General features: G+C 41.3%; 3 protein-coding genes and 1 pseudogene across 10 annotated transcripts; 2 read left to right on the forward strand and 2 right to left on the reverse strand.

Moving 5' to 3' along the window:
- Window positions 1-4438: 4438 nt before the first annotated feature.
- Window positions 4439-32915, forward strand: col17a1b (collagen, type XVII, alpha 1b). 3 transcript variants are annotated; one of them, XM_069658961.1, is made up of 55 exons: window positions 4439-4529; window positions 5741-5811; window positions 8452-8502; window positions 8651-8758; window positions 10384-10731; window positions 10869-10925; window positions 11028-11063; window positions 11184-11234; window positions 13168-13314; window positions 13571-14134; window positions 14402-14485; window positions 14600-14662; window positions 14749-14907; window positions 15957-16049; window positions 16136-16180; window positions 16266-16412; window positions 18337-18816; window positions 18905-18955; window positions 19465-19491; window positions 19576-19638; window positions 19730-19834; window positions 19932-19985; window positions 21270-21305; window positions 21444-21497; window positions 21587-21622; window positions 21711-21746; window positions 21850-21912; window positions 22478-22513; window positions 22623-22694; window positions 22814-22840; window positions 22952-22987; window positions 23091-23126; window positions 23219-23299; window positions 23426-23461; window positions 23560-23652; window positions 24350-24421; window positions 25561-25611; window positions 25739-25798; window positions 25888-25947; window positions 26037-26063; window positions 26174-26233; window positions 27219-27302; window positions 27425-27463; window positions 27556-27672; window positions 27757-27876; window positions 27960-28070; window positions 28169-28303; window positions 28394-28510; window positions 28602-28814; window positions 30472-30621; window positions 30745-30972; window positions 31290-31454; window positions 31583-31663; window positions 31753-31836; window positions 31931-32915. In XM_069658961.1, exons 2-55 carry the CDS (start codon window positions 5751-5753, stop codon window positions 31984-31986), a joined length of 5466 nt encoding a protein of 1821 aa, XP_069515062.1. In that variant the 5' UTR covers window positions 4439-4529; window positions 5741-5750; the 3' UTR covers window positions 31987-32915. The 3 variants fall into 3 exon arrangements, with proteins under 3 accessions (XP_069515062.1, XP_069515061.1, XP_069515063.1); XM_069658960.1 differs by having other exon boundaries at window positions 4444-4529; window positions 5738-5811; XM_069658962.1 differs by lacking the exon at window positions 5741-5811 and having other exon boundaries at window positions 4461-4529.
- A 56-nt stretch (window positions 32916-32971) lies between these two features.
- slka (STE20-like kinase a) lies at window positions 32972-55541 on the reverse strand. Of its 3 annotated transcripts, none has more exons than XM_069658964.1 (19): window positions 54975-55541; window positions 50933-51097; window positions 48340-48388; window positions 47619-47768; window positions 46719-46791; window positions 46174-46368; window positions 45872-45953; window positions 45547-45678; window positions 44169-45425; window positions 43937-44067; window positions 43354-43477; window positions 42847-43026; window positions 39322-39393; window positions 38143-38272; window positions 36734-36858; window positions 36441-36635; window positions 35065-35190; window positions 34711-34824; window positions 32972-34575 (listed from the first exon to the last, which is right to left on the reverse strand). In XM_069658964.1, the coding sequence occupies exons 1-19, from the start codon at window positions 55122-55124 to the stop codon at window positions 34429-34431; spliced, it is 3597 nt and encodes a 1198-aa protein (XP_069515065.1). In that variant the 5' UTR covers window positions 55125-55541; the 3' UTR covers window positions 32972-34428. The 3 variants fall into 3 exon arrangements, with proteins under 3 accessions (XP_069515065.1, XP_069515064.1, XP_069515066.1); XM_069658963.1 differs by lacking the exon at window positions 39322-39393 and adding an exon at window positions 40961-41053; XM_069658965.1 differs by lacking the exon at window positions 39322-39393.
- A 2464-nt stretch (window positions 55542-58005) lies between these two features.
- sh3pxd2ab (SH3 and PX domains 2Ab) lies at window positions 58006-119193 on the forward strand. Of its 4 annotated transcripts, XM_069658201.1 has the most exons (14): window positions 58006-58269; window positions 67290-67370; window positions 72896-72971; window positions 75916-75992; window positions 76867-76958; window positions 86558-86589; window positions 96180-96308; window positions 107948-108061; window positions 110424-110507; window positions 114431-114548; window positions 114635-114963; window positions 115054-115103; window positions 115915-116034; window positions 116199-119193. In XM_069658201.1, the coding sequence occupies exons 1-14, from the start codon at window positions 58198-58200 to the stop codon at window positions 118125-118127; spliced, it is 3303 nt and encodes a 1100-aa protein (XP_069514302.1). In that variant the 5' UTR covers window positions 58006-58197; the 3' UTR covers window positions 118128-119193. The 4 variants fall into 4 exon arrangements, with proteins under 4 accessions (XP_069514302.1, XP_069514303.1, XP_069514304.1 ...); XM_069658202.1 differs by lacking the exon at window positions 110424-110507; XM_069658203.1 differs by lacking the exons at window positions 58006-58269; window positions 67290-67370 and adding an exon at window positions 72766-72789.
- Window positions 60449-61363, reverse strand: LOC138588761 (N-acetyllactosaminide beta-1,3-N-acetylglucosaminyltransferase 3 pseudogene; annotated as a pseudogene).
- Window positions 119194-122402: the final 3209 nt, after the last annotated feature.

A 122402-nucleotide genomic window follows, 5' to 3' on the forward strand; every position in this document is an offset into this window, starting at 1 on the left:
CCCCCCTGAAAAAATCAAGGACATATATTAATTCTACTGAACTATTTAACAAAGTAAAATGGTCAAAGGATATAAAACAGTAAGATATATATTTTGGTCTTGAGGAATGAGTGTTTAAGCTGTGTAACTTGGATTCCCTGTGTTACTAGGGTCGAGTCATTTTGTGATTCACCTCGACTCATCAGTTGGTTCTCTCTATTAAAGGATTTATTTAAAACTTGTACAGGCCAATGTGTTTATGAGTTGTCTAAGATTGTTTTGAAGTGAAACTTACAGTTGTGTCCTACTTCTCGTAATTTTCTGTTTTGTATTGCCTTGAGGAGAAAGGTGTGAATTAAAATGAGATCCTGCCTCGACTTGAACCTCAGAAGTTGGCAGTCTGATATTACACACCCCAGGGAATGGGGATTTTTAACATTTTATATGGCTGAATCTTGAAGAGCTGGGGTGTGAAGATAATTAGGTGTGAGTCAGGAGCCTGTTTTCTTTTTTTTTAAGCATTTGAAAAGTTGACATGAAATACTGTTCTTGCTCCTCGGGAATACATGAAGTAACCAAACTGGTATGAGTTTATAGAATCTAGCGGCTATGTGAGACATGAAGATGCCAGTTCTTTCATCAATGCAGTTGTGTGCGCTGGACACTAAGGCCTCATGTCATGTTTGTGCAGGCTGTTAATCTCTCTCAAGATGCACATTTGGATGAGCAGGGAGCCACTATTCAGTATGTTCACATGGTGGACATTTTCCTTTGACATTATGATCAGGATAGAAAGCTAGTGCTGCTTTAATGTTAAACTGCTGTTCTCAAAGTTTGCAAATCAAATAAACTGACTTATCACTATAATTTCACCGCTTTTCCATTGATCAGCAACTAAAAAGACATAGGATAATGAAAATCATTACATGTCCGTCAAACATTACCGTTAACAAGGATTTTAAAGAAATATTTGATGTCAATTGCTACAATTAGCCAGCACCTATCTTTAGCATTTAGCCATTTTCAAGCTAGCATTACTGTTTGATAGAGTTACAAAATACAATAGCATAGTTGTAAATTCCTAGCTAACAGGCAAATTAGCTACCTATAGGTTATCTTAGCTAGGAATGCTAATTACTGATAAGGTTACAAGATGCAATAGCACAAGTGTAAATTCTTAGCTAACAGTGATGATAGCTAGCTATAAGTAATGTTAGCTAGGAAGGCTAATTACAGTTTGATAGGGTTACAAGATACAAAAGCATAGGCATCAATCTCCTCTCTGAGTTTCACTATCCATTGTGTTTTTAGTTGATTTCTTATGCTGATTCGATTTGTAAACCTGGAATAGAGGAGATTGTTTGTAGCATTAGCGTCCCACCCTGGGCTTGACACATGGCAGATATATACATATAGAATTTATTACTCCTGTAACATGAATATATCGTAAAAAAGAAAAACTCATCTTCTTACATTTAGTCTTGAACGCAATACATTGTTTTGACCTCTTTTCTCTGGATTCCCTTTGCCAGTGGAGGAGCTGTATTTGTGCATAGATTGCTGTAGTGTCTGTTAAACGTTGTTTCCTTTAACTGTGTTTTGTAATGTAGGTTTATAGGTTATTGTGATTACACTAGATATCCTGCCTTATGTGCTTTATCAGGGTTTGATTTTTCCTTTTTATGTGGTGCCAACATCTGTTAACACACCCTTATCTTCCAAGTTTACATTACATGGTTTCTAAGTGGCGGTATAACGCAGATCTGTAAGATAGAGTTTGACACAGTGCCCATTTCCAGGAACTGCCACAACATTACCTGAGAGAATTATCTGGCATAGTTGACTTTCTTTATACCGCACAAATTGTTCATGAAGTGAACCTCGGGCACTTAAGGTCAGCTGTATTGGGCCTTTTTAACAGCAGTTATTTTGACTTGTTAGAGCAAGTAAAGCCAAGGTGTTAGTATTTAAAATAAATCTGTTCTATTATAGTGTCCCAGTCAGGCATGGCAGTGTAGCAGAGTGGGAACAGAAGCAGCTAAGTGCATCCAAGATTCAGTATTTGCTCTTACTGCTACATGGTAGGCCTACTGCTACTATGTCTAAATGACTTCTGTGAAACAATTTTATAACTCTGAGAGTGCTTTAAAAATGGCAGTTTGACATTTAGACGACTGAATGCTGTGCGAAGATTGTGTTTATTGCACGTGAACAACTTCTGAGTGATATCTTCTTTTTTACAGTCAAAGATTGACAGAATTCCTAAGCTATGTTTGTTGAACTTTATAATTAGAAATGAATCTACTGTTATATTTCGTGGATTAACAAATTTATCATTGGGTCTATAAAAGCCTATAAAATGCCCATGACAATTTACTAAACCTACATGATCCAAAACCTAAAGATTACTTTGATGCTACCAACAAAGAAATCAAGCAAATCCTCACAAGTTAGGCACTAGAACTGGGGATCATTTGATATTTTTGCTGTAGAAATGACTTAATGATTTATGATTGGATCAAAATAAATCTCTTTATCATATTTTTGTCAGTTGACAGAATCCAATTGTTTTTGCCCAGTTGGGATTTTCAGCCTGACTCAAATCAGAATCAGCTTTTATAGTTTGTGAGCTCATACAATAAAATGCTTCCAACAAAGATACACAGCCGTGAACATAGAGTTTGCTTAGAAGTAGTTGAGAGAGAGTTTTAGAAAGAACAACTGAAAAAGAGGTTGAAACTGAATCGTTAGGATCTTTTCTCCCAGGTGAATAATTGCAGATAAAATCCAGTAAACATCTCAAGCCGCCTCTCCCTTTTCAGACATGAAACAAAGAGGAATTCATCCTCTGCTGTTCTGCCTGAACCGAGAGGGTTACCAGCTTAACTCAGAACAAAGCGTGGCGAATCTCAGGTTCATCTCTTTAAAATACCTGCTCAAAGTGGAGCCATGCAGTCCCATATATTATCTTTTATAGTTCGCAATAAACAGATGGCTGACTGTAGAAAAATGGCGCCTGCAGCCAATTTCACAGACGCTCTGATAAAAGTGCAGAGATTCCTTCTTAACCCACAAACTATCTATTCCATCAGCTCCTGTAGCACACTGTGCCGGGGTTATGGTTTACCTTACAACACTTTCACTGTGAATCATCTGTGTTTACATTTCACATTATCTTGATTGAATTATTAACGTCTTTGCTATGCATCACACTCCACCTGAACTCTAATCTCCCCTAATTTGGGCACTGTAATACTGCTGCCCCCCTTTGTTCCAGAGAAACAACCAGCCCTCATCTGGAAAGCAGTTATCCTCAACACAAACACCAGCATGAGGTCTGCGCGAGCCAGTCAGCTCCCTCCATTCTGGACTCTGCTTTTTCAAACCGGCCCCCTTTTCCTTTCCGTTAGATATGGCATTATTCAAGCTCGTACATACATGTGAGCGTGGCTCCTCCTCTGTCCTTGGGGTTCATTTGTTTTCCATCATTCTGAGCAGAGATTGGAGTCATGCTCCCTGTGAGTCATCCAGGGTGGGTGGATGTCTGCGCAGGGTGTGGTGGTGGTGATGGTGGGTGAGGGATTTTGCTGGCGCTTTGTGGCTGCTCATGGAGGAATACAGCAGCCAATTTGGCTCCAAATTCTAGAAATGTAAATGAATGGATAGGGATGTTTTATTATGATCATGCAAGTTAAAAACAACTTCAGGGAGTGCTCTTGTGGTGGAAAGAGTCTGCATCCATTATAATCCCCCATCTTAATTTTAGAGACAGGAAAACTGATCTTTAAGCAGCTGCACAAACATGCAGAACAATGCAAAAAGAAAACTGCAAGTCAAGTAAAATTACTGTGACAGGTATATGAACACTTGCATGCAGCTTTTGCACTGAAAAAGTCGTAAAAAAAAGTTTGGTTTTGTGTAATAACACAGTGGTTTAAACCATGCAGACTAAATGTTCTGTTTCAGCTTCCAGTGTGCGCTCCAGATGTGTTCCAGCTGCAGCAGCGTGGAGTTGCTGCACACAATAGATCATCAGAGCCTAAAAATGGTTGCTCCCCTGCAGTCAAATAAAAGGGAAGCAAAATCCCACCTCTCAAATCTCTCCTTTCCACCTCCTCCCAAAAAAACTTCCCGAAAAGTGGTGACTAAAGCAGCAGTAGAAGAAGAAGCAGGAGGAGTTCATCACTCTTCTTCTCCTTCTTCTTCACAGTCGTCTATCTGTCTCTGCAGGGGTGAGACTGACAACTTAATTGCTTCCCTAAGGCGCTGTTTTTTCTTCTTCTCTTTTTTTAAAATCCAGCTTTCCGTGCCGTCTGCTACACCTGCCTGCCAAGCTGCAGCTCGGATGGGCGCGGCTGGGACCGGTGCCCAAATCTTTGTTTTGACTTGCCTGGGAAAGTTGAGCGAAAAGGCACAAAAGGACGGAGGAGGACTTTAAGAACATCCCACCCGGGCGCGTCAACTTCATACCAGCACGTTATCCCTCCCGTGGATCAGTCGGTGCATCTCGAGAGAGGGATTTGATTGATTGTTGTTCAAGCTGGCTGAAGGTATGGACTTTTTCTTTCAAAAAGTTTCTTTTGCTGAAGTGTGCGATGTTTTCCCCTACCTTTCATCTGTGCTCTAACTAACGGTTCTATGGGAGTTTGGTGATGGGCTTTCATGCTCTTATTTTGAAATTCCACTTTGGATTTGTTGGTTTTGTTGGATGGAATTGTGCAAAGTCCTCTTTATGCCCTTACAAAGTGCAACTTATCTTGTCTATAAAACACACTAGGGGGGTTTTGGGGGATCATCTTTCTTCTTGTGTCTTTAAAATTAGTCTGTTAGTGATCTCAGGATAGTTTTACATGCTCTTTTGCTGGGCTATTTACATCCACCTAAATATACTTCCTCATGGACCTGGTCTAGCTGGAGCGCCAGATTTATATGACAGCAGACTTTTTGCAGTTCAGATCAGTTACATGCTGTAAAAGTGTGATTTGTGCTTTGCTTTGATGAAAGGAAGTAGTTAGTACATTGAGAAATGCTGTAATTGACTTTCACTAATATTTCGCCTTTCAGAGAGATGGAGAACTGAAAAACTGTCAGTTTGACAGTTGTTAGGGAAGATGGGGAAAGTCCATTTGAAGTATTTCTGCTTCTTATTTTTGGGTTTGTTATATAATGAAGTTTGCAGTGAGAGGAGCGCATGATGTTAAATGTCCTTGCCTGGCAGGGTGTGGTGAGAGGATGGTCTTTCAGAGCCGTGCAAGGGATCCACTGGCATCTTTTGTCCTTTTGTTAGTTTGCTCTTCAAAGACGCAGAGCGAAAACATCTATTGAAACCTAAAGATGAGGCTTTATATCTATTGAAGGCCTTTCTTGTGGTATCTTAAATACACGTGAGATTTTAATGTGCCTGTTTTTACAAGGTGAATCCTGATCTGAAGCGCTGCAGAATTTCAGTCCTCAAAAGGCAGATTGTTCAAGGGAAACTTGTTTACACAAAAATATTAGATTGTGGTTTTAAAAGTATTATCATGAGACCGATGTGAGGACATTTTTCCGTCTTCAGAGGCATGGAGTTTCAGATTTGACGCAGTAAATAAACAATCACATAAAAAGCGGCCTGATCTTTAACCAAATCATTCTCGGTGGGACTTTTTTTTGCTTTTTTCCCGTCAAATGATTAACATCAGTTACACGAAAGGGAACAAATAGACTGTTTACATGAGCTAAAGGCAGAGTATACACGTGACTGTTATCATCATCTCAGCAGATAAGATGGGATGGAGTTACAGGAGTTAACAGGACAGATGGACTTCTCTGGAGGCCTTTCAGAGCAGAGGGGTGAGATTTCTAAGTTTATATATGAAGTTTCGACACAAAGCAACCATAAAATCATGAGTCACACACAGAGAAAAAACACTTTCTGACGCCTATGTGTAGGTATTTGGGGTTTTATTTGCAAGAATCTGCCACGCAAACACAATGAAGGTACATTTTCCTCCAATTATGGTGTTCAAAGCGTCAAAACAGGAAAGAGATAAAACTTTAAGATCTCATTAGAAGTTTTAATCTTAGACTGGTCTGGAGTTTAAAGACGCAGTAATCATTCCTCTGGTGATCTTTTTGTCTCTCTTTTCTGGGTGCTCACTGTCACTAACACGGTGCCTTCACTGGTCTCAGGTTTCCGTTTCTGTTCCTCGCTCTCAGGGCTCAGAGGTGTAAGTCATCCTCGGGGTTTTCCTCCTGCAGTCATGACTTGAATGTAGAAGGACAGCTCATCTGGGCCTAAAGATGGTGGGGTCAAAGGACGCCTGATTATATGTGTGACTCAAACTTGAGACCAACATATAATCAGCCATTTTGTCGCTTGCTTGTTCCTCTCTTGTTTTATGAGTCAATACCAAATGAAAGTTTATATATAGATCACTTTTTAAAGCGGTGGTTACATAAGAAAGAGGGAAAAAGAGAAGAAGAGCCAGACAATGTAGTTAAGACACAAAGTACACGTAGGAGGGGATTTAAAAAAGCAGAAACACGTGAGCTTCAACGTTGGCTTCTTTGAGCCTTGTTTTGAGGCTCTTCCAAAGTCGAGGAGCAACAGCAGCAGAAGTAAATCACCTTTCGCGTTTTATCCTCGACCCTGAAACAGACACAACTCCCTACAAGGAAGGAGGAGGAAGAGGAGGAGAAGAAGGAGGCAGCAGCATGAAATTGAAATGGAATTTACTTTACATCTGAGTCCAGTAAAACTCAACAAGCTGCAGCTGGGGAATGAGATGCCTCCTAGTGGAAGACGGGCGATATTAGTGTTAATTATCAGCCGCAAGTTTATTATAAACATCACATGATTTATGATTTAATGCATTTCATTACAAAGAGTTTAACTGCCTCACTAGGGACAGATTTGGGGAGACATGGTTAAAGGTTGAAGGTTATAGAAAATGAACTTGGGCACTAGGGTCCACTTACTAAGGGTTTTCATAACAGTGGTTAAGCGTTTATTCCATGCGTACATGTTAATAACTGAATCACATCCATTTCAACTTAGCAAATACTATCTGCGAATGCAGGCCTTGACATCTTACTGAAAGCCCTTAAAAATCGCTGAAAAATCAGTGTGTTTGTGACACCCCCAGAAAAGAGTGACATGTGAGACCAATACCTGCTTGTTAAGGAGTTATTTCTCATTGTGACACTGAACTTTAGTTAAACAGGATAAACAGAAACACTTTATTATACTCAGCATTCTAAAAAACCTAATTAAACACATTTAAATAGCCAATGAGTTGCAAGTAATGACTTTATTTAACTGTTACTAATGCTTTATTAATCAGTTATTAGCCATTGTTAATCATTTCTAAAGGGCTCTCTTACTGTTAACAAAACAAATCCACAAAGTCTGAATCCTGGCAGAGCCGCATCAATTAGCAAAAAGCAAAGTAGCCTCAGTCATTTCTTTCAATTCCTCTTTTTTTATTTCATAGGGGGTTATAAGAGAGCGCAGACTCGCTGATCGGAGCGACCAACTGTGTGTCGCAACCTTTTTACCGGGGTTTTTTTTAAGCGTAAATAGTATCGACGTGATGGCTGATTTGGAAAGTTCAAAGAAGGGTAGTAAAACGCAAACCATGCAGATGTCATCAGAGCAACCCCATAAATGAGAAAAGACTAGCCTTGCACATCTGCTCTGTGTAAAAAGATTTTAATTATCGTTAACCGTTTTCTTTTGGGTCTTCGCCAAGTGAATGTTTCATGTTAAATATATAGAATTTGCACACCAATATGCTGACAAACCCTATGATGGCAGGTGTGGTTAACCATCCACCACGCTCAGGGTAGTTCAGTTCAGTTTCACATCCGCTTTGGTCATATCGGTTGCGGGAAAATGCCTCAATGGTTTAAAACCCGCCCTAAATTAGATGAAAGGTTGTGATTGGCCTGACCTGAATCAGGTCGGATGGAAATCGGTCTGAAAGGGGAGGGGGGCACGTGTATCTGCCGTGGCAAAAATACATGAAATTGCAAATTTATCTGGTTCCAGGTTTATTAAGCCTATACTTATGAATTTTAACATATTGATAAGTTGAATTGAAGGAATTGAACTGTTCTCCTGAAGTACTGCCCTGCAGTAGGAGCACAAACACCAATCTGGCAACCCAAATGTTCTTATTAAGGCCTATGACTGATACGTAAAGCATTAATAAATGATTTGTTATCCGGTACTTCTACCAGTAGTTATTGCATATAAACCATGTGTTAGAAAGTGCCACAACCTCCGCTGTCTATCAATCAATGTCACATTATTTCAACTGTGGAAGCGTAAAAATCTTTAGCATGCCGGTCAGTCAACACTCCAGTAAACGCCTGCCTGCAGGGATTACCATGCAGAAGTTTAAATAACATAGTTTGATTTAGATTACTGCCTGGACCTGCACAGTGTATACACAGTCATAACTTTCTTTCTCTTTAATGTGCCATCAGTCGTGACAGAAACTATTACCTCCACCACCCGGCTGACTTCTCTACCACCAAGTGAGTCTCTTCCTTCCAGTCACTCTTTCTCTAATTAACAGCAGTAAACTATATGTATAATACAGTAATTATAGCTCAGAGGCTCTGAAGAAAGCACCCGATGAGTAACAGCTTCTCCCTGTTTTGCTTTGTGTCTTCTCGTTGCTAGAGGGAACCAGCGGATCAAATCACAGGAATATGTCCAGTGGTGCTGGAGGGCTGGGCTTGGAGAAGAATGTCCTAACCCAGAACAGCAGTGGAACTTATTTCTCTTCATGTGAGAGCACATTTCCACTTGTGGTACAGAAATTAGGAAGTTGTGTAAGGCGGCACGTTATATTTTAAACCCCCAGTGGAGACAACACTTATCCTGATTTAACCTTGAACATCTCTTGGAGCTTCCCCAGGCAGTGTTGGAGGAAGTGTTTATATCCTTTACTGAAGTTTTAACAGCAACACATAGCTAAAGTTTCAAAAGTAAATACAGAGTAATAGAAACCATGAGTTTTACACACGCATTCTTCAGATTGTTATCAATGAGGACGTATAAAATGCATTTTTTTTATACCCAAAGGTGATTTTTTTCTGAACAATTTAAAACAACTTTTATGAAGAAGTCGAATAATAAGATGCTACGTTATAGATTAAAGCTCCTGTGAGGAACTTTTGGTTTGTGTTGATTTTGGCGCCCCCTGTGGACAAAGCCGTACCTCTTATCTCTTTGCTGATTTTGTCCTGTACATCCTTAAGTGGTGGTTTTTAACAAAAAATCTCATCTTGCTTTCTTTAACAGCCATATGTATCACTCACTTTAAACTTCTTCCCTGGAAAATGTAAACAAAGGCAGCGTGCAGTTAATCTCTTCGCCTGACACCTACCCCCTGCCAGTGGTTTCAGGCATTAAAAATAACTATATATAAATAACCAATCTTGTCGCTTGCTGGTTTGTAGCTCATATAGAGTAATTAGAATTAGTTACAGTCTGTTTCATAACCAGTGAAAAACTCCTCACAGGGGCTTTAAAGAACCCAGCAGAATCAAACAATTGATTGCTTTGTAGTGACATTCATTTGAAGTTCATAATAAGCAGTCCTATGTAAAATAAAATAAGCTCCAACTGAACTACAACAGTTAAATGCTGCTTACAAGTTAGAGCACAAGTAATCTAATTATATCATATCTAAACAGTCACAGCAGCCATTTAACTGTTTGAAATACTTTTTAGTACTTCCTTTATCCTTTGTTAACTTGAGTATTTTCCATGCAGGACACTTACTTATAATGCAGCATTTTGTACAGTGTAATGTTCATACTTAAATAAATTATATCAATTCTTCCTGCATTACTGCTCATATAGAAGCTTCTTGTAATTTCCTTGAAAGGAACAGATATATAACTCTAAATTGCCCCAAAGGTTCCCTTGGAATAGCACTGTATTATGTACAAATTATAGAGAAAATCAATATGTACATGTCCAATTAATGCGTTCTAATGAACTGCTAGTGTAAGTACATAATCTAATGGTTAGCTATCTGCAGGTATGCGCCTCAAATTCAACAAATATGTAAAAATAAATAAACATAAAAGCTTCCATTGTCATTTGAATTGGTCCTTTATAAAAATGACTTTGCAAATCTGTTTTTAAATAACAGCACGACTAATTTACCACTATAAAGTGTTTACAAAACAATATAAATGTAGTAAAATAAAGCTTTTACACTCATTTTTAACTGATATTTTTGCATGCAAGTGGCATGTCATAGAAATACTCATGTTTATATATAAGTACCTAAAATTGTACCTGTATTAAGTTGCATTCAAAAACTGCTTTAAGGTCTGTGTGGATGATAAAGTTGCAGGAAATCAATAATAACTTGGCCCCATGCTTCATCTCTCGTCCAGCCTCTGTAGGTGTGAACACCAGCAACTACAGCTCCTCCTCAGGTGTTTACCTCGGAGGAGGCTCCTCGGGTGAAGGCGATGGAGGGGGGAGCTACATTGACGGAGATTTGTTTGGAGTTGGGATAGGAGGAGGAGGAGGAGGCGGAGGAGGAGGAGGGGGAGGAGGAGGAGGGGGAGGAGGAGGAAGTGGCAGAGCGGGCGGCAGTTACATGGTGAGCTCCGTGTCAAAGGTCAGGTCCAGCTCTTCAGGCGGTGCCAGGCGCGCACAGACCGCTGGCTCAGCAGGAGGCCTGTCGCCAGCTTTCCGGGAGAGGAAGACCATATCGAGCCGCTCAGGAGGTTATGACGGTGAGATTCTGTTAATAAAACAAACACTGCATGTGTTTTTATCAGCTGGTGCATGAAGCAGAGGCTATATAAAGTGAAGGAAGCTCTCGTGCATGAGGGTGCTGTTAATATTTCTGCTGCTATTGTGTTTCTTGTAGGAAGTTCCAGTGGTAACTCCTCTCCTGAGTTCACTCGCAAAGATTATGGAATCTATTGTAAGTGAGAATAAGAGCAGTGAGGGATTAAATACTCTCTGATTACACAGATTTATCCTCATATGCCTCCTCTCTCTGTGTTTTTTCCTTGTCTCTGTTCAGGCTCCGGCACCACAAGAGGGAGGAGCGAAAGCAGAGGTATTCAATGATAGTTTTTCCCCTCCCTCCTTTCTTCATTATTTCTGCTCTGAATTGTGCTGGCTGTCTTTATTATTAAAACACGATTCCCTTTGTCCAATGTGTGTGATTTCTTTCCAGAGAGCGAGATCAGAGCCAGATTACAAAGTGCCTCTCCCACAGCCTGCAGATGTAAGAGCACTTGAGACACATTGATCCAATTGCTGTAGTTATGCAACCCCTCATAAAGCATCTTTATTTGAGTGTGTTCATTCAAAGAGCCACATGGATAGAGACGTTTTTGTACTGTTGGGTTACTTTAGGGCAGGATGTTTCTCCAAATGTCAAATGTTTTAGCTCAGTTTTCAGTATGAAGCATGCATATGACATTCTTTCTCCTCCACCTCTCCTCACATGCACGTTTATGTCCGTGAAATTTCGATTAGTAACACATGTGCAGCTCCCACAGACGGCGGATATACAGCTCATCAGCAAAAAGAAAAGGGTGGGGCTGGAACGATGGGGAATCATGTGTTTGTTTGCATTGTGGTTATGTAGGGAAGACGTTAAGGGGCAGTTTTGTGGTGGCAACAATGGCACACATGAGTCACTGTTTGCAGTTTCAATCCAAACAGAAGCCAGTCAAAACTTTTCAGAAGTTTAATGCTCCCCCTGCTGATTAAAGTCTGTAACTGCAATTACTTAATCCACAGTGTGGAACATTTAATCCATCTGTACAACCACAAATTTACCCAACCTCAACTGGGTTTGTACTAAAAATTATTATGTATTGCAATATGCTCTCAGAAGTGGTGGAAAAAGTTAGTACTATTACATAAGTGAAAATCCAATGACCTTTTACTTTCTATTTTAGGCTACTTTATTCTTAAAGTTCACAAGATTTCAGGGGAAGTATTTCACTTTTAACTCCAATTTTTTTTGGACACACAAATATTACTTTGAAGATCATTGACATACAAAAAAAAGTTCAAACACTTAAAACTAATGTATTGATAATAATAATTAAATGTAACAGGAGCCATTACCTTTAGAATTGAAGCCCATTGTACCCCTTCTGCTTCTGCGTGAGTAAAATTATGATTTTAGGACTTTTACCAGTAATGGAGTCATGCAAACCGTACTGGTAGGCTGCTTGAGAGTGGTTACTGTTACTGTATTCAAACAAGTTTACGTTAGGTTGCACTTTTAAATTCTTGTGAATTTAATTTTTAGACTATAACACTACTTATTATTTATTATTTTCTGTCACACAAAGGCAGCTAACTAGACGGCTAAAGGAAAAGAGCTAGCTCAGCTAAAACTAGCTTAAAATAAAAAACTAGCAGCAGCTAACCTCAGATTAAAGCGAAAGCTAAATGTATTTATTGATGTATCGGTTTAAAAAATATTCATTTTGTTCAACTGACATTTAAGTAATTCAGTAGGTTTTTCCACATAACTAAAAGAAGGTGTAGCTATGTCGAATCATAATGAAGTAAAGACTCCAGTGAAAGCTAACTAGCTTAGCAGATCTCAGTAACTGCCATGTTATGATTGGGGAGTTTAAGTTGCCTTTTAATGACATACTTACATGTATAAAGTTTGTATTAATATGTTTTATTGATTTACTTAATAAATTGAGACACACATCCAATAAATACATATTTTAAGAATTGATAGTAGCAGTAGAGACACGCTACATATGGGCTAATTCATACCGTGCCTGATACAGACTGTAAATAATAACATTTATTTTCTGAAACAATCAAGTTAAAATGTAGAAAGCTAAGAGCACTTTTTGTTGTTGAAGAGTGCAGTATTTGAAATAGGCCTAATCAGACTCTAAAAGCAACTTTCTATCTCTTAAAAAGTTCCTGAAAACTTTTCTCTCAAATTTACTGCTGCCGGCTGTTTCTGAGGCTCTCTGCATGAAGGGCAGTATGGCTGTCTAGTTAATTTAACGTAATAAAAAGCATAGTATTTCTTGTTGACATTAAGTGGCGTAGAAATTAGTAGTACCTCTGTGGTAGTAAGCCTACAATAGTTGAGTAAATGTCTTCAGATTAAATAAATTCTAAACATTGCAGTTGCATATTTTGTGAGTATTGTCTGTGTGATTTTGCAGGGACGGAGCTGGATGACGTAAAGAAGCTGCTGAAGGGACGTTCCTGCAGCGTCAGCCCCACCCGTTCCTCGAGTGCCTCCACCACACTGCCTGTGCCGAAAAAGGCCACCGTTGAAACCAAGACCATCTCAGTGGCCACTCAGTCGGGTATATACTCTTACCAGAGCCACACACAGACACACATACTTTACATGCGCAGACACCTCGTCTCCAAACCAAAGACATATGGTTTAAAATTGCCTCAGTTTGTGCCTGTCATGGATTAGCTTAAGTTTCACAGGTGCTTTTCATTTTCCAACAACCTCTGAGTCAGATGTTATGAAACATGAGAACTTGGGTGAGAGTTAAGTAAGAGACACTTTACACTCTTGATTTTTGCCTTTGTGTGTTGTCTCTCCTGCAGGTTCACCTCCACTGAGCTCTGGTGTGAGATCAGGCCGGTTTCACACCATTGAAACATCAACTCTGTTTGATACAGGTCTGACAAATGGGCACTATGATACTGGTGTAAAATCAGGCCAGTATGATGCCTCTCTAAAATCAGGCCAATACGATACTGGTGTAAAATCAGGCCAGTATGATGTCACTCTCAAATCAGGCCAATATGATACTGGTGTGAAATCAGGCCAGTATGATACTGGTGTGAAATCAGGCCAGTATGATGTGACTATGAAATCAAGTCAGTATGATACTGGTCTTAAAACAGGCCAGTATGACACCAGTTTGAGAACCGGGCAGTACGACACCAGTTTGAAGTCGGGGCAGTACGACACAAGTATGAGAACAGGCCAGTATGACACGCTGGACGCTATTCTTCCATCCTTCACTTGGTCCACCTCCACGCTGCCCGCTGCCTCAGCGTCGGCGGTCACCGGCAGCACCAGCAGCTACTCTTACCAGGTCGGCACCAACAACATGGGGGGATCCTCCTCACCAGTCGGCCTCACCTCACCCTCGTCACTGTCAGGTGAGACCGAACGTCCATTGAATATTAACTGTTCAATGCAGGTGAAATTTATGTACAAATTTATGTACACATTTACATATAAATAAATAAATGATGAATCTGTAAATAAAGGTGTGTTTTGACATCATGTTACATTTACTTTTTTATGTCTTTTCCAGGTGTGTTTAGATCTTTTTTTCCTGTTTCGTGAATATTCACTCCTGTGTTTGTTATGTTTCAGACCTTACGTTATTTAAACAAATTAACCCCTTCATCTCTTGTTGACAGTGTACGGCTTTCAGAATAATCTGGCGCCCACCTCTGCCAGTGTGCTCACCACCAGTGGAGCTAACGTTAACGCTAATCTAGGAGGTACAGCGGGACATTTCTACACTATCTTGACATTATCAAATATTTTCCACTCAATGATATTATAAAAGAGCAACATTCTTACATGTGTGTTTATGTGTGTTTTTGTATTCACAGGCTATGGCGTTCAGAAGAACGTGTCAAACAGTGGTGGTGTCGTCAGCACTGGAGTCTCTACAAGTAAGGCCACAATAGTTATATCCCCCCCTGATCTGATAAAGGTTATCACAGTCAAACTTAAGTAACTCCTGACTTGTTGTTTTCAGCCACTCGAACCCAAACTGATGACGGCTTTAAGAAAGACTACAAGTTCCTCATCTCTGACAAGGAGAACGCTCCGTTAAAGAGGGACACAGAAATGCTGATTTTGGCCAAAGACAGCGGGAAGCAGTTCACCAGCAGCAGCAGCGTTCAAATGGGAGGAGGTGAGTCAGTTACATAGCGCCCCCTCCTGGAGACACACTGAAGTTTCTCTCCTTATGAAAGGGTCTCAGTTTTGTATCCCAGGAGATACACAACATACAACTAGCCTAATCAGCTTAGCATACCATGCGACCTTTATGCTGGTCATTTGGAGGCCGTCAATGAGTGTGAATTTGCAATCCTATGGAGGAGTATATGTTTAATTATTTCAGCCCCCTGGATCTGCACAGTCCTCTTATCCCAACTCAACATTGGTCCAAAATATTAGCAGAAATGAAGTAAACTGAATCTGATCTACTATCACCTTTACCAATATTTATTTGTTGACTCCTTCCTGGTTTTGAAGACCCCGTGGAAGCCGAGAACAGCCACGCTTGCAATGACTTTTTTAATAACATTATCCTGAGATTCATGAGCTAATTTGCTAGCTTGAGACAGCAAAGCTGGTTTTCTCATGAGAGATGGTTTATTCATGTTCTTATGGAGAAAATATTTCATAACAAAACAACTTTTCCCCCTCAAGATCAAACTATAACAATAATGGAAAACGTGAAAAATAGTATCTCGAACGTTTGACCGGTGATTTCAGGGTTTAAGATCACTTTCATGAGTGTCAGAGAGGTGATTGAAATACAGTCCAATGCTCTGATTGGTAAACCTTGATCTGATTTTTCAGTTTAAATCAGGTAATACAGTTGTCAGGAAACCAATTATGCTGCATAAGAAAAAATATTGCATGCACAGTTGTTCTTAGCTTCCATAGAACCCAGACAAGCAGAGCAAATCTACCTACGGGTACAAATAAATTAACCTTACCTAACCAATATTCACTATTCCTTTCTCCTTCGGTCTTGTTATGTTTGTATTTATTTCCTGTATCTATTGCTATAGGTTAAAGCCTACTCTGTCTCTTGTATATTTGTATTTTATCATAAGTATTGTCTATTATGTTCTAATCCTATGTGTTGTCTCACTCTTAGCAAGCTTTTCTGCTTGTTTAACCACAATACAATAAAAGTAGTGTTAAAAATAAGATGTTCTAACCTAACAGGGTCACTATCGGGAGATTCAATAAAGAAAGAGAAGCTTATCTCCAGCTACACCGAGACGATGCCGCTGAAGACAGAGACAGGGAACTCTTACTGTGAGTGCTCATTAAATCTCTAAGAACACAATAATTATCTTTGATTATAAAAACAAGTTACTGATGTTCATTTGTTCCGTCATCAGATGGATCATCAGGAGTTGTAATGAAAGACAAAGCCACCTATGCAGGTATTTCTGATTAAATGTGTGGTGATGTTTACATAATGATGAATATTTAAGTGCTTGAAATCTGAGGATTTTACTCCGTCTGCAGAGATTCACAGGGACAGCGGCGTCTTCGGTGGAGGTGGAGGACTGTGCTGCTGCTCCGACTCCTGTTGCTCCTGGTGGAAGTGGCTGCTGGGTCTTCTGCTCCTCTCCCTGCTCCTTCTTGGACTCCTGTTTGGGCTCATCGCACTGGGTAAGGGCGACTTATACAACACTGAGATTTAAATGGAAGAAATAAAAATCTCCACTGAGATAAAACCTTAGGAGTCATGAGAAACTCTCTGGAGCTGCTCTGCGCCTGGGAGGGACTGTTTTCAAACCAATAAAATGAGTGTTTCAGCTTTTACAGGCTGGTGAGCTTTATTTCACAGTGTTGCTAAGAGCTGTGAGACAGTAAATGTGCTCCTTTCCCTGGAAATTTGATCTCTGGGTACTGTCCCGCTGCCATAAAGTCGGTCTGGCAGGCATTGTCAGTGGAGCAGCTCCAGAAATTGTTGCTCAATGACATCAGAGACTCCAGTTCGTTTTCCTGCAGAAGAAGAGTTGTTGTGATAAAATAACAACCTGTAACAACATTTGTAAACTTTTATTTCAGATATATATTTTTGCTTGTAAGCATGTAAGCAACTAAAAGATAAGTTAAAGGTAGTTCCAAAAAGTTTATTATTATATTTGAAGGTTTTGGACATGATTAACATTTTAAGATACAAGTATGACTTACTAGTACTGAGAATGTCATTATCATTATGTTCATTATGAATTGATGTCCAAATAATAGAAAAAGACTTTCCTTATAACTACAGAACTTGCCAAAGAATAACAGCGTTTTAAGTTTTCCTTAATATCAAAATAATCCAGTGATCAGTACATCCATGGGTTCATTGCAAACAGGAATGGATATTAGATAATTCGGCAAACTTTTACTGCTGAAGATTTTCTAAATCTCAACAAATATAGGCTAAAAAAGTTGTAGCCCACATCTGATGAGCTGACTCAATGGCAAAAAACTGCCGAACCCCACACTGTCAGACTTTGCAAAAAGTTTCCTCTGCACCAAATTGGTCCCCCTTTTCTTATGCATTTTTGCTCAGTGGTATGACACAAGAGATTGGTTGTGTTACTTATTTACATAATTGATTTATTAATTCTTTGTTTTGGCTCTAGTTTAGTTTCAACAAGTTATAAAACTATATTTCCATTGATTAAGATAAGAGAGAGATAAGATAGTACTTTATTGATCCCCAGAAAATTCGGTTAACAAACTGAACTTAACATAAACCTGCAACTAAACCTAAATACACCTCTGACCCCATTTAAAAATAGTAAAAATATGTTCAAAAAAGTCTGCTTGTTACGGGCCGATACTGTTTGAACCCAAATGCAGAAACACAGAAAACTGAGATGAGAACTTGGTGCCAAAAGATTTATTGGAAAACAATACTTATTGTGTGAGCTGAGAGTTCCTTGGTGTGGGGGAAGCAGGGGCTGAGCCGTGAATCAGAGGTAGGAGCAGAGCAGGGCATGGAGTGAGCAGTGAGCCAGGCAGAGTGAGCCCGTAATCCAGAGGAGAAGATCCAGAGTGTATAGAAGACACAGGAGTAGGGCTGGGGCAGGAGTCAGGTGAGGACAGCTGTAGGCAGAGCAAAAATTGAATGAGCAAAAGCGAAACACATTCGACAATAATAGATCTAGATCAGACTGACTGTTGTTTAGCAGAGTCTACAATCTGGCAGCATGGTGGAGGAGGAGCCCAGTATTTGAAGCTGTGTAGATTGATGATGACGAGCAGCTGCCACCCAACTCCTGCACACCAGATCCCACTCCTGTAATCAGAGTGGCAGCAGTGGGCGGACAAAATTCAGTTTGTTAAAAAGTCAGTAACAATTGCGGAATAATTTCCAGTCATTTGGATCAGAAGTGACTTTTCTAACAAGAGTTTGAATAATTAAAGGCCCTATTTCAAGCAAAAATGCAACACAAAGTGCTTTACAAAAGAGTACAACAAATGAACATGACACGAACAATAAAGTATGGATAAAAGCAGTTAAATAACAATCACTGCTGAAATGTGTTTTTATTGTTTGTGCATCTTAACAAATTGTGATCTCCTTTATCAGCTGAGGACGTGAGAAAGCTGAAGAATCGAGTTTCTACCCTGGAGGCTGAGTCCTCGGTGACTGCTGCTCGTACCAGTCGGCTGTCAGGTTCCGACAACGACATCCATTTGGGCGGTGCCGGAGGTGGATCCCACACTGACATACACCTGGCCGCTGGAGGAGCAGGTGGAGGCGGCAAAACACGAATCGCGGTTGCTGGAGCAGGTGGCGGCACTAGTGGAAACGGACTTGAGCTCGGCCTTGGAGGTGGATCTGCGGGCACAGGCGGAGGTGTTGGGGCTGGTGGAACTAGCAGTGGCAGGGCTGGCGCGACCGCTGCTGGAGGCGTCAGCAGTGGCAGCGCAGGCAGTACTAGTAGCAGTTTTGGCACTGGCAATGGCCTCGGTACCGGTGTCAGTGGAGGACATGTTGATGCTGCGTCTCTTCAGCTGATGATCCAGAACATGTTAAGAAACGAAATGCAGTCACAGACATTCAGAGGTAGGCTACTGCACATATCTACTGCCTACATGAATACACACACACACACATTACATTGGTCATTAAACTGTTATTTTTTCTGTCTCAGCTCTTATAGCATCGTCGGCGCAGGGAGAGAGAGGAATGCCTGGACCTAAAGGTGATTCATATTTCGTTCATATACTCTAAAACAGCAATTCCTGAAAAAGCCCACTTTGAAATCTGAAAATGTTCTGGGACCCACCAAAACCTTTAGTCACACAGCTCTGACGTATGTAAAACTGAGCCTACAGCTATTTAGTAGACATAAATAAACCATCCAAATACACTTACAAATCTGTTTAGCAACAAAATAAATGCAAAACATACATTTTAAAATGGAAAAAATATATATTTATTTCATTCATATATTGTAAATAACCTTTTGCTGCCCACCCTTGCTGCCTTAAAGGGCCACACTTTGGGACTCACTGTTATAAAATGTAATCAAAATGAGTTGTGTTTAATTTCTGCTTTTTTTTGTTCTTTTCAGGGGACACTGGGCCTAAAGGTCAGGAAACATTATCACACACTTGTACAAATGTATTCTTTATATTTCTGGTCTATTTGTTTATTTTTCATCTACTGTGTGCACTCATCTTTATCAAATGTGTGTTTTACTGCCCACAGGAGATCATGGTTTCCCTGGACTTGCAGGTGAGCAACATTTTTCTTCATTTTTTTTTCATTATTTAGAATCATAAATAATATAATTTTACTGACTGTGACCTTTGACCCCAGGTGCACCAGGTGCTCCGGGACATGTAGGACCTGAAGGTGCTAAAGGACAGAAAGGAATCCAAGGTACAGAAAGCAGTCCAGTTTAAACTACATGACACGTACTGCTCGGTTTATTTACAGTGACTGATTATCTGTATTTGACATGTCTGATCAGGTGATCATGGAGTGGATGGGATACCAGGTATCAGAGGTCGCGAGGGCCCAGCTGGCCCCAGAGGTGAGCCCGGACCTTCAGGCGTTGGACCGAAAGGCGACAGAGGTATGTTACAGTTACATAGTGTTTATTACTGATACTTATAACATCTCATTTTTATTGATTGTGTCATTACTGGATCTAATGTGTCTGGTTCTTGCAGGTGCTCCTGGAGATCCTGGAGTTCCTGGGCCTGTGGGTCTGGCTGGACTTAAAGGTGAGATCAATAAACATCTCCCAGTTTTATTTATTTATTTTTTCAAAATAAGCAAAACAAAAACAGGTATGTGGTCATGTGTTTTTACATCTGTAGCAGTCAATCACCTCAAATAACACCAGGTGGCAGCATTGAGTCCATGTACCTCCTCCACAGCCTATTGTTCATTTGAAAGCAAACACGATCTCCCTCCCAGACATAAAGACACATACAGTAGTTAAGGATAAAAAAACACTCCACAGGATAAAAAATAAAATAGATTTGAACATTTTTCGTTTGTTCAAAAACTTTCTCTGCTCATTATTTTGTCCTGTTTATAAAAATCAACTAAATTAAATATCTAATTTAAACCTGACATTCAGAACTTACAAAGGGCTGTCAGACTATGACTTTAAAATATGAATCTTTTCTGTCTATCCTGAGTCATTAATGTAAATGCTTGTTGGACTTCACTATATTAAAGCTCCTGTGAGGAGTTTTTCACTGGTTATGAAACAGCCTGAAATTAATTCTGATGCCTCAGTATGACCTACAAAAGCAAACCAGACCATCAGCGACAAGATTGATTATTTCAATATAGTTATTTTTAATGCCTGAAACGGCTGGCGGGGGGTAAGTGTCAGACGAAGCGATTAACTGCACGCTGCCTTTGTTTACATTTAATTTGAGTTTAATTTGAGTGATACATATGACTGTTAAAGGAAGCAGGATGAGATTTTTTTGTTAAAAACCAGCACTTAAGCATGTACAGGACAGAATCAGCAAAGAGATAAGAAGTACGGCTTTGTCCACAGGGGGCGCCAAAATCAATACAAACCGAAAGTTCCTCACAGGAGCTTTCAGAACACATATTTATTTATTTATCTATTCACATTTAAATACATACATATTTAAATCTATATTTTGGTTCTCTTGTTCCTCTATTTTACAATTTATTTTATGTGTAATACTTACAGTTCAAACTTTAGCACCTAAACCTGTTACAATATGATAAGTTGAGGTTCAGACCCAGCTTTGATATATTCAGTTAATTTAATAAATATTAATAAAATCTTTAAAAAAATGACACAGTGTGGTTTTGTTGCAACTTTAAGGTAACGAAACTGTGATCAAACCTTTGTACATGACTGTGTAGTCGGTTCCCAGGTTTAAGCTGTCGTTGTCGATTCTTAATTACAATGTTAGTGTTTTGTTTCTTTCTTTGTTTTGCATCATAATAAAGCTACCAGAAGTTTTTTGCAAAGGATTTCCTTTAATAATATATATTATTAATCTTTGCTCTAGGTGAAAATGGACCTCCTGGACTTTCTGGGCCATCAGGTGAGTCCCTCCTGTCCATCATTTATAAGGAGCATTTCAGTGACTCCTGAAACACCTGCTGAGTTCAATATGAACTCAAATGTATTAACAGTGCCTTGACTTGATCCCCTTTATTTAACATGAACTGTCTTGTTACAGGTCCACCAGGCGCTCAGGGTTTCCGTGGCGAGGCAGGGCTGCCAGGAACTAAAGGTAGGTGGACATTGCTTGTTTGCTTAATACAGTAAAATGTTGATTTGATTTATTTTTTATACTATAAAATCGTTCTTCTCACTCTGCAGGTGACAGAGGCCTTCCAGGATTTAATGGACAAAAAGGTTTGTGTAACTACCCGTAATATGTTTTTATAGGCCACCTGGGGTCAGTGAATGTTCCTGACTACATTTTGCTTAATGTTTCTTTCAGGTGAAACTGGTGACAAAGGTCTCAGAGGTCTGCAAGGTCAGTACAGCGCTGTGAATTAAGCTACATTAAAGCTATTAAGTTTGGCATATTACTGTATAGACTCTGAGCAGGTTCCTGATCAAGTTGTCCCACTCCGCAGGTGAAGCTGGTTTAACAGGTCAGCAAGGGCCGGCAGGAGAAAAAGGACCTAAAGGATCAATGGGTGAGTTTGAGGACCTCCAGCCTCTGATAATAACTAGTTCTCAGATATTTCTTCCACTGAAATTTAATGTGTTGATATTTGGGCCTTCTCACAAAGTGCCAGAGGAGACGATCCAGCCAACAGCTGGTTAGCTTAGCTTAGCACAATGACTGGAAACAGAGGGAAACAGCTAGCCTGGAGCTTTCCAATGGTTACAAATTTCAACCCCCAGCATGTTTAAAGTTCACAAACACAGATTATCTTGTTTGTTTTATACATACAATAATTTACATGAAGTTTTATGGAGGTTTCTGGGCCTGACTTTTTTTTCTTTTCCAAACAATAACGGTTATTTCAACCATAAAAAACAGTTTAAAATACTTTATTTCTCCTTGTTAAAAATTTCAATGTGGAAGTAACAAGTGTAATGCTCCACCAGGTGGCGGCAGAGAGGAGTCAGCTCATAAGCCTGTTTCCCTCCATAGTTCTAAATACAGGAATTTCACTACATTGAAAAATAACATTTGGTTTTTAGAGTTATGAATTGATATTTAATGTATAATTTGTTTTTTTATTGTGTCCGCAGGATTGTCTGGACATGATGGTGTCAAAGGATCAAGAGGTAAATTATCTGAGAATGAGGATCAATCGCTCTTCTTGAACATTTCATATTTCAGACAGGAGAAAAAAAACCCTCAAATCATAATACATTTTTATGTTTTGGCCTGCAGGTGACCAAGGTGTTGCTGGGCCGCCTGGACTCAGAGGTCCTGCTGGGCCTCCTGGCGATAATGGACTTCCAGGTAAACTGAGCCTGATGTCACGCTTATGAAACTTGATCTTAAACTTGATATGAAAATTATTCTAAGTGTTAAAAATGATGAAGTACAGTCATAATATATATCTCTCTCTCTCTCTGCAGGACAACCTGGGCTGCAAGGACCTCCAGGTATGACTCTTACCACTGAAACAACAAACACGGTTATGAAATAAAAATTAAAAAACAATTAATTATTTGCTTTTAATGCCTTTAATATTCAAATGTATGTCTTGTTTGTAGGCATTGGAGGGATTCCAGGAAGACCAGGTGCCAAAGGTACAATTAATGTCAACTTCAGGAGCCTCTGGTCTCTAAAATACAATGCGTTTTGGTATCATTAATCTGTGTATCTCATACAGCATGTGTCTATTTGTTTTAGGTGAAACTGGTGATGCAGGAAGAATTATCAACGCAGGTAAGAGATCAGGATAAAACCTGTATTTAACATATTATTTATTGGATACTAGTGTGAGGATGTCCGATCTGATCTGATCCCTTTATTTTCAGCTGGCTCCACTTCTGTTGGCATCCCAGGACCACCAGGGCCTTCTGGTCCTCCCGGCCCTGCAGGACCTCCAGGATTATCAGGTCTGACTCATGTTCAGATTAAATCCTTGGCGTCTTCATATTTTGTGTTGAATGCCATATTTTAAAAAAGTATCACTGTAAGACTGGCAGCTTCAAAGTGTTTATTCTTCTTCTTTACCTCCTCAGGTCCCATTGGCCCTGCTGGTCTGCCTGGCCAACCTGGTAGGCCATCACACTCTTCTGTTCCCAAGTTAAGCTTTTTAAATTGGATATGTATCCCTCAGCGTCTCATGAATGCTGCATTTTGTTTGTCTTCACAGGTCCTAAGGGTGACAAGGGATATAAGGGAGACCAGGGAGAACAAGGAATTATAGTGAGAACGTCTGAAACCGTGCGATCATCCAGCACTGGCAGTGAGTACTTTTTTTATGATGGTTTTCTGTGAGACATACAGTTAAAGGTGAGCAGTCTTGAAACCCATTTTTAGCATCTTGGGGCCAGTATTTCAGGGCTTCAGGTATGGCCAGTCTAGATAACAGATATCCAGGCCAAGACCTCCTCTTCTGCACCCTGGTCATTGTTTACAGTCTGACCGGCAACTTGAGACGTGAGAATGGAGTTTAAGAGTAGAGACGACTTTAATGACTTATCTCTTAAACATTGCGTCCTGAAATTGCATTTCGGCCAATGAAGTCTTTTGCTGTTCCTGCATGCAATCAAAGCCTACTTAGTCGAGCTTGATCAATTGTACTGGGACTGAAACCAGAACTCTTGCGATACCAAAATCTTCTACAGATTCTGTTTTCACATGCAGATAACTTGTTTTTAGAGTTTAGAACATTTCAGTTAGATTCAGTCAAATTCAGTCGGTACACTAATGTTTTGATGCTACAGCTAATGGTGGCTAATGCTAGCAGACAATAAAAGTGACATGATGAAGTTTGTTTGCTTTACAGTCTTCCCTACTCGACTAGCATTATCCTGTGATATCCACTTCTGTCTGCTGTTCTGGATAAATAATGAATTTTCTACACTTTAAAGTACTTTGTTTCACTTTACAGACCACGATAACGTTTATATTTTTAAATCTATGTTTTGTTTCTGTTTCAGGTCTGGGTAGTTCCGGAGGATTCTCAGCACAGTCTGGACCACCCGGCCCACCTGGTCCTCCTGGACGTCCAGGTAAATAAAACACTCCACTGTATATTTAATTCAAGAACGACCGAGCTTGCCATGTTTTTTTTAATGCCGTTGAGTTAATTATTTTTATTATTTTGTTATATGAAGAACACAAACTGCTGATCAGTGATCATTAAAAAGCTACATTAAAGTGGTTCATGAATGAAAATGACATAAATTCACCAAACAAAACTCCACATTTATGCCTGGATTTACTGTTTATGTTTACACTTCATCCATTACTGTCATGACACAAACCCTAAAAGCTGAAATCAGGTGTGATTAAACGACCAGATGCTCATTTTTAAGTTCTCTATCATCATCCCATGATCTCCAGAAAAACAAGTTGTTTTCTTGTGATACATAAATCTCGTTATCTTGAGAAATTGGCCTTTTTTCTCTTGCATCAAAAGACATATGAGCTTGTTATCACAAGAAAATGAGCCTTGTAATATTAAAGGGGCCATATCTTTTGGATGGATATTCTCATAGTTTGTTTTTCCAGAATGACATTTTTAAAAAGGTCGCCTCTGAAATGGGCCGTTCAGAACAGCTGCAGGTTTCTACGTAGAACCTTGCTTTCGCTGAAATCGACCAATCGTCATTCACCGTCATTCAGCTCAGGCTGCCTTCTTGCACGAGCTTGTAGTCAAGTCAAGATTTCAACTTACCATTCCGATACCTCCTGGCGATTCTTGCTCGTTCATATAAGGTGGAATAACCGATCCTAGAGCAGCCATGTTTTCTACAACTTTGGAGTGACGGTGCAGTGCGGCCGCTCCGTGTGCGACAACGTGTGGGAGAGGCTACGCGGTCACTCCAAATACTGTCAGCCAATCGTGGCTAAGGTCTGACCTTTGAATGTCAAAACGGCTTGTTCGTTTCAGGAGGAAGGAGAGGCTCTGAAAAATAATTGAATTAAAACATGTATACAATTCTTAAAACAACTAATTGATTGCATAGCTAAAATATGTCCGCGCTAAGATTACAAAACGATGAACTCGTGATCTTGAGATAATGATATTAAAAAAATATTGCAAGCACGGCCATTCTGGGCTTCCGTAGTATCATCAAATACATCATCTTAATGTCTTCTTGGAATATTGTGTCACTGACTGTTTTTTTTAAACTTTTTTTAAAAGGTGATTCAAGAATTGGACCTCCAGGACCACCTGGGCCTCAAGGTCAGCCAGGCAAGTATTTCAACTTGTTACATCCACTGTTTCTAAAAATGGACTTTGATGCAACAACACGGTGAGTTTGGTGTTTTTGTAAAGCTCAGCCATTTGTCATATGAAACTATAATCTTCTCCTCTGTAGGTTATGGAAGACCAGGACCTAAAGGGGACAAAGGGGACGCAGGCTTTGCATCCAGCTCTGGTATATATCTAAACTTGTGCTGTGTCTAAATGAGGGTTTGACGTGTAATTAGCAGGAACAGAAACATTTAAACACTGATCTTCTTACAGGAACGTACTACACTGGACAACCAGGACCACCCGGGCCTGCCGGGCCTAAAGGATCCTCAGGTGAGCAGCTTTTCTTACTGTGGCCTCATTTAAAGAAACTTCCTCTCTTTAACTCTGACTTCATTACAACCTCTCCATCATTATTTTAGGTTCTCCTGGACCGAGGGGATACCAAGGTAATTGTCCTTCTTTAATTCATGTGTCTTGTTTTTTCAAATCAGTAACAGTACTTATAGTTGTGAGCCTTTCCATCATAAATAACTGTTACATCTCTCGTGTGTGTCAGGTGAACAAGGCCAGCAAGGTGTACCAGGCATTCCAGGGAGACCAGGAAGCTCTGAGAGGGGTCAGCATCCAAACACAAACAGACAACATCACATTAGAATTATATCAAAAAAGAACCTTTTTTCCCTACATAGTAAACATAGTAGAATCTGTAGGCAGGGACGTGTTCTGGTTTCCATTTGAACTAGCTTGTAGTCCGAGTAATATTGACCAATCAATCAGCAGGCTCCCAGCTCCCATCAGCGTGATCTGACGACGATTTAGCTTCTTATTAATCTCTATAAACAGACATCTGCATGTAAGTTCAGCTAACAATCCGTTCTAGATCTAAAATTTAACTTGAGATGAAATGCCCTTGATGCTATCAGAAAGCCGTTCAGCGTTCAGATTTCCCGACTTCCTCGAATGCATCAGATCGATCCGACCTCCGTTCAGCAAACGAGCTTTTTAAAAGTTTTCTTCTCCTCTTGAGGACAGACCTGACAACGCTTAAATTTTTACTTCTTAAAAATCTGCATCATGATGTTGAAATTTCGGCAAAGGTAAGACCCGTTAATAACAAGTAAATCACAACAAAACGGTCTTGACGGGAAGTCGTTTATCGCTTACCGCCCGGCACGTTCACCGGTGTCCCCAGAGGCTATAACGTCTCAGACTGTAGCCAATACGATCCGAGATTGCATTGGACCAAGCAACGCAGGAGTTAAGCCGTCCCAGTGTGTTTTAGCAGAGCGTTCCGACGTTGCGGAAGCAAAACGTGCGCGAGGTTTGATCAAATAGCGCGTGCTTCACATACACACACGCCGCTGTTCAGCCCTGCCGGCTCTGCGGTTCACACGGACCGCGTTTCGCCGGCTCAAAGACGGAACGACTTCGCCCCACCATTCCGTCTCTGTGCGTTTTACATAGAAGACGGAACGTTACAGAGGAGTAATAATCCCGCCTTGAACCAGCAGTGTATAAGGCGCTAAAGACACACTTGTTTGTGGAATAGGCTTAATGAACAATATGTGTAATGTCACTTTATATTCATTTCTTCCTGACAGTATCATATTCCGGATCGCACGCAACCCCTGGGCCACCCGGTCCTCCTGGGCCTCCTGGACTTCCTGGACCACAAGGACACAAAGGTAAACCTGCCAACACTTTGAATCTGAGACTGTAGTCTGTGTTTCTTGTCTGTATTTCAGACTTAACAGTGTATCTGTCTGTGTGCGACATGTAGATAATGATTCTGTTTCTTATTTCCAAGGGGACACCGGATTTCCTGGAATTCCAGGCTCTTCAAGAGGTAGAGAGAAATCATAATAATTACTAACAATGGCTTTTAAATTAGATTCCTCAAAACATCTTCAGGGTCTTAACTATCTAATTTGTGTTCAGGCTCCATCTCAGTGGCATCAGGTCCTCCTGGTCCTCCCGGTCCTCCTGGCCCACAAGGTCCCCAAGGCTCCTTCTCTTCCTCTAGCGAGATGCGGCAGTACATCAGCGACTACCTAAGTAAGAGTTTTTATCCGGTCATAAGCTCGCAGGGTGTCAGGGGGAAAGAAAAGAGTTTAACAATGTTTTATTTGTTCCCTGCAGCTAGAAGCAGACAGTCTGTTGTCCAAGGACCTCCAGGTCCACCTGGGCCCCCTGGAATCCCCGGAACCTTCTCAGGCTCCATGGAGGACATCTCCACTCGAATCATTGCGTACATTCAACGTAAGCTGGTTTTCCTCAGAATTGTCATTGTAATGTAATTAAAGTAGAATTGCGGCCACCATTAACGTGTTGTGCAATTCCAGGTTCAGGTTCAGGCCTCAGCATTGGCGTCCAGGGTCCTCCAGGTCCACCTGGTCCTCCTGGACCCGGATCTGGATCCTTCTCGGTCAGTGGTCTCATCGCCATGCTTCAGAGTGAGTGCCACATAATACACATGGCCCCAATGTTAAACTTTTCAACATCATCTTAACTCCACTCGGCTAACCACGCGTCTCTGCTGTGATCCATCTAGGAGACGATGTGAGGAGATATTTGTCAGGACCACCAGGGCCACAAGGACCGGCCGGACCTCCAGGGGCGTCAGGAGACGTCTCTGGCAGTTACAATGTGGAGGTGGTCGCCAGATACGTCTTCGATATCATGAACAGTAAGCAAAAGAGAAATCAATAACCCTGAAACTTGTGTCTGTACCTGATCGATCAATCAATCAATCAAACTGCTTTATTGTGATGTTCAGAGAGAGGGATTGCTCAAGGTCCTCCTGGGCCTCCTGGTCCACCTGGTCCTTCAGTGGCTTATGGCGCCGGAGGAACTGGCTTCACGGCTACGATCGATTATTCTGAACTGGCCAGAAGTAAGTCATGTGATCATCTTCACTGGGAGACAAGCGGTGTACAGAATGATTTGGACATGTTCATCATCTTCTCGTATCTTCGCCTGTTTAGACCCTGATTTCCGCTCTTGGATAAACTCTGTCACACAACATGGTCCTCCTGGTCCTCCTGGGGTCCCAGGGCAGCCTGGCCCTGCTGGCCCTGCTGGCCCTCAGGGGCCGCCGGGATACTCCTCTTCCACCGTGTACGGAGTGGGAGCGGGAACGGGAACGGGATCGGGAACGCGTGGCTACAGCCTGGAGGAGATTCAGCGGTACCTGCAGGGTGAGTTTGACAGAGAGGATCAACATCATGTGTCTTATGACTGATTTACAAGAGAATATGAGGCCAAAAAGTGTGTTGAAAACGTATTCATAATATTCAGCTACAGCTACTATTAGTGCTATTGCTTCCATCGACGTAGCCGGGTAATCCAATGGTTAAATATTGTAATCTCTATATCATTTAATCGTCACTAAAACAGATTTAATTTTAATGAGGATATTATTTTAAAACTGTCCCTCCACAATCAACATCCAGGATTATTACACAGTGAACAGTACAGTTTAAATGGTGATAATTACAGTACATTAATATTATATACATTTATGTTGTTTAAAGGCCCCTCAGGTTAAATGATAGGAATAATTATCCTTAGAAGAGATAAAGAGGAGTAGAAACTCATTAAAACATTAATTATCATCATCAGCGCCTCCCTGAGAGCTCATTCTCTGAAAACAGGATTAAATATTAATACTTATATCACAGACTTATTAAACCAAAAACAAAAGGTGATGTGTAGAGCGGATAAAACCCTGAAAATCAACCCTTAATTGTGTAAAATATACCAACATACGGCAGTTTTAGTCCAATCACTTCATGCTACACTGCAGCCCACGGTCCAAACGATTTCCATGAGAAGAAACGGGCTGCAAATTCAGAAGCGATGCAGGTTCAAAAACACATGCAAAACAAATGCAATAACATCAAACGTGCTGCAAATACAGAAACGATCCATCAATCCATTTTCCTCCGTTTATTCGGGGTCGGGTCGCGATGGCAGCAGGTTAAGCAAGTTAGCCCAGACGTCCCTCTCACTAACAGCATTTCCCAGCTCCTCCTGGGGGATCCCAAGGTGTCCCCAGGCCAGGTGGGGTATATAACCCCTAAATTGAGCTCTGGGTTTACCAGGGATGTCCTTGCAGTTGGACGTGCCTGGAAAACCTACACAGGGAGGCGCCCAGAACGCATCCTAATCCCAAACCACCTCAACTAGCTCCTTTTGATGCGAAGGAGTAGCAGCTCTACTCCGAGCTCCCTCTGGATCTCCGAGCTCCTTACCCTGTCTCTAAGGCTGAGCCCAGACACCCTATGGAGGAAACTCACTTCGGCCTCTTGTATCCGCAATCTCATTCTTTTGGTCACTACCCAAAGCTCGTGAGCATAGGTGAGGGTTAGAACGTAGATCGACTGGTAAATTCAGAGCTTCGCCTTACGGGTCAGCTCCTTCTTCACCACGACGATCCGGCACAATGCCCGCAATGCTGCTGACGCTGCACCCGCCCGTCTGTCAATCTCACGGTCCGTTTTACCCCCACTCGTGAACAAGACCCCTAGATACTTGAACTCCTACGCTTGGGGCAGTACCTCTCTTCCAACCTGGAAGACCAACACCTCTGTGATGTCATGATGTACTGACACACCCCTGGAGTACACAGCTTCATCACTGCAGCAGCGGCAGGTCAAACCACTAGAGGGCGGCAAAAAACACGATTTTCGTGTATTAAAGCGTCCTTTGTGTAGATGAAGGTTTTAGTTCAACTGAACTGCTTTTGTGAGTGTTGTTTCTTTGCACTCCTTTATTACATTATCGACTGAACAAGGCTTCCTCAGCTTGCCGTGCACACAGAATGACACTAACGCTGAATTTAATCTTTCTCAGGCTCTGGGTTCAGAGGTCTCCAAGGTCCTCCTGGTCCTCAGGGTCCACAGGGACCACAGGGTCCACCAGGCAGTTACTCTGGAACGATTTCCTACAATGGAAACCTCCAACGAGAAAGCATCCGCGCTGAAGTACAGGACTATCTGACCAGTAAGCTCCTCACCTCCCACACACGCAGATTAAAGACACGAGATCAGTATCTGCAGTCAAACTGGATTAAACCAGCAACACACATGGCTGCAGATATCACAAATGAACTCTAATTACTTTTAGGCGACAACGTCCGTCGTGCCATCATCGGACCTCCCGGGCCTCCTGGACCGAGGGGACACAAAGGAGAGCGTGGCGAGCCGGGTTACATCCAGAGCTACGCGCAGGGTCACAGCTACTCTCAGGGCGACTCTCGCTCCGGCTCCAGGCGCTCTGACGTCGATATCAGCCAGCTCGCTGAGCACATGGACTACTCCAGCGTCGCCATAAAAGTCACAGATTACATCAAGAGTGAGTCCATTACAGCTGTCTTTCTTACTTTGATTTGGTAGATATAACTACACTTCCCATAATGCCTAGTAGGAGGATGCTATGGCTGAATTACACTGTGGGCTACAACTTGAGCTCTGTATTTGTTTACATGATGTCATATTAACAGCATTAGATGTATGCAGCTATTAGCACTTCCTGTTTGAAACATATTCATGGACGTACATTTACCCATCGGTTGATTACTTTGATACTAGTAACTACTACTCTGGCCGACAGTGATTAAAGTAGACCACATGAGCATCACTACACTTCTTTAATACGACTCCTTCCTCTAGATCAAGGCCTGCTGCAGGAGTATCTGGTCGATGGTCCTTCCAAGGCGAATGTCAGAGCCATTCAAGGCCCCGTCGGTCCACCCGGCCCTCCCGGACCACCTGGTGTGAGCCGCGTCATCGGAGCCTACGGCAACGTCACAGCTGACCTCATGGACTTCTTCAGAAGTGAGGATACAGAGTTTCCACTTTTTTTTACTGTGTTACAGCAATGAAAAAGCTGCACGGGCTTATGTAAGCCTCGTTGGAAAATGTTGCTTCATCCTGATTAAATGTGTGCTTTCGCTCTGGCGCAGGATACGGCACCATCCCCGGCCCTCCAGGAATCGCTGGACTAAAGGGAGACAGAGGGTATCCAGGACCCAGAGGAGACAAGGGTACATTTAAACAGATCTGACATGAAAAATAATATTTTTTTTTTAGGGTAATTCCAGTTTTGCTGAAGGGATGCTTCATTTCTTCACAGGTGATCGTGGACAGCCAGGTTTACCAGGACTACCCGGGTCATACAGTGTCCAGATTCCACACAGAATACAGAAGAGGGATGCAGGTAACCTCCCTCGAATGTTAAAGATATAAAAAAAAGATCCAGTGTTACGTACAGGAAGCTCATCACTAAACCATTTCTCTTTCATCCACTGCAGAGAATAAAGTGGTCGGTCGTCACAGGAAGCCTCGCCGTCAAGCCCACGGCGCCTAAAGAACAAACTACTGTATCATTTCATTTTTACTCATCTTTGTTTTAGGTCTTCAAACTGTAGCAATGCAAGTAGTCAAAATGCTCCTTATTGTTTCCATGTGTAGAAAAGTCAGAGGACAATTTAAGAAAATAAAAGCACGCAAAAAATGCATCGGTTTCTTTACAGAATAAAAGCTTTCAGGGCAGTAGAGGTTTGGATTCAGCTGCTGGTCGGTGTTTATGTAACACAGACTTCATGTTACTTCAACATGTGGGTGTATAATGTTTACTTTGCTTAGTATGAAGCTTGCGTTTTTCCAGGGGCAGCTTTGTTTAAGAGAATATCTATTTTTAAGCAATAAGAAGCTGATTTTTTTCATTTGCACTTTGCATCTTTTCCCACTGCTTGTGTAACTTGAGTGTCTGGTGTACTGTTGTTTTTTTGTATTCATTGTTTCGTGAGGATTATACTGTATTGAGGAATATTATAAGTGTTAAATGTTTCATAAAACGACTACAATAGTGTCAGATTATTTACATTAATCAAGCCATTATCCAATGCTTAAGACCCCTGGCAAGTTATCCATTAACCCCACACACAAAAAGCAATATGCATCTTTAAATATTTAAATGCCTTATGATCTGAACCTGACAGTGAGGGTGAGGGTCATCGTGCATCAGGGTGAGTTTGGTTTGTAGGTTAAAACCAGGAATACATTTCGCTCACATGGTTAGAAGACAGACTCAGATAATCACTAAGTAATAACTGATTGGTTGTATATTTTTGTATAAGAGCGCACTGAAATTGATATATTTTCTTTATACCTTTAAGTGTTGGAAAGATTAAATTATAAAAATGTTCCCAGGTTATGTTTTACATGATTCAACTTATTGACATCTGATCAATACATTTGAAAGACACACAAATAAATCTATTTTTGGACTTGTGAGTCTTATATTTGTGTGACTCAATCGACTTCACAGAAGGTGTTTCCAATGTCAAATAAACAGTCAATATTTTATTTACAACAAAAACAAAAGATGTCCATTTATAAAGACACTTTAAATACATTTGATCTGACATCAAAAATGCGTATACTAAGAATATTCATTGTGGTAGAACGTATGGACACATCCAAATGCTGTAACTTAACAAAATAAAAAAATATTTGAAATCTATGGAGCGTGTGGTGTAATTCACAAGACACTGACTCCGATAAAAATCCAGCATCCATGACAAAAACAATGTTGTCTGTGTTAATGTCAGCAAACAGAAATAATAACATGCAGCGATGATATGCAGTAGCAGAAACAGGTAAGTTGAAGTCTCTCTGTGTGAACCGTCAATACTTGAAATACAGCGAAGGAAATTCAGACAGATACAGCATTTTACCTCTCATACGACACTGGGCTCACAAAAAGGAAAGCAACTACAGCATCGATAAATCAGGAATACTTTTAGAAAACTAGATGTGGTCATAAAATACTAAAGGGCGTATTTGAAGAAAATAAAAAAGCAACTCAGTCAGTTTGGAGTTTGAACGGGCTCAATGAGACAAACTGTCCGACAGTTTACTACTGCATATTTTTATCCTTTAGCTCATGTGGCAAAACAGTGCAAATCAACAGCTTTACATTCCTTTAGCACTTCACAACAAAGCATTCGATTGTGAGACCGTCGCTCAAGCTAACTCCGAGAAGGTCAAGTGATTTAATTTCTATATATTCATTAAAAACTGTATCAGCATTCTCTAGGACGTAACAGCTCTCCTCTGTGTCTTCTAACTGAACAGGTGTGTTTGGGAGCACAGCACTGACATGAAATGTTTATTCACCTCTCAAGACTGTGAAACCATCGTGGGATCTTGTTAACCTCAGATGTAGGTGCAGACATGTAACATTTTACTCAGGGCGTCATTTACAACACAGTACATTCCTTTTTACCACTTTTTCTTTACTCATCAGCACGTCTCCCTCGAACCAGCTCTACCTTTAATGCAGCAAATGCAGCTTATGTCGAATAATTAAAATAATCTCTGAACATCTTGTGATTATGATAACCAGTAATCTAAGTGCATGACATTCAGGGGGATCTGTATTTACTGCAAGCCGGAGAAAACACATGAAAGGGCCTAAATGCAGAAAAAGAAGGAACATATGAGGCACTGGAGATCATTCATACTGTAGCAGGCTGTGCTTAAACTGTAAAGCATGATGGGCCTCAGCTACCGACTTTTTAAACATTTTTAAACATGCTCGAAAAAGTGCATATTATCCATCAGACGTTTCCCAACAGGCTGAGAAAAATCGATCAAGTGAGGAACCGGTGTGTAGGCACGTCATGCTCACTAACGGTGGAGTCAAAGCAGTGAATGTGTTTTCAGTAACGGTCGGAGGAATGGCGCCGCTCCACCAGGAGGAGTCAGTCTGGGTTTAGCAGGAGTCTGTTTCGTAGACACGGGGCTATAAACCTGAGTTGTGCAGGTTGGGAATGGGGTAGAATTTGGACACTCGACTCTGTGTGGTGGGGTTAAGGCATTCGGACTCGCCGCTCATCTTGAAGAAGACCTCCTGCTCCTGGAGCTTCCGCGTGAACTCCTCCTCTAACGCCTGCAGGGGGCAGCAGACACAAACAGCTGACACTGTGCAGGAGCTTTATGCTGAACATGGTGCAACTGTAGACATGTTTTATAAGAGAAGTATTTAACTTGCTTATGTCAAAGAGTAAATGGATGTTAAATATACCTTTTTCCTGGGTCGCAGCTTCTCTCTCCACTCCTTTATCTCCTGGCTGTGCTCCTCATCAAGCTCCTTCAGCTTTTGGGTCTCATGCTCGATCAGGAGGTGGCACTTCTCATTCTGTGAGAACAGGTTTAAAATAGTGTCTCAGGATTAATCAATAACATGCATTGTGTGTGGAATTGTACTATGATCGCACAGTAGGATAGCACAGTATATAAAGAACTGCATGAAATAATTGCACAGTATAGATTAAAGGATATACATCTTTAGGAATATATATGGATGAAAATATATTTATAGTATATTTATAAGTGTGTGTAACCGATTAGCGTGCGATCTCAATTCTTGTGGCCCCACCTGTAGCTGCTGCAGCTCCCTGATGTTTGAGTCACACTGCAGCTGCAAATCCCTCATCTGGTTCTCGTGTTTCTGGTGCTGATGGAGCCTCTCGTTCTTCTGCCTCTTTTCCTCCTGAACACCAAACTGGAACAAAAATACGACAATAACGCAATTTAAAAAAAATGCACCAAACAAAGCTACTTGGACAGAAGGGACTGTTTCCTTTGCCTTTGTTAGACTTGTCTGTAGTGTTACAGGACGAGTCTTCCGACCGGTGTAGCACCAAGTCTCTCCTACTTGTGAGTTTGAGGATGAACCATGGGCACAGTGAAGCGAGTGCTTTTCATTGGTTGTTAAGTTATAGTTGTCAGATGTGTCTAGATAAGCTCTGCTTCAAGTACAATAGTTGTAAAAACGGCATTGTATTGTGTTTTGCTGCACTTAGTGAAGAAAACACCTGTTTTATGCACTTTAACCACTTTTTTTAATGATTATTTTTGTGGCCTTTTGCCTTTATGTGATAGGACAGTGAAGAGTGACAGGAGGAGAGAGTGGGCTTGAAGTCAAACCTACAAGCTGATCCAACGAGGAAGTTTCCCTCTGTATATGGTGCGCCTGCTCTATTCACCGAGCTAAAACAGCAACCCCTTACAAGTTAGCTATTAAGCTAATTAGCAGCTACGAGTGAAGCTGAAGCTAACCGAATCTGCCTACAGAAAACACGGTCTCCCAACTACAGTTGCTAGTACTGACGCAGGGGAAGGACGATGTTTTTCAGAGTTGATATTAATGTTCAGTGTCCTTGCTAGTTTTACAGACACGTTCAGAATCATTACCCCTTTACAGTAAGTCTTACAGGCAGCTTGCTTTATGTGTAAAATGTATATTTTAAAGGCTTATTAAAGCAGTGTATCTCTGAAATGTCTTTTCCAGTCCTGGAACTCATCATTTTTTTTAACTCCAAAAAATATGAACTAAAAATGAACAGAAAAGTGAGACAATCACTAGCCAAACAGGAAATCTTGCCCTGTATAAAACAGCCTGTAACAAAATAGACATGTGAAAACCCAGGTGTCAGGCAAAACCCTATTTATACCAGAGAATTCATAAGACGTTAAACATTTCCTCCAGGCTACTTCCTACTGGTCTTATCCGAACAAATCAACATGTTGAGGATGATGGAGCCGGTAGAGCTCGTAAAATGATGGCTGGAAAGTTGCAGAGGGTGGGATCATTAAAAGCACTGTGTTTGTGTTGGGCAGAGTCGAGGTGTGACTGAATGCCGGATGACATAGTGTTGCTAAAAAAAGATTTTGCATGTTTAGTCACTTCTGCTTAAATGTGACGAGCAGAAAATGTGAAACACCAGCAGCATGAGGTCGCAGCGCCTGCACCTGTTTTATCTTCTCTCTCTCCATCTCTGGGGTGACGGATGCGGTGGCTGTGATGCGGAGGCTCTTCTTGAACATGGCCATGCGGGTCTTGGCCTCGCTGCGCTGGATCTTGGGCAGACGGACTCTCTCCTGAGTCTGTTTGTTTTTCATTTCCTCGATCAGCCGCTGGTTGTAGCGCTGCATCTGCTCCATTTCCTTTAAAACAAACATGCCGACAGTTTTTGAGTCCAGCAGCGTTAGTTAAAAAATTCAACATATTCCCCAGAGTCGTTTTTTTTCTCCTTGGCTCTTACTTTCTCATGCCTCTTCAGCAGCTGGTGTCTCTGCAGGAAGTACTGGTCTTTCAGCTGCTGCTTCAGCTGCTGGTGCTTCTCCTGCAGGTGGCGCTCTTCCAACTCCCACATGGCTGCCTCTCGAGCTACGAAACACACACACACAAGTACAATACACACACATGAATAATGAAGTCACGCCACACAAGTGTGACAAGGCAAACATGTACATGCATGTTAGGCCGTGACGAGTACGGCGAGGGAAACAAAGCAAGTTGGACATGCTGGAACACGTCTTTTCAAACAAGCATGTCTGTATTCTCATGACTGCATGTCACGCTCAGACAGCTGTGTGTAAATAATGTCATACGCTTTCTTTACGAGCTGAGAATGAATCAAAAGTGAAATAAAGTTGTATTAACTTTTCAGGCTGTTCTTGGTTTCAAGTCTCTGTTATGAAAATTAATGTGGAGAGGTTTGAAAATTACACAGGATATCTCAAATGAGTTGGATTGCTTGAGTTAAGTTTTTTGTCAAATTAAATGGTAACACAGTCTAAGCACGGACTGATAACTTAAGTCTGCTGGTTTGGTATGGAAATTAGAGCCTGGAGTGTCACCATGTTTCTCACCGGCACTTGAACGCATCGTAACAGCTTTCCAATCAGCTGAAGCATTCAGTATAGACCTTTTTGATTCATCATACGTTTGTTGTCCTTTTAAATTGAAGTGATAATCTGAGTTTCGTTCTCTTTGGCGGCACCTATGGCGATAAACGGCAATTGCATGTGTGACGTCCACGGTTGGCTCCGGTTGTAACTCTTGATTTTCCTTGCTGGCGGTCGCTTTCCTTTTCAGACTGTTTGCCTTCATCTGAGCGTTGAATTTGTTTCTTTTTCTTTGGATTTTCACTTATTTTTGAAGTTGTATCTGTAGTCATCGATCTTTTCTTTGTTTGTTCAGCCATAGTAGATTACTGTTTACTCGCAACACTTGCAGGGACCGGAAAAGCAGCCGCTTAGCTCCGCCTACCCTCTCTGGCAGACCAACCACTGCTGGGTGATGGAAAACGTGTCACTAACTGGGTACCACTTGTGATTTTTTCTGCAAATGTCGCCACAGACACCCAGTCTGTCATACTGCAAGTGCAAAGGCTTTCATCAGTGGGCCATAGGCTCAATCACCATTGTGTTACCTCATTCGGTGATAGACAGACTTAACAGACATTTATTTCAATGGAAATCTGAATCTCCTTAAAGTTATTAATGTATTTCTTTCTGATTTCATCGTGTAAAATAGTTCATAAAGGCTCATTTAAATTACTCCTACTTCTACAACTAGCCTCCAAGTGTCAAGTCTCTACAATTTAAATGTCATAACACACAGATATGAATATAGTGTAACGGAAAGATGCCTGATTACATCTCCTACCTCTCATCAGCTGCTGTTTGTGGTTCAGGCAGTCTCTCTCTATAGTGGCGATCTCCAGTTTATGCTGCTGGATGATTTTCTTCAGAGCTCCGTCCAGCTCCTGCTGCTGCTTCTGTAGGAACTCCTGCTCCTGATGAGCCGGAGAGAAGAAGAGGAGCAGTGAGCAGAGGAAGCCATGGAGGCCACACAGACACAGGGACAGATGAGAGCATAGAGAGAGAGAGAGAGAGACAGCACAGCAACACGGCACAATACTAAATGATTTACTCTTAGTTATCAAATCTGCCTGGAACAAAGTTATATAATCTCAACGAGCACTTCAAGTTCAGTACAACACAGAGGCACTAAGATGTCACATCATCAGCTGGAGTCAGAGGGAGAGACACGCAGAGATCATGGATGGCAACGATCCACAATGGAGGTGAAGAGAGAGAGAGAGAAGTTAACAGTTCAGTGAAGATTCAGATTCACAGCTTAATGTGAGACAACACCGACATCGACGTTCACATCGTCCAGAGCCCGTCTGACCTACATTACACATGACTCACTTTATAAAGAGCCAGAATTATCTGTTAATTATATTTCTAACTTTACACTTGGTAAAAAAAAAAAGATTGTTTATGTCTGAAAGCAAGCTGGTGGCAATTTGCAGGTCATGTGCTGCTATGATGTGACTTTAATTAAGAGTAATCTACTTAATAAGTTAATAACTGTAGACAGCTGAATCCACTGTGTTACCATTACCAAATTATGCACCATACATGTGACTATTGCATTCATAATGAAAGGCAGTCTACTATATTTGGAGCTTGGGCTGATGGAGACAAACATGGATCCAGACAGGCGACTACAGCACCTCTGGGGCAGAGCAGCGTACACGTCTACTCCCTGGCTCGATACGTTAGTCTGATGCAGACGGTGTAGACTATCATATAAAAAACACACAGATACGACGTAGAACATCTGTGGATTGGTGGAGAAAAATACTGAGCAGGAGAGGAAGAGAGAACCACTGCACAAACACAGTGATGACAACACTCAAAAAAAATACAACGCAGCCCATGCTTACATGTGTCGCTCTGAACCATCACAAGCTAGCCTGTCGCTAAACATCGCTCACATCTAAGTATGGGCCAGAGACGGAGAGAAACAGGGCGGGGGAGGGTGTGGGGGACTTACATCCTGCATCTGAGCGTTGAAGAGTGCACATGAGGACAACTGAAAAGACTGTATCATAACCTGGGCCACTGCCTGCGGAGGAGAGCACACTTGCCCTGATCAGGGACAGACAGCACACAGCAGACTGAGGATCTCACACACACACACACCATCACACACACTGATTCTTTCTAACTTATGTAAGAGATGGCCCTTTTCCACTTTGGGAATAATCGGTGAGTTTAAGGCGGCACAGCACAGCTCGGGGTAAACGTTAGGAGGAAGTCGGTTAATAAGTTATTAAACACTTCTTCTCATGCTTGAAAGCTGCTCAGAACTCCAGCGCTTTGGTTTTAATCCGTCTTGCAAAAGAGCAGGTTTGTTACTTTCCATGCTAACAGCTCATGTAGTGTTAATAATCTAAGAATGACCTTTCAAAGTAAAGGACTCAAGACTCGTGTCTAATTCATGCACAGGAAACAAAGTTTGGAAAGAGTTTTCAGTACAGATTCTGCAGTGGAAACACAAACTGTGTCTGTAATCACTCTGTTGTTCGATAATTCACTGCTCCCTACTATTTCTGCACAAGTCATCTCAGCAACAAACGAGCAAAGGGGAATTTATTTTGATCTTATTTTATTTTATTTTGAGCAGAAAAAATAATATAATAATAATAATAATACGACACAATTTCTTTAATTGTCTGTATTTTACATTATTTTTAGCTGAAATTAATTTGTACTGATGCTGCTTAAAATATGACTAAATTAACACTTGGTTTTTCTTGGGGCAACTTACAACTAATTAGCCTTATTGCAAAGCAACTGCACAAAGTGCTTTTCATTGTATGGATTATTCTTGCGTTATGTTTTTAAAATGTCACTTTAAGGGCGCTGGTTTAGCTCAGTTGGTAGAGCAGGTGCTCTATGTATAGAGGCTAAAGTCAATGCACTGATCGCAGGCTCGACTCTCGGTCTGCCGATCATTTGGTGCATGTCATCCCCCACTCTCTACACCCCACATTTCCTGTCTCTCTTCAGCTGTCCTATCAATAAAGACAAAGTCATTTTATTTTATAATTTGAATGATTTTTAATTGTGATAGTTATCTGAATCCCATTCTAATACTTCTCTTTGCTATAGTGTTTGAAATGTATGTTCGGTACAGATAAAAAATGAGGTGTCTTCAAAACTTATCTGTCAATTGACTAATTAGACTATTATTTTAGCTCTTATTTTCATATCTTCACCCTGATGTATTTCATAATAAACTGTATTTCTTGAAAATTAAATTTAGAGATAAAATTACGTGATAGAAGTGAGTATTATTTGGCTATTCTTCTGGTTTAAATAAACAGCTGTAAAGGGACTATTTGATTCAACAACTCGCTAAACGCTATTCAGTTTGAAGTGTGGCTGTTTCAGCTTAAGTCCCAAGATTTATTTGTATTGTCCTGTTACTCCATAATGTCTATTTTTAAGACATTCAAATAAAAAGTTACATTTGAAGGCAAATCCGGAGCGATTACAGACACAAATCTTTGTGTTTGTGTTCACATGAATACAGTAGAAGAATGAGGTTACAGGGAGAGAGGGAAAGGAGAGAGACAGGCAGTAATCTTACTCGTTCACAGAGTGAGAGACAGCAGGTGAGAGTTTACCTCTGCAGTTTTAAGGAGCGATAGGTCCTCCTTTATGCGTTTCATGAGCTCTTTTCTCAAGTATTTGGGTGACTGTCCAACTTCCTGTTTGGCCTACAGTGTGTGTGCACAAACCGGTTCATGTTTTTATGTTCTGAAAATCTTGGCCAACAACAGTATGAGACATGCAAGGCCCACTTAGAGAGGAGGGAAACTGCATCCAGCCACCAACTGATCTGAAGTCAGCATGCCTAATTCCCACAGACTGACGTTCCCTTGAACTAATCAGTCAGTCTTTTGATTAGTAGTTTGAAAGAGCAAATACTGTCACAACTGTTTGTTTTAACTGCACGCGTTAGAGAGAAGTCATGATTTTGTCACAAGAAAGATTGGACTGGTACATGGCAGAAGATGTTAGTCTCAAGATCAGCTCTGTATTACTTTGCATTCAATTAAGTCCCACAGCCATTTAGACGAGTATTATCCCCGGAGCAATTAAAAACAGAGTAACTGAGTTGGAATCATCTGGATTTAACAACCCTGACTTTAAGAAATAATCCTGACTTTTCCTGAGAAATATTCAGAGATAAATCTGTACCTAACTGGCCCTGAATGTACCACAGAAATACATCCTGACTGTACCTTAAGGCAGCAGCAGGTTTAGGTTACGCACATAGAACACAAACTTGACGATGTCGTAGCATCAAGGCACACACTTCTGGTTTCACCGACAGCTTTCATCTTTAGGTAATAGACTTTTCAACAGCCTGCAGGGCGCAGGAGCTAAAAGCCACAAACCCATGGTTTCCTGTTCTCTTTATTTCGGGTCTACCCATTTTTTTAGTTGTTTATAGTGTAACACTAAAGTGACTGTTTACTGTTAAATGGAGAGCAGCCGGGGCACTGTTTCATTCTATGAAAATGCACTTGTAGCATTGCAACACATACGTCAATTGATTTCTTAAATGGTTGAAACCCTTCAATCCTTGAATACACATGTTTCAGATGATTCCACATCAGTTACTCTGCACTAAGGCGTTTAAGATTATATCATCAAATTATCACAACACCACTCGGAAAAGTCTTGAAAATGCGGCCATCCCATGACCAAAGCCACCTCACACACTCATACAAGAGACATGGTTAGTTAATAACACATTAACAGAACATTTTGAACAAAATAAACAACATTGAATATATATTACACATTGTATCAAAAGATTGTATTTTTGAGGCTAAACAACCATAAAAAAGTGGAAAGAAATGAAGCTTTAAGCCAACCTGCACAGTAAAATTTACTCTAAGTGGCCCAGAAAGCAAAGTGAGAACAGCACAACCACCACCGAGGCATCATAAAACACAATGGATGCCAACCGGCACTGCTGCCATAAAAAAGCTGCATAAAGCGAAACACAACAACTGCAAGCACACCCAAAACACCCAACAAAGCATTTAAGGCTGTCAAGCAGAGAAAGGCTAATGAAGAGACCCCGCATATAATAAGAAGCCCAGCACACCATCATGATAAGTATGACGCTTATCCTGAGACTGAACCTTTATTAAAGAGTTCTCTTATAATAACAAATAGACCCCAGTAGCACACCATTGCTAAGGAGGCATCCAGAAGCCTCAGGGCGGATGAATAATGGATACAACAACATGGAGCTAGCAGCATCTAGGAGAAAGATAGCACAGGGAGTCTGTTGCTATCGTTTGCACACGCACAGCACCAGGCGGAAGGCAAAAGAAACACCACTCCCAGAGGATTAATAGGACACAGCCAAGTATGCCACCGGCTAAGTTGTTAAACACATGCACTATTTAACTGCTCGAATCTATGACATGCAAATACATGTGACCCCAAACTGAAGGCACCTCCACGCAGAAGCGGCCATGCACGACTGTACCTCTTTCTTCCGGTTCTTCAGCATGTTTTGGAACTTGGACAGCTCCTTGTCTTGATCCCCTTTGATGCGTTTGGCTTCGTCTCGGAGCCGGCTGGTGTGATCCTGCTCGAGTCGCTCGATGGTCTGCTTCTGCTTCTTCTCAAGATTCTCCACTTCTTGGTCGTACTGACGCTTCTTAGCCTGCAAAGGACAGAAGAAACAAACACTGACGCAGGCCTGACAAAACAATGATAAGTGATTATGTGTGGTTCAGTACTAAAAGTTTTATACAGATTGCTTCAGTTCTCCATTGTTTATGAGGGAGAGAAAAATGATATGGTATCATTTCAACCTGGCTGTAAGACAGTATGACAGCCTCATAATGGCGTGACAGAGACACACTGGTATCACTCTAAATGCTGCATGCAAGTCTCTCTGGCAGATTACGACCAACTTTGAGGTGAAGCAGCTCGTTTCCTTGGAGTTGGCCAAATAAAAACACACTGTGGTACGAACAAACTGACTCACAGTCGTTTCCTGTTCAAAGCGCCGGTAGATCTGCTCTCTCTGCTGCTGCAGCTTGTTGCTCAGCTGCTGCTGGGCCCTCTGCTCCTCCTTCTGCAGGAGGCGCAGCTCTCTCAACTCCTGCCGCCTGAGGAAACCACCAACACAAACAGGGTGTCGCCATATTTAGATTTTACTCATAAAAACTTTCATTTTTCATGCCTGAAATGTTTCTTTATGACATATTTTTAAAATACAATATAAGATTTTTTACAATAATTAATAAGTTACTATTTTCCTGCTTTAATGGTCCTGTGAAATTATCTCATGTTAACTCTGTGTTTTACTGACACAGGCTCATGAACCCCACAGACAGTAATCAGACAGCACTTGTCCAAACACTCAGAGCAGCATGTCTCTAAAAGGCAAAAAGGGGGATGACAGTAACATAATGCAGCATTCACCACATGAGATGTCCCTGTCTGGCATTTGCAAAAAGCTGTGGGAGTCGTGAGATGAACAAGAACTATTTAAAGCAGGCATGTTAAATAGGGCATGTCACATATTTAGACCGTCGGTATAGAGAGCTGAACAGATACAGACGCACCTCAGGAACCTCATCTCTTCGCTCTTGGTGTCGTAATCCGTCACTATCTTTGATGTCGTCACACTGACCTCCACGCCATCCACCATGAACTTACGCGTCTTCTTCAGCGTCTTCTTCTGACGTTTGGCCTCCTACAAAGGAAAACAGGATTTTTTTTTAGGGGGCTCGAATCATAAATACAGGGCTGATCATTTAGCAATTGAAGTTAGGAGTGAGGGAGAGATTAATATACCTGCATAGAGATAGAGCCTTCTTTGCTCTTGGACAGGAAGCTAGAGATGGACAGATTGAGGTCGAGGCTGTTGCTATCAGCAGCAGAGCTGCTTCCAGAGTCAGAGTCCTTCTCTACATCTGATTTGATCACAGCGGGACTTCCATGCTCCATCTTTGATTCTGAATCAGTTTCACTCTCCTGGACAGAGACGGCATCTTGGGAAGTGATCTCATCTGCAGGAGTAGCTTTCTCCTCATCTTCCTTAACAGGGACGTCTTCACATGGGACCGCTTGTTCTGTATCCCCTGAGGTGTCTTTGGCTTCATCGCTGACTCCATTTGTGGATTCAGGTGGCACTGTTTCCTCCGGTTCTGCCTCCTCTCTGGGGTGATTGTCTTGTTCAGGGTGCTCTGCCTCCTCAGGAGCCTCATCCTTAGGTTTCTCCTCCGGCTGAACTTCTGCGGCCTCCTTCTCCAACAGAACCTCAGCGGGAGACTCGTCCACACTCGACTTTGTGTCTGTTTCCCCATTTATGTTAATGTCTATCACATCTGATTCAATATTCTCTGTGTCTGTATTTACATCCGTGCCATTAACTGTGTCTTCTATTCTGTCTTCTGTCGCTTTTTGTGGAGGGATCTCCTCATCTGGTTCTCTGCTTTCTTCTTCTGCTTGTTCCACTTCTCCTGATATGGATTCTGGTTTCTCTGATATGACTTCAGGTTGCTCTTGTGATTCTTTGGAATCTTCTGTACCTGCTTCTTTTTCTGTTTCTTCTCCTTCTTCTTTTCCCTCCTCTTTCTCTTTTTCGTCTTCGATTATTTTGGTCGGTTCTTCCTCTGTTTTCTCTTCGGGTGCCTCCTTCTGTTCCTCCACTGTTTCTTGACCGTCTGGAACGAGTTCTTGGATTGGTTCACCATTTTCTTCTGGTTGTGAAACAGCAGGCTCCGGAGGAATCTCTTCAGCTTTACCCTCTTCTGGTTTCGGCTCTGTAGGAGCTTGTGCGATCAAGTCCTTGGTGGGCTCAGTTATCCTCGATGCCGGGTCTTCATTACCGACATCAGACACCTCATTGAGTTTCTCCTCCTCGGCCTTGTCGACCTCACTTGTTCCAAGTCCTTCATCAGAGAGCTTATCGCTGGTCCGGTCCTCAGCAGGCTCGGCCTCCGTCTTTTCTGTAACAGATTCCAGCGTGGAGGGAGTGGGTGGGACTTTGTCATCCTCTGAGCTGGCCACGCTGGCGTCTGACGGAGCTCGCTTGTGCCCTGGAGCCGCCTGAGCCAACAGATGACAATAACAAATTGTCATCAGTGAGTGATAGAAAAGGTCACATCACTAAGTCTTACACAAAAACAACAGCTGCTACAGTAGAGCCGTAGCCAACAATATTACATACCAGAGGTGTATCAGGGTCTTCCTCCTCCTCCTCCTCTTTACTATAATCGATCTCCTCTGTGACTTCAGCTTTGGCCTCAGCGATGAGCTCTCTGAGAGGTCTGCTGTTAGTCACACTAGTGACGAAAGGATGCTGCGGAGACAAAGAGGAGCACAAGACATTGATATGAAAACTAAATCTAAAACCAAGATCAAAGCAGAAAATGCACTCTTAAAATATAAGAGTGTAAAATACACACATTCAGGTGATTTATTGTGTTCTGTGGGTTATGTGGATGTGTACTTTGAGATAAGAGAATGGAGTATATTTGGGTGAGGCAGCTCACCTGCAGAAGCTGTACTGAGCTCCACCTATTGTCCACATTCTTATCGAGTGCTTTCCGCAGAAAGTCGTTGAACTCTGGCGACCTTTCAAGAATAAATAAAACAAAATCAGTCTGCTGGCTGAAGCACGGCGTACATGTCCCTATGTCCTGCTTAGTGGATCAAAAGTTAGACCATTCTTCCCCCCAAGTCAAGGATTAACAATCACCCAGTTGTCAAACACCAAACAGTCAACATATCCTGATCTTCAATCTGCAAACATTCCAGTGCCACCTCTCTTGTTGCCACCAGCGCACCAACTCACCAGCGAGAGGGATGCATGAGTGTGGGCGGCTCGGACTTGGCTATTTTCAGCAGCACCCTCATGGGATTCATCTCGTGGTTTGGTGGCTCGATCTGTGCCAGCTCTATCAGGGTTACCCCGAGGGACCAGATGTCGGCCTTGTAGTCGTACGGACGGTCCTTGGAAGTTTCGCACATCACCACCTCTGGGGCCATCCTGAAAATTAGAAGCCAGTTGGTTTGTAATTAGAACAACTAACTCTAGTTTTGGACTGCATGTAAATGTGTTAATGTTGTTTAATATCTTTCTTTCCAGGGTAATAAAAGACGATAAAATGGTATGTGTGAGCATTTCCATCTTGGATTCCGTCAGTATTTAAAGCTGAGGTCATCCAATACTTAAGTGCTAATGATTTCCGAATGAGGCCTTTTTTGTTATCCCACAATTCATAGCAGCTGTTGAGCTACTGTATAGAAGAATCATCACCCATAGCTGTTGGACACGCTAGGACGATTATCAGACGGAAAGGGGTAAATGCCCTCTTGTGTTCAGGCTGCATGACTCACCAATACGGAGTGCCGATGAAAGAGTCTCTTCTCTGCAACGTCTTGGTATTTTTAGCAGATACCCCGAAGTCAGCTGAAAGAAGAAATAAATCATGATTCTCTTCATCAGTGAATCAAACCAAACTGTAACAATACGACCGTCTGTGTTAAACGGTGACTCAAGTGGAACAGAAGCTATAAAATAAAATATATCACGACTATTACATTACAAAATATCACCGGAAAAGCCTCAATCTTCCTTTTAAATAGCTCCATAATCCTTCCCAGCATTCTGTTACCTGTGCAACTATTTCAGCCTGCTCTCCTCTTCTCGCACACAGTATGTATACAGTAGAGGGAAAGACAGATCTATCATTAAGTCCCTGCTGACTGCTTGATAATTATTGTTTGCCCGGCTCCGTCATGACCCTCTGCCTACAGAATGTGAATCACCAGTGAGCCGGTATCTATGGATGCTCCAGCAGCAACATGGCCACTTTTACTTTAGTGGAATATTATGTAACCAAGTCAACATAGCAGCAACTCTCATACATAAAAGGTGTGTAAAAAAAACTACAGTTCTCTCCTTTGGGGCTACATTTTTTTTTCCTTTTACATGGCGCCACATGAATGAATATTTGGAGTTTTAACACATGTAAACACCGTGCTGTACTCCCTACAGTCACATAGCTCAGCTGGATGCCAACGCACTGCTGCCTAAAGGATCCACAATTGACTTTGCTAATTAGCTTTTTAGGCCTATTAGTGCTGGCCCTGCAGGAAGGTTTAGTGAGGCCACCAAGGACAAGCATCTGAGAGAGAATCAACAGTGACTCAGTTGTTATTCTGCGTATTTTCTAAAGCAAAGTACCTGAATAATCCTTCATGTTAAAAAAAAAATAAAAAGAGATTTTCTTTTACCCAGTTTCACTTCTCCATCCAAGGAGAGGAGAATGTTCCCAGCTTTCAAGTCTCTATGGATGACCTTGGTGTCATGGAGGTAAATTAAGGCCTCCAAGGTCTGCCTACACACCACTCGGATCTGAGGCTCTGTCAGTGGCCTCTCCAGTTCTGTGGGTAAGAACATTTACCATTCATCTCATTTTTTCCCCATTTTTTATGTTGTTATTATAGTTTTCAGACATATTTTAACACACACAGATTAAGCCATTTTGGATATATTAGCATCAAATATGAAAGCCTGTTCGTATCCAATGGCAACTGGAGCAAAAATCTCCACCCTGAAACCAGCCAGCATGTATGACTGGACAAATCTGAGGGAAGAAATTTGCTGTATGTGAGTCAGAGCACAGAGCCAAATGCACCAACATCCGACGGTGAAGTGAATTAATTGGTATCCTCTTTGTCAGTGTACTTCAGAAGCAAGAGAAAATGTTGAGGTGTTGCTGCAAGCTTCAAACCAAGAGAGAGAAACTGCGTGAAAGTGGACAAACCACTCCTTGAAATCTGAGCTTCAATAATTACACAGTTGGAGTGGCCTCTTTAACTGGCAAGGGGGGGAAAAAATCCCACAGAGGAGGCTTCTGGATGGAATAAAAAGAGCTGGCACTCGAGGATGTAGGAAAGAAAAAGCTTCAGGACTTCTCTTTTTTCTGTTTCCCTCAATGAAGTAGGGACTTACCCAGCATGATGGCATCCACTGCACCACCCGCACAGAACTCAATCAGGATCTGCAAAAGTTAAACACAACAAAGGTACAGTAAGATAGGTGAAGCACTAATTTAAGTCATTATGAGCTCTGATAAATGACATATTAATTGGGAAGAGGAACTTGTGTTATCTAAGGTAGGTGAACAACATGACCTTTATGGGAAAGACATCAGAACCTGCATTCTGTGTTATTGATTAGGCTGTGGAGACATTCCAAGAAGCCTATCGATCAGACATGAGACAGCCACCCTGAGCTTGCTTCCTCTATGAAAACATGTTTGGTTTTTTTTCAGGGAATATCTTCACAATTCAGAGATTGCCAGCTTGTAAAATATAGGGATGCACGATAATGGATTTTTTTTGCTGATATCTGATATGCTGATATTTTTCAGCCCTTTCTGCCAATATCGATACCGATATATTACACATGTTTTTTTCCACCTTACTGCAGAGAACACCAATTGTCCCCTGTAGTGGATCATGCCTACTCTTATTGTAGTGGCTCACTGGCAGATGCAGAAATAACATAATACAGTGCTTTTTAAAATGTACACATTCACTGGGCAATATGAGAAAACTGCTTAAACTTAGGTTATGTACAAAATGCTCATACATATTTATTTGTATGTAACATTTTCTTTAGACAGGCTTGGATGATGCTCTCCCAGAGGCAATCCTGACAATAGCATGAAATCACCTTGCTGTCTTTTTTCAGAAACGTTGAAAAACAGCAGCATTCATCTTGCACCCTTCTTCACGCTCAGTGGAAGAGGTGTGGTGCAGGCAGTGCACACGCACACTCGTGCAGAGTTAATGTCGTAGCGTTACGTCAAGCTTTTTTAGGGAATCATCGAGCATTTAGGCATAATTAAAGCGTTGTTTTATCTGCGGAAAATATCAGCAGAAAAATGACATATCTGCCGATGCTGATATGTCATTTTCAAGCCATAATCTGCAGATACCGATAACGTGCCGATAATAATATATCATCACAGTTTCTTTAAGATGCACCTGCAAAAGTGTGCAGAGTAGGTTGTGATGGTTGGTCATGTTAGAACAATCTTTGTGCACATGTCAACATGTGACTCACATCCCGGATATTTCATCATACATTCTGATGAAAAACGACTTCCTCATTTTGGTGAGAATAACCGAATACTCAGGAGATAAAGCAGCAAACGTGTAGCCACAAACAAACACTCTAGATATAAATATGTAAACTGTAATGTTTTAAAAGGGAAAGCTTTAAAAGGAAATGTACTGATGAAATATCCAGGGAGTTAATAAAAGGAACTTAAATTGACTTCCACTTGTCAATCATAGCGTGAACGTCTTAATATTACACAATTAAAAGAACAGTGGAAGCTGTAAGAGAACTATGAATCCACCAGTTCACCAAGCATATTTCCTCATCTCTGAGAAGCCACAGCACATTAGATGAACAAATCATTGTTCCCTAATACTGTTATCAAGAGGTTAAACTGACCAGCTTCTGACCTCAGTGGTAAGAGCTGATGTAATGCACCCAACCACCACTTCATCTAGCTATAGGCTTTGCCAGCTAGGTTGCAGCTCATGGTATCAGATGATACACAAAAATCAATCACAGCTACAGCCGAGCACCACCCTTTTCAAACAAAGAGGAGAAACCAAGCGGTAGTTCCTGTTCTGCATGACAATTTACTGTGCCGTGGGAATCTCGCCTGTAAATTAGTTGCTTATGATTCTGTGTTGCACAAGGTGTAAGTACACAAATCTTAACTAGTTTGATCCGTATCTCAGGTTTGATTGAACATCGTGAATCTTTTTTTATCAACATATTTTTCTTGAATAACAACGTAGGAAAAAGAGGAACACAATTATCATAAATTAACTCAACACATGCAGAGCAGAGGAAGTTACACATTCGTCATGCCGCTTTGGAGACAGGGGGCCGCAGGGACAGACCTGTATGCAGCTCTGAATTATTCACGAGCACTTTCTCCAGCCACCAAAACCACTCCATTATCATCCCATAGCTGCGGCCAGTCCACAAGGGATGGTCACATGACACCACCTGCCAGGACCTAATTGCTGTGGGGCCTCTTACAGCACACAGAATGGGATCTACTGACCATGTATTAAAAGTGCAATGTGACTCAACTCTCTGCTCGTAATAAAACGGCTTTTTATAACTGAAGCAGGCGTGAGCCTTTTAAAAAATGAGTTAAGAGAATTTACACGTTCGTCTCTATAAAGAAGCCGCTGCTTAAGCTTCATGAGGGGGGTATAAAAAGATCAATAGTCATTTTTTCTGGATGACCTGTGACCTCTGGAGGGTCAGGCGACCTTGCAGCTGAACAGGCAGCCTTCACCTAGAGCTGTGTCCTATTAACAGTATTAAACTCTTCCACAGGAAGAAATGCACTGCTAGTATCCTTTAATCATATGATATAAGAATCCTCTGAGTAGCAGCAAAACAAACAGTAGCTTGTAATGAATTTGTGTGTCTCTGTGCGTGACTGGTTCACCGCCCCTGTGTCTCCTTGGCTTCAAATCAACAGCAACAAACGAGGCTTGCTTACCCAAAGTTTGCCTTCAAAATAAAAGGCGTCCAGCAGTTTGACGATGTGGTGGTGGTTGCAGGAGGCCAAGATGTCTATTTCTACCATGTAGTCCTCCAGCTCATCCTCGGTCTTTGTGTCAATAACCTTGGCAGCAGCGAGGGTCCCATTCTGCTTGTTCTGAGCCTGAAAGCAACATTGATGTCAATAACAGGAAATTGACTATACTTTCACAATACACAATGTAATACTAATGAAAGGAAGAGAACAATGCATCAATGAGTATGCTGTTCAATACATTTCTGATACTGCTGCAGGCTGGACTGCAGAACAATTAGCTTACAGTGGAGCAGCTATTGAGGAAGAACATCCATCAGCATTAACAATTTAATTTAAGACAAAAGCCATTTTGAATGTGGAGCAGTAAACACTGGAGCACTTTATGGCTTGTGTAGATCAAAGCAATCTTTATAAATACATTTCATACTGACCTTACGATAACACATTGTTAAATATTGAAACGGAAAATCACTCAGGAAGAAAAAGCCCCCAAATACCCATCTGAAGACGAAGTATTTCCAATATGCCCCATCATCTTCTGACCTACTGGAACAAAACCACCCTTGCTCACCACCTCCTCTTCCTTTTCTTCCCTCTCCTTTCGCTCTTTGCTCTCACTTTGACACGATAACTGTAATCTTAAAACTGTAATCTCAAAGATTTAAGTTTCGTTCTCTTTGGCAGCACCTACGGCGATAAACAGTAATTGCGGGAGCTCACTTCCCACATATCCCAGACAGTGTTGCATGTGTGATGTCCTCCGGTTGTAACTCGCTGACGGTCGCTTTCCTTTTCAGACTGTTTGCCTTCATCTGAGTGGATTTTCACTTGTTTTTTAAGTTGTAGGCTATCGGTAGTCATCTATCTTTGTTGTTTGTTGTGTTTGTTCAGCCATAGCAGATTACTGTTTACTCACAACACTTGCAGAGACTGGAAAAAGCAGCCGCTTAGCTCCGCCTACCCTCTCTGGCAGACCAACCACTGCTGGGTGACGGAAAAAGTGTCACTAACTGGGCGTCGCTTGTGATTTCTTTCCCACGAAAGTCGCACCGAACACCCAGAAACATAGACTCTATCATATTAAGATATACATACATATGTATTAGACTATAGATTATATTGAGGTGGGAATAAATAAGTTTCACTTCTTCCCACTCCTTTTCGGATATGGGAAATCTAAACATCATGTTTTGTTTTCAATTTTCATGTTGTCTATTGTAAAGTATTTATTTATTTATTTTATATTTTTATGTCTGTCCATTACTGTTTTGTTTTCTTGTTTCCTTTATACAGGTCCGAAATAAACTACTAAACTGAAAACTGAAACTGAATCACCATTGGGTTACCTCATTCGGCGATAGATAGTGACTTAACAGACATTTATTTAATGAAAATCTAAATGATTATTACTCCAAATGTGTTACAGTGGCAGTTGTATGAAGATTTCATTAAACAAATGTATACATTTCCTAGGTTTCTGATAATGGAAATGTCAAATTAATGTCTACATCATAACAATAAACTGTAAATAAGAAGTGAATGTGAAGTCAGCCATGGAATAGAGTTGTGGGCTACATTTTTGGCCATGTCATGTTATTTTTCTCGATCCTGGTCGACAGGCAAATGATGTAGCAACTTGTTACTCGCAGGTTGCCATGTCCTAAAACTTTATTGTCAATCTGACTCTCAACTGGAACATAATATACAAGATGCCAACCATGCTGTATTGGTGAAGGGTAGAAACAAGCTATTGAGACCATAAACTCATCGGGAAAATGTTTACTGTTTTAAAATAAAGTGAGAAGTACGGTCATTTTCTCATCTGGTCCCATGCAATCGGTCTTTCTTCTGCAACCAGTGGAGTCGCCCCTGTTGGTCTTTATAGAACACAGGTTTTAGGTGCTTTAGCAGTGGCATTACTTTTAGAACAGAACTTTTATATTCAGTCTATGATTGTAACCCATGCCCCAGAATCTACATTCAGGCATTAAGGCGGCTATACTGGAGAAACTGATGAAAAAATGACCACACACTCCGCCAAACAAGTAGCCAAGAAGTTATTTTAAGGCCGGCTCTAGACTTAATGTTTATGGATACAGACACAATCTCAGGGAGTTAAGGAAAAAGAACAGGGAGGGAGTGTTAGCATAACCAACAGTGTAGAGTGTGTCACACCCTATATTTACACAGCACCGACCTGACACACTGCTTCTGTCTTTCCCTTTGTGCTGGTCGACTCCTGTCTACAATTCACTAATTCACACAGACTAAACATTAGCTTCATGATGGATGGAGAGAGCACAGATTATTTGTCTGCTATTGAGCTATTCAAGTGGTGTGTGTGGCCTTCAGTCATTATGTACATGACATTTTACAATACTGGCTCGTTTTGAGGGATTAAACGAGAGTGTCTGTGGGTGTCATGTTGACAAATCTCACGATCCTGCACATTATGAAATCGATCTTTTAAGACGGGTAAATTATTCCACCTGTCTGAATATGAATGGATTGCAATAAGGATGAATCTAACAGCCCTCTCGCTGTAATGCATGGACACACGCCTCGGCAGAATCTCTCAAATCATTTTAAATGGCACGTATGCCGATCAAATCATGTGAGCTGACTGGATTTGCATACAGAATTATGTCACCAGTTTTTGTTAGGCCCAAACAAAATAATGAAACGCCTCTTCACTATAAAAAAAAAGGTAACTACAGCCTGTTGATGTTTAAGTGTACACATAACTCTTTCACAGCTGATTCACAATTTGCTGGCAATCTTTGTCACCCCACCCAAATGAGGCAGCCATCATCAAACGCCTGTGAAATAACTGATGAAATACGTACTGTGTTGACAGTAATGTGACCCGATGGTGGCCGGGCCATCCGCTGTATATTTGGCTTATAAAAGACATGAAAGTCTTCTGGCTTTCATCACACAGGACACAGGCCTGGGAAGTGTCAAATTAAGATTTCTGGGCCATTAGCTGCATTATTATTTGATCATGGGAGTTCCAGGAATGGTAAGTCACAGAGAGAAAGCTGCACTAACCTCCACTCCGTTGATTTTTTTTTTCACCTATTCACAGGTTGATCTTGGCAATAATTCACACAAAGTCAACCTGGAGAGGTAGGCTACAACAGGTAGCAGAGATTACAGGTGCTGTACACATAACCATGAATATCTTGCAATATGATGTAATCCAACTCAGAAAATAACAGCTTTAGAAAAAGCCACAAAAGGAGGAAACACCCCCTCTCTGGCACTCTGAATTTACCTTTCACTTCCACAAGCACTGTTTGCTGTTATTTTATTAAATTTGCATCATACTGTAATTGGTGTTAGTTCTGCTTCTTGTGAAATGCAGTGGTAAAACAAATAGACCATCATCCTGAGGTGACAAACCGTTAACCACTATGCTAGAATTTATATACAGGCTGGGAGTGACACGTTTGACTTCTAGGGGGATCTGCTCTTGTGATTGTTTTCTGTGCTGTTTATCTGTGTATCCTATGATTTCTTAGTGCATCCTCACACCATCCACTTAGACATCTGGGCAGCCATGTTTACTCTTTTGAAGTTAACTCTATCTTCATGAGTCTGACTGAGGCCAAGTGCAGCTCAATGACATGTCAAAGTCATAGTTATAACACAACAATGTAACAACAGGGCATACCTCAAATCTCCAACATGGGGAATTGTCCCTGACACACTTACCAGCTAAGTTAAATCGGTCACTTAACACAGTGCTGGGTCACAGTTACATATCCACACAGGGAAGATTTCAGTAGGCAGCTCAAGTACATTAAACAGTATGGGCGAACTGTCACACGAGCACTTGAAACAAAAATTCATAATTGAGGGCCTGAAAGATGTGGCCTGCATGAGGACTGTGATATCACTGCTGTCATCTGAAGCCCCATGCAGAATGAAACACAATGGAAGCGAGAGTCTTTTAAGAAATAGGTTAGAAAACCCCAAGGCGGATGTAATAATACATTACCTTGAACACTTTACCAAACGCTCCATCCCCCAGTTCACCAATGATGTCCCATATTTCCTCTGGGTTAACGTCTCTATGTACGTGTTCATACTGCTTCTTCTTCTTGTCGGGGCCCAGTTTGAATATCTTCCGAAAATTGAAGAAAGACATCTTCTCGGGATGAACTACAGAGCTGCTGTTGATGCGGTCTCTCCGGTTATTTCCGCCAAGAAAATGTAGCGGTTCCTCCCGACGCGGAGCTCAAACGGCTATCGAAATAACAGCATGCAGGCGTTAAATGAGGGCAGACAAGCTGCTGTTGTAGCCATTCAGCTATGATAATGTCAATTATAACTTCCCTCGACGGCGGTTGTTCATAGTCACATCACAGCTAGCTGTGTTCACAGGACGCTACAGGGATACAGAGAAGAGTTCGCTGTTCCTCACAGGCTGGTGTTTCCGTATAAATAAAGAAAATATATCGATCACAAATATCACCACACTCGAAACGGCATTTTCATCATTTTACGTAAGCGTGTTTAAAGCGGAGAGTCAAAATGATCCCATGCTTCGGTTGGATGACCACACAGACAGAAGTTAGCGGACTAGCGTCAAGCTGACTGACGTCATGACATGGGTTTCCGTTAGAAACGTTCAAAATAAAGCTGGTACCAGAAAACAATGTTAGAATCAGAATCAGTTGTATTGTCCAAGTATGTAGGCACATACAAGGAATTTGACTCCTGTTTTTCTTAGCTCTCAAAGTACAGACATACAAATTGACATACTAAACTTAGAAACAAGGACAGGTTAGACAAAAGTAACACAAACAAATATATATAATTCAAATAACACAGCAACACTTATAGACAGGAGATAATAGACAATAGTGCAATGAATAGGCCTAGTGAAAGGCACCTTTTGTCGATTAAAATAGCAAACAGCAAATAAAAAAGACAAAAATAAACAAATATGTTTCATCGGCTGTCTTTTGTGCTGTTTAAACAGTGTTCATGGGAAAAACGTTCTCAAACAAACGTTTGAGGAGTGACCTTTACGTATATGCGATAACGGCTTTACGTCTTTTGCGTATCGTTAACGCTTCTAACCGTTGTTGAACAACATGGAATGTACCGTTACCATCATTAAATGGTACGAAAAAGTTGTGTTGCTAGGGTCGGTTCTGAATTGCCTTAACAAGAGAAACCCATTTTAATACGTTTACTTCGGAGACTAGATGTAGATATTTCCGCTGTCAGTTGCCCTGTCAGTAGTGAGCTTGACACGGTTGGTGAGCTGTATCTGTTTCCTGAATCTCCTCGGCAGGACGTGCTCAGCGGCTCAGCTGCTCGGCTCTTCTACGCATGCTTCTTGAGTTCCTGTCGTCATGCTGAGGAAAAAATGGTAGAAGTTGTTATACATTTTAGCCCCTTCAGGCCTACGTTATGTTACATGGTGTTTGGTGTCAGATGATGCAGGCTAATTAATCTTCTCAACTATGTCACAGTTATTAAACAGTCATAGTCTAGTACTTTTGTAAAGCCAAGTGATAAAACAGACAAGGGATTATTTTATGGCTAAGTATGGTTAACCTTTTTATTTTAAGAAGTCATAGCAAAAGGTATGTAAATTCCCATATTAATGCACTTTCAAATATTACAATATAGGATTAAAAGGATGTTGCTCATTATAACTCACTGTTGGATCTAAAACCATAGTGAAATAGAATAAGCTCACAGATTTTTTGTTTTTTGTTTCTTGAATCACTTGAAACTTACCACATCAAGCTATACGTTCAGGGCAGCATACAGATCCTTTAGTTAGATCAAATACATTACACAATGTATTCTTACTAAAGAGTACTGTACTAAAATAATAATAATTAAAAAAAATAAAAAATCCATTACAAGAAAAGGTTCAAAACATAAAAGATATAGTAAGTAAATAAGTACTGAACTGTCATCAACAAAATGTAGGCCTAATGTAGGCCTATTGTATACAATAGTGTACATACATTTTTACAACATGATGAAGACTTTCAATGAAATTTGAAACTGAAACCCTTGAAACTGTAACTGTCAAATGAATGTAGCAGAGCAAAGATAACTTTTTTCCACTGTAATGGTGAGTAGACGTGAAAAGTAGGAAGACATGCTTAAATATAACGTAATATAATATAATAAAATATACTTCAGAGTTGTAGCTACTTGTCAGCAAGTACGGGATCATACCTTAGTTGTTGCTCTCCACAAATAATAATAATAAAAAACATAACATAAAATGCAACACAACACATGAATTCATAACTATGTTATGTAGCGCCCCCGTGTGGTAAACTCAACTTAATGTTGGTCTCTCATTTCGTGCCTCCTCCACTAGGGGGAAGCAAAGTCATTTGCCATATGCTGAGTTTAAGGTCAGTAGGAAATCCTGATGTAACTTAGAAATTAATGTATAATGGATATTTTACGTGACTGCCAGTTAAACACACAAATTGTAAGTTGGAAAACTATAGCTGCAAAAAAGTTGCACCTACATTGATATAGATAAAGCTTTTCAGAGCTTCAAACATAATGCTTCTCAATAATTATGCTTTTCTCCTGGGCCGTGAACCTAGACTTTTTTTTATTTTTTCAATAAAAGCTACCTACCATAAAGGTTACTTTTAATACGGCTTACAATAGTAAGTAAGCTTTACATTCCAATTTCATTTCTTTTTGTAAAGGAAACTTTCTTTTTATCATGTGGGTTGAAATTTTTTTTCTCTAAACTCTCAATAATTTAAACAAATTTGAATTTCTTACAATGTTGCACGCGAGAAACAAGAAACAGGACCCTAACAGTTTGACTTCACTACTTCAAAGGATCCTGTGCAGTGTCCATCCAGCTGAAGTGGGACCGCCCCGTACATTCACATTTGCTCTCCCCTCCTGTCCGTACTTTGCTGCGGGTTGTCCAGCCCCTCCTGAGGGAGGAGAAAACCGATGAAACGCCACTTTTACTGCGTTGTAATGTTTCTCAAGGAGTTCAGAAGCTCCGAGTCCGCCAGACATTAACATTTCATGGATGCACCCAAAGCCTGAGTGCTGCGAGACTTTACCTTCTTTTCTACAAACTTTGCCTCTGTTACCGGTCCTTACAAGGAATTTCCCTGATGGTTTTTGACACTTTTCATCTTTTTCATGGGTGTACATCTTAATTTGTAATATTTAGAGTATTTCTTGGTGCAAATCCTGTCGTAAAGATGCAGCTCCGCACGGTGCTTGACGTTAATGTTGTGGACGTACAGAAGAGAAGAAACCCCTCCAAACATTATGTAAGTTATCTGCTTTCTTCTTAATGTCTTTCTGTTGCATGTTGTTCAAGTTTCTTTCAACTTCACAAATGTTTTCTTTACGTTGAGTAACATGGTACAATTTCAGCCATGCTAGCAGCTCTGTGGCTGTTGGTCAAACACTGTGGTCTTAATCTCAACAACAATTGGATTAGCCTCATTTGCTTTGAATATTGTACTTTTATAGTGTCCGAAGTATGAATCCTAACAACGTTGGTGACCCCCTGAATTTTCCTTTTGAACCACATTATGGTTAATACTTGCAGCTTTGATTAAAGATGGATGGATGAATGACATTAAACGTGATACCTGCCTTTGTTGATCCTTTGAGTTTTCATCTAGAGGTCAGATTTTCTACTATCTTTTAATAAGTTTATGGCTTAATGACATAATCTCAAAGAGCATAGCTGTAGGCATTTAAGAGCAATAACTGAAGTCACACACAGCCATCCATTTTGCAGTCAAAAATATTGTCTTTTTATTGCCAATAGTTTTTTAATATTAAAAGGAAGGAAGTCTTTGGGGAAATATCAGAAAGCAGGTTTTGGCAGCTAGAGGGGCGTGTGATTGAATCTGATGGACAGCAGCTGGCCAGCTGAGCCCTGACAGGGAAACCAGGAAAAAGCCATACCAGCATCCAAATGAACTGAACTAGGGATGCACGATATTATCGGCACGTTATCGGTATCTGCAGATTATGGCTTGAAAATGTCATATTGGCATCGGCGGATTTGTCATTTTTCTGCTGATATTTTCCGCAGATAAAACAACGCTTTAATTATGCCTAAATGCTCGATGATTCCCTTATAAAGCTTGTTGAAGAAGGGTGCAAGATGTCTGCGGTATGGCAGTTTTTCGGACAGCATGGTTGCTATTTGCAATAGGTGCTCTGCATCGGTCATGGGAGGAGGGGGCAAATCTCATCATCCAAGCCTGTCTAAGTTGTATGAATATTGAAGTTTTATTTGAAAGAAAATGTTGCATACAAATACATATGGCATTTTGTACATAACCTAAGTTTAAGTAGTTTTCTTATATTGCCCAGTGAATACATTTTAAAAAGCACAGCATTGTGTTATTTCTGCATCTGCCAGTGGGCCACAACAATAAGAGTAGGCATGATATCAGTTCCACTACAGGGGAGACTTGATGTTCTCTGCAATTAGGTGGAGAAAAAATGTGCCTAATATATCGGTATTAAAATTGGCAATCAGCAAAAAGGGATGGAAAATATTGGCATACCGGACATCGGCAAAAAATCCAATATCGTGCATCCCTCATCTGAAGTCATATAGATACTTCTAAATGCTTTTAAATATGCTGCAATTGACTAGCTAATACGCTAAGGCCTGCAAACTAGCATAAGCAGTGCATTCTTCCCCTGTGACTGTTCGGTTTCTTGTTCAACAAGATGAGTTTGTAGGTTATAACAAGGCAACTTAACCAGGAAAGCTAATTTAGGCTGCTGTTCAAAGTCTGTGGCTCTTAACTGTGTTGTGTAGCAGGCTGTGAGCCAGTGTAACTTATTGTTAATGCTTTCATGGTATTAGAAATAACCCTTTTAGAGTTGTTACCTGTCCGACACCGATTTTGATACTTGTGTACCAGTGTGATACAAAACATATAGGCTACTTATTTGACTAACATTACACTCTGAGCCAGTTGTTATCATTTCATGGTTTACCTAAAGCCAGTTGATTTTTTGAGGGGGCTAATAATGTATGGCATTTGGTCGGTGCATTGACTGGCACACTCGCTAATACCTGATTCCACAGTTTAGGCAGTATCGTAGGCTGATACCGATACTGGTATCTGTATCAGGATAACTCTAAGGCCGTATTTGTTCAGCTGTACGTAACCAAGCTGCAAGGACGGGAGAGCCATCACAAAACCAAGAAATATTATGTATAAACTTAACTCTATTGGTTTCTGTTACTTGATTTAAAAAAATGAAGAGAAGAAATATGTTCAGTTCATAGTCGGAAAGTATTGCAGGTCAACACCAGCTGGCTGAGCATTATGTAAATATGTAATATTCTCCCACGCTCCACTTAAAAATGTAATGATTGGACTGTGTGTTGGACGCGAAGCTGCAGGAGAACAGTGGTACGAATAAAGCAGTTCAAACCATGTCCTATAAGCAAAGTGACTAAAAGCTCCTTTACCACCTGAACATGAGGCCTGCAGGTGGTTTCTTTAAGGTACCACATTCTAGATTGGGGTCATGAATTACAGTCCACAAAACATATATTTGACCTGGAGAGAATTTGTGCAGCAGTAGAAGTTCTTTAAGGACGCATAGGTCATATGTATCTTGTGTCCTGGAGGGAAACCTCACTCCCAGCGTCATCACTCCCATATGAGATTCAGGAGCCAGGTTTGCTTTGGCCAGACACATTCCCAAGTAAACATCATCGATAGGAAAAACAGGAACAGATTTAGACGTGTTGTATATGATCGAAGCTGTGTGGGCAGACAGGAGGAAGCCCCCACCACCACAGTAGGGGGGATAGAAGTCTGAGCTGTATATCGCAGGAGGAATGAAATACTTACTCCATAGCCCTCTCTCCACTGTTGGCTTTGGGAACAGATGGCCAGTAAACAGGTGCTTGCTTCCGTTATTACCCTTTAGGCTTTGGAGATACTCGACCATGTTGTCTGTGTTTGCAAAGACGTCGTCGTCGCCATTTAGCAGGAAGCGAGTGTTCCTGCAGCTTCTATCCATCCATTCGAAGAAGAGTATCTGCTTCAAGGTGAGGTTTAAGAATGAATCCTTAAAGTCCCATTGGAGGATGTCGTTGTACTCGCGTTGTTCCAGTTCGAGGAGTTTGTTTGTTGTCTCTCTCTCAAAGAAATCCTCCATCGTTCCTGAGATGAAGATCCTTCGAATCCACACGCCGTTGTGTAACCTTTCTTTAGCCCAGGTTTTGCGTAGCACTTCTCGCTGGTTGTAGTTCCTAGGGGAGCTTTTAATTACTAGCAGAAGGAAAATGTCTTCAGGTCCTCCACATTTGTCAGGAACGTCTAGCAGCATGGGGAAATGGCGACAATGACGATAGAAGAGAAAGTCTTTCATCATCGGAGGAAGTATCCTGAAGCCCATGAAGTTGTCAGCCGAGAGGTCTTTTTGGCATCGTGGGAGGGAGTATACATAGGAGTTGTTTTTGATGGGTTCCTTCACTTGACTTCCATTGTTTTCCGTATCTTCTTGTATGTGGACGGTTTTAGGTTGATTATAATCCTTAAGGAAATAATAGACAATGAGAAGAACTCCTAACAGAGACAAAGTTCCTGCTCTGATTTTTCTCCTCTTTCTAGACCTGCAATAAAAAATACGAGTTTTTTATCCACACATTACAATCTGACATAAGTTGATTTATTGATCTATTGATAAACCTTTTGTTATTTTTTTTTTACCATTATGTGATCTGAAACCATTTCTTAGATTTGTAACTGAAAAGTTTTTTTATTAGTGGGTGTAGAAAATGGCAGTTGTGGTTAAAAGACACAAATTTCAACCAGTGAAAGGAAGCAAGATGGTGGTCAGTGTCAAACTCCCACGGCTTGTGTTGACAGTTTTATCAACAATGTCACACTTTTGCATTACTTCCATCTGACAGACAATAGTCATTATTCCTTGCCTACAAGAGGCCTTTGTCAGGAAATTATAAACATAAGTTATGTCTAAAGATTCTATATTCCCATTTTTAAATGACAAAACTTTTAAGTGCTATTCTCGAAGATCTTAGTTTCGTTCTCTTTGGCGGTGATAAACGGTAATTGCGGGAGCACACTTCCCAGATACCCAAACAGTGTTTTATGTGTGACGTCTACGGTTGGCTCCAGTTGTAGGTTGACGGTTGTAACTCTTGATTTTCCTCGCTGACGGTCGCTTTCCTTTTTAGACTGTTTGCCTTCATCTGAGCGTCAAATTTGTTTCTTTTTCTTTGGATTTTCACTTATTTTTGAAGTTGTATCTGTAGTCATCGATCTTTTCTTTGTTTGTTCAGCCATAGTAGATTACTGTTTACTCGCAACACTTGCGGAGACCGGAAAAGCAGCCGCTTAGCTCCGCCTACCCTCTCTGGCAGACCAACCACTGCTGGGCGATGGAAAACACGTCACTAACTGGGCGGTGCTTGATTTTTTTTCCGCGAAAGATGTCACCGACAACCAATCCGTAATTCTGCAAAAGCTTTCACCAGTGGGCCATAGGCTCAATCACCATTGTGTTACCTCATTTGGTGATAGATAGTGACTTAACAGACATTTATTTAAATGAAAAATTTCCATTAAGGTGGCAGAATTTGTATTAGATTAAAGGCCAAATATCATACCTACATAGAAGAAGAAGATTATTATCATATTATATTAAACGACAGCACCCTATTTGTTTGAATGTTTGTGAAACATTCCTAAAGTCACTTGTCCCTTTTTTTATGTACTGGTCTTTGTATTTTATAATAAATATTTGATGTGTGAGGGCTGGTTTTGTCATTTTTACAGTGCATATGAATTTTGTAAACACCTTGATGGCATTTATTTAAATTCCAGCTGGTGTTTGAAGATGTTTCAGTTAGCTTTTTTTTTAAGGAATGAAATAGATCTCGCATTAAAGCTCCTGAGAGGAACTTTGTGTTGATTTTGCTGCCCCCTGTGGACAAAGCCGTACCTCTTATCTCTTTGCTGATTTTGTCCTGTACATGCTTAAGTGGTGCTTTTTAATATAATATCTCATCCTGCTTTCTTTAACAGTCATATGTATCACTCACTTTAAATGTTTGCCCTGGAAAATGTAAACAAAGGCAGCGTGCAGTTAATCGCTTCATCTGACACCTACCCCCCCGCCAGCGGTTTCAGGCATTAAAAATAACCATACAGAAATAAGCAATCTTGTCGCTGATGGTCTGGTTTGCTTTTGTAGGTCATGTCGAGTCATCAGAATGAATTTCAGTATGTTTCATAACTAGTGAAAAAACTCCTCACAGGAGCTTTAAATTCTTCTGTGTAAAACGATCAATCGTAATAACTCAAGTCTCCTTTCTTTTCCTTTGTCAACATCATCTGGTCAAAATTTACAGTTGTGCAATACTTTGTATCTGTTTCTGAATTATTTGATGCATCTTACGCAACAATATTATAGTCCGTACCTTCACTTTCTTTGGACATGTCTTCATTTTAAGTATGTCAAAATGTCCATATGTCAAAGAGAAACAGTGCTGCGCTGACATGATAAAAAAAGACATTCCTCCTCATCAGGAAACCAGAACATTACCTTACAGGGACGTTACCCGTGACCTACACGCCTCACAATAAACCAACACTCTTTCATACTTCGCTTTCTAAAGAAAACACCACATTAGACTCATTTGATTTAAAATTCAGACCCCATCGTCCACATATTCTCAGCTAATACAGCTTTAAATAAAAATTTAGCTCGTATCTAATCTGAGTTTACACAAGTTTATAAAATCCTAGGCTACATATTTAGTTTTTAGACAAGTGAAAATTCCCACATACATGCACCGCAGAATAAAACCAGCCTTCAATCAAAAAAGATGACCTGAGCATGTTGGATGAAGATTTCAGTGAGTTGTTTATATCCCTTCGAGACTCGACAGATGACATTTCTGTACTGCCGGTAGGGAACATTTTCCCGTGGGTTAAATAATGGGACAACCTCTTTGTTGCACATTTGATGAACTGTTTTTTCTAATGTTTGTTGAGGATCACCTATTGAAGAAAGTTACATGTTGACCCAAGGAGTTAAAGTTAGAGCTGCTTGACGTTTCATTAATATCACTGCTCTGCTGCTAGGTAAACAAGACTCGACCAGGACCCTTAATTTACGAACCAACAGAACTATTTGATCACAAATTAAAAGCGCACTCACGAGCTCAATCAGTAAAGCAAACTGCTAGAATGCCAGATATAATTAACATTTAACGTCACAGGCATGTACCTGTGTTTATACATCAACCCTGATGTTATTTAAATGCATGATTTTGTATTTCAAGCCAAATTTCCAGAGGCTTTAATCAGAGTGCTGCAACTCGCCATCGAGATTTAGTGAATTATTCCAGTAAACGACCCCATGTACGGATCCCGGATGAACCACGTCCCATAAAAAGTTAAAACTCTGACATGCTTGTGGCTAAAACATCCCAAAGGTTTATAATTCTTAGGAAAGAAGTCTGGAAAAGAGCATGACTAAAAATAGTGCTGTTCGTGACTCTTGTTAGTTGTTATTAAATGCAGTGTTGTTTGGTTGATCATTCCACAGCTGGTCCAAATTGAAGTCCTGGATTGGTTGCCATGAACTTTGGCTCAGGCTTTCATAGTGTTGAGAGGCTGACTCAGTGATGAACCACCTTGTTTCCTGTGGTGTCATCAAACTCTCAAAGTGCTCTGGTTTCTTACCTACAAATCTGATGACATACCCACCAGCCTCAGCTGCATTACGTGTGCTAATTAGACAATGAAAGCATGCTAACAAGCTAAGCTACGATGGCTAACACGGTAAACATTTGACATGTTTAACACCAGCAGGGCAGCATTGTCATTGTGAGCATGTTAGCATGTCTAGGCTAGCATTTAGCTGCTAACATGGCTGGTGTTGTCTCACTGACTTAAGTAATCAAATCCGATGAGCCACGAGACATGTCTCAGCGGGACTGCAAAAATCAATTAGTCCATCAGGTACAATTGGATTAATTAACCTGAGAGTTGGGATCAATTGCTCCATCCATCTCCTGCTGAGGGAGGCTCCCTGAGGCCACTAAACACAGGGCACTGTCTTCCCCTTGGGACCCGAAGCCGGAGGTGAGGGGCTGACTGGGAAGTCCCCACGAGGGAAGGAAAAAAAATAAAATCTCATTATCTATGAGCTAAGCAACTGAAAATGCTTATCCGGTTTGGAAGAGGAAAGAAGCAACCCTTTGTCTTTTGTCCTCACTGTTCAAGTGTGACTTCCTTCCAGGATCTCATGGCACTGGAGCCGGAGAGTGCATGGCAACTAATCCTTGTTTACATACACTGCCGGAGGAGGATGATGACAGATCAAAGAGAATCAATGAGAGCTCTTCAGTTTGTGCAGTAAATACAGTCTTTAAAATCGTGTGTTTGTGTTTCAGCAATATATGACCACCAGTCATGTTAATTTACTGCACATTTGCCCACAGATTAATGTGCATAAAATTGTGTTGTTTACTTCAGAATCAGCTGGAAAGAATGTCACCCGTTTAGCATGAAATTACAGCGTGCTCATTAGGTTGCAACCATCGCAATCAATTCCTGATGCTACCGGAGAGTTACCTGGAAAATACTCATAAATTAATTCAAAACAGTGTTTTAATTATTTTCTGTTGCATAAGTGATATTGTCATTATATAACACAGGTCATGGATCTTTGGGGGTGTATCATGACCTCACACAGCCTCACTCTGAGCCATGCTGTTTGGTCATGCAGCCTGTATCTAATTAGCGAGCTGCTGCAGAGCTCGTTCCGCGTCGCCGCACACTCTTTCTATAATGAACTGAGCGCAGAATGAAGACTGCGTTTCAAACCTCGTAACCAATGTCCTTGCAGATTGCCGCCATATGTGAAAAAGCCGCTTTTGTAAACACTCTGTGCCATGCGCTTAGACGGAAATGCGTTAGGTGCAGCCGTCTGTTTCCAAACCTCAGGGCGGCACGATTGTTTGCTGGCCTTTTATTGTCGAGGAAAATTAGTAATTTATTTTGGGCAAACGTCAACAGTGAACACAGCAGTGGCAGCGCGCACAACTCCGAACTATGTTACAAAATATCGTTTTGAGTGCATGGTAGAAACTCAAATCCAGAATAGCACAAGCTCCAGCACTCACAGGATTATGTTTGACTGACTTTAATGTGGGTCACGGACGTACGCGTTACGGCTCTATGCCGTCTTCAGCATGATGATGACGCTTCAACAGTGTTTGTTCTGTAAATGACAGATGTTCACCAAGGATAAGGTACTCCCATGTCTGTTTGTTATGAGTAAACTCTTCTGCCTTGATATTATTGGTGTTGATGGATAGAAGTGCTGGAAGTTGATGACATAATGAGGGCATCATTTATATCCTGAGAGAGTGGCCTCAGATGGTCTTAAAAAAAGAAAAATACAAAGTTGTTACTTTAATAAGCACTTTACGGCTTTTTGTCACTGTAGAAACTCTAAAAAATATTTAAAGATTCAATATCGAAGATTTCAGTTTTGTTCTGGCGACTTCCCAGTTTAACCAGACGTCCACGGTTGGCTCCCTCTGTTACGGTCGAGTTTCCTCGCTGACGGTCGCTTTCCTTTTTAGACTGTTTGCCTTCATCTGAGCGTCCAATTTGTTTCTTTTTCTTTGGATTCTCACTTATTTTTGAAGTTGTATCTGTAGTCATCGATCTTTTCTTTCTTTGTTCAGCCATAGCAGATTACTGTTTACTCGCAACACTTGCAGAGACCGGAAAAGCAGCCGCTTAGCTCCGCCTACCCTCTCTGGCAGACCAACCACTGCTGGGTGATGGAAAACACGTCACTAACTAGGCGCTGCTTGTGATTATTTCCACGAATCTCACCACAGACACTCAGTCTGTAATAATACTATATACTGCAAATGCAAAGGCTTTCATCAGTGGGCTTAGGCTCAGCGACAGATAATGACTTAACAGACATTTATTTAAATGAAAATCTTCAGGATTATATCTTTAAAAACAATGAAATCAGTCATTTTTAATCAGCTTGGTCCCAAAACAAACATGCAATTCATTATAAAAGGTATAAATGACACAATACTTGAAATCTATTGGCCCTCTCATTGACCCCTGAAGGGTTCCCAATGTGTGATGGAAACAGACGAACTTAATGAGTTTATTTGACCTTTTACGACCTCTGGAAGTTCAGCCAGGAGGGAATGCACTTTGCCGTGGTGTCTTTGACAAAGTGACTTTGCTCCTAATGGGCGTCTTTTTGTTTGTTCTTCTCTCTCTAGGTGTACCTCATCAACGTCACATACTCAGACGCCACTTCTCACGTCATCTACAGGAGATACAGCAAATTCTTCGACCTACAGGTATGTTATACCGGTTAATCACATAAACCCTTCTGCAGCCACTTAATGCATGAGAAGTTTAAGCTCCGGTACATTTACATTTTGCGCTGAGAAAATGTTTCCCTCATATTAAAGCTGTGAGGTCAGTTTGACCTTTTGGTCCTGTCTTTCTGTTCAGCTGCTGGAAGGCAGTTCGCTCATTGAAAGGTCTCATTTAAGTCTTCTGGAGCCTGCTTTGAAAAAAAAAGGGAAATGGGGGAAATCCAGTCAGCAGATGCAGGAAGAAAACATGACCTCAGTCTGTATGCAGAATACAGCATGGGGCAAAGTGAAGGGATCCTGTAGCCTCCAGTTAAACCTCTGCATTTCCAAGTGACTTTAGTTTCCATTTGAACCCTGCATGACTGAATTATCAATATGTTTGTTTGTTAGAAAGATTCAAACATCTATGCTGCCAAAGCAACAGTGAGAAGGCTTTACACCGTCATCAGTGCATACCTTATCCAGCATTTTCCTTGTGAATACTGTCTCAGGCTCTTCTCTGATAACCCCCTCTACCATACGTCAAACCACAGCGCTGTGGCTCTGGTGGGCTGGCTGTGTTGAAGGCAGAGTAGGAAACCCTTTGTTCTCTGGTCTCGTGCTAATAGCCAGGGAAATTCTGCCCTGCTCTGCCTGATGGAAACAGAGCTTCTCTCTTGTCTCTGTAAACATTAGTCTTGTCCATAGATCCCTGCTGCCTGGGTGTGTTTGTCTGGCTACGGTAATCCGTGAAGAACAACAGTCTGCAGCTGTCCATACAGAATGGGTGGGGAGTTTTTTTTCCTTATATGAACATGTCGTATAGGTGGAAGATGTCTAGATTAAAACACATAAGAAATTGCAGGTCAATCTTTGATAAGTATTGAGACAATAATCAGAGTCATATTCTTACTATTGAGTAAGATAGGTCCAACGAAAAAGCTCAACAGAAGGAGGATGTAGTTTAGCAAATGCAGGGACCAATCCCATAATGCATTGGATGAAATGAGGAGGAAGTCGTGGTCAGGAAAGCGTTGGGGGTTGGGCAGCTTTGGAGCCTCGGATGTCAACACTGACAGGAAGAAGATTTGCCTTGGAAGTTGGAAGATAAGAAGTGCTATTTGACACTTCTGCCATTTGCATGTGTAAAGCATCCTTTGGTCCCCACTATAAAAATGTAAATATATCACTAGAAATGCCTGTTGCATGTCTCCTTATGCAATATAGTCTCATTTTTCTAATGCTCGTTTTAAAACATTTTTCTTTTCTGCAGGCAGAATCTGATATTTGTTTGCGCCTCTGCCAGCAGACACCTACGATCCTCCTCCATCTCTGCACAGTTCTCCGTCTCTGTCGAACAATAGCTTGATTCTGTGTCCACCAGAAGCACACAGAGAAAAATGCGTTTGACACCCTTGGCCTGAGAAATGTGACCGTGATCTCATCTAAAAACTATTAATTGAGAATTCAGAAAAGCAAATTAAGGTCACAGTACAAGAAACGCCTTTTAAGCAGTGGCCTATCTTTCATATTGGGTCCAACATCAGTCAGCACTGTGCAGCTGGTCGTATAAAACCCTCTGGTCAACAACAGGCAGCTTTGCTGTTTGTCTTTTAATGATGAAGTATCCATTTTCACTGTCAAATGGATGTCCAAAAGTGCACTCAAACCTTGCAGCACACTCAACATAACTCATAACTGCTCCTCTTGGACGCAACGGTCATAAATTATCAAGATCCACCTCCTTTTTTATCTGATTCCTTCTTAACGTCTTTTCTGCTGACTCGAAGTGAAGTGTGCTCTTTGTAATGCATCTGCAGAGTTAAGCACATTGATTCCTTGTTTTTAAAAAACCTATGTTTTCATTCTGAATTCTGCTGAGGCTGAAATTCTCCAATCGCTCTTTCTGGTGTCAGAGGGAAATGTTTTTGAGCCGCACATGTTTGACGTGAGCAGAATTGGTCAGTGTGTCAAACAGAGTTTACTGTCAGATACGCGGGAGAGGCCCTCCACACCCTTCAACCACAGCGTACCGAGCTCAGCATTCCTCAGGGGGATTGTGGAGTTTGCAAGCTGTTCTGGTTTCCTTCTGGACAGAATCCCTGAGTCGACATTAATTTTGGATTGGGAAATTGGACCAGTGTCAGCGCTGTTCTGCCTGCGTTGTTATTTGCGAGGACTTTATCCAGGGTATTTAAAAAACAACCAAACAAAGAATTGCACTCTTTTGCAGCCACATGAGAGAACACAAATACTAGCTGAGAATAAGATGAAGCTAAAGATGTATAAAGATACTACCCACAAGATTAAGTGCAAGTATAAAGTCTGACAATGCAGCAGAATCTTCATCGTCCTTGTCCAAACCAGATTGCCTACGTTACCCATAATACAATCTTGGATCCTACTGGCTATAGTCTGATGACGAAATAGCCTCTGGGGACATAAGTGAACATGTCAGGCGTGTAGCCGGCGGTTAGCGCTAAACGACTCCCAGTCAAGACTTGCTTTTCCACGTGCTGCATTGTTTACAGAAAAATAAAGTGTCTTTCTTGTGATTTACTTTAATTAACGGGTCTTTAGTTTGCTGAAATTTCAATATCATGATTAAAAAAGTCCAAATGAAGCTTCGTCAGGTGTGTCCTCAAGAGGAGAAGAAAACTTTTAAAATGCTCGTTTGTTGAACGGAGGTCGGATCGATCATTTCTGATGCATTCGAGGAAGTCGGGGAAATCTGAACGCTTAACGGCTTTTGTGTCACAGTGTCAAGGGAATTTATCTCAAGTTGAGTTTTACATCTACAACAGATTGTTAGCTGTTAGCATGCAGATGTCTGTTTATAGAGATTAATAAGAAGCTAAGTCATTGTCACATCTGTTTAATTCAGCAATTTGTGGTCCCTTGTCCCAGCTGATGCTGCCTTGAGTCACAGCATTTGAGGCAACTCATCAGATTTTTCACAGCCTGTCGAAGCCACTAATGGTTTTTTACATTTTTACATATTGTTCACATATCTTGTAGACCTGTAAACAGAATTGGCTTAAAAAATAGGTAGAGTTCCCTTTCTTAATAAATAAACTGAATATACTCAGTGGAGCCCATTGCTTGCATAGATGAACAGCCCAAAGGTTTGAACACTTGTCAACGTTGCAGCACCATTTGTATCAGAGGAGCCATAAAATGTCAGTTTATGACTTGTTTCTGATAATGATGACCGTGCAGCTTTTGTTCCGACATGCCTGATAAATGTAGGACAGATTTGACCAAGAGAGGCCTTGCATCATAATCTCTCTCCAATAAACAACTCGTCAAGTAAATGTCAAAACACAGCCCGGAGACGGGATCAGAATGTTTCCCTACTCAAACATTCCTCCAAACTCCCCCGATTACTCCCAGAACAGCTTCTTTGTCTGCTGCACAGTGCAGTGTCTCTCTGTCTGCTGCTCCCTGCCCACTCCTGTGAGTGCAATTACTTTTAAATGCTCCAAATGATTGTCATTACAGTGTACAGAAGCTGTTTGGGTTCCTACTGTCACCATAATTCAGGCATACAATGTCATAATGCCTAAACAGAGATTTGTTTAATGACTGAGTGTTTATTGCACTTTCTTCCCTGGGCATTTATTCATGACACTGATGAACGGGTGTGTAAAAAGAGACTGGAAAACGACATTACATCATAGCACCTGTTGCTACATGGACGTGTTCATTTCCCCAGTGGAAACACTTGGCTGACACTGCGGCTTACACTGAAGTATCCTGTGCACAGTTAAGGAAAGCAATATAGAGTAAATACAGCATCGAGGGTCCCTAAAGCCTCAAAATTAAATGTATATGAAATGTGAGAAATGTTTTCCCTCCACGTTGTGCAGCTGTTGCCAAAGGAACCGCTTTTACACCTTACCTGTGAGTGTATCCAGGCAGCTCCCCGGGGCTGATGTCATCATCGCTTCTGGACGGGGAGCCGCTCAGTCGACTGAGGCGTTTTTTTTAAAGGCGCTGAGTGAACGCTCCCGCATAAAAGGGAGTATACGTCTTCTCCAGCTGTCAGGGTGATAACATGATGAGGGTGCAGCTTAGTGTGTCACACTAAGAATACTGTTGCCATTTCAGAACGTGGATTTTTGGGAATTTTGGCCCTTGCTATAAAATCTTATTATTGCCAGAGTATTCTAAAGAAAACCTGTCTGGTTTGTAGGCACATTTGATGTGTTCTTGTTCAGTTTTAGGAGCATGAAACTGTGTGTTTTTCATGTTAGAATGTAGGTGTGGTTAACCAGGACTGTTCTTTTTACTCAGCCCTTTTACTCTGCCCGAAAACCACAATAATGAAGGCCGTCCTCTTCAAAAGAAGACATTTCTTGTTTGCTAAATTTCACTCAGGGCAGGGCAATTCCCCCTTCCTCCGATATATAGAACATTAAGGCAGAAAACCCGATGAGTGCAGAAAAGAAAGAACCACAAGAGGAGGAGGAAACCAAACCACCTCTTTGTGGAGAAGTCCTACAAACAACTCCTGCAAACCCAGACAGAGTGGACCCGACTCTCCCCTTCAGGCTCGATTCTGTTTGTCCACCTGGTTGTTTTTGGCCTCGTTTTGACCAAGACTAGTCTCCAGGTCTCCTCCTTCCATAGTTGAGTGTGTTTAAGCTTGACGCTCACGGCCTTTGCTGTTTAGCGGAGCACATCTGGAATGAGGCAAGGCTGAACGAACGAGCAAAGGCGGGGCTACATCTGGATTCGGAGCTCGCTTTTGCTGTAGGATGCTCGTGTGTGCTGTTCATGCTTTTCCTTGCTGTTATTTACTTAAAACAGCAACTAGACTCTTCCCCACTCAATTCAAACACTCTCATACATTATACACAAAGCAGCACGTTCATTCTACACATAAAAGGATGGATAAGTAGACACATGAAATGGTTACAAACTGCGACACTTAAAGGGAAATAGCTGTCTGCTGTCCTCATTAAAGACTTGACACAGCATGCTTTGTGTCTGTTTTCAGCGTATTTGCACTTTATCTCACAACAGATCGATCGTCCTAATGGTCAGATGTATCAAGCGTTAACATCAAAGTGTTAATTATCTGCTCTGACGGCTTATTCAGCTCCTTAAGTGGGACTTTCTTTTGATTTCTCTTCTCTCAGACAAGTGTGGGTGATGTAACCGTGTCTGCTGCCTCAAGGATCAAAGGGAGACTGTTTATAGTCGCACGGCACAGTAGCTTTCGAGATGAATGTAATTACACCCCGTGTTGAGCTCATGTACCGTAACAAGGAGGTCGACTGTTCCAGGAGAGTGTGCGACGCTTTTTTTCCGCTTCTTTTTTTCTCATCTCAGATTCTTCCACTTTCAACTTTGACTGATAAACTTGTGGGAGATAAAAGACACTTCATGTGGTTAAGCCATCAAATAGTTTGGAGTTAATGATGCTTGCCAACTTTATTGGCTTTCATCTTTTTTCGTAGCAATTAAAAAGGCATGTTTTCACTTTCTTTCTGTTTCTCTTTTGTCCCTTACTTTTGCAGATGCGAATCCTCGACAAATTCCCGATTGAAGGAGGACAGAAGGACCCGAAAAAGAGGATTATTCCTTTTTTGCCAGGTGAGAAACACAATGCATCATAGCTTATATCACTGTTTATTCATTTCATATTAAGAGTGCCCGGTGTAAGGAGTGTTATCTTGCGTTGTGTCGTTTTAAAAGTATCACAGACAAGGTTGTTTGTTCTGGTGATGGACAAATAATGCAACCCCTGGAATGTTCTGGAACATGCATTCAGGATGATACTCTTACATCGGCAGGTTAAACTGGGGTATAGCCAATAACAAAAATTACAGCATATACAGTATATAAATATTCGTACCAGGTGATGGACAAATAATTCAACAACTGGAATGTTCTTGAACATACTTTCAGGATGATGCTAGAGATATAGAAACACTCATGTTAACATACATACACACAGCTTGGCAAGTGGCTAACTTAGCTAGCAACACAGCATACATGCTAATGTTCATAGAACAAATATAGTGAAGTTGCAAATTTTAATTTGTGAACAAAAACAAGCAATCTCAAAAGAATCTGCACAATGCTCTGAACATGACCCACCTACCATATCGGCAATTTAAACTGGGACGGCCGCAGGGTGCGTCTGTCCATTGTAGTATTTTTAAAGTGACAGAATGCTGGTATTAACATATATCTAGTGTGGCACTTGGAGACATCATCAGTGATAGTACCTGGGATCATAGGGGGTTTCGGGTCTATCAACTTCAGACCTCCTCACCCAGGCGACCCGACCGGAAGTTATCTTATCCAGATCGTGTAGCATGGCAAGTGGAAGCCTAATTAACCATGATACACTGGCATAATAATTCACCACGGTTGGACCTTTCCACATTTTATAGTGTTACAACCTACAATTCATAAATACTTATTTGGGCTTTTAACCAAAACGGAAGATCTGCCCAAAAAGCACACATCTATTGGATTCACAAGTTAAGTAGACACCACTTGTTTGCACCTGATCTTAGTTTGGGTTTTACAGCAAACTTTTCAAAATGATGGGTGATTTTGGGATTACCCATTTGCGGCTGTGGCTCAGTGGTAGAGTCGGTAGTCTTTCAATCGGAAGGTCGGAGGTTCGAACCCCAGTTCCCTCAGGTTACATGTCGAAGTGTCCTTGGGCAAGACACTGAACCCCAAATTGCTCCCGGTGGCATAGCCAACAGGTATGAATGTGATATCTGATTGACAGTTGGGCACTTTACGTAGCAGCCTCTGCCATCAGTGTGTGAATAGGTGAATGTGATATGTAGTGTAAAAGCAGCTTTGAGTGGTCGCAAAGACTAGAAAAGCGCTATATAAGTGCAGTCCATTTACCATTTACCATTACATAAAACCCCAATAAAATAATTTTTAAGATAAGATACTTTACTGATCCCCCAAAAGGGGAAATTAACTCCTTACAGCTGCTCACAAAACAGGCAAATTAAATAAAGCACTTAAGTAATAAAGAAGACAGCAGCAATGACAACCTCTGGAAAAGTCTAAGGGCACTGAATATTTCAGCAAGAACTGTATTGAAGGGCCCAGTAAGTACGAGCAAAAGAAAGGCTTTCAGACATTTTCATGCACAACTGATGTGTTGTTAGCACTCCTACATACTCCATACTATGGCCTACCACATCGCATTGTTTGATTAACTGCCATGCTCCACCCAGGCCAAATCAATTTGTGGTCTGCCATGGCGGTGGGAGGCCAGCACAGAGGGATTCGTCTAATCTGATAAACTCATTGTGGGCCAGCGAGGAGGAGAGCAGTGAAGAGATCCTTTGTGAGACATGCTGAACTGCTGTAGTGCTGTTTTGATGTGTCTGTAAGCCCAACATGGATAAACTGTATTCCCTTACACACAGCAAACCGCATGCAGGATTTCACTGTTCAGTGAGCCACATGCAGTTTGACATCGATATTAGCAGTCAATCTCCTCAGAGTTATAAAATTAGGAGTAATGGGGGGGAAAGGAGCTATTTTAAAGCTGCTTTTATTTATTAATGGACTTTAAGAGGCCTTGGAGTACTTCTGTTTTGTATTATTTATGTATTTAAAACATTTTTTCTTTAGTACGTCATGTCAAATTAAGAGAAACATAAGTACTCTGCAGAGCTGGGCTTCACACTGACAACATACTGTATGAATTATTTATTAGGTAAAGATACATTCTCACTGGCGTGCACATTACAGGTCCCAAGAAGCTAAATACTTTGTATTTTTTGGTATTTATTTTTTATAATTTCAAAAAGGCGAAAACAGAAAGCTACAAACGGGTAAAACACAAATAAGAGTTGTTAACTCATTAGCTATGACAGCTAATTCACAACAACTTATGTTAGCAAACAACCAATTCCTAGCTAACATAACTATTAGCTAATCACCTTTAGCTAGCTAAAATTATAGCTTGGACCATTCTTATATTATTTTACACTCATGAAAGGTAATGTTAGCTAGGAAGTAGTTTAATGCTAACATTAGCTGTTGTCTAACGCTAGCTAATGAGTATCATATATGTTGTTCTACCTTGAGACTCAGCCTAATATCCATGTGGATTTTCATTATAAATTCTGTTTTGTTTGCTGATCAGTAAGGATAAGGTGAAGTGGTAACACTTTGTCCGATACCCTTCATTTGATGGATTTACAAACCTGGAACTAAGTGACATAAGAGGAAAATGGCAGCTGTGTAAATATAAATTCCTAACCACTAAGACATTAAGCACATTGATTATGACTAATTTAACTGCATTAGCTAATTGATAACAATTTTTCAAATGATGTAAATTACCCTGCCGAGTAAACTACTTACTAACAGTGGAAGAAAAATAAGTCTCTTTATAAAAAATTGATCAAGTCCTTTCATTTACACAACCTGAATCTACTCAATATACACCTTATTATAGGTACATTTTATTATCTCTAGCTTTAATTTTACTTTTTTTTACTTTTGGATATGTATGTAAAACTAAGTGTATTCTGTTTCTCCTCAGGTAAAGTCTTGTTTCGCCGAAGTCACATAAGAGATGTAGCCGTCAGGAGGCTGAAGCACCTGGATAATTACTGCAAAGTAAGACAAAGGCTGCCTGTCTAATAATGTCCCTTTAACTATACCTTTCTTTCAACTTTGTTGCCATGGTATCAGGTTGTCTATTGTTAACGCACTGCTACATGTTACCTTCTAGGACTGTAAATGTTGACTACTCAGTTTTGGTTTCAACGGTTGTTGCCAATGCTCTCCTCCCTGAACATTTGCCACGATGTTTCCAAGGCAGGCCTCGTCATTTATCTCCCCCCACCAGCCTCAACAGGAAAGCAACTGCTCTATCTGCCCTGGTCATTTCCTGTCACCAATGTAAATAGGCAGCCTATAAAGGAAGCGAGGGAAACGGGTGCACCCAGGGGTAAAGCTGAATATAAAGAATACGAATGAATCAGCAGAGTTAAAGCGTAGTAGTGAGTGCAGCTGGCTACCTGACCCTCTTACATTCATTAGGTCAGTGGAGGGAATGTGGGGCAGGTGCGCTGCCAAGTGTGGCAGCAGTTTTTCATTTAGAGGAACTCAATGAGATTTGCTGAGAAGGCAGGAAGCTTAAGAACGAGGATAGTAGATTTCTTTTTTAATATTGCTCATATAAGGTTGTGTTTTCTTACTCAAGTGGCTGAATCATCAAATTTTGAATGTCTGAGAGAGGAGGTTGCTGCACTACATCACCTCTGTGTGTTTCCCTTTGTTTTAACCCTCACTCCTGGCTCACAGGCTTCCTTCCCCTCCACACCCTCCACACCCTACGCCTGGTCTTCTCAAATGTCTGACTGTGCAATGACTAAGAGCTACAACCTGCTTACTCATTAGCATTAAAACCACTACATCCAACCTTTTAAATGTGTGTTTTTTAGTTGCAACACGACACAAATGTGTTCCTCCCTTCTCTCTCCCACAGGCTCTGATGAAGCTTCCCTCCCACCTTTCCCAAAGCGAGGAGGTCCTCCAGTTCTTTGAGACCAAGTTAGAGGACCTCAACCCTCCCCCAGAGTGAGTAACTATCACCGCATTACATTAGAAAACATAACCCATCATTAAGCATTAGCATCATCTCTGCTATGTGAGCTGTTAGAGACCAAACAAACCCCTCTGGCAGCAGCAGACAGTGTGCGTCTGTGTGGTTCTGCAGCTGGGACAGATGCCTTTCACCCGCACTGACCCATCTTGATCCAGCGGCTTTGCTGTGTCTCGCTGATGATTGATGGATGCGGGCTGAGAGGCACCATGTTTTATTAATAATGATTTCTGGGAGGTGACACCTGATCCCTAAAACAAATGAGTAAGGATCAGCGGTGTCATGACCGTGCAGCTGAGTTCAAGTCTCGGAGCAGTTAAAGCTCTACGGCTGGTGATTTGTCATACTCAGTTCAAAGAGTGGGAGTAATTACAGACTCGCTGCTAGAATGTTTCTTGTTTTAATCCAATCTTTCTTTTAGATAGATTCAGTATGAGATAGTGTATTTTCCCCATAACATTTAAACTAAACAAATGAGCTTTTTTATGCTACAAGGCACACTCAGGGAGAAAAGTTTGGTGGAGTTATTTCCTGAATGGCCTCTCCCCGACCACCACTTCCGACCCCCACTACCCATACATGCTAATCCCACTTCAAAGTGATACCCTCCTCCAGTCTCTGAGACGGTCGAGTGCTGCTTAAATTTGAGATGTTAAGGCCTAAAAGCCACCCAGGTGCTCAGGTCCCTCCTGGGAAGTCTTTTAGGATGTTACTATTTCAAAAGTCTGCAACATCACAGAAAATGGTAATCTAGTGATGCTATAAATTTCAGATTTGGGCAGGTGTTTACCAAATTGGCATTAGACAATGTCCAGAGTAAAGAACTGATATGGACGATGATGGCATTCTTTTCCAATAAGAACTCTGAAAAAGTGCCCTGTGAGACTTACCCATGTCTACACGAACATGTGTAGTTTTTCCCTCCTTCGTTTCCAAAAAAACCCCCCAACCATGCAAGCATGGTTTTAAAAAAAAAAATCCCCGTCCAAACCAAAACAAAACAAAAACACAACAGAAACACTGTCGTGAGAATGCCACACCAACATGCGACAATATAATCCAGTCATGCAAAAAAGAAAAAGAAAATCGCAGCCAATCAAAAGTCTGAAAAAAATCTATTGCTGGAAAACTACCTTGGCGGGCTACAATGACCTATCAAAGAAGGGGGACAATATATAAATGTAGTGGACGAGAAACAGTATATATATATATGAGTAAACATGTAAAAAGTCCTGTTAGCAAGGTTAGAAGCATCACTGTTTTTGTCATGTCCGCATTTTGCAAGGAATGTCGCCTCATTTGTGAAGCCTCACAAAGGAGATAATGGCGCACAGCCTGATGTTGAGAGCCAAAATCGCCGCTTACCCCGTCTACACGTCTCCGTGGAAACTGAGTTTCTAAAAGTCTTCACCCTGGCTGGAGTTTTACAAAAGATCTGTTTTCAGTGACCGAAAACGTTGTTTGTTTGGACAAAAGGCCAAATCGCAGAGAAAAAGCTACGTTTTGAAAAATACCTGTGTACGTAGACATGGCCTTATTAAACACCTGGTGGCTTTACACGTCTTTAAACACCAAACTTCTGGTTGTGTCAAACATGTTTAAATGCCAGATGTAGCTTTTTTAACACCTGGTGGCCGTTATTAAAAGTTTAACCACTTCATAGTCTGTTGCTCTGGCTCTCTCTGCCTCACTGGTGACTGTCAGTGAAGTAGGCCAAACCACTTTTAAACCAGGCTGTGGCAACTTTACATTACAGGCTGCTCTGCTGCTGTCCACTGTGTTTGACGGTGCTGTCAGCAGCACAGCAGGACAGACACTACATGATGCTCTTGGATTTTCTCACTGAAGGATGCACACCTGATGTGTTAACAATACAACTGACAAAAAAGGCATCTAAATGTGAGTCACAGGTAAAGTAAAAGACTCATTTAGGTGGGGGCGCCGGTTTAGCTCAGTTGGTAGAGCAGACGCCACGTGTACAGAGGCTACAGTCCTCGACGCACTGATCACAGGCTCGACCGATTATGGTGCATGTCATCCCCCGCTCTCTGCTCCCCACATTTCCTGTCTCTCTTCCTATCAAGTAAAGGCAAAAGCCAGACAAGTAAAAGACTAATTTAGGTTAATATAGGAGTTCAGTGTGACCCTGAACTGGAGGAAAAAGGATGGAAGGTCGTTGAATGGAGGGATCATTGTCAATGACTATGCCACCGTGAATCAGCCCAAATAAAATTACAACGAGTGAGTCACGAGGAAGACATTTACTGACATCCTGTTTAAAAATTGGTTGAGAAAATGACTTTTTACAACCATTAAAATGTTTTTCTCTTGAATTGTGGAGCTATTTCAGAGTTTTTAGGGAAATAAGGAACGACATTTTGAGAAATAAGCTGAGAGTAGCAACAAATATCTTGCCGACTCAGGCAATAAAACACCATGAGGACCCTCTGATGGAAGTTTAACTGCTTTTTACTGCACAGTCAATCAAACATAACTCTTTAACAGTGATTCATTATGAGGTCACTTTTTTACCTTGAAACATGATTAAACGTTGACGTCACTGATATTTCTGCCAGTGGTCAGTCACAATAGTCACAAATGTTGTTATCAAGCTCTCGTCTGCTACTGCCATCTCATGGACGACAGATGTCACTGCTTATTTCAATGGATGTTATGTTGCGCCGTCACAAGAGGGAGCCATGCAACAGGCTGAGAGACAGAATCACAGTACACTGATATGAAGCAGAGGTTGTGTGTTTGTTCTGTGGCACAGGAAGGATAAATGGTCCCTTATTGTTTATACATGCACATTATGATCTTTTCTTTATGTGTTTTTAATATCATGAAAGGCTTTTTTAGATTAACATTAATAATTCGATCATCTTTGGTGCACTGGGGTTAAAACGTAATGATCTGTGACGTGGGAAGGGATTTCTCTTGTGATCCCTCGTGTAGAAAAAAGGATGAGTATTCCTCGGCTACCTGATTGTTTGAAGCCAACAGCTTTAATCGCAGCATAATGAAATGCTTAAATAAATGAAAGACGGCTGTGGCAGTGTTTGGTTTTAAATCTTGGCTAAAGATCCTTTAAACCAAAGTGGTGCTTTTACTTTAAAATCAAATAATGATGTCCTCCTTTGAAAGCAGTTTCAGAGGCCCAAAGGCTTGAAAGCTAATGAATATTTCACAAGCACAAGAAACTTTTTAGGAGAAACTTAGAGACAAATGAAGAAAAATAGACATTGTAATACACCAGCAGGAAAAGGAACATGTTTTTTTATAGTCTCATATCTTATCGGCAACTCAAATTACTGTTTATGAAAGAGTACACGCAGAGAATATTTAATTATAGAGTTAAGACGTCCATTATGATAATGAATGCCACTGGCTAGGTATAAAATTAAAATACAAGTTTCAGTCATCAATCATTCTCTCAGCGCCGCAGCATTAGTTGGATATTTATGCAGATTTTTTTAAAAAGAAGGGTATTTGTTTGTGAGAAGTTGAGGTGATTTTGATGTCACTTAGCTTTCAGGTGTTTTGCCTAAAAAAACACTCGAATCATATCCTGTCAACGTTTTCGCTTTTTCATTAAGAAATATGACTTTTCCGCCCTCTGCAATGTGACTCTCCTCTGCACCATATTTTTAGAGTTGTAATAAGAAGTTTCACTGTATTAATCCCTGTGGGGAAATGTGTCCTCTGCATTTGATCCAGCCTAACTATCATGGAGCAGTGTGCAGCCCCAGCTCAGAGCCTGGAGTCCGTCTGCAGCTCTGAGGCCGGCTACTCGGTCAAGGGCAGCGGCATAATTATGAATAATTCCAGTAAACATATTCATACATCCATCATCTCCATTTTAAATAACATTTTACTTCCTATAAAGCCAAATCTCAGGTCAAACCGTACCAGCTCAATTTCATTTATTCATCTGTTTAAATTTGGTTGACATGCTGATGTATTTCTAAGCTTATTCCAAAAGGCAACAGGGCTTGGTTGAAGACGTTTCACCTCTCATCGGAAAGCCTTCGTCAGTTCTACACTGACTGGTGGACGGAGCTAGAAATATAAGCCTCTTAATCTGCTATCTTCTTAGGCGTCCTTTCAAACTCTTGCACCAGTCAAAGGGTATTCATCCCAAAAAAGCGAAGCGACATGTCTGTGAAAGTCATCCTGGTCATTGTAATTCAATGCTTAATCCACAAGGCAACTGGACCTGGTTGAAGACTTGGTTTCTAGCTCCGTCCACCAGTCAGTTTAAAACTGAAGCAGTCTTTCGGATGAGAGGTGAAACACCTTCAGGAACTTCAACCAAGTCCAGTTGCCTTTTGGATTAAGCTTCGAATTATCATGACCAGGATGACTGAGAACCTTCACAGACACATGTTGATGTATTTGAACTTAAACTCCCTTTTACTCTAAGGCTGGTTGGTTTGTTCATTTGTACTGTAGTCTAACAGGAAAGCAGCTATAAATCTACATCTAAACTAACGAGTCTGAGCATATGGGACCCAACAGGGAGTGAACCGACTCGTACAGGTCGGAATTATTCAAACTCACTTAAAGACCTCCTGCAGTGAAAATCAGGTGTTTAACCTTGTAAACATCTCCATGTGGTGTTTTTCATGTGCTACAAGACATATCAGGGACAACATAAGCACTCATCTCCATGGCTGGGCCTGTCTGCTTTTAAACTGCAGTGTACCAAGGACAGGCTGAACAACACGTTTTCAGATTGGCAGGTTTGAGACGTCACAAACTTAAGGAGCCAATCCTGTTAATGGACGGGGTGACGCTATGCATATCATTATGGGCAACCTATGGCAACCACTTCATTAATGCGTGAGCCAGCTGTAACCGTCATCATAATTTTTGCAAACTCACTACTGACTTCTAACCTGAACGTTACTACTGATTACTAAATTTAAAGCTAGCTACGATTGCTTGATCATGCAAGTTGCACAATTCTTCAGAAAGAAATCAATTCATCTGATTAAAACTTCAAAAAGTAAATTCAGTATTTAAAGCCGTTGAACAGAAATGTTTACTGCTTCCACTCAGCACAAACACAGTAGCCGTTACTTTAAAGACGGTGTGAAGATCTGGTCTGTGATCATGCTAATGACTCAGAACTAGGGATGAACGATACTATCGACATGTTATCGGTATCTGCAGATAACGGCTAAAATGGTATCTGCAGATAATCATTTTTTCTCTTGATATTTTCCGCAGATAAAACAACGATTTAATTCTGCCTAAATGCTCAATGATTCCCTAAAAAAGCTTGACGTAATGCTTCGGCATTAGCTCGGCACAAGTGCATGCACGCTGCCTGCGCAAAGTTATCAACAAAATACAAATAAAGACTAAAAAGTCACAGAAACTCGAGCCAATGAAAAGAAGTTAAACAACTTTCACAACTTGCCAAAGCCGATGCTAACAGAGTGTAACATAAACATCAGTGCAAAACTAACCTCGCACACACGATAAAAAGAATCCGTCGGCTCTTAGGTGCAGTAAACAAGTCCGGGCATATCTGCCTCGCTGCCGTGTTTCGAGGGGATGCTGCATTCAGGTGCGCTCAGAAACATGAGTGATGAGACTTTTGTATTACGCCTTTTTCGTCAAGCGTAAAGAAGGGTGCAAGATGTCTGCGGTAAGGCAGTTTTTGGCCACTACAATAAGAGAAGGCATGATATCAATTCCACTACAGGGGAGACTCAATGTTCTCTGCAATTAGGTGGAAAAAAACTTTCCGAATATATCGGTATCGAAATCGGCAAAAAGGGTTGGAAAATATTGGCATTTTGGCATATCGTGCATCCCTAGTTCACTCCTTTCATGTGCATATAAACAGATACACACACATGATTCTGTGACTGTGGGGGACATTCACACCTTCATTTCCTGGAGAAGAAGCCTGACCCTGCAGCCAGAAACCACAGTTAAGCCCAGAATTTAATGATTTAACATTTAACTTTTTGTCCCCAAATGGTTGGTGATTTCCTAAATACTACATGATTTATACAACTGCACTATTATGCATTTAAGTTTTTTTTTATGACCAACAATAAAATAGTTTTAGAGTCTTTTCTTTACAGCCTGAAAGTTAATTTTGCATCAGTGTTTCGCCACAAGGGAAGTTATAAGTGGTTGATTCGTGGTTCAAACTAACACTCTTTCACCCTGACATCATCGTGTAATTATGACCAAACTTTGCTGGAGATTTGGGCCTGTATGCACAACTTTAATTTGTTTGTTTTTGGGATTTTGTAAGGATTCCAATAAGCGTTTAACCCTTCTCCGCTATAACAGCTTCTGCATCATTCTGTGTGTGCGGACCCGCCTTCTGCTCTATCATAATGATTTCCTGTTCGTTGACGTCGACCCGTTGACCCCTGAGCTGGAGGTTACTCCTGCAGGGGTTAATCTCAGGTCAGACGGGAGTGTCTGTTCTGTGTATACATGCAGCAGCGAAGACACTTCAGTCCTTCCTCGGCTGAGAAATGTAAGAGCAGGACTGATGTCTCACACATTCCTTTTCTAATAGGCCCACCTACAAAGAGTGAGCTGCAAATATGTGCAAACAGATGGTTATTCTCACTGGGTTGGAGATTTAATGACGTGTGCAGCTCGTGCAGTCCATATTCTGTATGTGCATCTCCGGCATAATGGAACCAAAACTGTATAAATTGTAACGATGATCTCCCTTAGACTTAAAATGTACCCCTTAAAATACATACACTCATCATTTAATAGTGTTTGGACATGCTTCTGCTCCTGCTACTTCCCCTCATCTATTACATTTTACTGCTGATAGGACGACACAGCCAGAGTTCTGCGCTCAGGCTCCTCCTGGGAAGGAATATTATTCCAGCTCTGTGCTCAGGGTCACAAGCTAGCAGGGCAGGTCAAGCATCGACTTTATCCCCTTCATTTCTCCCCAACTCTCTATAGTGCTCTCCTCAGTTTCATATGTCCACCCTGCTGGACTTTAACAAAATAAACAGGGACCGCTTCACTAGATTCTCAGAAAACGGTTAGCATGTATTACGATTAAGTTGTCTCACACGTCGACTTGATGTGAACATAATGAGCGTAACTATTAGCATAAACGCGCTGTAATGTATCGGTACGTTTATGCTACATTACCTAAAGAATTCACCCTGCTCGCTTTACTTTCTGTGAGCTATTTACAGCATATATGATGTGTGCAATGTTTTGATTCCTAGCACCTTAAACTGCACATATTCTGTGAGTTTAACGTTGTCTCCAGTGGCACTCTGCACGCCATCTGTTTAGGCTATACTTATTGTATTTGCTGCCCTTCATATCATATAGAAAGTTATAAAATTCATATTAGCTTTTAAATGGTTTTCCCACAGTGAGAACATTACGTGAAGATCCAATATAAACATTGTTTCAAGTCAGTCACAATCCAATTTAATCGTGTATTCACAGTTGAATTTAGTGTTTTAGTTCAACATTAAGTTAGTATATCTATCAATCATGTTTTTAATTAAGCTGAACGGAGCTGTAAGTTAGTCCATCTGTGATTGGAAATGCTCATAGCTCGTTTTTGTTAAAGCATCTGGAATCGGAGAAACCGTGCGCCAAAAATGACTTTATCCTAAGTAACAAAGGAATACAGTTATTGTGAAAAAATGTTTTGATTAAGCAAGAATTGTTGCTCTTTTTGAGCAAAATGAAGACGCCTGCCAGACGCTGAGTAATCTTGACTTTATAGTGTCAATGTCATTATACATTTTTATTGTCTTTTAAAGTCAATATTAATGACAAACATCTTATTTTTGCTATAGTTTTAAAGATAATAAAAAATTGCACAAAAAAATATACTTTCCTAATCAGCATAAAAAGGAGAGTAGATGACCAGGCTGTAACCTGGCGAATGTTGGCCAAGGTTTATGCAAACATGTACTCATATCCATAACCAACTACGGCTCCAATCCTGCTGCTGGCCTCTCCCGAGAGCCAGGTGTCTGTTCCCATCTGCGTCAAACCTCAGCCTCTCCTCAGCGTGTCTCTCTCGCCCTCTTTTTCTGTACAGCTCAGTTAACAAGATGACGACATGCAGTCAGCCAGCACCTCCTGAAATGTGCAACAGGCTACAACACATGCATTTGCATGCAGACACAGACTCAGAAATGTTGTTTTAAATTGTAACCAAACGTGATTAAAGGGCCGGTTTGCCAATTTTCAACCTCAGTCCTATCAAGCTATCATAGGGAGCTAATGCCATTATGGTAGAAAAAAATGGAATTTGGCTCTGTGCCTTTGGAGGGCGCTATCCACTTCTCCAATGGGCCCTGGAAAACCTCTGCCAGACTACGTAAAAAGCATCATCTGGTGGAGGCCGGGGGGCTCGCTAAACTACACTTCCTCAATCTAGGACGCCCTCCTCCGATGTCATGTCTCGTTCAAAATCGTCAGGTTGGAAATGTAGACTGCAGACCTGAAGATTATTTAGACAATCCACCAGTTTATATTCTCGTCGTATTTCGGATTCTGTACCGCTCTGAGCCGTTGTCTGCAGTGATCAACGTCCTTGACTGGAAATGGTAGTATTTCTCTTCAGTGTTCCTTTCAGAGGGAGGGGCGCAGTGCACGCTGGGAGTTGTAGGACTGTAGAATGAGTGAAACCACGAGCTGTCTGTACAACTTTATCCACAGCTATGGCGCCAATTTCAAATATCATTGCTTCTATCGATTACAGAGAACACCAGCTTTGACTGACAGTGGCGTTTTCCAGTGGCGAATTGCTCCTTTAAGTTATTCCTGGAGCATCATCATTTATGTACCTACAGTAAATGAAGCGTGAGCACTGAAATTGAACTGACAACACTTTAATAAATGAATTTAAATTTATTAATCATGTGTTCATCGTACCATTGATTGTTACTTGTTTTGTTTCGCTTTAATTTCTGTCAAATTAAAATCACAGCTTCATATTTCCTCTGCATGAACACATCCGACAACAGATTTAATTACATGCAAATGATCTGTTGCTAACCAAACAGAGGCAAAGTGTACAGTACGGGTGCGTACAGTCAATGGCACATAGCAGCTCTGTGACCCTGATGAGCGGGCTCATTGACACTCATCCGTTCAGTGTTTTGTTACAGTCCAGGCTTTGAAACAGACACGCTTTCACATCTAAACATGAATGGGACTCAGCAAGAGGAAATGATACTGTTGTAGAGTAAATAAATGCTGATGTGTTTGGCAGCTGCATGGCACCATTACTTCCATTTGAACACACTTATTTGCCAAAAGATGTGGGGATTTTCCTCAGCACTGTCCTTGACACACTTCCACACCCGTGTGTTGTATCCCACCCTGTCTCCCTCCCTCCCTTTGGTAGTGGGTCAAGTTCGGGGTGCATTCTCAACGAGGGTTTGGCTGGTACTCGTGTGCCAACTGTATTTTGGATGGTCCCAAGCAGAGATTCAAGCTGTAACCAGTTACTGGATTGATCCGATGGTATTAATGCTTGGACCCCTCTTGCGAACACACTCATACTCACCATGTTTCTCTGGTGTTGCTTCTTTTCCAGAGACTGTGGCGGCTCCGGCAAACGTAAATCAGGTAAGAAACATTTTTAACTCCGTCTGTAAGATCTATAGAATCTTTGTTGTTTTCATCATTGATTTTATACCATGTCTTGAAGGCTTTGAAGTCTTTTGTGGCTGCATAATGTGTTACATAATTTCATAAATTGCCTCAACTGATGTCACAGGTGTTCTTTTGATAAACATATTGGATTATTGTTCAAGCACAATTGGTTTCAGACTCTCAAACAAGTGGATTTGCTGCTTTTCTTTATCCCATATCGCAGCAGATTGAATATCTTTTGGTTTTAAACTATTGTGTGGACAACAAAAAATACAATTTCAAAGCATCACCAAGAGCAGTGAGACATTGTGAATGAAAATAAGTGTCGGAACAAAAGCGATAATACTATATCTATGTACGCTGCATTGATTTCGATCCATTGTAAACTGTCCATTGTGTGTAAGGCAATCTTATAGGACTACAAAGCAAAATCCTGTAAGACAAAATGTTCCTGTATTACGTTGAAGAAGTTCAGAAAGCGGTGCTCAACCAGGCGTTTGTACCTCTGTGTTCTGTCTTTCCTCTGCCAGCGTCCGCTGTCAAATTTATATTCATGTATGTGTGAGAGCGCGAGGAAGACAGGAAGACGGAATGACTCAGCTGAGCATGGGGGATACAGGCGTAGGAGGCAGCAGGAAAAGTACGAGAGGGGTTCAGTGAACAGCTGTGCAAGTGTTGTGTGTTTGCGTGTGCGTGCAGTCTCAGAATACCCACATGCATTACTAAATGACACCTCGGCGCTGCAATCGGATGCAAAGCTGCTGTGACCATCCTTCGTGCAATCTGTTACAGTTACGTATGACATAGCTGTGCAACAAATGACCCATAAGTTCATTTTCTGTGGGCCAAAAGCTGTACCCGAGTTAGCTGCACACGAAATAAGACCCCAACTTAATTTCATTATGCGTTCCATGGTATTGAGGGTTTACGTAACTGGAATTCCAGCTACATAGCGAAATGGAAAGTTGTCTTATTTCAGCTGTGTGTTGGAGTAGCTGAAATTCAGTCTGTGCAAGATATTAGAATGAATTCCAGCTATATTCACATCAGCTGCCTGGAAAATTTCTCATATAGTGCCTGCTGCCATCGTCAGCTGTTTTAAACCTGAGTGGATTGATGTTAAATATGTTATCGGCTATAAGACGTTCTTATATTTATGCTTTTAATAAATCATTCCATGGGATCAAGTCTACCAATGAAAACAATAATAACCCATTTTATGTCCAGTACTTATGATGATCTACGTTTCCCAATCAACATGTAGCACAAACTGTACAAGCCCTCAATATTTGATCTCTAAACCTCCCCCGTGGTCCCCATGCCGGACATTAGTGGTTAACGCTGCTGAAAGATTGATCTCTCTCTTTTACAGCCGGACAGCAGATAAAGTGTTGTGGGTCTGTGGTGAATTTGTGCTGTAGCTGCAGCTTATGGTTTCCATAATTACAGGGTGCAGGTCTCCCATAAGAGTTTACTGAGCCTATGCCCCAAGCAGGAGAATGTAGACCTTCACCACAAAACTGCATGAGGTTAGAGGTTTGAGTAGGACCTCTGTTTACCTGGCAGGCAGGAGAAATCGGAGGATCAGACACGGTTGGTCTCATCATCATCTTTAATGACATTGTCTGCATGTTTGTGATTGTTATAGATATAATCTCTATAGATATAAGTTCTCAGTTTCGTTCTATTTGGCGCCACCTTATGGCGATAAAAGGCAATTGTGTATGCATACGTCCGAGATAAGCAGACGTCTATGATTGGCTCCCTTTGTTATGGTTGTAACTCTTGATTTTCATCGCTGACGGCCGACTGCGTGCCTTCATCTGAGCGTCGAATTTTCTTTTTCTTTTTCAAGTTGTATCTGTAGTCATCAATCTTTTTTTTGTTTGTTCAGCCATAGTAGATTACTGTTTACTCGCAAGCATAGACTGTACAACTAATGGACGTGGTCACAGTGACGTCACCCAGTGTTTTGATGCCTGAATTGCGCCGCCGCTGGCGGTCGCCATATTGGAAATGCCCGAGCCAGCTAATCCAGAGGCAGGCAAAGAGGCGGTGCGTGCGCGAGCTGAAGCCTATGGGTGAGGCCTATGTTCGGGCCGCATGAATCAGCTGGCTATGACTGAGAAGCTAGGCTAAATGCTTCTCAGTGTAGCTAGCGATTATTAGCCATTGACTGTATAAAGAATGAATGAGCTGGTTTGACTTTGCCAGGAGGAGACTCTTTTCCGTTCTGCGACGGTGACTGACTGCCGGTGTTTAGTTATCAGACTATAGAAGAAGCGGACTCGCTGCTCGCTCGCCCCGTGAGAGCAAGATGATTAAGTAAAAACATGATTGATAAACACTGAACAGGCTAACAAGCCAGCTATAGCGAGCACAGTATACCTGCTACTTAGTGCTAAAAACATATCAATACAATAACACAAGGATTTAACTCACAAAAAAGCTGGCGCTCAGACTTCTTGCATGGCCAGAAAGTTCCTTAAATCCCACAGAGACAGATTATTTGTCCCTCTAAATCTCACAACACAAACAGGTGAAGTTAAACTCAGTGACTGTGTGTCTGTGTTGACGTCTGGCAGACAGCCAGCAGGATCCACCTGTCAATCAAAGAGAGCAGGCCCCTTTAATTTAAGGCTTAATATAATTAAAACGGTGTGTTATAAAAAAAATTCACCCCCCCTACAGTTATCTTGAACAATAAAATCAGCTATTTATAACAAAAGCATTTTTTGTACCAGGCTGTATTTCTGCTGTAAAAATTGGCACTTTCCCATCTGCTGTAATGTTATTTCTTGTTTTCTGGAGCCAGCCTCAAGTGGCCACTTGAGGAACAGCAGTTTTATGCACTTCCGCATTGGCCGGAGGTTGCCACTTGCTCACAACACTTGCAGAGACCGGAAAAGTAGCCGCTTAGCTCCGCCTACCCTCTCTGGCAGACCAACCACTGCTGGGTGATGGGAAACACGTCACTAATAATACTAAATACTGCAAATGCAAAGGCTTTCATCAGTGGGCCATAGGCTCAATCACCATTGTGACGATAGAAATGACATAACAGATATTGAAAATCTTCAAGATTATATCTTTAATCCTATTTGTCTCACTCTTACTTTAGTGCATTTCATTTCTTCATTCTGAAGGTAAGAGAGGCCAGAGGTGATACATACTTTAGGGTTTCCTTTGTCATACTTGTCATTACAAGTGACATTCTGGCTTATATCTTACATATTCTCCTCTTGAGTGTGACTTCCACTTTCGAGGATTGCATATCAGTCCGGCCACTATCTACACGAGGTTCAAACACAGTCATTTATTGGATTTGCCAGGATTAACTGCTGATACCGGGTTTCTCAGCATAAATCACTGTCAGATAAGTTGGACCAAATCCTTCAGGAAAAGTCTTTGGCGGGATACTTCCAGGATGATGAAATACATAATTCTCTATGAACACACAAGAGAGAAGGACAAGGGAAGCGGTTTCATAGATAAAAGCAAACAATCTGATTATTCAAATTAACTTAGATTGTAGGATAAAATGCTGCTTAGGCTGTCCATGAGATTCAGATTATCTTCAAAGCATGAGTGATAATCTGTATTTAAAAAGAACAGGAGATGAGCAGAAGACAGTTACAAATCTAGTACGAGAGAAAAAGAAACTAAGCGCTCAGGGGTGTAGTGCATGTGAAAAGCAGCTGGAGAGGAGCGGAGGTTTACGTGGCAAGTGGAAACCATTTCAGAGTTGCGCATGGACTGAGGGAGTGTGTTTATGTGTGCAGACTTGCTGTCTTTATTTGAGCTGCGGGTCTCAGGGGGCGAACAGGGTGTGTATGTGTGCATGAGGTTGGGTCCATGTGGGTGTTTACGTGCCGAATGTGGGTATATGTGCGCATGCCTGTTGGGAGGAAAAGGGTTAATCTGTTCATGAGTTAGATGGTGGTGGGTGGGTCAACTCAAGAGGTCTGTGTTTGTTTGTATTTGCAGATGGATAAGATTTTAAACGGGCTTAGGAAATCATTAAAGCAAATGAGCTCTTCCAAATCACTCTAACAACCGGACACTGTTTCAGCGGCTTCTTTCTCAATGAACAGCCCCCCTATCCTCCCTCCAGCCCCCGTGCACATGCACAATGACTCTCAAAGAAGCTGAAAGATTCTTAAATTGGGTTAAACTTGAATCAAAAGTTGCAAAATTTTCTTCTGCAGGTTGTTAAAAGTCATATATATTGTGTTTTTTTCATTGATACAGCTGTTACATCAGTATAAGTTTCTTCCCCCTGAAGTTATTACTTAAGCTTGGCTCCGTGGAAGCTCCGCCCCCTCCTCCAGCATAGAGCAGATGTAGAGCTGGCCGCTCTGTTTCTGATAAGTCACCATTTGTCACAGTGGACTTCCCCCCTCGAGGCAAAACTTAAGCTTTTGGCTCAAAATGCCGAGTTGAATCCAGAAAAATGTTACGTAACAAATGAGATCATAAATGTTTACTTATTTGTAATATTGGTAACATTTCGAATGAATAAGTCATGTTGTTCTTTGATGCAGTTTCTATATTCCTTTGCATATTAGTTGTGAAGTGTGAAAGCCGTCAGAGTTACTACTGGAAAACCTGATGAAGTGTAGGATTGGTTTTAAGTCCCTCTTGCTTAATTAGAAGTCTGACTTCTTTGGAAACCTTTCAGTCAGCTGCATGCAGCGCTATGGTAGCTACTGAATTTAAAGATACCCTGTGGAGTTACTATGTAGCTATGTTTTTACAAGAGGGTCCTTGTTTCATGTGCATGTGCACAAAGTCGCACATGCAAGCAGGTTACATGATACACAGTTTGAGGTAGCGTTGAAACAAAGGCAAACATCGATGTAAACATTGTAGGTTTCTGTTAGCTTGTATAACATGTTCCCTTTTATCCAGAAATAAAATCCTGACAGTATTTGCAGAACATAATGAAGATATTCAACAGTTTTAAGAAGCTTTAAGAAGTCTGTCTTAAGAGGATTTAGGGAAAGTTTCTGTGCTATTTGTTTGTGGTCTGCCCCTTCTCCCCCAGGGCCACATACTGATTCAATGACATGAGTACATCTGTACTACATTGAACAGCAGTCCAGTGTCCTTTTCTAATCCAACTGAACATCTGCTGCTGATGAGCCAAACAAAGGCATCGCTCTCTGCCAAATCTTACTCCTCTCAAGTCAAATCTGCTCCCATTAAGTTACCCCAGGGTTCAAAATATGGCACTACAAGACATTAAGCCCAGTGCCAGCTATGCTATCAAGCAAAATGCCTGAATCATGAAAAATCCATCATGAAGATGAATTCCTTGGTTTAAATGGGTAGACTAGAGTCCCTGGTTTCCTCCTCGTGGTGATGAATTATTGCAGAGTTCCTAACTGTCATCATCTTTGGATGGAGCTGATGATGGGTGAGTGGGGTTGGGGGTGGGTGTTGGATGGAGAAAGGACATTTGGGAGTACAAGGGCGGGAGCAGGAAGCACATGTATAAATCTGAGTGAGGAGAGACATAAACACAGAAAGTGGCTAAACAGGGCTATCTGAGGAAAGAAGCAAATACTTTTCTTTTTCAAGCCTGTAAAAACTTTACATCTACATTGTGTTTACATATACTGTGTAACACACATAAAAATGATGAATCCCAGTACTTCTTCATCATCACTACCCATATATACAATTAATCCATCATTGTAAATTTGAGCTGTTTGAACAATTTAGCTATTACTTTAAGCTAACCATTTAACCATTTAGCTTTTGTAACCATAAAGCCGCTACTTAAAGGTCTAATCTGAAAGATTTCAGTTGCGTTCTCTTTGGCGGCACCTTTGGCAATAAATGGATTTTCACTTCTTTATGAAGTTGTATCCGTAGTCATCGATCTTTTCTTTGACCGGAAATGCAGCCACTTAGCTCCGCCAGACCAACCACTGCTGGGTGATGGAAAACGCGTCACTAACTGGACGCCACTTGTGATTATTTTCCGCGAATGTCGCCACAGACTCCCAGTCTGTAATACTGCAAAGTCAAAGGCTCAATCACCATTGTGTTACCTCATTCGGCGATAGATAGTGACTTAACAGCCATTACTTTTAGCTAACAATGTTAGTGTTTTAGCCATTACTTTCAGCTAACAATTTCAATGTTTTAGCTATTACTTTTAGCTAACGATATAAACCTTTTAGCTAACAATTTCAATGTTTTAGCCATTACTTTTTGCTAACGATGTTAACGTTTTAGCCATTACTTTTAGCTAACAATTTCAACCTTTTAGCCATTACTTTTAGCTAACAATGTTAATGCTTTAGCCATTACTTTTAGCTAACAGTTTCAATGTTTTAGCCATTACTTTTAGCTAACAATTTCAATGTTTTAACCATTACTTTTAGGTTACTACGTCAACTTTTAGCTAACAATTTATCAATTTATTTGAGCTATTTTGACCATTTACGTTTAACTACCCATTTCAACCATTTAGTCATTGCTTAAGCTATCGAAACCCTTTCGTTTTAACTATCAATATCATCCATTAGCCATGTTTCAGCTTTTGCGCTAGCTTGCTGATTTTCTTGCACTTTTCTTAAGCTGGCTCTGTTTGTGGGTATAAACTTGCTTTTGATGAATTACTTTTTAAAATATATTTTGTAATTAGTGTAGTTATTCATAAACTTTCCACTTACCCCCCTGGCTACGGCAGAAGGCTGCCCCTGATAGGAAATGAAACTAGTATGCCATGTGAAATAACCATTTGTCAGGTAGTGACTGATTGAAGTAGCCTTCTTTAACTTTACTCTCCAGATGAATTTCACTGAAGCCTTGATTTGTATAATTTATATAGCTCATTTTATACTCATTGTTCATTTTAAATTAGTCCCATCCTTTCCACGGCTGTTTCACAGGATTTTTCTCACACATGTTCTCCTTGTTCTGGCTCTGTCTTCCTGCTGTTGCAAAACATTTCATTTCCTGAATGAGGCTGAAATATTTGCTTTTGTTTTTCAGGGGCTATATTTGCTTTGCTGACAAAGTCTTTACTCACTCAGCTCAGGTCTAAGATACACTGTTCACGCGCAGCAGTAGTTAAATATGAGTTTGTGAAACCTCCATTTACATCCTTTGACATAAATGATGGTTTAATGAGATCTTGACTTTTATGCCCATCTGCCTTCAAATTATATTGTCGACAAGTGTTGTACAATATCCATGATGGCATTTTAATTGAAATTGGGCCCCAGATAGGTCATCAATTATCATCTCTTGGTCAAGTTTTCCTGCGAATAGAGGGAAATAACTGATACAGAATAAGTGAGGGTAGCTAAACTGCTGTTGAATAATCAGTAGGAGTGGGTTGCAAATTTGATTTAAAAGTTTCTACACTTTTGGGCACCAGTTTAGCTTAGCAGTGAAATCGGCGACCATATACAGAGGCCAGGCCTCGATGCGGCAGCCCCGGGTTCAACTCACTGTCATCCCCACTCTCTCTTCCCCCATTTCCACCACTATCCACTGTCCTCTCTCTAAAAAATAAAGACGTAAAAAGCCCAAAAAATGATCAAAAAAAAAAATTAGAAACTCGCCTATTAAGATACGTACCCTAAAAAGAAGTGAAATTGCTGACTTAATCAATACGTACTCAACAAATTAACTACATAAATTACACACTAAGTTTTCCCTTTCATCATTGTTAAAAATGGATCCAAAGTTACAACAACAAATGTAATGAGTCATCTTCTTTCCTTGTTTAGCCAACACTACAAGTGATCAGCATTAATTGATCTGTGAGTTAAAACAAACCACTGAACCACAAGTTTCCAAGAATAGTGTCAAAACAAATATCGATGCTGTTCCTAAACTAATTGGTGTCACATTAGACTTTGAAGAACAGGAAGGCAGTACCCAGAATTTAAATAATACATTCTTTCCAGTCTCTCTGCACCCAACTCTGTGGTCTGACAAAACATCTTGCACAAATAACGTGAAGCTTCATAAACCCGCAGCCCAACCACAGTAATCCAGTGTCAGACTCTTTGGCAGTTTGAACACTTGAGATGCTAATGGTGCTGAGTTCATCTTCATAAGTTATGAGCTCCTTGACATTTTAAAATTAAGTTCCCGAGTTGAATGCAAAAGTATTATCCCAATAGAGTAATGTTAATCTTTAGTCTGAAGCGGTGTCGCCAGGTCAGCTCTTTGGAGAAATGACAGCTTAATCCAAGTTGTCTCAGTCAGTCCTTATCTAAGCCCCAAAACTTCCATCTCTTTTTCTTATTTTCCATCCTCTGGATAAAACCGACTTCCTCTTTCCAGATACATTTCTTTATTTGAACCATCAATGACTTTCTCCATTTTTCGATAACAGAGCAGAGCAGTTTATAATCGCTATATGTTTCTTACGCTGTTGTTCAAACACACCACAAAAGTACACAGTTGATCTGTTGTAGCCGCAGGATAAACAAATATAATCTTAAGAAGTGTGCAGACTGTATTTTCCTTCTGTTAGGAGCTTTGACCTCAATGGTCAGCAGAAGCTCTTGTTAATGTGTGAACTGCATGTTAGCTGGAGTTGTGTTCGGTGTCCAGCTGACGCTTGTTAGATCTGCTTCAGTTCGTCAGCTATGCTTGTTTTAAAGGTTTTTCACAGTTAAGGCCTCAGATGGGCAGATGTTGTAGATGTTTGTTATACCGGGTACTGTAGTCACTTTATACTTAATTAAATTAAATCATCTGTTTCCTTAGTAGAAATTTCTCCTACTTAAATTAAACCAAACACTGGTAAAGTAGTGGATATGAAGAAGTTATGAAAGCAGGCACAAAATGCGTAAAAACTAAGTCACTGCTGGTGTTTACATGGTTAACTCAGTGAAGTTCAGAACGGAGGATTTCCATTGGCTGGGCTGCACGCTGCAGTCAGAGCTCTAGTGTTTCATGGAGACATAGGGCCATCCCTCTGAGCACAGCTCCAGCCCCTTCATCTGGTTCTATTTAAGGCCTCTAGTGCCGACTCTTATGATTGGCGTACACAACCCCCCTACTCTTCCTCAAGCTCCAGCCCCAACTGAGGAGAAGGAGGCTTTTTAGCAGATGGTTTATTTTCCAAGGGAAACCATTTCTTTCTCCCACTCTACTGTCCTGTCCTCAGCTGGCTTTAGCTCACTTCTCTGTCACTGCAACAGCTCCTTCTTCTTTCTCCTCTTTCCGCTAAGTTCATGTGCCTGCGTCTATTTGCTGACCTAGTCCAAGTTTTGTTGGACAAAAAGGATGAGGCCTCTTCAGTAACACAGAATGGATTTTCTGCACTTGGCTTCTTGATCCTTCACTTTTCGGAGGGACATTATTTTCCTACACTTTCAGGATCTCCATTGCCCTCGTTGTTGGGCTGGAGGGGGATGCAGCTCTATGGCTAGACTCTCAGGAAGATGCACTGAGCCCTGTGAATATTGTGATTGGCTGAGCTCTACAGACAAAGTGGCCTATGGCACAACGAGTGCCCGGCAGTCGTTCTCGGGGACCTATGGCTGGCAGCTGGCTGACAGCATGTTTTTTCCCATCAACTCCAGGTCTGGATGCCTCGGATCCCATGCTCCTGGAACAGTACGTGGTGGTGGCCAGCTACGAGAAACAAGAGCCTGCAGAAATCAGCCTCCAAGCGGGCGAGGTGGTCGACGTCATTGAAAAGAGCGAGAGTGGTGAGTAATCTAAACAAATGCACAACAAAGACATGTTGAGCAGGAAGTATGCAGCATGCATGTTGTATGTAATGTATGTCACATGCAAACACATAGTCCCTAAAACATGCTGCCCTTTCCCCAAACCCTCTCACCTCCTTTGTCCTTGCTAGCTGTTAGTTAGCCCCATCTGGAGGCTCGCTTTGGCCCACAGTCAGCCCTGTTTTTTCCCACTGTTGGTTTAGGCTGCGGGCCAGAATGTTGCCTCTAGCAAGAGGAATGTCTTCCAGACTCGTATTAATTATTCCACCTCACTTTAATGGAAAGCCAGCAAGACATGCCGGATTTACAAATGCCAGCTGCAGAGAGTCCTTAGTCAGCTGTTTAACCTCTGGAAAGAGCTAGCAAACAGGGCCGTGAATGTGTTTTAGCTTATATTTGATTCAATCGCATGCTAACATTCAGCACAAACTCGTGATACCAAGGAATGTGCTGAATTCGCATCTACTGTAGGCAGAAGAGGACAGAAAATTGCCTAAATTTTCAACAAATGTGTATGAATTAACTGAAATACAATTAAAGTATATCTGTTTTGAATGCAGTAAAATGAATACAGGTCAGATAGAACTCCAGAAAAGGTGCTTAAAGTGTAGTTACATGTCTTTAAATATTCAAAGTATTATCATGTTTCAAGGTTAAATAAACTAAAACTGCCAACTATCACCAACACACAAATGCAAGCACCTGCCCGAATCGCTTTTATTTTGAAGGGAATTTGTCATTCAGAGCTTAAGAGGTGGTCAGAGAGGTAAAGGCCCAGTAACAGGCTCTGACGTTCGGCTTCAGTGGCATGCTGAGACAGTAAAACGGTAATGGGACTCATGTGTTCTCCAACGGGAGGACGGGGGAATGGAAGATGGAGCAGGAAGCAGTTGACCAGGAAGGCAGTTGGACTTGGGTTTCACGGTGGGTGTGAGTGAAACGCCGTGCCACACTGGCCTCAAGGAAGAGGGTCTGTGGAGCGGGATCGCTTTGAAGTGTCACGTGTCCTGCCTTTGGGTTCATGTATTTGTTTTCACTCCCTGCTCCAGTAGGATTTTAACTCGATGGGGAGCCGTAGCGAGGCGGATACTCCAACACCTTGAAGTCCTTTTATCGGGGGGCCTTCTATGAGAGCCTTCCTCCGTGAACTTCCACAGCATGGTCCTGTGCTTTTAAGCGGAGGCCCCTTTTTACTTCTGTGTTTTAGCTGACCACTGTGCAAAGTTTTCTATGCAGAATGTTAAACTTGGGAAATTCAATAGTCTTATTGCAGATTTATGATTTCCAGGCTTCTGTGTTATTGCTGTAGCTTATTTTCCATAAAAGAATTGCTTTGTTTCATCTTCAGGCCATATTTTGCTGCCTCGCTCGGTTAAGCTCATTCATTCTTCTCTGGGTTGGTTCAATTTGTCACGAGTTTCAAAAGCAACGCCGTCGACTCCAGGCTTCTTGAAACACATCTTAAGGCGATTTGACAGTTTTATTATACACTGACGGACAATTTCACAGAGATCTGAAGTAAATAAATTCTCCCCCGCTACATCATGCTTCGGAGACTGTTTCCAGCAGCACAGCTTGCATTTAACTGAAAACTCAACACGTCCTGCAATGGAAGTCGGCTAAATCTGCTCCATTTGGCAGGATGACATCACTCCGTATCCCGCTGCCAATACTAACAAGACCAGGTGTGTGCTGAGAAGATTTCAGAGCTCATTTGATTTAGCATCCATTCGCTTGCAGGATAAGTACACACCCTTTAATGGTTTCTGACAGTTTGATCTGTGTATTACAAAGCTAAGTAGTGAAAGTGCTGAGTTAGATGTACTAAAAGGTTTCTATTACATTTGTAATGATAAAAGGGCTGTATGGGTTTTTATTGAGCCTCCAGCTATAGTGGCATTCTTTTCATTTAAAGACATTTAAAACCAGCATGGGGTCTCCTGCAGAACATTTGGATGCACTGAGTGGAAAATATCTGTCATATTAGCATCTCATTTTGTAAGAGCATTGTGTTGTTTTTCCTCATAAAGGTTTTGAGAGTGTAACAGTGACAGATCTAGAAATGGAAACTCCAGCTCTGTGTTTTATTTGCCATTCCTTCTACTGAAGTCCCGCTGTTAAACTTACTGTACCATAGACTGTGGCTGTGACTGCTTCCCGCTGCAGTTTTCAGCTTTCCCTTACCTTGGATTAGATAATATATGCCTTTGACAGGGCAGTGAATCTAGGTCAGACCTATAAGCGAGCTCAGCTTTCTCCACTTTTCCAGCCTGCTGTCTCGAGCCGCAGCGCTACTTTCCATTGCACTAGCTTGACGTTACAGTCTGTTTCGTGGCCTTTATGTCTGTGAGTACAGTAGTTTATATTGGTTTCTGGTTTGTTGGGTTTAAAGTAAGTGCAGGATGTGGAAAATCACCAATCAATCGATCAATGACTGCTTGATATAGTGTCGTAGTATTGAGTTAAAACACTGACTTAGACCCTTAGAACACAAATGCAAGGCATTGTCTAAATGAAAATGCTAGAAAAGTTACAATCCAGTGTTGTTGGAAAAACTAAAGTTTGTTTTATATATTTATTAATGTTGTCCTCACTCCCTCTGCAGCTATTTTATTTGTCTTTTTAATAAGAGTATACCCGGGGGGAGATGCTGGCTCAGGAGGAGAGAGAGAGTAGTGCAGGGAGAGAAACTCATGGAGAAAATGGAAAAAGACATTTCCTGCCAAAGTTAGTGGTTCAGAGAGGTTGGTTCATTATAATGGCTTAATGGATCCTCCAGGATGCCTCCTCAGTTTACACTATATTGGATGGACATTGACCAAAGCTAAGCTAGCAACCTTGTCGGTCAGTGCAAATGTGTATCAAATGTGTATGCAGTGGTTTAAACTTTGCCCTTTAATGAAGCAGTATGTAGGAAGGGGGAAAATAATTTGCAGCCACTTCTGGAAATATTGTACTTACCGTAGCCGCCTGCTCCTCAAGGGCAGCGTTAGGCGTGCTGTGCCCAGTCTGCGTAGAAAATCTCTCTCTGTGGACCAATGAGGGTTTAACTTGTCCCCTTTCCAAGTCTCGATCAGCGTCTATCAAGCTTACATCCGCTGGGCCCACCGGCTCCCCCAAGACCCCCTGACACCACCCATGTGTGCTGTATCTTTTCTGCTCCACCCAGCTAGCCTGCGCAGGGTGAACTAAGGGGAAATTTCAGGAAAAACCTGAAGGGTCGCTTACTAAGACGACAGTCTTTGCTCTATAGAATAGCTCTTTTTCTCCTCACAAACCGTAACGATTTGAAGATTAGCAATCTGTTCTGTAGAGAAGCTGGAAGGTGACGGGGTATCCCGCAGGTGATTTCTGACTGCCTGGCTGAGAGCCCACAGAGACTGCTGGAGTCGAATCATGGCAGATTAAGCAGGTCTGGCCCCTGGCATGGTGTGATGGATGAGCAGGATGTCTTCTTTACCTTCAAATGGAAAACACGTACCGATACAATAATGTCTTTGCTGTCTGTCTTCGGGGCTCAGCTCAGCAGGATTCCAACGTTTAGAGAGGCAGATTCTTTGGGTTATCCACGAATGAGCTCAGACATACTTGTAAAATTTGAGAGGTTTATAAAATAGTGTTTGGGTAATTGCAGCAGAGCCCAGATCCAGAGAACTGCTCAGATTGACTCTTTTTGGGGCAATCAGATCATGTGTAGTCCTTTTTAATTGTTTTTGGATGGCTCTTTGGGTGCAGCCACTCTGCTCCATACTTAAGTATCTCAACAATCAATTTATGAACTGCCATGAAATTTGGTGGAACCATTATTTGTGCCTAGACGAAGTATCCTAATGACTTAAATCAACCCTGACTTTACCTCTAGCGCCACCAGTAGGTGACATTGACTTGTTTGGCTGAGAAATGACTTGCCTCTGCTCCTAGAAAATAGCACCAAGAGTTATGTTAGCAAGATACTCAATTAAAGAGTGAACCGCAATCAATTTGCAGATTTAAGCATCAGTGGTTCCTTCCAGCAACGTGTATACTGGCCAAGAGTTTCTCTGATTTGAAGGAGGATTAAAGGCAAGGTCAACATTGAGCTCCGAGCGCTGCGAGTTCTCAATCTTTCTGTTTCCCAATTTGGTATGTGCCGTTTCAGCAAGAACATGTTTCCTTGTATAAAAGAGGAAAAACCCTATAATTCTTGTAGAGGAACCACAAAAGACATGATACAGAACACTTGCCAAGTGTTAAATGTCTTTTTTAAGCTGAAGTGGTACAACAGCAGATGGAAGACACATTATCCACTCGTAGTAATCCCCATCCTCCACATTCTTTCAGCTTACCATAGGAAGTACTAATAGCCATCTCAGAAAACTAACCTTGTCCTGTATTTTGAGATATGGAAACAAAAATGGGAGGTTTGTATTTGGCACTTAAACTTCTGCTGCTTTATTTTATTGCGTTTTGTCAAAGAGCGATACAGGCAAATAGTGTTAATAACAGTAGACGGGAATCCATGCGTGGAGCCAAATAGGTGCCCCTCTATCTCACTCTTAAGAATTGACCATTGAGCTAAACCACCATTTGAAGGGGTGGGCTTTCAGACACTCAAGGACTGCTGTGTCTCCAAATCAGTGGAGCCTAGAGAGCACACAAACTGTGGGCTATACAGCTTCGTTCAGACCATGAGGGGATCCATTCAGAGGCTGGGAGGGAGAGAAGGTTGTTCCTTAGGTCAACACCAGCTCTTGAAAGTTGCGTTGTACCGCTTTCCACCCCCACTCCACTCCAGACCCACTCGTGTAATTGAAACCCAGTGTTTTTATGAAAACTGGAAGTGTGTGTATTGGACTGGATACCTGCCCCCTTGTGCTTTGATACTGGATCCACTGTTATATGAATACAGAAGCTGGAAATGAATGGGGTTTTCTCCTGCTGCACTCAACAGTGGTGTCGGATGTCTGCAGGACTGCTGAGCCACTGCATTCCTCGTCATTTCAGGGCGAGAAAAAAAAAAAGCTTTCCTTGTGCTGCTGAATCTGTGGTTCTCATATTCGCGTGTAGATGTGGAGAACAGCATTACAGAGTTGTTCCGAAGCACAAAACAATATTGATTCTGTACATCAGAACAGCTTAAGGTCTATTACTCTCAATGATAAATGTGTTGGAATGAGTATGACATTAAGGAATATTGATGCGTCACACTGTGTTATGCATGCCATTGCTTAGGTATCCGACTTGATTGATTGCATGCACAGATTGCAGATTATAGTTTTATAGGTTAGGCAGTCAGCTCAGGAAAAAACCCCAGAATGGCATAAATCTAGTGTCTTGTTGCAGCTGAGAATCTGTTGTTGATTACAGTAAAAACGAAGCACAGGTCTTAAAGCTGATAGAGTTTCCAGATGGCAGATAGTGAACGAGAGACGCACAGAGCTCAGAGAGGCTGCTCTCTCTCATTATACATCTGTGCACTGTATCTGCAGTTTGCAGGGGTAGAATACAGGTTAAGTGGGACTATGAGGAGCTCTCCATACAAGGTTCCAGAAAGCATCTGTTTACATGTGAAATATGTGTCTAGGGTTGTAGGATTTTTCCATGTGGTGTAGTCAAATTGTTGCAAAATTTCAACTTCATAAACGAGAATTGATTTCTTCATTACATAATCAATTGGATTGTTAAATGTGTTGCTCTTAGCTAGTTGAAAAATTCTTGGAAAAAACCCCGCTTACTCTCTCTTTGGCACGGAGTTAGATGAAAAGGCCAACACCACTACCATATCTGTCTTTTCAATAATAAGCTACAGCCTGCAGCAGTTAGCCTAGCTCGAACACGAAGACTGGAAATAGAGGGAAACAGCTAGCCCGGCTCTGCCAATGGTTACGAAATAAAGCTAAGACCGCTTCACAAGCGCATTAAATAACACATTGTTTGTCATTTGTTAAGTCTGAAGCAAAACCAAAGTGTGGAAGGAAAGTTTGACATTTTACACAGAATTATGTGACCGACTATTTATTGGCTGGGAGTTAACAGGCAGCCGGCATAGGTGCCAGGAAGTTCTGAGCGATAACATGAGGCCTCGGCAGAGCTAGGCGAGCAGTTTCCTGTGCTTTATGTCTTTGTGCTAAGCTAGGCTAACAGATTTACAGGCAGGTATAATGATTATATTGACTTTCCAGCTCGGAAAAACATAAATATTAGTTCCCAAATTCTCTTTTTGCTTTGAATCTGGATCGTTTTTTTCATGCTGTCTAAATCATTGGATACAACAGGTTTTGTGCTTCTCGGCAGGCTACCAAAGCATAAACATAGTAACAACCCGTCTGCTTAAAACATCCATGTTTTCATGATGTCCTTGTAGTGCATTACAACGGTGTTGTCAAGGCAAACTATTTGGTTTCTTCCTGTCAGAGGCTGAGACATTTGAGGTCGATGTCTGTGGTCTCGATCCTACGGTGTGATGGCGTTATGCGAGTTCTCCACAGAGAGGGTTGTGGCTAAGCTATTGTCTTATGCAACCACTGACCCCAAAAATGGTGGTAATTACAAAGCTATTCTCTGCTTAAACGTTTTAAAAGCTTTCCTGACTTACTCAGGATGTTGACTAAGTAGCTATAATCGTAATATTGAATAATGTTTAGTAAAGAGTATCGCCAGTCAGCACTTGGCTCTTTTTAGGTTTTTTTCCCCTTTGCGGTCGAAATTCTGCAGCAGCTTTCCAAGATTTGTTACTCTTCCTTGGGTGGATTGTGAGGTAGTAGACATGGATTGATCAAACGCATCGAGAGAGGATAAAAAGCTCAAATAAAGATACAGGTGTACTTCAGTATGTCTGCACTCTCTGCTGCGGGATCCAAGAGAGGATCGAAATCAGACAAATGCACACATACACATGTACTTATACTCAACCGCCCGCACACACATATTTCCGGACATAAGGTATGCTTCCTTCACCTTTGTTCCTCCCACATCTGCACAGACAATCCCTGCCATCCGGAAGCGAGCAGGAGAGAACATTTTTGTCCTAATCTTATTTCCATGATCTGTCATTTCACCTTTCAGCTGCTGAATCCATACCTTCATTCAGTCCTCACTTTTCACTCAGCGGGGTTTTAAACTTTTGCACTTCGAGCGACTTGCTGTCTTGGCAGCAGACGACCCACAAACCAGCTGTCTTTTGCAATGACCTCAGACTGAGATATGTGTCATTATGAAGAATGTACAGATGATAAGCCTGTCAAATATCCAAAAGCTGAGAATCACATTCCCCTCCGAGACCTTTTGGAGAAACATTCCAAAGAAATTCCGAAGCAAAAAGTACAATATGTGACTATTATAGGCGGGATTAAATTGAAATATGATTCCAGTTCGCAGATTTTCAACCTCAGTCCTATCATGCTATCGTGGGGAACTGGTGGCATTATGGTAGGAAATAAATGCAATTTCGCTCTGTGCCTTTAGAGGACGCTATCCGCTTCTCCAAAGGGCCCTGGAAAACCTCTGCCAGACTATGTAAAACACATTATTTGGCGGAGGCCGGGGAGCTTGCTAAACTACACTTCCTCATTTTAGGACGCCCGCCTCCGATGTCACGTCTCGTTCAAAATCGTCAGGTTTGAAATGTAGACTGCAGACCTGAAGATTTTTTAGACGATCCACCGGTATATTCTCGTCGTATTTCCGATTCTGTACCGCTCTGAGCCGTTGCCTGCAGCGATCAATGTCCTTGACTGGAAAACAGAAAACCATTCCTTTCAGAGTAAGGGGTGCAATGCACGCTGGGTGTTGTAGGAATGTAGAATGGGCGAAACCACGAGCTGTTTGTACAACTTTCTCCACAGCTATGGCGCCAACTTCAAATATCATTGCTTCTATCGATTACAGAGAACACCAGCTTTGACTGATAGTGGCTTTTTCCAGGGGCGAACTTCTCCTTTAACATAAGCTATAGATTGAATGAGTCCAGTGCTCACACATGGTTTCTGAAAGGTGGATTTTCATCATGTATTGCCGGTATAATTCCACTTTGGAGCTGATTAAACTGAGGTCACTCTTCGAATGGATGCAATGAAAGACATGAAGCAGGTTTCTCGTTTAAGCGTTTCTTTTTCTCTGAATTTGGTATAATTACAACCTGTCTGATAAACAACCTGCACTGTTCATGAAATCAGCACTTGCGTAATGTTTTTAAAGGTTCCTTTATTGCTTCTTTTGAGGTTCAGTGACCTCAGCCTAAGCACCTGCCATATGCAGGGATGGCTGACAAATACAGGCATGGCAGCCCTCGCCATCAATAACAGCATATATTTACTCAGGCCCTATTAAAATGACTGTATGCCTATGCTATGTATGTATATTCTGACTTAAAGCCAAGTGCTCTCAATTAGCCTACATTCCTGCACCTTGCTCTTATATTTGCTTATATTTCTATAAGTGTCGGTCTGCTGAGGTGAAATTGACATTTCTCCAAAGTCACTGTGTCGGTGTGAAAACGGCGATTTGCAGATGTAATGATTTTGTCGTTACTGAATGAACGCAGGTCTTTCTACTCCTGCCAAGCTAACCGTTCTTTATAGTGGTCAAGTTAATTAAGTCTACCATTAATGTGGTTGATGTTGCTCTTTGCTGGTCATTAAACACATCAGATTTATAAAAATGTTTTCAGCTACTAAATTAAATATTGCACAAGTTTGGAATTAATTAAAAATTTGATGCCAGTGTTATTAAAGCACTTACCACTTAAATCTTCTCACAAGGTTCACAGTTGAAAAAGTTTGAGTATTATAGATACCACCATTTGTGTTTTTTATTGCTTCTAGTCTGTCTGATTTATTGTCGTGAGGTTTTGTTTAAGCCGTCGCTTTGCTGCAAAGACTTTCATGGTTTGTTCATACCAGAGCCAAAACCAGCATGTTGCTTATAGCCAAATAAAAACAGCATTGTCCGGTCTGGACCCGCCCTAACTCTGTGCAAAATAACCCCCAGTACAGCTAATTCAATAAATCATCCTTGACATAAGATTGCATGTGTAAGTTATGACGTGGCCTGGAAAGAGCTTCTCTTGAAGTCATGCGCTCGGTCTGTCAGCAGGATGTCCGTGGTACTCCGGTTGAATTAGGACAACAGATAGTGTATGGCCAGGGAACAATTGGATTCAGTCATGGAGAGTTAGCGATCAGAGTTTGGGATTGGCAAGGTTACACAGTTATAAGGCTTTTATAAACTAATGTGAACATGTTTCATGTCTGCAGTTTTAAAGGCCCTTCTGGGGACAGCTCGACTGTAAATGAAGCTTTGTATGGGATAATAGTTGATTCTATTGTCTGTATCTGCCTCTATACGAATAAACATGACATTAAATAATAAATAACAACCATAAGTACTGTATGAAACTGCTATAGAAACAGATAACAGGTACTAATCCATGCTTGCAGAGATAAAGGAATTGTAGTGAAAGCCAAAAGCCTGAGGAGCTGTCCAGTGTTTGCACGCCGTTATGTGTGCTGTAATATTTTAAATTCTCTCTGACTTTACGTAATAATGTAGCAGGACCAACATAAAGGAACAGGTTAAAACCTGCTGCAAAGGGCCTCCTTCTGTACTTCCCTGTCTCTCAAACACGAGTAACACTCTCTTCTCGTCTACAGCGACTCTTAATTGCTGCCTGTCTAATTAAGATGCATGACTGCAAAACTGAAGATTTAATTACATCATATTTCACTCCGTGCAGATGACTCATGACTGCCTAATATACGGGTCTACAATGTTTTCTTCCATATTAGCATCCTATCATTTTGCCTCATCCTTTAACCATATTAATTAAGTGATACATCTTCTTTCCGTCCCTGTCTATCACACTAAATCACTCTGCTTCTTTCTATTAATTATGCACGACTAAACTACCTCAAACACATCATTTCTGTAGGGAAAATGTACACCGGGTGTTTAAGAGCAGCTGTGAAAGTGTGATGGAACACACCTATCCTCTTTATGGGCTGTCCCGACAGCTGTCGGCCATATTGTATCCCTGTTACCACAACAAATAGCCTACATATGGCAATACCATAGAGCGGGTTTGGTGCCAGCTTTGTCACTTAGGTCTCCTGTTGAAGGTTGGTGAGAGGTCGCACAAATGTGGGGAGATTTATGTCAAATTAGTGGGAATGATTTAATCCTGTTAGTAGACATATGTACTTCACATTTGACAGCACCCTTATCCCACACAGTGGATCGCTGCTCTCCACTAGCTGTATTGGGATCACATTTTTCTCAGAGTTAAACATCACCTTGCACGTGCAACTTTCCAGCAGAGGCATTTGTTAGAAAGCAGTTGTCAGAGCAGTGCTGGCATCCCCAGAGGAACCAATTCAAATCAGCTGCAAAATTGCAGATGGATGTTTTGGCTGGTTACAGCACTTGAGCAGGTTTCCTGGACACTAAAACTCCACTGATCCTGATGAAAGGCAGGTTGAGTCGTGACAAACCGAGCCCCAGCCAGGCGGTCTTTCCTCTGATGTTGGAGGCCTTGATTGTAATAATTGAACAGTTAAATGTTTCATGTTTAAGATTATTTGTAGCTCATCCCTTTGTGCAGAGGTGATGGGGGAGATGAGCCAAACTGGATGATGTATGGTTATTATTTGTAATTTTTCTTATCACAGGCCAAAATTCATCCCCAAAATTTCAACAAATGTTCCAGACATTTCATTTACTTATGCTCAAGTTTAGCCTGAACCTGCAGTATCTAGCTTTGTAATGCATTGTATGATATGTTTGTTAAAGCTGATTATGAAACGGACTGAAATACTTTCTGATTACTTTATATCACCTCCAAAAGCAAACCAGACCATCAGCGACAAGGTTGATTATTTCTTTTTAATGCCTGAAACTGCTGGCGGGGGGTAGGTGTCAGACGAAGCGACAAACTGCGCACTGCCTTTTTTTATATTTTCAGGGCAAAAATCTAAAGGGAGTGATACACATGACTGTTAAACCCCTTTCCCACCTAAATTTAGCGAGTTGGGAAGACCCATAGCCAGTGGAGTATACTCCTTTCGGTCTCTTTGCTGCTGCGTCACCGCCTGAGGTCGCAAACGCGCTGGAGACATGGTTGGTAAACAGTGAAGATGTTACGGTGGATTGGTCTTTATTCTATCTATTACTCATTCAGTCTATCAAACTCGGCGCAACAAATTTGGAACGATTTTCAAGCTGAATTTGTAGCTGAGATGACAAAGAGTCGCAGAAGTTACCGATGGAGCATAGCATCGCGCCGGAGAGGGGTAGGGGATTAGCGTGTTGACACAGGTTTGGTGTTCGGAGCCGAGGCGATAATTACTCGGGTCTACTGCAGAGTCATTTGACCCGGGTCTAAATGCTGATTGTAGCCTTTGCCATTAAGCAAAAATGCTGGATGTTAGCGGGTGTTAGTGGGGTTTTTTTGACCAAGCGGCTTTAAAGAAAGCAGGATGGGATTTTGTGTTAAAATCCACCACTTAAGCATGTACAGGACAAAATGGCTTTGTCCACAGGGGGCAGCAAAATCTACACAAACTGAAAGTTCCTCACAGGAGCTTCAAACATCCTACATAGTGCTGTTGATTTTCAGCCACTGTGTCTATTGTGTCTATTCACAGGTTGGTGGTTTGTCAGCACCGCAGAGGAGCAGGGTTGGGTTCCTGCTACCTACCTGAACTCCCACAGTGGCACACGGGATGACTTGGAGCTGGGCGCCTCCAAAGCCGGGGAAGGTAAGTGACTGCAAACTCTCCTGACTCTGCCCACCCACACACGCTCTCTAACACAGCCTCTTATACTCTGTTATACACCCACACACATACACCACCCATGTCCTTCATCCTCAGTCTTTGATCTGTGACAAAATGGCGCAAAGTCGCCCCTACTTCACCACTGCCGGCGCCGGCCTACGCTGAACACCTCTCTGTGTCTGCCTGCCATTATAAGCACACGTGAACAGAGTGTAGATTCAGACCTGGGTAAACATCAAGGAGGGGAGCCAGGAGAGACCACACCACAAGGGCTGTACAGTAGTGCACTGATGCAGCGCAAAATTCAGTAATATGACCTCCATGTGGTGAGTTTATGAAAGAGACGTGTGTTTTGATTCTGCAGAAAGGAATAAAACAAGAGTATATCTCAGGAGTCGATACGATAATCATAAATAAAAGCAACCCCTGACATGAGTTATGCTCTTTCATGTCTTATTATTCTGGATGGCTGATAAGTTACAGGACAGTAGACGAGTGTTGATGTGAAGTTTCTCAAAGTCAGAGAGGGATCCAAAACCCTGATAAGAAACACACACATGTAGAGTCCGGTCTGCCAGAATCTTACGCAGACGCATGTGAAGCTGAGGCGAGCGGCCAATCTTGCAATCACGTTGATAGTCCTGTCAGACACGGTTATCAAGGCGTGTAAAAGCAGCTCATGCATCTCATTCTTGAAGCATTTTCAGTCTGACGTACTCTGACCTTTGATATCTTTGACAGGTAGAGCAGCTTATTTTGCAACATTGCATTAGAGAGAGAGAACCCGACAAACTGGAGGCACGGAAATCATTAAGTTGTGTGTTACACTTCCAAACAAACATTAAGATTTTCCAGCGCTGCGGCCAAAACTTCCTTTGCTGTACAATTGTTCGACTCTGTAACAATGAGACGCAGGATCCCCTCGGTGTTGTATATCTTATGACTCAAAGATGGAGGAGAGAGAATGCATGAGGTGAAACCGTGTTACTGTTTCACAATATGTTAGATACATTAAATGTCCTTTTTTTTTTTACAGAGGATTTGAACCCACCGTGATTGTATGGCCACACACAAACCTAAATGCAAACGTCCACACCCAAACGCTGCTATCTGCTCTGTCAGAGATAGCTGCCAGGAAGATTTTGGGAAGGACAATCTGTCAGTGTAATTAGTGTTTATGTGTCTACTCAGTCATGGGAATGGCATGAAACCCATAAAGCATCTCTTTGTCAGTCCTGTGGTCTTCAGCAGCCTTTGCCACCACACTGTCACGGAAAACAGCCAATATTTCTAAAACTAAAAACTTGATGAAGAAATGATGATGAAAAACAGACATGTTGAAAGCTCAGACAGCTTGAGATGTGAGTCTAACCACAGATCAAAGTCCCCAGTGTCATGTTTTGGTCACATTTAGTACAAAAATAGACGTAGTGCTTCAAGTAATAGAGGTTATGGGAAATTTGCTTATTTGCTTCCGAGCAGATATTAACATAAGTAGCAGCTGGTTAGCTTAGCTTAGCATAAAAACTGGAAAAGGGTGGGAAAGTGGTAGTTTTATACAAATAGTATAGTCATCTGTTATGGCCTTTCAACAGTACCAGGCTAACAGTTTCTACCTATTTCCAGTGTTTGAGCTAAGCTAAGCTAACAGATCCATAGCAGTGGCTTCATATTTACAGAGTTGTGTCAGACTTCTCTTCTAATTCTCAGATAAGTTTGTTTCCCAAAATGTGCAACTATCCGTTTAACATTTCTTCTTCTTCAGCTCAATCACATAAACAACTGCCTCAAGTTATTAAGTTTAACCTGCCTCTTACGTTCTGTCCAGTATTCCCAACTTTATGAAATAGTTTTTACTGACTCAAACGATTTTCTGTACCAAAGTTCAGGCTTTCAGTTTCCAGTTCTTTTTCATCTCCACTGTTTTAACTACAAAGAGCAGAGGGAAATGCAGACCCGAGGCTCGCAGCTCCAACCAGCAGGCTCTGTCAGCTGCTCTATTAATTGGAAAGCATTCCTGCAGCAGCAATGTGTGTCCCAGATGCTCTCACACAACAGGATGGGAAAACCATGCTAACGACATCCTAATTACAAGCCACAGAGAAGATGTCTCGTTTTTAACACTTCCTCTGTAACTTCTATTCATCCACCCATCCTAACTGTCCACCATGTTTTTGCTTTGTGGTCTCTTTTTTTATGTCCTTCATGTAGCTAATAACGGGCCTTTCTTTGAGGACCTGCGTCATTTGTGCGCTGTGTGTAACATTTTGTGCTTGCTCTTCATGTCTCCCATGTTTGTTTGTTTGTCTGTTTACCGTCTGGTCGCCACATGTGTGTCTGTCAGTTACTAAGCGACATAAGGCTCATCTGAAGAGGCTGGACCGGAGATGGACGTTGGGGGGCGTCATCAGCAGGCAGCAGAGCCGAGGTGAAATGAGACAGACTCAGCATCACCTCCCTCCCTCCCTCCATTCCTCCCCCTCTTTGTTATTGTTCTCCTCAGCCTGTCTTTACTTAATGTCTCTTATCACATGGCTCATCTCGTCCCTCTCCACATGCACATATTTGTTCGTCCTGTGTTGTCTTGCAGCGACTACATTTATCACGCGCCACAACCCAACATAACTAACCGCCAGCTGACGTTAATATGAAATGAGCCTGGAAAGCAAAGGTTTTTATACGCACCAATTATTGACACTGCGCTCAAAATATGTTAGAAAATTCCTCCATGTAAGCTTTTTTTCTTATAATTAAACCCTGCGAGCCAAAACCAATCCTCCCAGAATCGCAGAAAAAACTACCCGCTCATCTGAAAGTAGTTGCGTAATGCACTTCGGAATGCCTCACGTTGCATTTTAGAGCCATATTTTGCTCTTTTATGAGCAAACGAAGCGTGTATGTAGTTTTCTAATGAGAGTGTGTTCCACCAAAGTGTGGTTGAAACAGACGTTTATCCCGCTGTGGTGCAGATAGCAACCAATATTGACAGACAAACAAAGGGCCTTATTAACCTCTCACTTATTTATCAAGAAAGTCCCACTCTGAATCACAAACTTGCACATGTTCGTCTAACCAAGGCCGCAGAGATGCATTTGGACGGCTGACAGAGGAGTGAGGATAGGCTATTGAGTTCAGCCCAAACTTTGGCAGTCGATGCTGCTCTCTGGAGTGGAGAGAGAGACTTGTTTCCAACCTAGGACTCAAATCCTGCTTTGTGTTTGAAAAAAAAAAAAAAGAGAGAAAAACACTGATATTCTGCTGACTCCACAAGAATAATTTATAACAGTGATGCAGGCGATGCATGTTGTGGTTAACATAACATCTGATTCAGAGTTTCCCTTCATCGCTCTGCTGGATATTGTTTGGAGGGAGGCTGGTGAGAGGAAAACGTTTAACCAGCCCCGACACAAAGCGGCCGGAAGAAGAAGGCAAAAGGAAAATAAAGTGTACGGAAATATCCTTTACTCCGGGAGCCAAATGTAGTTTTTGCAAGTAAAGGGAATAACCACCCCACACCCGTTCAGCTCTTACATAACCGTGGAAACGTGTGGAGTGAAAATGGAAAAAACTCTGTCAGCAGAGTGTTGATTCCTGTGTATACAGCAAACAGAACAGCACTTTTTATGTGCTCTTTTTATTTCTGAACACACCTCTTCTTCCTGTGCTGTCTGTGTTTAGACAGGAATTGCTATAATGACAGGAAATTATGTTTTTGCTCTGCCCCTTGGCCTCATGGGACTGCATAAATCAGCATGGAGCCTCTGCTCTCTATTAAGTGCTGAGTTAGGAGAAGTTTCTGTCACAAGGCCAAGGACACAGGGAGGACACTTACTGGCCCCATGTGCTGTAGTTCTCCTTGGACAGTACTCTTAGTGAATATGATCAAATTAAGTTATTTTAAAATTGTTTAATTATGGCATACAACACATGATCACACTTTGAGAAAACGCACTTTAATTGGATAGTTGACATCATAGAAACGACAGGAAATGAGGAGAGAGGGAAGGGGAACAAACTGGTTATGTTGTGGTTCATGTTCGGAGGCACCTTAAGGTGGGACACACATTACAAGTGATTGGGTTTTTCCCGTCAGATTAGTGAGTGATATGTAAAGAGTCTAATTTAATCCTTAGATCCAGTCACTGCCAGTATTTTACATTAAAGATTTTTTAAACATATCGATTATTGATGATGTCATGTGTCTTTCCTGAGGGAGACATAACAATAAATAAGCAGCTTTAACTGATGTAAGCTTTGTTAGTTTCTTAGTTTACTCCAATGACTATACATATAAATGGACGACGTGTCTCCATCTACTCTCATTGTACAAAATAAAAGCCAAAATAGCCCCCGTGGCGGGTGCTGCCATCTTGCGATGCGGACGTCATTTAGAGCAAGAGTTGCGCAGTAGAGATCAGCAGGCGGAGCCACTGTAGCCACTTCCTAAACAGGCACGTAACTTACCGGAATAAGAAAAAAATGCGGCAAAGATCCCGCACACCGGCGTATTTAACAGCAGAGCAACACAAGAAGCTTGTGTTTGTCTGAGGTTAACGTTCACAGATATGGAAACTTCAATGACTGTAGTGATTGTTTTAGTTACGTTTCCTCTCTTCGTTCCTCCTCTACTCTGATAATCCGAACAGATCGGCTGCAGGAGCCGTATTTGTCAACAGAGCTGTCAATCATCCTTTGACAGCGTCAACTAACTAATTAAAAGTAAACTTGTCAGAAAAATTAACACTTGGACGTAAATCAGCATGATAAGGACCAACTATTTTGATTTTATCGTTTGACTCATGTCCCATCTGTTATCATGGAGGAGGCGGGCTTTATTACTGCAGCCAGTCAGCAGGGGGCACTAGAGATGTTTTGGCTTCACTTTAAAGGAGCTGTCATGCCATCTTTTTATACAATCAATGGTTTACTCACCTTCAATTCCCTCTGTAGTCTAAACAGGCTGTATTGCCTACAACTCTCCATCTATGATCCCACTATGATATACACCTTTTTTCATGTCCATATAAACAGGAAGCTGCTGGTTCTGTCCCTGTTTGTTGTGCTAGACTATAACACTGACTGGCAATCTCACAGCATTTGCTGAGTTGTTCAGTTATAGAGCACCAGTGGTTCCTGACCAGTCATTCAGTGCATTGATGAGTATGTTTACTCAGTCCAAAAGTTTTAAAGACAATGAAGTCTGTAGAAAGAATATTTATAGGTTGATTGTCCAGTCTTTCTGACAGTCATCAATTCGTTGCTAGCTTTTTCACATGCAGATACAGTTTGTGAAACAAACGCGCAATGAGTTTGAATTGTTCATTCTGTCCACACTGGCCGCACAAAAATCCCCTCCTGTGGATCTGTCTTTCAAGTGTTGAAAGACAGATCCACAGCGTTGAAAGACAGATCCACAGTCTTTGTTTCAAGAAAAAATGCGTAGAAGTAAAAGCAGTCTGAGGGCTTTAAATCAAAAGGGAATCTCCCAAAGTTGTCCTTTATTGTGCCAAAGGTCCTTGTTGTTTCCACAGTGTTTACTTTCTGAGCTGTGGTGGAGGGACAGTTTCAAAGAAAGGGAAATTTGAACTAAAAATATTTCTACTTTTTTCTTATAAAACGTAATGGAAATTTCCAGCCAGTAAAGACAGCTGACGAACATTGTTTTTGATGTATGTTCGGCTGTGTGAGTATTATTTTAAGACAAATTTGCCACCAATCATCAAATCCAAGTAACCACTTATTAATGACAGGACTGTATAACATGAAACACAATCACAGTATGTTGCCGATGGTAAGGATGCTAGCCCTACAATGATTCTTTGCCAAGTGATATGTTGCAGAACATTGATATGCAGCACCTCACCTTCTGCATCACTTCACAAAAATATATTCTGCTATGATTGGGGAGATATTTCTTCTTTAAAAAACGATAGTTAATTCTCTCCTGCAGTCATTCACTGCATTTTAAAGTTCTCTCAGTTTCATAAAAATTATAGACTAGTCTAATGTGCCAGAGACCATTTTTACACACAGCACATCTAATCGCACATCTGGCAGCTGAACCTGCTGCCAGAAAGCAGAACAGTTCCTTTGTGTATCAAATAAAAGGTACACCTCTGCTTCAGTGCCATATCGCTAAATGCGTGCCAATGTATCACAAGAGAATGTATCATTTCATATTGCATTATATCTCTTATTACTGCAGTCTGATCATATAAAGTTTACTGAAAAGATTTTTAGAATAAACACTCCTTTCTCTGTTTCTTTCCCACGCATTATTTTGTTCTCAAGGATTCCACAGCTGTCACTAATCTTACACATTGCTGTCATTCTCTTCTCTGGCTTTCGCAGAAGAGAAGTATGTAACAGTGCAGCCGTACACCAGCCAGGGCAAGGATGAAATTGCTTTTGAGAAGGGAGTCATAGTGGAGGTGATTCAGAAGAACCTAGAAGGCTGGTGGTTTATCAGGTACGCCTCTGCTCACTTTATTTAGACATTTTACTTCTTTATTAGAAAAATCTGATGATCATTTCCTCCTCTGACTTACTTTACAGGTACCAGGATAAAGAGGGCTGGGCTCCCGCCTCCTACCTGAAGAAGATGAAGGATGACCTCTCTCCCCGTAAGAAGAACGTGACAGGCCCAGTGGAGATCATTGGAAACATTATGGAGATCAGTAACCTGCTTAACAAGAAAGCCTTGAGTGAGAAAGATGTGCAGACTGAAGGTGTCCCAGAGAGCCCCCAGGTGGCCAAGAAGGAGATCAGCCTGCCGATCCCTTGTGCTGAATCCAGCCCTGTTAGTACCCCACAGGAGGGGAAAAGTAAAGCAGAACCTGCCTCACCAGCTATAGCCCGCATCGCTCCTCATCGGGTGGAAATTGGTTAGTCATCTCATTGGGATGGTTTGAATTTCTAGTCTGTAACAATAGATGACTAACTACTCAATGTAACCAAACAACTCTGTTTCACAGGTTCCCCAGTTCTCAGGCAAAAACCTCCCCCACGAAGAGATGCAACCCTGGTAAGAGTGTTTGATATTTATTCATCCAGTCATTTATTTTTCTTATTGGTTGAAGATAGTGGAGCTTGAAAAGCTGTGCTTATTGACATTGTGATCAATATTCAATAGCAGTGTGTAGTCTTAACTTTTGTTATCAGATGAAGAACAAACTGACAAATCTTTAATGGACAGGTACAAAATACATCAGGTATGAATTTCTCCCCAATGAATGGTCATGCATTCAACTTTGATATCTACAGTATGGCTTTTCTGTGGTACCAACATCTGGCAACAAACAAAAAGCAGTATTTAAGTATTCGGATCCATTTCTTACATTAAAGTACCAATAAACTACAAGTAAAGGTTATGCATTCAGAATCCTACGTAATTAGAAGTACAGAAGAATGTCCTTAAGTATCATAGGTAATAGTATGAAAATGGTAATCTGACTGATGAATGCCAATGCACAAGTGTGTGAGAAACATTTTACTACCGTAGCTGGTTGAGGAGGAGCTATTTTTTACTACTTTATATAAACTTTGGTATATTAGTCCAGTGGCTCCCACTATGGACCAGTTCCCCTCGTAAGTGTTCAGGCAAATCTGAGGGGTCTGAGATCATTTATGTGGTAGGAAAGAAGAAAATAAATGTGGTTAAATACAAAGTGAAATATTTCCCTCTATTTGTATATATCTATATGTAATGCATTACAAGTATAAAATAGCATGGAATGGAAATACTCGAGTAAACATCAAAGCTGGACAGAGTATAGTTCTTGAATACTGTTAATCTACCTTCTACAACTGACATTCCCAATTTGACTTGTGTTTAGGGATTCCAGTTGCCCTCCCCACCAGAGCCCCCTGCAGTTGAGGCAGAGTATTACACCATTGCTGATTTCCAGTCCTGTATATCTGATGGTATAACTTTCAACGGAGGACAGAAAGCAGAGGTAGGCACTCTTTTTCAATCTTAAAATGTGGGTATCAACCTTGCTTTATCAGTGTATTCATCATTGTGAAGTTGCCTTTCCTAAGAGAAAATCAGAATCATATTAAAATGTATGAACATGCTTTGAAATAAAAACTACACTCTTTTTTTGATCATGTGTTTTAGGTCATTGAGAAGAACTCTGGTGGTTGGTGGTATGTTCAGATAGGAGAGAAGGAGGGCTGGGCTCCCTGCTCCTACATTGACAAACGTAAAAAGCCCAACCTGAATCGAAGAACAAGTACTCTGTGCCGCCCAAAAGTCCCACCTCCTGCTCCGCCTGTGAAAAAACAAGACTCAGTGGAGACTGCACCTCCCAGCAGCCCTGGTTCTGAAGCACCAGAGTCCCCCGTGTCTCCAGGGAGGCCGGTGTATGAAGAGCCAGAATATGATGTCCCTGCCATTGGTGATTTGGATCTGGAGTCTGAGTTTGAGTTTCTCAGGGGAGAAAGTTCCTTGGTGGATGCAAAGAATGAGGACACTTCCTCTGAGAGGGGATCTCACCTTTCTTCCAAGCCTTCTCCAGCTTCATCGCTCCACAGTGCCTCCTTCAAGATGGGTGAGTCATTTGAAGATGGCCATGAAGCAGAAGGGGAGGTGGAGGGAGAGGAGGAGTGTATCTATGAGAATGACGGCTTCCGGCCCTTCAGGGAGACACCAGAGCGGCAGTGCAGCAGGGACTCGAATTCCTCTAAGACAAGCGCCTTGTCAGAAACCGGCAAGACTGCAAACCCAACATCAGGTGGATGGAGACCTGCAGGTAACAAGTTCAAGATCGACTTTAATGGGAGCCCATTTCCAACCAAAGCTGAGGAAGCAAACAGTCCTAAATCTGTCTCCACTGAGTCCACTCCAGATCTGTCCAGGACAAAGAAAGACCAAGAGGATAGCAAGGCATCCCCTTCAACTAAGTCTTCCTCTAAACCAAAGCCAGTGGTAAGACCAAAACCACAACTAGCCAAAGCGTCAAGTGCAGAGAAGATGGACATCAGCACCTTGAGAAGGCAGCTGCGGCCAACAGGGCAGCTGAAGAATGGCTCTAAAACCAAAGGCGAGGACTCTGAGACAGCTTCAGTCATCTCCTCAGAAGACTCCTTTTCTTCTCAGAGTACATCTGATCTCTCCTCCATCTATTCAAAAGGCAGCCGAGGAGACTCTGACCTGGAAGGCTGCAGCCTGTATCGCACCACAGACCCCTATGAGAAAGTCCAAGAGTCTGAGCTCAGCTTTCCTGCTGGAGTGGAGGTGGAGGTGGTAGAGAAGCAGGAGAGTGGCTGGTGGTATGTCCGGTGGGGAGATTCAGAGGGCTGGGCACCAACTTACTACCTGGAACCCGTCAAGCAACAAGATGACATGGCAGGGACAGAATCTGATGGTACTCCAACTAAACCCGGCAGCCTCAGCAAGTCCAACAGCTTGGAGAAGAATGAACAAAGGGTGCAGGTGTTAAACAACATCAACCAAAACCTAAAGAAGATCACCCCACCCATCCCCTCCAAGCCTCCTGGTGGCCTCTCCAAACCGACCGGCTTGTTCGGTTCACGTAAGCAAAATAGCACCAAACAGCAGCAGGTTGTCCGACCTCAATCTGTCTTCATATCAGCCCCAATCAGGGACGGTCCCAGCCCTGTTGGCTCTCTCAGGAGAAACGAGTCCCTCAACTCCACAGACCACCCCCGCGCAAGCCCCACAGTGCGGCGCAATGCCTCGTTTGGCACTGCGCCACGCAGCCAGGCACCAAACAACATAGCTCTACCCATCAGGAACAGATTCGGTACTGGTAGCTCTGAATCTCTTGGCCTGAGCTCTCAGAAGAATGCCATCCCTGTATCCACAGTGAAACCCAAGCCCCACATCATCCACAACAACCTAAAAGAGGTGTATGTGTCCATAGCAGATTACCATGGGGACGAGGAGACCATGGGATTCCCTGAGGGGACAAGTCTGGAGGTTCTGGACAGAAACCCCAATGGATGGTGGTACTGTAAGATTCTGGACAATGGCAGACCAAGAAAAGGATGGGTTCCTTCAAATTACCTCGAGAGAAAGCACTAGCGCTCATGTGTGGAGCTGGCAGAGCTCTGACCATGCGTGTAAAGACTACTCAAACAGATGCATTTATTTTGTAAAAAAAAAAAAAGGCTAATCCTAAGACATTAAGTAAGGACTGAAATCTTACCCGGTACCTTTGCCAAAATGAGCAGCCAGATCAAATTGTGACTTTGAAATGAAATGAGACATCTGGTAAAATGAGTCTGCATAATGAAGAGCCTGAGATGTTGCATTAGGAGCAATATATTGGGACTTAGTGACACAGCCAAAGAGAACACCAGAGGGCGGAAGAATGATTTAATAATATTCTTCAGTTGTTACCTTTTAACTTGAACTAAGGTGTTGTTTTCTGTCCCTCCCTTGAACCTCTCTCTGTAAGTTTATAAAGTATTTTTGTGTAACTTTTTTAAGCATTTAAAGCTTACTGCATGTTTGAAATGATTCATTATACTGACGATGCCTTGAGCTGTTGAAATTAAACCTTTTTTCTCCTCCTTTTTGTAAAGAAAATCTCAGTTGTTGCCAAAGCTGCTTTATGTTAGTCTCATCTTGGTGCTGTCTGTTTGCATGTTTTTTTTTAATATCTCTTTATACTGTATGTCACCTTTATGTGAAATATTTTATCCATTTAATTGTGTAATATTGTCCTAACGAAACAATTTGTGAGCATCTCTGATTTTGGTTGTGTAAAAACAATCCCTGAATATCTTCCCTGAAACTTGCAGCCTTAAAAGCATTTTCATTTTCAGCCTAATTGTCCATATTGAAATGTCCTTGATGCCAGTAAAAATTATATTTATTCATTACTTAAAAATCCTATGATTACTTATTTTATTAATAGTGTGAGACATTTACCAATAAAAAAAAATGTCACAACCGCTTAAACATTTCTAAGAACTGCTCTATTAATCTTGATAGTATTTTGAATTTCTGCTGGGCAGTAAATTTGACATAACTCTTCAGCGACAGTATTACTGGGATGCTCACTTTTGTTTTATGTTTACTGAGTGATCAGTGATTATAATTAAAGTGCCAAAAGAATGACCTTAATAAATGCACTTTTGAAGAATTGCAAGCACTTTTTTTTCATCACTAATAGTAACTGTTTGTCCACACATCAGGTTTTCTTGCTGCAAACCCTTTCTGGCATATGCCGAGACTGCGTATCACATATAATGCATTTATTACATTTAGCTAACTATTTCAACTGTTTATCCGATACTTATTAGCTATTACAACTATGAATTCATACTGATAACTATTTAAACTGCTGCTTGACCACCTACTTTTTAGAATGACACCACAAGAGCAACCTTATACAAATAGCTTTGGACCCTCTTTCTTCATTTTTAATCCATCCAATTTGCTTCTAAATTTACACAATACACAGATGTTTGACATGATATCAGTAGCCAAAACCATTTACGGTACTTAATGTCAAATAGCAGAGTCGCTGCATGCCACATTAGCAGCCATTGGTTGTTCTAGAAAATGACTCAAAGGTGCTTAAACCCACCAAATGTTAAAATTAGTTGTGATTGGCCTGAACCAAGGCTAGTTGGTTGGACATCTGTCTGAACGGGAGGGGTAGAAGAGAAAAAACCCCCCACTAAAACTCGAGCTATGAAAAATTACTGGTTCGCTGGTTAATTTCTTTTACATGATTATCAAAACTGTTTATTTACTATTTGTATGTATCTATTTCAAATGTTTAATCTATTTAGTTAATTCATTACAATAAAGGGCGCCGTGACATTTCATTTTAAGTGTGTCATGTGGCCGTCCTGAAAGTTTATATTGGCTTACACAGTTTGGCTTCCGCGTCAATATGGCGCACTTCCGGTGAGCTTGTTTAGCGATACTGAAGATACATTAACATCAAACTGGACACAAGCAATATTTTCAGGTATGTTTACAGACTTCTGCAACTTCCTAGCTAAATAGCTAACTAGCGTTTGAAGATGTACACGTTTCTCGTGTGGATGTTTGTTTGGTGTTTTTATTGTTTTGAAGAGGGTAGAAAACCAATGTGGGTTTTTTCTTGTGTTGCATAGCAGCAGGCTGTTGCCTAGCTCATGTGGCCAGAGATTGTGGCCGTCTGCGTCCGCTGACGTCACTGCTGAATGCAAGATTTGATTGGCTGTATCCGCATACGGAACAGAAATGTCTCCTTTTATGTTTTCCGATTTTTTTTTCCAAGGACAACTCGGGACAAGTGATTTATGCAATTTAGTTTTAGTTGTACTCCGCCTGCGGCATGTTGAGTAACAATGCCACCACTGTTTATAAAAGTAAGAGGAGAAAAGAGTTATTATCTGCTGAATAACTTACAAATACAGAAGGCACATAATATACAGTATAAATACATGATGACTGGTACTGTAAAGCCTCTAAGACATTTTGCATTAAAGGCTTTCTGCCTTTGAATAAGCAAAAGATCTCAATATTGAACGTGTTTATATCTGGTATAAACTCACATCTGCGTATATGCAATGCAGCTGAAGTGTTTGACCAGCTGGATGCTGTTAGGCAAATAAATTAGATCACACTTGGTTGCTTCGCATCTCTTTCATTTCGTACCCACAGCAGTAAGCCAGATATCTGTGCAATTCACTTTGATAGGCCTCCTCCTCCGACAGCTTATGCTTCTGGAAAAACCCGCACATTTGACTTTGGTTTAGATGGCTTTCATTTTGTGGTCGCTGGGCTGCTTAATTTAGCATCAAGTGACAAAGCAAAAGTTTGGGTTACAAGTGTGGAGTAGTTTCAGTCTATAATATTGTCGCCTTCAGTTGTAATCAGAGAAACACCATATCAAAAATCTGATGTGGTTTTCTAGTGTCAGACACTGCATATTGCTGATTTATTGGATTTGGAGCCTGAAATATAATAAGATTTACAGCCCACAGGAATCTGATGTGAAATATGTCCATCCCACTGGCTGTTTCCTCTACTGGGATCTCTACGCTCATACAACACTCAGTGGCTTGGAACTAAGTTATGGGTGCACGTCCATCATCTTTATAACATGTTTGTCTGCTGGCTGTGTGTAAGTGTTTCTGCATTTGCTTTGCATGTTGTACTCATGTGAAAAAAAGATGTTTCCATGTGCCAGAAATATGATGAAGTAACCTACAGGAGTAATAAATATGAAGATGTGCAGCTGAGATACAGACACGCCGGCAGGCTTATGACTCCAGTGAGGGTTTGGGTCAGTGTGTCAGAGGTAGTTGTACTGTGTGGTAAAAATTGAAACGTAATGTATTGTAAATTAGGACGTGGAAGTTATTAATCATAGTGTAAAATCTGAGCACATATAGAGTATATGTGATTTAAAGCTGAAAAATTGAAATAAGAAGGAGACCGAGTATTTCAAAGGGGAAAAGGGAGACACGTTTTAAAATATGAATACTAAGTGTGACACAATAGTAGGATAAAAACTTACCAAGGCTAGAAAGTTTTTATGCGTATTGTTTTTCACCTAGTTAAAGGTTTAAACTCAAATTTTTAGCACTAGTATGAGTATGAAGTAATCACTTCCCAGTCTATTTTCATGATCCTTTATAAAATATAGAGCTTGATTGGATATTGAACAGGTGCTTGAACGGTGCATCCTGCAAAAAAACAGTCTATCTCCTACTACATTTGCCAGTGGTTTTCTCTATTGTCTGCACTGTTCAGTTGGTGCTGTAGCTGTTTCTTGCCTCTGGAGGGCAGCAGCACTCAGCATCTCATTGCAAGTTGAGCTCAGCATCCCAGTAACCTTCACCTCTGTTTCCATCAACACAGTAATGAGATCTTGTAGGGGTGAGATCCCTCAACTGATGTTTTAGACTACGAACAAAGTTGTACTTTTTAATATAATTGCACTTCTCCTCTCAGCCTGTCTCTCGATAGTGAAAGTCTGACTGAGGAAAAGATTTTACATCACACTGAACATCAAAAGCTTAAAGTCTTAACCGCAACAGAGGAACAATTCTTCAAAAAATCCACTTCTGACTGTGTGATGCCTGGTTAAAATTCGAAATCGATAGCGTCTGGCTTTTTGGAATACAAATTTGATACCTTAATTGACAGGGTGTGTTTGACCAAACGGCTGTCTGGAAGAGATACCACAACACAGCTCAAACAAGTCTTCCAAGCCCTTAAGCCTTCAGAAGGCCCGCAGTCAGGTTCACTGAGAGGTCTGAGTGGAAAGTCTGTGTGTACACAGACAGCAGTGAGATATACTGTATTCATGTCACCGTCACAGACCCTGGCTGTGTATTTCCCTCTCAC

This window comes from Semicossyphus pulcher, unplaced genomic scaffold (genome assembly GCF_022749685.1).
Source record: "Semicossyphus pulcher isolate SPU_LCO1_2020_fin unplaced genomic scaffold, fSemPul1.0.p SCAF_12, whole genome shotgun sequence".
Lineage (NCBI taxonomy): Eukaryota > Metazoa > Chordata > Actinopteri > Labriformes > Labridae > Semicossyphus > Semicossyphus pulcher.

Bases quoted from the DNA above. Each gene is read 5' to 3' on its own strand.
- col17a1b (XM_069658961.1), top strand. From the start codon at position 5,751: ATGGAGTTACAGGAGTTAACAGGACAGATGGACTTCTCTGGAGGCCTT. The intron at 5,812-8,451 runs GTGAGATTTCTA...ATGTGCCATCAG, and splicing joins AGGCCTTTCAGAGCAGAGGG to TCGTGACAGAAACTATTACC. The intron at 11,064-11,183 runs GTATTCAATGAT...ATTTCTTTCCAG, and splicing joins AGGGAGGAGCGAAAGCAGAG to AGAGCGAGATCAGAGCCAGA.
- slka (XM_069658963.1), bottom strand. From the start codon at position 55,124: ATGTCTTTCTTCAATTTTCGGAAGATATTCAAACTGGGCCCCGACAAG. The intron at 45,426-45,546 runs GTATGTAATATT...CTGTTGGCTCAG, and splicing joins AAGACCCTGATACACCTCTG to GCGGCTCCAGGGCACAAGCG. The intron at 38,273-40,960 runs GTAAACTCTCAC...CCGGCTCATCAG, and splicing joins CGCTCCTTAAAACTGCAGAG to GAGCAGGAGTTCCTACAGAA.
- sh3pxd2ab (XM_069658201.1), top strand. From the start codon at position 58,198: ATGCAGCTCCGCACGGTGCTTGACGTTAATGTTGTGGACGTACAGAAG. The intron at 108,062-110,423 runs GTAAGTGACTGC...TGTGTCTGTCAG, and splicing joins CGCCTCCAAAGCCGGGGAAG to TTACTAAGCGACATAAGGCT. The intron at 115,104-115,914 runs GTAAGAGTGTTT...ACTTGTGTTTAG, and splicing joins CACGAAGAGATGCAACCCTG to GGATTCCAGTTGCCCTCCCC.